This window comes from Fringilla coelebs (genome assembly GCF_963513975.1).
Source record: "Fringilla coelebs genome assembly, chromosome: 15".
NCBI classification, from domain to species: Eukaryota; Metazoa; Chordata; class Aves; order Passeriformes; family Fringillidae; genus Fringilla; species Fringilla coelebs.
The window spans coordinates 11,167,628-11,292,984 of record NC_140041.1 but is presented as its reverse complement, the minus strand read 5'-3'; the positions used below and the strand labels follow the sequence as shown (position 1 = coordinate 11,292,984).

At 43.0% G+C, this 125,357-nt stretch overlaps 3 protein-coding genes and 1 long non-coding RNA gene across 10 annotated transcripts; 2 read left to right on the top strand and 2 right to left on the bottom strand.

The window, feature by feature from the left end:
• The first annotated feature begins 11,695 nt into the window (after window positions 1–11,695).
• FAM13B (family with sequence similarity 13 member B) lies at window positions 11,696–56,298 on the top strand. Of its 5 annotated transcripts, none has more exons than XM_084215980.1 (25): window positions 11,696–11,866; window positions 22,191–22,357; window positions 23,311–23,501; window positions 23,940–24,152; window positions 26,257–26,434; window positions 27,057–27,201; window positions 29,266–29,423; window positions 35,191–35,232; window positions 36,213–36,368; window positions 38,248–38,383; window positions 38,605–38,628; window positions 40,895–40,962; window positions 41,490–41,544; window positions 41,923–42,070; window positions 44,549–44,614; window positions 45,662–45,872; window positions 47,353–47,482; window positions 47,942–48,023; window positions 48,291–48,520; window positions 48,850–48,933; window positions 49,734–49,829; window positions 52,023–52,106; window positions 52,201–52,373; window positions 52,792–52,893; window positions 53,956–56,298. In XM_084215980.1, the coding sequence occupies exons 3-25, from the start codon at window positions 23,345–23,347 to the stop codon at window positions 54,077–54,079; spliced, it is 2,862 nt and encodes a 953-aa protein (XP_084072106.1). In that variant the 5' UTR covers window positions 11,696–11,866; window positions 22,191–22,357; window positions 23,311–23,344; the 3' UTR covers window positions 54,080–56,298. The 5 variants fall into 5 exon arrangements, with proteins under 5 accessions (XP_084072106.1, XP_084072105.1, XP_084072107.1 ...); XM_084215979.1 differs by having other exon boundaries at window positions 11,696–11,934; XM_084215981.1 differs by lacking the exon at window positions 44,549–44,614 and having other exon boundaries at window positions 11,696–11,934.
• Window positions 56,299–64,472: 8,174 nt separating this feature from the next.
• Window positions 64,473–77,042, bottom strand: MYOT (myotilin). 3 transcript variants are annotated; one of them, XM_084215867.1, is made up of 10 exons: window positions 76,883–77,041; window positions 74,536–75,138; window positions 72,707–72,857; window positions 70,735–70,836; window positions 68,708–68,757; window positions 67,994–68,126; window positions 66,672–66,879; window positions 66,039–66,204; window positions 65,439–65,572; window positions 64,473–65,069 (listed from the first exon to the last, which is right to left on the bottom strand). In XM_084215867.1, the coding sequence occupies exons 2-10, from the start codon at window positions 74,970–74,972 to the stop codon at window positions 64,897–64,899; spliced, it is 1,554 nt and encodes a 517-aa protein (XP_084071993.1). In that variant the 5' UTR covers window positions 74,973–75,138; window positions 76,883–77,041; the 3' UTR covers window positions 64,473–64,896. The 3 variants fall into 3 exon arrangements, with proteins under 3 accessions (XP_084071993.1, XP_084071995.1, XP_084071994.1); XM_084215869.1 differs by lacking the exon at window positions 74,536–75,138 and having other exon boundaries at window positions 76,883–77,042; XM_084215868.1 differs by lacking the exons at window positions 74,536–75,138; window positions 76,883–77,041 and adding an exon at window positions 74,341–74,473.
• Window positions 77,043–78,313: 1,271 nt separating this feature from the next.
• LOC311159675 lies at window positions 78,314–122,973 on the top strand. Its single transcript, XR_014616526.1, has 5 exons — window positions 78,314–78,802; window positions 111,580–112,174; window positions 113,238–113,386; window positions 121,171–121,294; window positions 122,126–122,973. It is a non-coding gene; the product is annotated as an uncharacterized lncRNA (long non-coding RNA).
• On the bottom strand, window positions 114,840–115,958 carry LOC311159554 (neuropeptide Y receptor type 6-like; the record flags this gene model as incomplete). The annotated part of the gene is made up of 1 exon (XM_084215695.1): window positions 114,840–115,958. The coding sequence occupies one exon, from the start codon at window positions 115,956–115,958 to the stop codon at window positions 114,840–114,842; it is 1,119 nt and encodes a 372-aa protein (XP_084071821.1).
• Window positions 122,974–125,357: the final 2,384 nt, after the last annotated feature.

The following is a 125,357-nucleotide window of genomic DNA, read 5'->3' as shown; positions in this document are numbered from 1 at the left end:
GGATGCTGCCTGGCCTGCCAGGGATGGGCAAAGGGTCCCCTGTGCCTGCAGGGGGGCTGGTAACAAGGTAATTACAAACAGACTGATCCTGTTACCGGCACCAGTGGGAACACTGGTCTTGCTTTTAGCAGAAGGAAGAGCAATCCCATCAGAAAGGGTTTTTCAGACAAAATGCACTGCTGGTTATAATTACTGATATCCTTGGAAGCCCAGTATAGAGTCTTAGTATTATCCCCACTTAAAGTCAGGGATGAGTTTGAGCCTGTAATCCTGTGATTAGTATTCATTTTGCATATGAACTGCAATATGGATTATGTCCTTGCTACTCATACTTCAAATAGCCTCATAAGCACTTACTTTCTTTAGTGGGCAGTGGATTTTTCTCTCTGGTTTCTGTCTTCTTCAGCTTGGTCTTGTCAAATGTTTCAATTTCTGCAAAATCTGGTTTGTCGGACATGATGGGTCCTGACAAAGAAAAGGGAAAACACACCCATGGCTTCATTAGCTAGTGCTGTGATACCAGCCATCTGCAAAGCATTTTCTCCTCAAGGAAAAAAATACTAAAATACCATAAAAATGTTTATTCAAAAACCTCCACAAACTTAACACTCAATCTGGGACCTTTCTCTGAGGCTTGGCTCTTTCAGAGCAAAAGAAGAAACACATAAATAGAATTTTCTGTAGATTTCGCAGATGCAATTTCTAAAAATCATATTCTGCACATGGCAGCAAGAATAATTGTTAATAAAAGAGACAATTATTAATTGCCAGTAATCCACAGTGCCCCTTGACATAAACCTGTATTTTAAGAAATGCCACTAACTGGAAAAATCTACAATAAACTCCAAATCCAACAGGAACAAAGAGTTTCAGTTATGATTTTCTTTTAATTAATAGGATTTGTCTTTCATTCTGAGCCCCCTGTACTGAGTACATCCATCCCCTGAGCTGCTGTGGACACTTGAACATAACAATAGAGGACCGGTTCCCCCAGCCCTTTGTTTGTTCTAGCTCCATATCCCAGTCACAGCTCAATGGCTTTGATTATATTCTATTATAATAAAGAGAATTCCACAAAGCACACCAGCATTTCACCTGTCAAAACTTCCCTAATCCAATTCCTCTTTTTATTAAGAAATTCAAGTTAAAATCCAGCCTGGGCATTATTCCCCTTATTTTAGTGGAGTTTCCCATCAAGGCAAGGCTTGGCCCGGAGATGGCTGATATAATTATATTTTTTCCTTCCTGCAGAAAATCAGATTTCATTGCTATCTGCACTGAGACAACAGAGTAAATATTCACAAGGAAAAAAATTAAAAAAAAAAAGAAAAGCTACTAAAACCACATGGCATTACCGTCTGGCTGCTCTCTCTTCAGCTGCTTGGTGGCCGTCTGAGGCAGTGTGAGTTGAAAAAGGTCAGGGTAATCCCTCCTCTCCTCTCCTCTCCCCTCCTCCCCCCTCCCAAACCCATCGCTATTAATATTGATTAGTTTAGTGCTGGGATTGCTCAGCGTTTAGGGAAAGGACAGATTGCTCCTGTAGAAAGTGCATGAGGGAGGGAAATGGGAAAACTGACATGGAAAACTGCCAAATTACATCTTGATTTTTCTTTTTTTCTGTTCTCTTCATTTACCATGACAATCATATTGAAGTTTCCCTTCCCACCATTTCCCAGTGCTGAGGTTTGGAGTGAGGTTGAGGTTTGGAGGTTGCTGCTGCCAGTTGGTTTTTCAGGGGGGGAGGACTGTAGGTGCATTCAGCAACACGCCTGAGGATCATCCCCGCCTGCCCAGGCTGGCAGAAGCACAAGCCTGGGGCTCTGAGGGCTCTCAGCACAGCCTTGGTGTGATTGCCATGACCAAGGGCCAAGTCTGAGATTAGCACAGCCCAGGCACCACACTGATATCCACGAATGTGTCCTAAAGGGAGGTACAGTGAATTTCTGCTTGTGCCTGTTTTGGTAGCTGTTCATTCACTTGCTGGTGCCTCTCTCAGCCCACAGCTCTGGAAGCAGGGAGAGAAGGGCGGTGTGCATCCTCCTGGATACTGGTGCAGGTTTCCTCTTGTGTACCTTCCAATGTCTCCCCTGAAATTCCTGTCTAGACTCCATGACAGTCACAAGGGAGGCAATGAAGTTGGGATAATAAAGCTGATTGTGCCCTAGGAGTACCTGGGTTCCTCTACTGACTGTAAGGCAGCTTGAGCAGTGAGCTCAGAGGGACAGAGCTCTCTCTCAGCTGACTGAAAGCCCCTGGAAGGTCTGTGGATCTTTCTGTTGCCACCACAGGCTTAGGCAGAGTGGGTTTGAGTCTGACACATGTGCGTGGAGAAAATGGTTTTAATGTGCTTAAATGTGTCTTAAGGAGCTCTTCCTACAATGCTTGTTTAAACTAAAACAATGAACAGGTTTGTGGTTGGACTTGATCTTGAAGGTCTTTCCCAGCCTAAGGGATTTGTGCAGGCTGGCTTGGTTATCTCTGCATCTGCACTGACCACACCAAATCACTGTGTGTGCACCATATTTAATGTCAGGACTCGGTTCCTTTGCTTCCATCCCACATGCCCAACCAGTTGTCACAAACAGAAAGCTGTGTTCCAGACTGAAACCCCCTGGGAAAAAGCAGGAAGGCAGCCACAGGGTGAATATTTGGTGTAAGGCGTAGCTGAGATTTGGCACTGAAGAGTCTTTGTGTGGCTGTTTAAAGAAAGAGCATTAACCTCTTGCTTAGCTGGGCACAAGATTTAGATCAGAAAAGACTTTAAAACATAATCTGAGTGATTCATGAATCAAGGCAGCTAATGAGTTTCAGTTTTTAATTAATATTTAATATTTGTCCACTTTCAAAAATAACAATTATAATTCTGATTATGAAAAGAGACTAAAAGGACAAAACCTCTTAAACTTCAAGAGTAGCACAAGTTCTCTCAGTTGTAGAAAGCAAAGAAAGTGTTCAGAACAGCAAAGCAGAAGAACCTCACTTTTGGTTTGCTGTGTCCAGTCACAGGCTCTGCCCCCAGGATCCACAGCAGAGCTTAGGCTCTTCTAAACATGCTAAGACAGGGTGAGCAGGCTTTTTTGCGCCACCACTTCCACTTTAATTACCCAATTTATTGTCCAACCTAATACTTAAACAGTTTGGGATACATTGTTTGGGTTTTTAGGCTAAAGATGACCAAGTTTTTAATTGATATTGGGTTAGGTTTGTGAGGAAGGTGCAACAGTGTTGAGAGAAATAACATAATGATGAGAACATACACGTTCTCACTCTGCTGAAATCAGGAGATACTCATCTCCATAACAAACATCTTGACCAGTGCATAAAGTGCCTGTCAAGTTTCTGTAGCTTGTAAATTCAGTGCTGTGGTCAAACACAGCTCGTGTGGGATTCAAACCTCATGTTTATGTATTCAGTGCAGCACACACAGCTGGATGCAGTTTACATATGGAAAATTTGGAATTTGGCCTGAGGGCATTGCATACTTTGAGGTAAAGATGGGTAGGTAATATCATACTGAGATGCCTTTTCCTTTCACTAGTAATGGAAATATTTTTGGTATATGAGCAGCAAAGCTGTTCTTTGTCAGGTTTTTAATTGCAGGATTTCAGAGTCACTGTCTTCAGTAAGGGGAACATGGCATTTACTTGGCCTTGGGAAGACTGTGGTTGCAATGAAAACCTCAACTTTCTTCATGTGCACAGAGGCAGAAGAATGAATTGTATAGAAATGTGAAAAACCAGGAAGCCAGTGGAGCACGGAGACTGTAGAATCTTTGCAGATGCTCTACACATAAAGCATATAAAGCTACACTGGTATGGCTGTGCCTGAAAAGCTGCCTCATACAATAGAAACTCTATTTTATTTCAATTTGTTGCCAAAAGATGAAGGGCTGAGTCAAACCTGCCAGGACTGACACTTCTGATACCAGTGAGTCACCTGCCATTGACAGCATTAAACCATGCCTGGCAGCACAAGGCACCAAGTCTGTCAGACACCCACAGAGCAGCAGGAAAAACAAACACTTGCTCCTAGGATTCGGTAACAGGTGAGAGGAAACGTTTAGAGGGAGCTCAAGTGAAAAGTCTGAAAAGTGAAGCTGGGAGGTTTGGAGCCTGCTGCCACTTGCCCTTTACCCTTGGCTGCTGTCACTTGGAAGCAGTGTGCCCAGCCCATGCATATACACCCATACATACATATATGTATATTTACACACAGACACATATATGGGCTGTAGCCTTTAACGGGCCGGGGGATGCTGTGCTCATGTTTGGCACAAGAGGTGCTCTGGAAATGCCAAGTTTCATAGAGATGAGGTGGGCAATTGCCAGAAGAAGGGGTTTCTTTCTCTTCAGTGCAGCAGTGGGAACCAAATGGTCTCCATTTCCACAGGGAGCTGAGGGGGGACAAAGCACCCTAAGGCGAGCAGCCGGGTAGAGGAACAGACGCCCGAGCAGATCAGTGTCTGTAGCTGAGCCAATAAGCTGACACAACTGATTTTATAATCACATTAGTGCTGTCTCGAAATAACACACCCACTCAAATATAACAGTGATTTCATTTTCAAAATGCTGCGGTATTTTTGGTGCTAAAGGTAGGGGATCAACTTGTCAAGGCTGAAAGCTGGGCTGGAATCTGCACAGACCCTAATTTCTGTAGGTTCCAGTGAGCACTGAGCACCTTCCAGGCAGATAGCAGGATTGGGTGTATTATAAGCTGTCCTTAGAAGGTTTCCCGTCCTCAGGGGAACAGAAAAAAAAAGACTACAGCTTCACTGAAAGGGTTTTCTTAGTTCTCTTTGTGCCTTTTGTTCCGTCTTGCTGCCAAAAAAAATATCCCTGTTTGGGAACGGAGACAGGTTCCCAGGCTAAGAGACAATGAATCCTGGGGGTGTAAGGAAGGCACTGATCCCTCTTTGGCAGGCTCTCTGCTGTAATGCTGCACTGCCAGTCAGTAAATACTCCACACTTGTCTTACACTGGACGTTTTAGCATTACCTAAGGTGTTTCATTTTCCTTATCAAGACCATTGAACCTTGAGAAGATGAGGGGTGAGGAGAGGCAGTTGTAGATAGTCCTTCTCCTTGGGCTATTTTTTCCAACCCCATGTTTTCCAAATAGCTCAAGAGTTCAGACAAGTCTATACCAGAAGCTCTGTTGCAGCACAGAGCAAAAAGAGAAAACATAAGCTAGTGGGAGTAGAAATTTCCTCTCTCTCTCTCTTTTTTTTTTTTTTAAATATATTATAAAACTTGATATGGGGGTGAATTTTTGAAAGTTTAACCAGATGGAGATTCTTGCAACAGAGCTTTCTCAAGAACTGACCCAAAAGCGTGTCTTCCAGCACAAAGTACTTGGCTCTGGCCTGGCCCCTTCTAGCAAAATATGTTGACCCTTGCGTGAATTATTAAAGGAAAAAGTAGAATTAATACAGAATGTCCATGCACAGCCTTCTCTCCCCAAAGCCAGGGTGGGGAACAAAGCATGTGATATGTTAGTCACATTAGTTAGAGCTACAGAGCACATGACAGTTTGTGATGAATACTGGTCTAGAGACACAAGTTTAGCGTGACTTTGGGTCTTTAATGGTCTTTTTTTTCTTTTTTCTACCTCTCCTTTCTGTCTCTGGACGAAGCATCTCCTGCAAGAAGCAGTTTAGGGAAGAAGTAAGACAGGGAAATCTTGGATGAGCATTGGGAGGGTGCTCAAACATGGCTTTTCTCCGTGTAGCTGGCTGCTCTGAAATTAAACAATCCACTCTTGAGATTCTCCCTCTCTTTTCTTCAGAGAGGAAAAATGTTACCATTCAAATTGTGGCACACACTGTACAGCAAATAGATAATCAACATAATCCAGGAGAAGATAGATCAAAGATCATAAAATCCAGAGATCTACTAACTTTATGTTAACTTTAGATTTTCCTTTTGTCCAGAGGAAAAAGGACAATAGGTGGGTCTGTTGTTAAAATCCATGCTGTGCTGGGGTAGCTACAGAGGTGAGGAATTCTTCAGTCCACTGGGCTGTGGATGTAGTTTTGAGGGGCACCTCACCAGAACTTCTCTTTGTGTTGCCAAATCATTCCACTCTCAATAGCCTGGGACCCCTGGTAGTTTGAGTGGTTTTATGTTTGGGGAGAAGATAAACCCTGAAATTTTTCAGCAGCTTAAGGAAACAAGGCTGTTGAAGCAGAGGAACAGAAAAGGCAGCCAAGTTATCTTTTTTAGCTGATTACTCTGAGCAATTTACAGAATAAAGACTTGTATTTCTCCATCATCTTTTCCAAAAATAATTTTCCAATTTTATAAGCTTGTTATATACAGTGTAAGGCAAACACATAAGTATTACATGTTGTGTACAAGGTCAACAATTATGTAAGAAAATGGTAATAAGTGAGTTCCACATCTGTTAACTTCTGCCTTTTCCATGAAAGCTGCAAGTATTTTACATTAAACACTGTTTTTCTTTTTTAAAATGTGAAAAAGAGAATAAAGAAAGATGATACTGTTTACCTCTCCTGGCATCTGAAGTGAACATCGCTTTCTTCAGAATCTGAGTGAACTAGAACATTTTAAATGAGTACTTTTATGAATTTTTTTTCTTGCAAATGTATGTAAAGTGCCAAAATCAGTTGGATTAAAGCTCTGTCTTCATCCCAGGGTTAACCTGAGCTCTGTCAAAGTGACTCCTCTGGAGTTAGTGTACCTTGAGTATGAGTGACCACACCATGAAATAACATGGGAGCAGCAGAGAGTGATTGTGTTGGCAGCTGACAAATTGTGGTAACGGGAACTGCAGCCTTTGCTCAACCCAAGGTAAAAGCAGCACAGCAGCTTGAGCACAGATTCCACGTGAGTGCAAAGAATGGGAATTCAACAGCGATGGGGACACACAAGCTTTAATTTGAGTTAACTTTATCCTTGGGGCATGAGTGTGTATGTCCACAGCCCAAGCTGGTGAATGCAGAGGAAAGCAAATAGGAAGCAAAAAAGGCAAGTGTGCAGTACTGCAATTTTTGCTTGCCTGGTGCATACATTGAGTGATTTTCCCCTTTGGATGAATACTAGCTTGCACAAAATTCAAATAACTCAGCTGTCTACGAATGGGGGGTGGGGAGGAGTGTGGGAAGGGGAACAGACGGAAGGAAATGGAACTGAGAAGACTGAATTAACCTTTCGATGTCTTGAATTTCAAGGAGGGAAGAACTATCTCTTGTTAAGTCTGCAACCATGTAATTAAAATATGAACAAGCCGTAAAAGACACATTTGACCCATATTCCTAGATTTCTACTTTAAAGACAGATCTTCTAAAACTGAGATTCAGATCCAAAGAGTGTTCAGAGGCAGGGAAAAAATCTCATGCTGTAAATGTTTATTTTAATCACAGAACTCTAGTAGAAAAATGAGTAAAAATGTCTGACATTTACGCAGAACATGTGCCTTTGATACTGAATTCAGTTTTTAAAAAATCCTTACATATGTGTCTAGTAATGGCTGACAGTCTTTGATATGATGAATGGTTTTCTCTCGGCTGGAGTTCATGTTTCTATAAAATAGATCCTTTAACCTGTTTGCTTGAGCATTGTGAAGCCTCATTTTTTAATACAGGGCAAAGATTTGAAAATGAACTTTGCTTCTTAGGTGCCCTTTTGGACACTAAGAGTTAGAACAACTGTATACTTGCTGATATGAGAGTTTCCGTGGGGAGTTATGGATGTTCAGCAAGGCCAAGTGTCATGTGCTGGGCATCCTGAAACAAAATGTTTGTTAGAAAATGCTATGATGCTGGAAAAGAACAAAGTAAAGACTCAGCTTGAGGACATGTCTCTGTTTGTGGATGAAATACATGGGAAAGGAAAGCTCTTTGTAGAGCATCCAGCTGGAAAGGGCTTGCTAATTTTCCCTCGGTATTGAAAGGACTCACATTTGTCAATATTTTTTGCAAGACATCAATAGGATCCACTTAAGGCAAAAAATGGAGCACTTCCAAGTTCAGAAGAATGTATCAAATAATTTGTAGGTGAACAATTAAACCCAAAAGCAAACACCTTGCTGACATACAGATAATCTCCAGGAAAAACTCTGTGGCATATAATACACAGGAATTACAACACAGTGTCTTGTTTTGCTATGTGTCAGATTCCCATTTTCTCTTAGTAACAAAATAACCTAATAGGAAGGTAAGGAATTGCATGGCAGACTATCAACCTTCCAAGGATTCTATGGCTTTGCAAAGCTGATTTCAGTTCTGGAGTATTTTAGCTCGGTTTGTACTAAGCCTTGTACAACAGTGAGCACAGTTGGGATAAAGATATTTTTCTTTCAGTTTCTTCAGTTTCCGATGAGCTGTAATGCAGGGCTCTTGCTGGAAGTAGACTTAATTGGAAGCTAAATTCTTCAGAGAATATTTATTCTAAAGCCATACTAGGTCATGATGGGAACTGGGGATACATGATGGAAACATGGCTCCAGTTCTTCTGTGACGCATACAGGCAATAGTGATTTGTGCTTATGAATGACTTTTCCTGAAAACAGGGGAATTATACCAGTAATTATTTCAGATCTACTGAGTTACTTTGTAAGCACTTAGCAGTCAATCTCTGCAAAACTTTTAAGCTGAGCAATTTAGCTGTAAGGACTTGTAGGAAAACACACTGAGCTGTGGAAATGGCTCCTCATTCATGGTGGGGCTCTGGACATGGATTTAGTGATGAGACAGGGATGCCATGGCACTCTGGCTCTTCAATCCTGGGAGCCAGATGCTGACCAGTCACATCTCCCAAGCTCCTGGAGCTGTGCAGCAGCTGGGGAAGGGGTCCTTTGCTCCTCAGCAGCCTCACACTGGGGCCGTGTCACTGTACAGGGCAGTGCAGGGTCACACCTCCTGACATGGAGTGACAGTGCTGTGTCACATGGTGGGACTGCAGCCGTGCCCTGCACACCCCCTGCTCTGAATGTGCCCCTGGGTTTGGAGTGGGAAACGAGGCTGTGGGAGCTCCACAGCCTGTGCAGCACCAGAGAGGGAGGAATATGAAATGCTGCCTTCACACTTTAGGTGTGCCTGAGATAGTGAAAAATGCAGTGGGAACAGCTAATGGACATTGCTCTATTGTGAGGCTCAGGAGTGATCTGAGAGGCAGATGCTTTCAACAGCTGAATTTTGGGCATGTAACCATGCAGCCAATCGTGAAGTTGTTGCCGCTCTTCTCTCTCTATTTACTATCTTAGAAAATGTGGCTAAAGCATCAGACAGAGACTAAGATGGTGAAAAGTCTCAAGGGAAATTCTTACAAAGAGCAGATTAGCTCAGGGCATTTGTTCAGCTCAGAGATGAAGAGACAGAGGGGGGCTCTCATCACACCCTGCAGCTTCCCTTAAAGGCAAGGGGAGATGCTGATCTTCTCTTCGATGGCCAGTCATAGAACCTGAGCAAATGGAATGAAGTTGTTTCAGGAAAAATTCAGGCTGGACATAAGGAAAAGGTTTTAACTGAGAGAGTGGTTGGCCACTGGAAAAGATGCCTCAGGGAACTGGCCACAGTGTCAAGTCTGACAGAGTTCAAGGAGCATCTGGACAATGGTCTTGATCACAGGGCTTAGCTCTAGACAGTCCTGTCTAAAGGAGGAGCAGAGAGTTAGACTCTATCCTTATAGGCCCCTTCCAACTTGAGATATTCTATGACCCTCTGACTCCCAGGTTGTCCTCAACTTTTCAAGTAGACAGCAAGAACACAAAGTGAGCAGAAAAGCCTAAAATGGCAGCCTGGGACTGCATATGTCTGCCCCCTGCAAGGAGCCTTGTAAGACTTTGAAGGGAGGCAGGATAAGCTGGCATGAAATGGTGTATTCAGAGCCAGTTCAGAGGAGAGAAACCACTGCCTTGGACTGAAATCCAGCAAACAGGTGCTGTGCAGCGCCTGCCTACCTGCCTGCCTCTGCTGTCTGTCTCCTCTCACCGCATGTGCTTTCTGTGTCAGGTTCCTTGCAGTTTTATTCCTGTCAGCCGGCCAATGGATCTGCTGAAGAGCCAGCTGGAGTCCGCTCTCCCCCATGTTTCATCAACAAAATTGCCAGCTTGTTCTGATTCAGTATCTTTATTGTTGTTGATGAGGCTAAATGAATCAGAAAGAACATGGCTATGTATACAAAATAAAAATTCAGAAACCTCATCCTGATGCGAGGAAATTTTATTAGTGCTTCAAGTGGAGAAGTCTGCTGTGGAAACAGACAGAGAGCACACACAGACCATTTCCCCCAACCCTACACGTTTTATTGGGTTTGTGTGGTACCTCCTAATGACACCAAATCTTCCAGCAGGAAAACAGAGTTTTAGATCTGATTAAAGCCAGGTTAATTTACTGCGGGGTTGTGACTCTCCCTTCTTTGGATTCTAAATGCAAAACCTTCTAATGAGTCTTATAAATGTATCTCTAGATAAAATTCAGAATCCATGCTGGAAAACCTGAAAAAAAATCCTCCCAGCTATTGAACATACAGAGGTTTCAATTAATCCCATCCTGCCTGTATAATTTTTTCCCCCTTTCATATACTCTTTGTCAGTTTTTCACGGGAGAAAAAAAAAGCTTTTCCTGAGAGGATTTTTACTAACTAAATCCAAGTTTCCTTAAATGCCTTATTAAACCCACCACCTATGGCTGCTGGCACTGCATGACAGAAAAAGCTGTTGTAGTTTCAGCGTGGCATGTGGGAACCACAGACTGCCAGGCACTGGTTTTAACACTTCGGGTGTAAGCTTGCTTCTCCTCTCTAACTTATGCTAACTCACTTTAAGGGTGCTAAATTTTGTGCTTCAAAATGCATTAGCTCTTTGTCAAAGGGCACTTCATTACTTCTGGCACGCTTGCCTTTGGGAAATGTTTGGCAGTGATTGCTCTTGATGCTACAATTCAGAAGATTTACAGGAAATATTTTAATATGGTTATCAGAAAAGCAAAACTGGAATCTCAGACTCAATTATGCCAAAAAAGACTTCTGAGATCGTTGAGTCCAACCTGTGTCAGTCAACCAGGCCATGGCATTGAGTGCCTCATCCAGGTTTCTCTTAAAGAGCTCCAGGGATGGTGACACCACCACCTCCCTGGGCAGCAATGTCTGATCACCCTTTCTGTGAAGAAATTTCTCCTCACGTCCAACCAAAGCCAGCAGGGTCCGGCCACTGCTGGCCATGGTCACTCTCTGGGCACCCCAGGATGAGAGGACAGTCTTAAACCGCACCAGAGGAGGTTTGGGTTGGACAGGAGGAGGAATTTCTTTAGGAAAGGGTGATCAGACATTGGAACGGGCTGTCCAGGGAGGTGTTTGAGGAAACACCGGACGGGGCACTCAGTGCTCGGGTGTGGTGGACCCGGTGATGCTCGGTCCAAGGTGGGGCTCGATGAGCTCAGAGGTCTTCCCCAAGCTGTTTGACTCTGTGACTCGGAGCCCGCACAGGCCGATGCGGGCGGGCGGCTGAGTTACCGTGCGGGGGAGAACATGTGGAAAACGTTAATTTTGGAGCGACCCTCGCTCGCCCCCGGGCCGGGCCGCCCGCGGCCGCCGCCACCGCCTCAGGGCGCGGGTCCCGCCCGCCCTCAGCGCCCGCCCCGCCCCGCCCCGCGGCACGTGACCCCCGGGGGGAGGCGGGCGGGGGGCGCGCGCTCTGCACCTGTCAGTCAGCGCGTCACTTCCGCCCGTCGCCGCCGCTGCCGTCGGGGACCCCCCGCTCGCGGCTCGGAGCTCGGAGCGGCTGTGAGGGCACGGACGGCGTCGGGTCCGGCAGCGCGGCGGCCGCGGCACACGGCGCGGGTAGCGGCCGGCGGAGGAGGGCTGCGAGGAGAGCGGAGCGGCGAGGAGAGGCCCGCGCCGGCCCCCGGGGTAGGAAGAGGCGGAGGAACCTGCTGGTGGTGCTGAGGACGGCGGGGAGGGCGAGTCACCCGGCAACGGTGAGGGGCGCGGGGCGCATGCGCGGGGGGTCCCTGCTCGGGCCGCTCGGTGTCACGTCAGGCTTCAGGAACCTTCTGGCACCGGCCCGAGCGGGGCGCGGGAACTTCCTCCAGCCGAGCTGCTGCAGCCTCTCGCTGCGAGCTGTCAAGAGGCGGGAGCGTCCCCCGGGCTGCTGTCGGTGGGACCGCGCAGGCTGCGCTGACAGCCCGGCTCCTGCAGGAGTTGTGTGCCCAGGCTGCTCCCTCCTCGCCCGGAGCAGCCGGGTGCCCCCTGGCAGGGCGCGCTGACAGCACCGACCTCGCTCCCTGACAGCCCAGCTGGTCCCAAAAGTTGGAAGAAGGGCGGTCACTAAATCGCCTGGGTCACGGAGGCAGCGCTGGCGTTAAGAACGCTGGGTCATGGACTGAACGCGCCAGGCTGCGACCAAACGTATCTTCCGAGGGGTTTGCTGCTGTGGGTTTCCATTGTTCAAGGAAGCTCCTTAGGGATTTGAATATTTCAGTGGAAGTGTTTCTTGCTTTAATATGAGGTGGCCCAGTCTTTGGGTGATCCTTCAAGGTTTGGAAAAAAACAACAAAACCCGACAACAAAAAACCTCCCCTCACATACTGCAACGCCAACTTTTAATGCACAGTTCTCTTATTCTCAAGTTCCTTGGTCTGGCTGCATTTTGAGAAATTTCACAAAATTTCTTACTGCTGCCAGGCTCAAGATGGGGAAAAGAAGTAACAGATGAAGAAAGTAAATACCACATAATAACTCTTGCCTGTTAAAAAAAAAAAAAAAGTGAATATATAAAAAACTACACGGTTGGTTTTTTTTTTTTTTGGCATGTGTTCCTGAATGTCCTCAGGGATGGAATTGTTAGTTTGTGAATTTAGAACAAATTGTTAAACTGGATTAGTGTTTAGGTTTGAAGTTTTCCTGTCTTCCATGCAGTTTAATCTGCAGTGTAAAAAGAATAGAAAGCTGATTTGTTGGCCTGTATTATAAGCAGTTTAGCTATTTCGTTTGTTTGCTTTCTTTTTTTTACTGCTCATAACTGGTAAATTGCTTTATGTGTTCTTTGTTGCATAGGCTTGAAGATGTTTAAGATCTCTTTTAATCTTCTTTGTCTGTATTTTATACATTGTTTGGCTCCATAGGGATTCTTTCCTTGTCTTGACTATGTAACAATAAGGAATTAAATACCTCAGTGTTTTGAAAGCATCAAACTGGAAATTTACAGTATTGTTTTAGAAAAATCAATCAAGTAGAGTGTCCCATGGTTACATTTAAGGAAACTGACTCGGAGAGGCTCCTGGTAGCTTTTAATGCTTGCAGATTTTGACATGAACAACATGTCAAAACGTCTCAGTTTGGCAAACGATCATTTTTATCTGCTCTGTGTTAGTTTGGGCACTTCATTTCTGTGTTACTTGGAACACTTCGAGGATCTTCTTGCACTTATAAAGACTTAATTTAACATTTGTCATGTGTGGCTCATACCCTGAGAGCCTGTGCAAGCAGTGAAGCGTTGCTTTCTAATGTATATAATGGCATGTTTGCAAAAGCAGGTGAGGCTGGAGAAATATTCAGTGTGTTTGGAATAGACATCAGAAAGTTTTGAGTCCCTGCTTGCTGCATGGGAAGGCTTTAAGGGGTAGGGTTTTTTTCCTTTTCTAATATTCAGCCTTTTGATTTCTGGTCAAATGCTACAACTGAGCAGTGATGCCCCTTTCCAGGGCTCATTGGAAAGTGAGAAAAACCCACCAAGTCTGAGGTGTGGTTTTTTATTTTAGTTTGGATTTTTTATATTTTTCTGTGGTGATTCTCTCTTTTTCCCATCCCCCACAAAAGAAGCTGTAGCTACATGGAAGAGGAAGTGATGTTGGTTCAAGTTGTCCTTTAATTCCGTGCATAGCAGCAGGTTAACCTTACTGCCATATTAGCACACAAAAATCTAGTGGCCATTTAGGTGGGAGTGAATTAACTAGTGCAGGGCAATTCATAATTTCTATCTGTAAGGATGAAAGATGGCAAACTTTTTAAACTTTTTTCCTTGCATTGCAGGCCTAGCTGTGTATTTATTGATCATTTCAGATGTGAGGACTGTTATTTAAGAACTGAAAAATAACGTTTTATCCAAAACATACAAGGAGGAGATACAGAAGTGAAGGAATATTAAATCTTCTGTGAAGGGCTACAAAAGAGGAAGATTGTTACTTGTTGTGCAGTTTGTAAAGTGATGGCTCTATCAGTTTTGCAGCAGAGGGGCTCTGTGTCTCTTGTCAAAATTGGATTCAGGCAGAGAATACAAGAATTTTACATTGCTCCCTGGAAAGTTAGTATAATTGAGCAATTCAGTCTTGATGACTATTATTTTCTGTAAGGAGAGAGATTTTGCCTGCAAAAGTTTTGTTTGAGAATGACTAGCTGTCTCAAGGCTTGGTAAATTCAGATTTATCTGAACAGTTTGTGCTGGCTTGATAGCCAGCGGTTGAGATTTGTGGAGGTTCAGTTGGTTTAAGTGAGTTCTGTGGATTATTGCACCCTAAAACATAATATATTTGTTACTGCATCTTCTACCAGGCTTTTTTTTTTCCTCTGGAGCTGATTTGTTTTGAAGTCTTAAAAACATAGTTTAGAAGGTCAAAACCTGTTATGTTTGCAACATATGGGTGGAGTCATTCACTACAAGAAATGGGTAATATTTTGCAGGCCCATATTCTGATTAGTGAAAATAGTTCTATTGTGATATTAGCAGTTCTACTCTTGTGGTCTTCCCCCTGTGAATGTGTGAAATCCTGTATATTTTCTTAAGAAAAGAAGAAAAATGTGCCATTTAAGCTTAAAATACAGATAGGGCTTTATGTTTGTGTTCAAGCAGCTTGTAACAAAGACTCTGGTTGCAGAGGCTTTTTGCTGTAGAGAGGTTTAAATGGTTTTTATTTTCTTCACTGTTTGGACATTTCTAAGGACATTTGGGTGGGGCATCTGCTGGATCTGAGCCCTGTATCTGGTGGGAACCCTGCACTGATTGTCCAGGTTTCAGTGCCGCTGGCAGCTCTCCTCATGTGTCTCTTCTGTTCACTGTTCCCTGCAGTGTGTTAGGATTAAAATTTGTGCTCAGCTGTGTAGGATAATAATACATGGACAGAACTGAAAAGGTGAGAGCTGGAATCTTATCAATGTGGTTCTTTCTTCCTTTATACCCCCTTTTTAAGTGTGTATGTTTGAAAGGTTTTCTCTCCTTTCTGTTGAACTTTACATTTAATGAAATCTTTTGTTGTCTTCTTGGCACTCTAGAAATATAATCAGGTTAGTTAATTTTAGTCTGCAGTGTAACTCTTAACCTTGTGATTTCTTCAAATTTAGTCATAATCAAGTTTTTGACAGGAGACCTCAGTCCTCAGTACCAGACCTTTTTTTTTTTTTTTTTTTTTTTTTTTTTTTTTTTTTTTTTTTCTCCCATCTCTTGAAATTCAGAGAATCATTGCTGCAGCATTGAACTCTTCGTTGAAGTTTCTTTCTCCTGCAGTGGGGGTGCTGAGCCTGTCCTTTATTTTGGTGGCACGTGCTCAAGGTTCTGACAGAGGCAGCATTTGGACAGCAAAGGGGCTGTGAACCATTTTGTGATCTGCTGAGTTCCAGCGTGTGTTTCTGCTGACCTGTTTGGGAGGGGAGGAACAAACTGATGATAAATGTATGTAACAGGATAACTTATGTATAATGAATTAAGTACATTATATATTTATAGTTTGCTTTTTTGGTGTCTCTGAGATAGCTTGGCTTCTGTTCCAAAGTCTGTTTTAACAGCAGTGACAATTGTTAAACTGCTTTGGTTTTATAACGTGAAGTTGCAAGTTGCATAGTTTTGTTGATAATTTCTTCCTGTCTGTTACTTTACTGTACTTTTATAATGCCATTGCACCAAGGTTCTGCATTATCTGGTGCAGGGGCAATGAGATTTGTGTGGTTATGGAGTAGAGCTTTGCATTGGGGGGTGGCGAGTAGGATGAATATAATTAGCTGTTACACAAGATACAAAAGCCTTTTTATTTATTAACTACTGTTGTTAAGAGTGTGATGGGATCTGTGTGAGCAGGAAGTTTCTTTAGAATTCTGCACATGTGCATTGGCAGCAGCAGATGAGAGCAAATCTGGCAGTGTGTGGTGGTGGGTGTGAGGCACTGAGCAAACATCTACTTTTTCTGGTATCGCTGATGGTTTTATTTTCTTGCTACAATGTAGTTGGAGGATTATAAGTTGCTATAATGCTGTTAAAAAGCCTTTGGATTTTATCTAGTAAGTGAATATAAAACATTATTTTTGCTTATCAAAACCAGCTAACGTTTTGATGACTTCTCAGCTTGTCCTTAAAAATGTAGAGTTTTTTTGGAATGTTGCTTAAACCAGTCATTGTATTTCAGGTTTTTCTAATAGATATAGGATCTGTCTCTTGTGAAAGTCTGTGAACGATGGGCTTTTTCAGAATGTGATCAGATCTACAACTGAAATTGTAGACTAAACTTTAATGACTGGAAAATAAATACTAATCAGTATTATGGTTTCTTGGCTTGTAAATAAATTTAAAAAACCCATGAATTCCAAAATTATATTAGTTTTAGTTATATCTCTTCCAGAGGAATTTGCATGAGGTGTTTTGTTTCTTTCTTGCATGGAAACGACATAAAGGCTTAATTTAAATTGTTCTAATTTGTAAATTAGAAGGCTTGCTGCCACATTCCCAGGGAACAAAAATTGCATTAGAATTGCATTCCACTAAATCTTCTGTTGTATTTTTTGTGCTTCTACTTGCTGTGTCAGTATAACCAGTATTTTGTCAGTTGAGTGGTTTTTGAGACTGTCTCAGAAGTGCTGGTGGCAAATGATGGAGAATTTCTGCTTAGCAGCATTGAAGTTAATGTGTGTGTGAATGCACATGTGAAGGCATACACAAGCAAACAGTTCATTAATTAAAGAGCTGGTGTTCATGCTTCTGCTGACTCCTTTTTGATGGTGTGCAAAACTGCAGTGGGCTGGTTTCCTTCTGATTGCTACTTAACCAGAAAGCAAACAGGGCAGTGAAGAACCATAATGGGGAACAAAGGGAGCAGGAAAGTCACATCTGCTTGAGAAGAAATTTATTCTAACATGGATTCCTTCAACACTGAAAGTTAAATCTTGTAGTTATACCTTAATTTGAAACAGTATGCCTTAATGGGGATGGGGACTGTGTTCTTAAGAAGACCAGCTTATTAAATTTAAAATCATAACTGAGCCCAACTTGCCAGTCTAGACTTGTGACTAAAATACCTCTTGATAGCTGATTTCACTGAGGCAGAAAGAGGAAATATTGCTTTAAGAGTCTATTTTAAGCTAATCTTGCTGGTTTTAAAACTTTTTTTAAAAATAATTGTTTTGACTTTTCAAATGTATTAATGAGAACTTAAATGGGATTATTCTTTTTACATAGAAGATGTTCTGTGTCTGTTCAAGCACTGGCACATCTCTGCATTGCCTTTTACTGTACTCTTGAGACAAATCTGTCCTTTTCTGTGTCCTGGGTTTGTGAATTCTGTTTGTGGGATTAATTTCAGTTTGTCTTTTGTATAAATTTACTCCAAGACATGTCCCCTCCCCAGCCTGGCCATCTTTTCAATTTTAAATGGACTATTTCAAACAAGCAAAATACTGTTTTTACTTGTTAGCTGAACAAAAGCTGAAAATCAGATGAGGAAAAGCTCTTTTGCCCAAAAGCAGTTCATCCATTGGGAATGCTCACAGTAATTTGAGTATACAAATGGCCTGAAAATCAGTCGGTGTTAATTTTTACAAAAAATCAGTTTCCTTTTAACTCAACAAAACTTAAGAGTAAGATGAAGGGTGCTGGTTGCGGTTTTTTAGAGGCAGAAATAAGTGTAGCTCAGTAGTTGCCGAGTGGCTCTGTGTGCTCTGCAGTGAGCTGGGACTCAGGAATTTCCCAGAAAAGGGTTCTTGCTCCTGCCCTCACCTGGCAGCTGCCTCTGGGTGATGTCATGAGGAGGCAATTGCATGAGGAGAGTTCCTGTGATGCCAGCTTGGAATCTGGGTCTTAGGTTTTGGCCATCATTTAGAAATTCTTCTTAGAAAACCTGTTTAAAATTTGATAATTTTGAACTTAGCCAAAAAATCAATTATTTATTTGGATTTAACAGTATGTTTGCTGTAGGCATCCAGGGGGACATCGCAGGTTTTGTCTAGCTGTAAGTCATATAAGTAAACATAATACATTATTTTTCTTCATCAAATACAGAGGAAGAAATCAAAAACTTTGAGACTCTAATGTTTTTGTGGAATTTTGTTTGCAAATAATTGTTGCAGACAAGGAGCATTGATCTCTTTGCACTGGAGGATGTGTATGTGATCTGTTAGGACCCAGTTTGCATAGGGTCACAGCACTGCGGGCAGAAAAAGCCAAAAAACTTGAGGTGTGTTTCCTGAGAAGCTGGAACAGGCTGTTTTGTTGCTTTTTTTCCTATCTAGAAATCTTAGTTAGTTTGTACTTTTATGTATTAAAAAAATATTCACTGGCGATGTTTGCTAATGCCACGAAATAAATATTAAAAGCAGAGCAAAACAGCAGTCAGTGTTAGCTTTGGGTTTGTTTCAGAGACAATGTGAATTTCTTGCTACATGAAATGAGCAAATAAAAGAATTGCTTAAATAGTTGAGACTTGTGGCAGACATTGTACACGCAGAATTAATGTTTTCATTCCTATGGCACAGTTTCAGTTTGCAGCCTTTCTTTGTTTATTTTTGCTTGTTGCTTCATTCCTTTGTTTTAAGGAAAGGTGGTGGAACCCTGAGGACTTTAATTTAAAATGATGCCCATATATTATTTGTACTTTAGTCATTAATGTAAAAGCTGAACTAAATATAAGTCTAAATTTTCATGTGTATTCCTCAAGTATTAACAGTTAGCCATGTATTCTGTGGGGTTTTTAGTGGCATTTCATGTGTGGGCGTAAATACTTCTCAAGTTGCCAAGATAAGTGAATGCTATTATGATGGCAAAATGAAGCTCATGGTGCTGTTTTCCCAGCAGACTCTATGAAGAACTTGCCTTCATTAAAAAAAGCAACCCAAAATTTTTTAAATAACGCCAGAGAGCGCTGAAATCCACAGTACAAAACAAAATTGTGTTTTACCATAATTTAAGATGCTTGGGCTCAACATGTTGCAAAGGACATAGTAAGTTTTTTTCAGTCTCTTGTAAAATTGTGGTGTAATAAGGGGTTATAATAAGGTGTATTTTTACTTTCCTGCGTTTATGTTTTGTAGAGCATGATTGTAGCTTAAGGATGTTTTTAGATGTTTGTAGTAACAAGGAGGGGAAGTAGATTGAAAAAAATGCACTAGAATGTTTATAATGAAACTCAAGCTAGGTAGTTTTCTTTTGTGTGGGTTTTTTTTTTTTTAGTTGCTATTTTTTTGTCTTTTTCTTGATAGAACTTGTGAAGCATTTAGGTTATGAAATTGTGAGGGAGAAGCATGTGCTCAAAAGGATCAGGATAATAAGGGCAAAAGAAGAAAGAGTTGACTGAGTGGGTTAGCTCCTGTTTCCTCAGTTGTTTGATTGGGGCAAAAAAAAAAATTAAAAAACTCCACAGCTTTGCTTAAAATTTGTAAAAGACTCTGGAAATAATCCTGAAGGTTACATGTCCTGTCCTAGTTCTCATGTGTGTCTGCAGTGACGTGCTGCACTTCCTGAGTCACGGGAGGGCAAGCGGAAAAGCTTCTGATCCATATAAAAAGTGGAGATAAAATGTTTAATTATTAACAGTTATTTACAGTGTTGGAAATAGCAGGAAGTAAAACTTGCTGAAATAACTTTAATAACTTTCGGAGTTTCTAGCTCTTTCTAGATTTGGTAAATGTCAGATTAATTGTATCACAGCCTGTGAAGATAGCAAAGCCTGAACTAAAAAGGAAAGGACTGAAATGCTCTGAAAATAGATTGTTGCATATAATCATATATTGAAATATCTGTAAAAGGATGTCTGTGTGTGTCTGAGAGAATGAAAATGAGGCTTTCACTAATTTTTCTAGGTGATAATAAGCCATATCAAGCTTTCTTCTAAATATAAACCTGGGTTGTAAATCCAGTTTTGCTCTAACAGCCAGGCTGTTTCAACTTCATTCTTACCTTGCCAAGCCAGTTAAAATAGAAGTTTGTATTCTTTTTCTTTTTTTCATGCCTCTTGAATGAAATTAATATTCAGGCAGCCTGGCAAAAGTGGCTGAGCTTTCATGTCAGTGAGCTGAGTGCAAAGTTGCCTCTGCTTAGAAAGCTGGGCTGCATGATTGTTCATTTGGTGCAGAATTATAAAGAAGTGGTTACTTCTAATTTGGTCTTTTTATTAGGTGATGTTTGTTTTGAAGGTTTGTTTGTTGGTTTTAGTAAGTCAGCCTGAAGCATTGTGGCAGATCCATCAGAGGTTTTCTGCCAGCTGCCCTTAACCCCACAGCTGGCCAGTGTGAGGTTTTCTGGTTCACTGTGGGCAAGCTGACTTTGGTAGAACTTGAGAAAATAGGCTGTGTACAACTTCATATTTTAGAATTTGCTTGATATATTTGGATTGATAGAAATCTGCTTACGTGCCAAGATTATGTTGACTTTCACATAAAATACCAGAACAATAAGAAAAATGGCTGTACAAGGCCTCCATAAATTATAGGGGGGTCATGAATTGCAACTGCTTCATTGTTGGAATCTGGTAGGATCTTTTAGTAATCAAGAATTTGCAATAACAGATTTGAATATGATAGGGTGAAAAAAAAAAAGTAAAACCCATTGACTAAAATATAATCCTTTATTTTATGTTGTCAGTTCACCTGGAGTCCTGATCGCAGACCAGGATTCACTTGTGTGAGGCCTAAGAGATTTACAACCTGTGTGTAATACAAGGCAATAGACAGAGACAATTTAAACACTTCTAAGCCCAAAATATTTTTTCCTCTAGGCCTCAATGCAAGAAAATGCTGGGGAGGTGGAAACAGTCTTACATAGAGCTTATGACCAACTCCCTTAGCTCATGGATGCAGTTTGGGGAGGGTTGGGAGCAGGAAAACTGCTCTGTTCAAACTACTGAGAGTACTCTGGGCTCCTGTTGTGATAGGCTAATGTATGATCTGGCATTTTGGTACTGTAAGCAGAGGGCTTGGTTGTCAGGAATTTGCAAATGAAGATAAAGTTTATTTGTCCTAATGTGGAACAGAAGCAGGAGCTGGTGTGGGAGAACAAAGGGAGGGAAGGTACTTGTCTCCAGGCTGTCATATCAATCTCCACTTATGAAACAAAAGGTTTCAGTGAATTTTTTTAAGCTGGGGGAAAGCATCTTTATTGTCTAGTTTTGGTGATGAGTACTGTGGTTATGTGTATATCACAAGCTTGTTTTGCCCAATCACAGTTGCTTGAGTTTATTTAGAGCAGGTAGTGGGGGAGATCAATGGGCTGATGTGACTCTTTGACTGATTCTGGGCATTACATTGGCTCCACTGTGCCATGAAGCTGCAATTTAAATTTTTAATACCACAGAAAATTGTAAAGGCGATTTACTGTAGTTTGTAGCTATTTTGAGAACTGAGAACATGAAAAATGTCCAGATAATCTGGATTCTAAATAAAATGTGGCAAAAATGTGGGTGGTTCTATGGAATCTGACATGGGGGAAGTTGCTTCCTGTATCCAGACCTGATGATCACTTGGACTTTGAACTGGCAGTTAGGACACGTAATCAACTTCCTAGAAAATATGATCAGTACCATCTAATACTGGTTGACTGTAAAGGTTCCTCAGTTAGGATTTTGGTTTTGCTCTTGCTGTTCAAAGATGTTGTACTAGACCAGTGCCTGAGATCCTTCTAAAAATTTCATAGCCATTAAATATTTTAGTATGGTAGGTACTTTAAAACACTCTGTGTAACCTACTTAACTCTCCTTGATTCCTTGGGAGAGGATTGAATGAGTCTGCAAATTATTTCATAATTGTTAATACTTAGATGTCCTATGCTAACTTTCACTTCAGATTTGGTTAACTCATAATTGAAAAGAGGGATCTGCTGTTTTAGGAGCTCTCTCATAAGCTGTACTAATGTGGTCTTTATCCTTTCTTGTTCCGAACAAGAAACTGATGATTTGGCAAGAATTCCTCTAACGTGATGTTTGGATTCTTGACTGAGTTTAAAACTGTTGAAAACTTTATGATCTAATAATATTTTCCTTATTTTCAGATTAACTGCTGAAGTACTGATCGAGTTCTGCTATTCTTCAATGAGGAACTACAGGCTGATCTTTTGCCATAATCTTAAACAACCATAAATGACAAAAGAATGCTTGGTCAGTGAGGGCAGCTGGCGCAGAAAGCATTTTTCAAACTCGGCTGTTTAAGTACTCTGAGGTGGGTTTCTTACCTTGTTTTGCTGGGGAAAAAAAAAATTAAAGAAAAGCAAGTGTGAATTTCAGAATGTCTAATCTATTAGAATTTACCTCTTGGCAAACAGAATTTTAGTTTGGTTGCAGTGCTTTGGCTAACAGCATATACTTCATGTTCTGTGTGCCAGTCAAAGTGACTGCTTGCATTTAAGCAAGTATGTTTTCTTTTTATTATTTATTTTGAAAAGACAGTTTTTTCTCTGCTAGAAGAAATATTTTGGTTTTGACAGGATTACAGCCTGACTTATACTGCCCTTTATTATCTATCTAGATCCTTTATCAAGCAAAGACTTGCAAGTGAAGCTTGAGCTTCTGCATGATAGAATGGTATCACTGAGCATCTAGAAACTAGCTTTGGGGGTTTTCTGTTCAGTAAAAATTTTAATTTGATGCAAGTGTTGAAAGCTTTATTATGTAGACCAGAAAATGCCAAGTATGTTTTAAAATTATTACAGCCCAGTTGAGTATCACAAAATACTTAATCATTTCATATAATTGAAACTTAGGGTTTTGGTTTGGTGTGATCCGCTGGTTTCGTTTCCTGATAAGAGTCTTTTGTATTGAGTTCTGAGAGCCTGACTACTAAATACTGTCAGAAAAAGTACTGAGGAATCTACCAAAATACCTTAGAACTTAATTAGGAAGGTGGTAAACTAGAATTTTCTGCATTTTCCTTCCTGCTATATATGTTCTTCTCTGTCCTCTTTTGAGGGTTGGACAGAACACCTCTGTGGTAGTCATTTATTGAGTTAGCTGTGTTTGGAGTCATTGCAGAACTGTCCATTAAAGCAATGCATGGATGGAGACAGACTAGAGAGTATTTTCATTAGGTAATTAAAGCACTTTGTGTTACAGATTAATGCTTTCAAAAACATACATTGAACTGGGCCTTTTGGTTTTAATTTCTCCTATTGACAGAAAAGACAGCTTTGATTTTTGGCTGCAAAAAGATATGAGGAAGAGCTCCTCCCCTTCCTTGAGTAACTGCAACTCTGTTCTTGCTAACAAAATATTTGGAATTCCACTTGATGAGCTGCAGCAAGAAGGGCAACCAGACAATGAGGTTCCATTCATAGTCCGCCATGTCGTGGACTATATTGAGGAACATGGTATGTATTACCTTGCTGTATTTCAAATAATATATTTCAATGTTATTCTTACAGAATGGGTTGTGGGGTTTGAAGAGTACTTGTTTTCTGAAGTTAATGATTCAACTGGATGTGATTTAGTTGTTTTCAGTTCCTTCCTTTTTTGCTCCTTCTGTTATGTGTATCACTGTTTACTAGCCAACAGTAATGTAATAGCTCTGCAGAGCACCTCGTAGGAAATGCTGTGGTTTAGGTACTGCTAACATTTCCCATGTTATTTTATTGTTACTGGGCACAGGAAAGTGTGTGTTGGGAAGAGAATTGTGCAAAACTGTGGTCCAGAAAATGTTTCAGTCAGTATGGGAATTGGGCATAGCTGATTATCAATATTTTTTCCAATGTATTTGTCCATACCAGAGCTAAAAGTTTTATTTCTGCAAGTTTTTTTTTCTGACTCAGGGGGTCTGGAACAAGAAGGACTTTTCCAAGTCAATGGGAATGCTGAGACAGTGGAGTGGCTCCGGCAACGATATGATAATGGAGAAGATGTGGACCTGGTTAAAGAAGCAGATGTACCCTCAGCTATTAGCCTTCTTAGATTTTTTCTTCAAGAACTTCCAGAGCCAGTTATTCCAGGCAGTTTGCACATACATTTGATGCAACTTTCTCAAGGTAATAACTCTTTTTGATTCAGTGTTTTTATTTGATGATTTTAAGAGTAAAACTCAGTATTGAATTGAGATTTGTAGTGCCACTAAAGGTGTCTTTGGTTCTCTGTGTAATAGTATTAGTAATACTAGTGCTGTGCACTTTGGTTACAATGTTATCTGTCAGGACTGGAAATAGGACTGAAGTATATTCACTTGGTGTGACAAGCAGAATTCCCTTCTATGACTGTAAAATCTAGTGTGAAAATTTTTTCCTCTCATCTTTGAATAGATCACTGAGCATAGGTTTACATATGGATTGTTTCTAGCATGCAAGTCCCCATTTAGTTCCTTTTTGTCCAATATACAGAGAAATTTCACTTAAACTTGCAGACTTAAAAACTTTCAGTTAAACTTAAAAAAGACATTAAAGACTTATTGTCTTTATGTCTTTTTTAAAGTGTAAAAGTTATTTCAGAAAAATTTAAAATTATCTGTAACAAGGAAATCAATCACATAAACCCTTCAACAGTGTTTTCAGATGCTAAAATGAGACTTTTGATTTTCTCTAATTGGGTTTTGCCTGTCTAATAGACATATCTCAGTTTTCAGAATTACATCATCAGCTGCATTTGAGGCAGAGAAATTGCTTCAAGACCTGCAGAAGGTGGTAGTAGTTGTTGAGCCATGTGTTAGTTCTGCAGTCCTTCCATATCATTAGGTCCGGCTCAGTCCTGAGGATACCTTCATTACACAGCAGGGTGTGGCCGGTGTGCATCGTTAGGAGCTCATTGCAGGCAGGTGGTTCCTCAAAGTCCGGTGATTTGGCTAATGGGGGTGTGAGTGTGGCCATCCCAGAGCACGTGGCTCTGTGTCCCACGAGTGTGTATCCCAGCTTTAGTGCCAGAGGACTTCAGTTAGGGGTAAGAACGTTCTGCCTTTGGGTCTCTGGTTGTTTGGAACTTAAGTTTCAGGAGGGATTGGTTAGACGAAACATGGAGATGTGTATGTTCAGAGTGGTCTGATTACCACCTTGCTGTGGTCCCTTTCTTATAAAAGTCTATGTTGTTAAAGTACTTTTTAAAGTATTTTTTTTTCTGTTCTTCTTCCAAAGGGCAATTTCTAGAGTAGGAACTGTCAATGAAATGTTCATTTTAATGTGTTATATGTTTAGACAACCATTTTCTGTGCTTGGTTGCCTGTGTTCAGCTGCTGTAGGTGTTGACTGTGTCTGAGCAAATGAAATGCTGCAGATCATGTGTGTGCTCAACAGGGAATTTACTCACTCTTTGCTTTGATATCAAAGACTAGGATGTCTCTGCTCTCTCATCTCGAGGGGCAGAGATGGTTCATCATCTTCAAAAGTGCTTTTCCCTCTCTAACTGATCTTAGAAGAGTTTTCAAGTGTCTGAGAAAGAAAGAGAGGCCTCTTTATATCAATTTTTCTCCCATTTTGCTTTCCTGACATTTCTTTTCCTATAGATGAAATTTCTCAGGTGCAAACAGCTGTAAATCTTTGAACCTTGCTGCCTGTAAGGTTGATGAGGTAACAAATAAGATTTATGGGGACATATTTTGATTAAGAGTATAGTTAAATGGGTGAGAATGAGGAAATTCTATGGTGACCCTTTCTCAGATCTGAAATTGAATCAGCAGGCTTCAAGCTAAGCACATGTGGAGATGATTACGTTGAGATAGCTTGGATTTATCAGTTAAGTATTATAAAAGCAGGTAGAGTGGTGAGAATGGGATGCTTGTAAAAGAGTCAAAGCAGCTTGTCTGCCAGAAGAATTTAAGTAGATGGCAGTTAACTCACTATTGGAGCTGTGGCTGTCTCTAGAGCTCTTCTGTGAAGCAGTTGTTATGTAACAACGGTAAATCAAAAGCATAGAGAGTTTGCCCTCTGAAATCAGGAATTTGAGTGGGCATTATTTGGGGAAAACCTGCAGAAGAGAATGTGGTGGATAATAATGAACAAATGCAAGTAAGTTTTCCCATTTAAGGTTGTGGTTTGATCAAGTCATTTGTCTTTTCAGAAGTAAGTAATTGTCAGAGGCACAAAGCTGATCACAATCAAATAGGAAGAGATACCTTCTTTGTGAACTAAAACATTTTTATTACTTTTTCAGATTATAATAATGAAGATGAATTTGGAAGAAAGTTGAGGTTCCTCTTGCAGCAGCTTCCACCTGTTAATTACAGTTTGTTAAAGTTTCTGTGTAAATTTTTAGCTAACGTAGCATCACATCATGAAGAAATTTGGTCAGCAAGTTCTTTAGCTGCAGTCTTTGGCCCGGATGTTTTTCAGTAAGTTAATTATAAAAGTTAATTCCCTGTTTCTGTGGGAATTTGAGTGTCCCTTTGTAATTTGAAGTCATTCTTGGTCCCTGAGCAACAGTAACAAAGTGCACAATATGTTTCAGGCAGAATCCTTTTCTGTTCCCACCCACTCTCTCACCCCAGTTTGGTTTTACAATTTTTGCTAAGATTTAAACAGCAGCTTGTCTCCCCGCTGTGGCATGAGAAACCACTGTTTTGATTGTTGCATTACTGTATTTATTCTGAGGTTCAAATATTTTAGTGATAGTATGGAAGGCTACTATTTGTAGCACAAATACAGTTCTGGGAAAAGGCTGGTAAAGTACCAGCTTATACTGTTGTTTCCTCTCTACAGGAAAATATTTGACTTTTAAATACTTCTCATGAAAATTTAATCGAATAGTTACTAATTAATGATTTTAAAATAAAAAAATAGTATAAAGCTTTGTAAGGCAGTAGTGTGAAGGCATGCCTAAAGTTCTGTGTGTTCAGAATGGGTAGGGGATAATGGCATGAAGTATAGCACTTAGTCATAGGAGACATTCAGAGGTGTTCTTTGGGGAAATGTTGCATTTAGATTTTTAAGCTAAAACAGTGTTGAAATCTTTAGCATTTACACAGATGTGGAGGATCTGAAAGAACAGGAAATAGTTAGCAGAATAATGGCGGGACTTCTGGAGAACTACTATGAGTTTTTTGAAAATGAAGAGGAAGATTTTTCATCTACTAATGATTTAAGCTCAATAACCGAGCAGGTAAGAATATTTTGAATGGCTCTATGTTGCCACTTAACTGTTATACACATTTATATTTATGAAAGATTTATTGAAATACAGTTTCTTTAGTGTGACTTAGAAGTTTCTTGCAAACCGACAAAACCTGGCATTTTCTTAATGCTTGTGAAATTCTTGATTTCGTGGTAAGTGTAGCTGCACTGTATTGAAAAATACATAGGAACTAAACCAACAGTGATATCCTGCCCAAACTGACACTGTTATAAATAGCTAATTACCAATTTAGGAATAAAGAATTGTTTTTTGATCAAATGAAGAACGACTCTGTTGTTGGTCTTGGTCAAGAGTGTTTCTAGATGTGTCTTACTGGAGCATGCAGGATCTCACACTCCACTTGATGATGTTATCAGTGGTGCTTTCCTGTGCCAAAGTTTTTGAATGGTGTTTCTTATTCTAAGAGTTGAAAATGATGTGTTTTCTGTAAAGAGAAAAAAGGGGATAAATAAGCAGTTGCTAAGGTAGGTAACAAAGAACACTGAATTTTACAGCCTATCTCACAAACCCCTCCTCTAGCAAGACAGGTAAGGCAAGTACTGGGGCAGTTGGCTGCTTCCTCTTCCCTGCAATAGGTGTTGGTCTGGTGTGCCAGGCTGGGCAGCAGGTTTTGGAGCGAGCAGTGTGTGCTGTGAGAGCTCCTGGAGCAAGCACTGCCACTCTGCAAAGCTCCATGCAGGAATCTGGCACTGAGAGCTGCCACAGCCCTGCTGCATGCAGGGAGCTGCTGAACAAAGCTGGGCTGTGATTCCTGCGGCTGGAGGCTGTCACTGGGTTGGGATAACTGCTCTGTAAACCAGAGCTGCTCTCTGCTCTCATGCTTTGAAATTACTGGCTTGGCTGAGCCTTGTTACATGTTTCAGCAAAAGGGTTTCCTAAGTACAAAATCTGTTTGGTGTGTGGTTTTGTTTGTTTTTTCCCATAGTTGGAAGGTTGGTGGGGTGTCCCTGTCCCTTTAATTTCGTGGTGTCTCCACCAGATGTCAACAGTGCACTTCTGTCAGGCCAGAGCGGTGGGACAGAAGGGCCGCTGTCCCTGCAGGGCACAGCCCGGCTGGCAGCTGCCCCAGTGTGTGGGTGGGCTTGCCTTTGCTTCACTGGCACATCCTCTTGCAATTACAGAGGAAAATCAGGGATAAATACATTTCTTGCCTGGAATGTGGTGCCATATAACACGTTACACCCCTTTGAAAAACTAACAAATATCTTCTCTCTGTTTTCTGTGTAATTTTAAACTTCTGAAGTTTCAATTTTTCTTAATTTAGTGGTTTTGTTTTACACTGGTGACAGATACTATAAAGCATATTTTCTTGAGACTGCTGCTTTAATTTTTGGGTTTGCAAGATTGGGAGATCAGTAATCAGTCACAGAGGCAGCTTGGGAGTCAAACAATCCCTTTTTTCTCTTTACCTTTTCATGTTTTAGACATACTTGCTTTTTAAAAAATGAAATTTGCTGTCTTGAGTTACCACTTGGCTATATTGTTTTGCTTTTTAAATTGGCTGTGTTTTGCTGCTTCAGTAAAAACATATGTGTTTGGAAACAAAGAAACAAAAATAGGCAAGAGCACAGAAACTTTGTAAGTGTTCATTCCGAGCTTTGAAGTTTAGATTCGTAGACTTCTGTATTGCCCTCCCTAGGAGGGTTTGAAAATGCTTCTGATACATGAATAAGGCTACCTGTGGAATAGAGTAGAATTATCAGTTTTGGACATAGAAGAAGAAAGGTTGTGTAGTTCATTATTTCAGTGTGGTCGGGATTTTATTGTTTCTTCATTCTGCTTGTGTTCATTTATGGTATATATCAGAGGTGCTTTGGGCTTTTCAGTTTTTGTCCAGTGTTCAAGAGCTGCTTTTTAATGGTGTAGGATTTACAGTTTTACATAAAAGCAAGTCTAGTGTGCCTGTTTTTTCCTAAAATTGAGAGGTATTACCTTCTTCCTGTTACTTTCATATCTTTCATGCTCTTTTAATGCCCTGAACCTCCTGAAAGGAACTTTTCAATCCCTTAAATTTGATTAAATGTTTTTTAGATCAATGATCTCTTGGAAGAAGAGGAAGATGTAAAGCTTGAACAGTCAGAAGAACTTCCAGAAGACAGCACAGAGAAATCTGTTGAAAGGCCAGCTGTGGTGCATCTAGATATGACAGGGAGTCTCTCAGATTCCAGGAATGTTACAGCATCAACAAGGTAACTTGGTTCTGCCTTGGAGTTTGGATTTAAGGTTTGGATTGTAATTTATTCTGTCACAGAGAGAAACTGCCAGACTTTTGAGATAAGTGTTGGTATCTACAAAGTGAAGCTTTAGAAGTAGGTGCAGTTCTTATAATAGTAAAATGTGGGTTAAAATAACTGTTCCCAAATTCAGCAGAGGAATGCCTGTAGGATCAGATGAGATTAAGTATGGGGATTTATGCAGGGAAAGTTAAAAAGAGCATATTCTAGTCAAACTGTAAAGTGGTATTTAATCAGTAAATTTTACAGCAGAAATAAGAAGAATCTGCATACTGGTAGGTCCAAGCCTGTTCTGTACCATCCTTCCAATGGGAAATCCTGGGGCTGTTTCTTGTCACATGGTGCTGGAGAGCTGTGGGCAGGTTTGGAGGTTGCAAAATGTGATATAGGCAGGAATGTTGGAGGGTGACCCAGCTTTAAGAGCAATTCTCATAAAAGAGTGTTTAAACATAAAATCATACTTTCATTTAAGAGCTTATTGGTGCTTGTTTAATACACAGATTTATATTTTACTTGTTTGTAGTATGCAAGGTTTTAATTGTTAAGTCTGCTTTATTTGTACTTAGCGTTTACATTCTACAAGTGGTGAATTCTACCTCTTCCCATCTGCAGGTTGTATTTGGTAGGGGCATTGCTTGTAAGAACTTGTAGGGATGAGTGAGGAGGAATTTATAATAAAAGTGTGACTAAAAGCAGAAGAAATGCAGGGAAAATCACAAGTAAGTTGCTGCCTAAGAATGGGTGGTTTCAAGAATGTGGATTTTTGGTTGGAATCTGTTCAGATGCTGGCTGCATGCTTCATTCTGCTTCATGGCAGGAAGCTGTAAAATACCTAATAATGATGGTATCATTATTCTGTTTTGTAATTTTATATTTTAATAGTTAATTATCTTTATCAGTAATAAAGCTTCTTATTTTTAGTTTGAATTAAATTTAAAAAAAGTTGCAGTCTAACTATTCACAGGTATTAGGTTGCTTCTGAAATGTATAAACACAGCAGTAGTGACAAACTCAACATGTTTGAGAGTTTAAATTGGATAGCCTGAAGAGACAAACATTTTTATTAGATGTTTAAGGTTAATTAAAAATGAATAGGCATTAATTATGGTTGGCATTTTAAATAATTTGTGGGAAAGGATAAGGAGGAATCCTTTAGAAGAAGGGGAATTTTGACTGTAAAACCAGAACAACTGCAGGAAACAGTTAAAAAGAAATTAAGTGAATGAGAAAATGCTCTTTATTGAACTTTTAACCACTATAAATACTGCAAATATTTTCCCAAACCTGATGGCTTTTATGTTCACATTTAGTGGCCTTTTTCTGGGCTTAGTTTCTCGATGTAAAAAAAAAAAAACATAGTTAAGAAAGCAAATGTTGATGCAGGCTTATTTGGATTATTTATCTTTGTCCTGGTGTAGAGCCTGTGGCAGCTTATACAGGAAGGAGGAAGAGAAGTAGATCTTAAACATGATTCTTGTAGTGCTTTAAGCTGGGGTTTTGTTTCCTTTTTGCAGTTGTCAGATTTTGGGAACCAAATATCTGTGTATCTTGGTCTCTCTGTGAAGAGTACTAAAAGAGATTGTACAAATTAAGATAAACAATGGGGCATCTGACCTTCCTCCTTGTTATTTGTTCTATAACTTGCTTCTAATTTTGCTCACTGTCTTTTTTTCTCCACTCATTCTGTTTGTTCTTGCTGAAACCTATGACCTTCCTGCACTGCATGGTGTTAATTTGACTTCGAGTTAGAGATCTTGTGAGAATGTGGATAATCATTAATGCACTTGGGTTTAGTGACTGCTTGAAAATGGTATTTCTCATAAACCTGTGGAGTGATCTTTGAGCCCATTACCCAGCAGGGAGCATTTGTTGCTCCCAGGTTGCTGTTGAGCACATAAGGGAAACTTGTTCTTCTTTACCAGAAGTCTTTTCCCCACAGCTCTTTCCCTTCTGCTGTCCTGACTTTTGGAGTAAAGAATTACCGACTCAGCATTGCAGCTGAATTTTAAGACATGCTGTTGAAATAAGTACTTTAGAATCCTTCTCTGTCATTATTCCAAATTTTTCATCCCTGAGCCTTGCCAAACAGTATTTGCTTTAATTGGGCAGTTCATCTCAAATGTTATCAGTCAGAAGCCTAATAAAATCTCTTTGGTTTTGGAGTTTCCAAAATTATATGTGTAAAAATATGAGATGTGACAGGCAGTAAGTTATATAAACAGTTTACTTTGTTTCTACTAAGTGCAGTGACAAGGGCAACAGCCTCACTGCTTCTGGGATATTTTTGTTAACCCTTTGGTTATTTAATTAGCTCTGGTCAGAGAGAAGAGATAATATTAACACCAGCCTAGGGAGACAAAATCCATGGTATAGCTAACTGAATAGAAGAGCTGCCTAAACTGCTAGAGAATACATTATTATTTTAATGTAGTGCTGTTTTTAGCATCCAAATACTTTTTCCTCCTTCCATCCTGGAAAATCTGTAAACAACACGTTAGGAGAGCTTTCAAGTGTTGATTGGGCAGCTTATTGTCAGGAGTGACCTCATGTTGCAGTCGATTTCTATTTAGACTGCAGGGTTTAGTGCAGCACTCCAGAGGTGCCGCTCACAGGCAGCCCCCGGAGCACAGCCAGCAGCATGCACAGCCAGCAGCCCACAGCACGCTTTGCTGGCTTCCAGATGAAGCATTTTTACCTGAAGTGCTCTTTTGGGATAGCAAAAATAATCAGAATGGCCTGCAAAGTTCTGCTGCACAGGTAAATATATAAAAAGAGAATGTAATTTTGGTATGATCGCAAGTAAGGCTTTAACTTTTAAAATTATGTGAGATTAAATGTCGTTTGGGGATACAAAATGAAATAATACCACAACTGGTTATTTGAATGAGAAATAAGAATCTGTGTACAGTCAGGAAATTACCAAGGAAAACTTGGACATGTTTTATTTCCAGTTAATGTATTTTTCTACTTGGGATACATTTTTACTGGGACCTTTTCTGGTTAGGGAGCTAGTGCTGGAGGGATTCTTAGGAGGGAGTTAACATTATGAAACAAAGATGTTTACCTTTCTGTGTCTTGCTGTGTCATGCTGCGTTAAGGCTCTGTCTAGCATTATAAATTACAGCTTTTAAAAAGTATCCTTGAACTGTGGTAGGTGGGCTTAGAAGTTGTAATGGCTCGTCACTTAAGATAGTTACATTTGTTTCAGAAAGTACTTAATTGCTGAAGTGATTTGTTGAAGATGTAAGATAATTTTCATGTAGTAAGAGGATTCTTTAGGATTTGTAATACTGCTGATTTATGCACAGCTTTTGCTGAGTACCTCTAATGCTCCCAAAGGTATTGAGTGAAAGCACTGGAGAACCATCCTGTGCTGGGGGCTGAAGGTTACACACTAGGATGGAAAATTTTGTTCTGAACCATGTCTGGAATCATCTGGATTCTTTAGAGATGAGTTTGATTCTCCCTGTTCTTGACACATTTCCTCATTGTCTCAAGTGGTAGGGGAAAAGGTTTTCAAGTCATCAGTTTCCTATAAATAGTGTTTGTACTTGTGCCCTTGACTGAGTTTTTCTTGCTCTCTTTTGCAATTAGGGTGTTGCAGTATTCTGTGCTCTAATTGCCTCATTGTTTTCCTACCAATATGTCCAAGGAGTGTCTGTTTTAATAGTAATTAAATTTCAATCTATACAATTATGTATTTGTACCTTTAGAATAGAAGTACCTTTAATACAACTTTGTAGAACTTACTGAGATAGATACTTAAAACTACATTTGTAATATTTTGAAATATTACTGGGTTGTTTTTTTTTTCAAGATCATGCTTATTTTCTCTTACTTTGTTCATGAAGCTAAACTTGTAGCTTCATATTTTCATTTTTTGTTTCAAGTATTGCTAATAAAAAATATGTTTATCAGGAAATTGACTTTGTACAGGTCGTAGGGCTGTGCTGAACTTCTGTGCGTGGAAATACAAATGACATGTAAATGTCCTAAGCTGTAAACTGCCTCCTGCCATTTTTTTGTTTGTAAAAAAAATATAAAATGTCAGAGTGTCTCCCCTCAGTTATTTGATCTGCAGCTTTGAATCAGTGGCTACAAGATATGCCTTCTGTGTCAGGTGTTTTAATTTCCTGAAGCTATGTCTGCTTTGAAATAGAAGTTGAGTGTTGCCTGTTCTGTCAATGCATTTGGAAGAGATCAGTTTTGGCTTTTCACCAGGCAAACACACACACAAATCATAAGATGAACTTGATTTGTCAGCCAGTTTTCATTTTAAAAAAAGGGAGGAAAAAAAATGAAAAGCATCTATGAGCACCTGCTTGTTCGTTTTGTGTCTTATGGGCTTCAAATGCTATGCACTCTGCTCTTGGGCCAGTACAAGTTGTCTAAGGGAAACTAGTATAGTTATTTTTAAATAAATACTTCAACTGCTTTCTTTATCACCTTATGTTTAATTGAAAATCCTTTATTGCTTGTGTTTCACCTGCTTGGAGGAAGGAAAAATAGAAAGTCTGCTTGAGGTGATTTCTCTCTGGTGGTGGAACTACTAATAAGCCTTGTAGGTTCTAACCAAGGTATTTGCTGTGTTGAAACTATTCTTGGGTAAACAAAGAGACTGACTGCAGTTTGTAGTGCAAGCAAGGCTCATAGCAGTCAAAACTGATAGGACACCTTACAGAGGTGATAACTTGCTCAGTTCTCCAGGGGAGTGGCAAGCTCCCTTGTATTTCAGGGTTTATTGTATGCATTCATGAAAATAATATTTTTAATCAACTTTAGCAACAGTGTTGTTGCATGGTAAAGAGTAGAATAAAATCTTCTTCAGCTTTTTGAGGTTGTTATCTGTAATAGAAAGAAAAAGCCTTTTTTTATCTCCCTCCCTGCCTCCAACTTAAGCTGAAATTGATATTAAATTTTTTCTGAGTGAGGTGTGTGTGTTGCAATTCAGGGCTGTTTATAGCAGATTTATCATCTTTTATTCTTTACTGTCACTTTGTCTGAAGTTTTAAGTATTCTGTTTATAATAAAATTTTAATCATATTAATGAAAAATTGTGGAGGGACCACACACACATGAATTAACTGGCTTGTGTTCATTATGTTGATTTCCACCCTCCCACCCCTCCTCGAGGAGCTTAACATTCTAGGCTGAAGTGGCTTTGCCTGGAGATTTCCAGATGCTTTACAAAAGTCAGGCTCCTGTCCCAAAATCTGCCTTCTATTTGAAATGTTGTAGCTGTGCTCAGAGAGTGTTGTAGATCTTCTGAGCGTTCCAGAACAAAATTATGCAACAGTGGGAAGAACCTGTGGAGGAAAGCAGAGTAATTTGGAATTTGCTTTAGGCAGCAAGGTTAAAATCTGCATTCTTAAGCAAGGTGTCAGGAAATGTTTGACTACAGAATGATTAGTATTTCCCATGGGAAAGACCATACATCTGAGAGCTTGGAGCTTCATAACACAACAAATATTGGCTCTTGAGAGGCAGAAATCTGCATTGCTACTTCTACAACTTTCTGCCTAGTGATGGTGCTCCTTAAGATTTTGTCATTTAAATAATAAAGGGCTGCAAATCAGGGTGTTCCTTTCATGTTTATTCTACTTCTGTTAGTTGCATCACATGCAATATTTAAGTATTTTTAGGTTGCTTTCTGTTGACTTCAAGACTTCTATTTAGTGTGATGAGTTTTTGTAATATATTAACTTTTCTTTCTTTATTGCAGTGCTCATATCTCTCCCATAAGTATCTTGCCAGCCTCTGCAGAGTAAGTATAATGAAATATAAAATGTTTGAGTTGTGCTCTTACTAGAACATGCATAGAAGTTATGTATCCTTTCAAATGAATGCAGTAGGTTTGATTACAGGTATGAAGGAACATATTTTAGTGTGAAGGACTTCACTGGTGGCATTTAACACTAATGCAAGAAATACTAAATGCCTGTCACTGTTGTTGACTGCAGGAGCATGAGAGTAGAGTGTGCTTTCATCCAGAGTCCAAAACTTTGGGTTTACACTTAGATACATCTGAAATTTTTTACTTAGTTTTATAATAGCATTCATATTGTAATTTCAGCACAAGTGATGCTGAGTGAAGTTCAGTGGAATTCTTTGTACATATGTGGAGGAAAAAATAAAAGCACAGTTTCAGTTAAAATGGGATTAAAAAGCTTAAGATTTTTACAGGTGGAGTTTTTAGAGGCCTCTTTTGTGTTGGGGATGAGCTGCCTGAGAGGTGCTCAGCAGAGCAGTCTGTTTTTTAAGAATCCTTTTCTTTTCTTGATGAAATTTTGGGTGTATCCCGTCCTTCATCAGGTACTTGCTGATTGTCCCTGCTGTTTGTTGGCTTTTGCCTTTTAAGGTGACAGCCCTGTTCAGGAGAGGGTGCAGCCACATGTGATGAAGTGGAGCCTGCTCCAGGGTTGATTCTGTTGTGTTATAGACACAGGATTTTACTGTCACATTAATCTATAAAGCTTTTATAAGTTTTTGTATATAGTTTAGTTATTGTAATTTGTTGATTACTCTTAAAATACTGTTACTAAACTGCAAAATACTTTATGTAAATCTTATGGATTCAAAAATATTGTGTAGTAATTTCCACTGCCTTTTTGGGAAAGCTAGTCTCTTTTGCCTTGAAGTACTGCCATCAAAGATTATTGCCATGTAAGATTTAGCTCTGCCTTTCTGTCTAGATCATCAATGCAAAAGTAGATCTCTTAATAGGATTTTTCCATCTTTTTTTAGCATTTTAGAAAGAACAATCAGAGCAGCTGTGGAACAGCATCTTTTCGACCTGCAGAGCAGCTTAGATAACGATCTGAAACACATACAGCAACAACGACTGGGCTGTAACAATGAAACAAAAAATCCCAGTGGGGATGAGGAAGGATCTAACAACCAGTAAGATTTTGTCTGTAATGAGTTCTATAGGATTGTGTATTTTAACTCTTCCAAAAAACTTACCCTAATCCCCCACTTCCACCCATAAGTTACAACTTTGGCTGTTGACTTCAGTTTTATCTACTTTAAAACAAATCAGCTTCCATCAGGTGCCAGTAATCAATAGCTCTTGAAGCAAATAGTGTAAATTGATCTTGTAGCTAAAAATGCTGTGAAGTGTGCTATCTACTTTACTGCTGAATTCTGTGCAAATAGCACAGGAACTTAAATTTACTCAAGTGCTTTCATTCTTATCTCACCCATGTGACTCACCACAACATTTTAACATATTAAAGCTATTGTAGATTCTCTTTCATAACCCTGTCTTTCCATGTCAACATAGCTGCTTTACTGCTCTGGCTGCCAGTGGCAATGAAACAGCCAAAAATGGATAGAATGACCACTGTGGGTCTATTTGCATACAGTTCCAACCTTATTTGATCAGATTTTATTTTTATTGTAAATCAGGACAGATTCTGAGTGTAGTGATTGCCATGGCAGCATTTGGAAGCTGGTACATTTTGGTGCTTCATTAAAAATAAGTAGTCGTGATTAATACCCCGACTTCAAGGATGTGTTGTTAGGTTTTCAGTACCTAAATTTCTTTGTTGCTCAGAGCTGGAATACATGAACAGAACCTGAAATACATGAAGTGTTCAGTGACTCAGATGCTCTTTTCTAAATTGTTCAATCTTTAGTGGTTTTAGAAGACAGGAATAAAGTTTGCAGTGGATCATAAAAGTAATAATCATTGCTGGTAATGATCAATTAAATCTGAGTTTTAGTGCTAAAGATTCAATGTCTTTGAAGTAATTTGTAAGTGGGTAATTGCCTCACAGCCCTGTAGCAGCTGAATTCCTTCAGTCCCAGTGTAAGTGCTGTAAAGGTTGGCTGATCTCAGAGGGGGAGGCTCCAAGTGCCATCACTGCTGGTTTGAAACCAGTATCCTCCTCTGGCACAGGCACTGCTGCAAATGCTTCTGATCATCATTCCGCTGTGGATTAACTGTGAGAGAGGATACATGATATTGTTCTTTAGGAGGGTGTCTGGGTTCTTTAAAGCAGCAGACTGCGCACAAGGCAAATGCACAGTTCGATTAAGACCTGAAAAAAGCAGTGATCCAGTGCCAATTTCTTAGTGCTGATTTAATGGCTGGAATTAAGAAAAAAGAGTTAAAATGTTATTTTTCAACCCATCTTGTTTATTTTCTCTATATCTGATAGAGAAGGAGCTTTCTTGATGTGGTCTGGAATTCTTTCTGAGTGAGGACAAGGAAGGCAAAGAAGTTAAAGGCTTGTGATGAATGACAGAGTCATGTGGTGGCACATAAAGAATATATGTGAATGCAAATATGGTGTCAATTAGTTTTCATCTGGCTGTAATGTTATATGCCTTAAGTTGAAGTTTCAGCAGATTAAATGTTAGAAATAATGGGATTTCTTTCTGGAGGGGAACCCAGTGACAGTAGCTATAAACTAACTGGCTTCAGTGCTGGGAGGAGTGTAGCCACAGCAGTGTCATGAGTGCCTGTAGTTTCAGGATGTCATTGCTTCTCGCTATTGTGTTTTAATTCCTTACGTTAGTATAGTAAGCCTGGCCCTTCAGAAAAGAAGCAAATAAATACATTTTAATATGTCTATCATGTCTAGATGTATAAAACATCACATTAATAATTAATTTTGCCTACAGGTCAGAATAATTCTGTTCAAAAAGGAACCCAAGCAAAAAACATCCTGACGTTTGATAATGTTTAAGGGGGAAAAAATGTTTGGTTTTTTTTTTTTTTTGCTTTTAAAGGTGTAACAACAGGTTTCTAAAGTCTTTCTGTTTGTATCTTTAGGAATGATGTTATTGAAGATAATGACACAGGTAGCAGTGAAAACACAGGAGACTGCTCTGAAGTATTGGTTTGCACTGATTTAGACAGTGAAGCTATGAAACATGATACTGCAACTGAGGAAGAAGAAAGCGTTCAGGTGAGAGGAAGAGTCTCCTGTATATTAAATCATAAGTTGCTGCAACTTTAGTGCTCTAGAGATCCAAGTTTTCCTAAGAGCTCTGATGCAGCTTTACATGGTGCTCTTGCTCTGTGCAGTCATTTGTCTTCCTGTTGTGCCATGTGCACTGAGAAATTTCTTTGTATTTTGGTGGGACTTGTTTGGTCCCTGACTGATATTTTTCCATTCTTCTTTCACAGATACCAGCCCTTCCTTCTGCTGAGGTAAGTTGGAGTATGAGGCAGCATAGCGCTGGTTTGAACAGCATCTGTGTTAGTAAAGGCTTCCTGAGGAGCAGAGGCTGTAGAGCTGAGATGACAGCATAGCCCAGAGTTACCTTGCATGGATCAGGAAAGGGTAGCAGTCACCTTGGTACTTTGCAGCCTCTTGGCTGTGCTAGGAAGGTTTGGTTTTGTCATTAGCCAATTACAGCCTTTCCTCTTTATTTCCAGTTTCTTCTGTGGTAGGCAGAGATGTCCTGTTCTTTTCAGCACATCTTTATCTCTTCCCTAGTTGATGCAATCAGGGAATTCTGTAAAATATGTGCTAACAAAAATGAAATCAAGGATAACAGTTAAAGTGCAAAAGAAGAGAGTATTCTTCCACTCTGCATCAAGCATATGCAGGTGTCCGACCTTCCAATGAAAAAAAGCAAATCTATAATTCCTTATTTATTTGGTAACACTTTTGTTGTTACAAATCTAAATGATGAATTGTGTGGGTGGAGAGGTTTGTTGCACATGTGTGGAGGCGTTTCTGCAATGGTTTTCAGCGTCTTGCCTGTGAGTCCATAAATCTTCCTGAGGGTTTCCTGAAAGATAACCAGATAAGCAAACCTATTGTTAGTAGACTTAAATTAACTAGAAGAATTTAATGGGTCTTTGAACTTGCAAAGATGGGAATGGATGCACAGTGAAACTGAGTTGTCTGGAATCTGTATTTTTATTAAAACAAAATGTTCCTGTAGTGCTTTTCACTATTGTGATGTGTTCTGCTCTTGGGTTTTTGTTTGCTTTTGGGGATCCCAAATGACTCTCTTGAGTCACCTAGCAAGCCAAATTTTCCAGTTGTTCCCACAAACTAGCATATTGTTTTGGAATCCCATTTTATAAATTAAATTTCACAGAATGTATTCATTGTCCTGGTTCTTTCCTTTAGTACCAAAACTTGGTCTAAAAAATAATTAGATTGTTATTCTATAGCACAAAATGCATAAAACATGGTATTGGATATAAAGAGGAATATGATGCTTGTGAGTGCACAATAGAAATACTTTTGTTGTCATACCTGATGTCATTCTTGGCCTTTTTTTGCTTTTTGATAGACTTCTGTCCATTGCTGGCAGTAGTAAGGTGACATTTGGGTATGGAGTTTTGTTTTTTAAATGTTAGTTTTTACTATTTTTTTAATACACTGTTTCAAATGTTATTGGAGAGTTATTCCATTTGTTCCAGAGAAATGTGGTGATTCTCCTGTGTGGAAGGAGTTTGAGAGGAGTGTGTAGGGTTGTAGGAAAAGAAAGCTCTGCATGTGAGTTCTCCTTTGGGCCCAAAATGGAAATAGAAGCAGCTGTTTCCACAACTCGAGTGTGACTGTGCAAGACTTACACAGCTCATCTCGAGGGTGGAAATTATCTGCTGGGGTATGACAAATGCACTGTAATTAAAAATTGTTTCCCCAGATTGGAATTTGACTTGAGGACTGAAATAATGTCAACAGAAGAATGATGTTTTTTCTGACAGGGGTGTCAGTTGCTGTCAGCAGCATAAAACTGGCAACTGTTGGTGTGTTTGAAGTCTCCTGGTAACTTGATGTTATATTCAGACACTGTAAAGATAATTTTGTGAGAATTCCTGAAGTCTAAAACCAAATCACATATTTTAGATTTCAAATTTCTTGTGTTCCCTCAAATAAGACACTTTTCTGAAGAAATCAAGTACTGGGCTTTGGCATAAATACTTACAGTGAACAAAGTGGTGACATGGATTCATCTGAACTTGTTTTGTGAGGTGGTGTCATGGAACTGACAGCACTTTTTCATCCCCTTCCAATTCTTACTGCTTTATTTAGTAACAGGGATTAGTAGCTCCTTTAAAAAGTTTGTCAAACTTATTTCATTTCATATATGTTGGATACAGTAAAAACTCAGAAGCTTTTGACTTTTAGGATGTACAAACTGCCCTGATTTTAATCACTCCAAACTTCATGTCATGAGTGACAATTTTAGGTACACCTTTATTGAAGAAATAATAAAAAATGATTTTTTCTGAAGATGGAAAGTCAATATCTGACTTCTGCTGATTAAAACACCTGGTCACTGGCCTTACTTGAGATGTAAAAATGTCACATGGTTAAAAAGTGTGATTTCCATCCCCACACACAAGGATGTTTTAGTTCTTGAGGGTGTTTTGTGGTCAGAGATGATTATGGAAATGTTTTCTGTTGATAGAGCCATTCCCAAATCTTTCTAAACATGCTTTGTCCTAACAGACTGCAGACATATTATTGAAACCATGTGATGAAGATGAAGATGTTGATGGAGAAAATAATAGTGAAAGGTTTGTGTTTTTCTGTAGTCATACAAACATATTTGATTAACCTACAGCTTTTTTTTTTGTGATCAGCCCTATGTTCTGGGCAAGAGAAACAGAAGAATAAAAATTTATTTTTGACAAAACATTTTGACACATTTTATTGCTCTTAATGATTGAAGAATTAATGTTAGCAGCGGTGACTAGCCAGAAAGCTTTGTTAATTTGCAGCTTTAGTTGAAATTTCAGTTTTAAAATGTTGACTATTTGAGAATAAAGGTCTGAGCTGGTTTTATTTTCAGCTTTTTTCAAGTCTAGTTGTTGTTTACATGCTATGACTTGAAATTCAATGTGAAGTTCAGAAAGTGGTAAAAAAGTAATATAACTTTTATCCCCCAGAGTTTCAATTATTGCCTTAAGTAAATACTTTGTTTATCTGCTTAAACTGCATGGGGGTTTGTAAAAAAAATATAAGGGGAGTGTATAGTGTTTATTGTCTGTTTAAATGATAATGTCAGTTTAAAATGATAATGAGGTCTGTGCCTTCTTTTTAGGGAAAATAGTATATTGCTTGATGGCAATGATAGAAAACCTTCAGAGGCATTTCTGGTAAGAAAAGTTTCATTTATATACAGATTCACAGCATTTTATAAGAAATACAAATGTGAAGTAACACAATAAATGTCGTTTTTAACATCTTGTGGTGGTCGGTGCTCCAAGGCTTGCAAGACCTCTGTTCAAGAGCTCATCATGTCACTTCACAGAGACTTAGGGCAGAACAGCAAGTTTATGCTTATGCATCTCATGGAAGAAATGTTTTGGAATGTAAATAATTGGCTCCTGTTGGAGTGTGTGTCTCTATTCTTAATTCCTTGACTTGGGAATGATTTCTTTTTTCCTTAAAATTTCTAGACATGCTGGAGCTGATGAAGTACCTGATTTCCTGCTGCTAGGTAATAATAAAATTGTTCTGTTCTTTAAATATAGGATTCAAGTAGCAAGACTTGTGATCTTAATGCAAACCCTGATTCAGAGGTGCTGAGGGATGGCAGCGTTCATGTTCCCGAGGAAGCTCCGGCTGTCCAAGTGCCACATCTGGATCTGAAGAATGTGTCTGATGGTGACAAATGGGAAGGTAATTTTCACTCATTAGCTCACACTGTAGTTACAGAGGAGCGATAAATAAAACTATTTACAAAGTAAAAGCAGGAGGCAACAACATGTTCCTGTACACATGGTAAGATCAACCAAGTCACGACGTAGGTCTCATCTTGTTTCAGAACCATCTGCAACTTAATTAAGGATCTTAAAAAAATATAAGGAAAACTAAAGAAAGAAAGCAAAAAAGTCGAAGTTTCATTCTAGGTGTCATGTTTTGGTTTTTTTTGGTTTTTTAAAAAATTGTTACAAAAATTCCATGACCCTGAGTTTCTCATCCAAGTCTTTAAAAACACTTTGTCAAATTATATAATTTAGTTAGAATTATCATTGTGTCTTGTTTGTCTTTGTTTTATTAAGTGTAAACTGTTGAATTGGCTGAATTTGACTTAAAATCACTAACCTGCCAAACACAGCAGTTCATATTTCAGTTTTTCAGACAAATCTGTCAGTTGTTTTGGTTTCCGTGTCATTGGAGAACTTGAAGCAGCTCTGAATTTTCACATAAAGGCTGAAGTTGCAGATGGATGTTTTTCTGTGCCCCTTCTCCTTCCATGGTTTGCATTTTAGGAGAAGAAAAATACTTGTAACAGTTTTCTCTCAGACACGATTCCCTATGTTTGTGACCTTATTCTTCACTGCCTTCTAGGTTTAGCAATCCCCTGAGCTTGTGACTTGCCTGAATTTTATTGCTCAAATGTCTGGTTAAACTGTTAAAACTTTTTTTTTAACTTAAAACAATCATAAGTTCTTTGTAACCAGAACAGAACACTCTTGTCAATACCTTCTTTTCAAAATACTTCTCTTTTTATGTCTTCCTTATATTGTGTTTCCTCTGCCTGGTGTTGGAGTCATCACACCTTAAAAAATGCAAGTGATCTAAGCTGCTAAACCACTGTGAGCTGCCACTGACAGTGCTGTGGCCACAGGCCACTTGTTTCTGGTTTGGAAAACCTGCAATACAACTTGATAGATGGTAGTGCAGGTTAACTGTGCAGGGACAGGGTTTTAACCTTCAGCAGGCTCTAACAGTGACAGCTGTTCCTCGAGATGCCTTTTAAGTGTCACAGTGAAACCTTAGCAAGACACTGGTAGCAAGGAATCACTGCACTTAGCTTGTGGTTGCAGTGTTAGAAGTATTAAAATGAGGGAAGTAAAGCTGGAATGTGTGTTCTGTAACAGTGCAGCTTCAAGCTGTCAGCACATACAGCTTTGTCCTGAAGCTCAAGTGGTGAGAACTGATTGTTGGTTTGTCACTGCTGTTGACTGTCTTGCAAATTAATTGACTTCATCAGCTCACACTTCCCTTTTAACCCTTTTGCAAATAATGAGGCTTCCAACTTGTGATTGGCTTCGTTTGTTTTGTACAACATTTGTTGGTTGGTGCTCTTGAGCCCTAGCAAACTGCACATTCAGGGTATGTCACAGCACAGAGAAGTAAATTGTAGGTGCCCAAAGACACTGAGTCCAAGTTTCCATTCCAAGTTAAGAACTAAAACTAAAGCATGAAAATCCTGCTTATGTTTTCAGTATTTGATTTAATTGCTTACTTGCACATTACATTTTGTTGCATCCTCTATTTGTCTTAAGATGACCTAATATGTATTCTCAGAAGGTTTGTGGCATCCATTTTCATTATTTCCTTAAATCTGCTCATGAAGTTACTTTTGGTTTTACTTCCCCAAATAGCTTTATGACCGTTGTTTTGAAAATAAAGCAGTGTATCTGTTTATAAATTTATATTATAACTTCTTGGTATTAAATCATGTTCTTTGCAAGAGGTCTTAATTTCATTGTGAAGTATTTGAACGTTGACTGTACTTCAGTCCTGTTTAGGATGGTTATTTGGAACTCAGCCTTCCAAGGCACTGCGAGTCCTTGTGGGATTCCATTGAAGTAGAGTGACTTTGTTAAGAAATCTGTACTAGTCCAAATTCAGTTACAAGTTTTGGGTTATTAAAGCCAATCTAACAGAAAATTCAAAGGCCTGTGTGCAACAGAGTTTTTGAAAATCAACATTTAATGCTTGCTGGCCCGAGGTGAAAATGCAGAATGGTTGATATATATTTCTGAGTATTTTTTCTGCATTTGCCCTGCTTTTTTGGAAATCACCACCATCTCTATTATTTACGAGCTCTGAGCAAAAACATTAGAGCTTGCCTTTTGTTCATTTGAGGATGCATGAGTCTCTTATTAAACTGCAATAAGTCTTTACTATTCCTCTACCAGTTCTTTGTAAACCTTTCCAGTAAAAAGTTCAAATTGGCTGAGGACTGAGCATCCTTACCTGCCATGGGAATTGCTTGGAAGCTGAGAGTGCTCAGGGCCTGGTCCAAAAAGATGGGATGTTTTTCCCTGGTACTGTATCTTCCTGCTTTACATGTTATGTATAGTTTGTTCTGACTGTGCTGTGTGTTCACTTTAGTATTTTTGCCATTCTTTTTCATTTTATTAGCGCCATGCCCTATCACTTTCCCCCTCATTGATTTCAAAACAATGCATCTGCAGAGAGAAGGGGAGGGTAAGTATGGTTCGCCATACATTCAGTTATCTGCCTTTTGATAGTTGATGGTTTGCTTTCTAACTAACCCTTCACCTGCTGTCCCTTATATCTTGGGAATATTCTAATCTGCAGCTTTTTTGTTGATTCAAAAAGGTCCCCTTCTTGTATCTTGTACTGTGCAAACAGGCAAGATCACAGCTGAAAAACAACAAAAAAATTCCCAATCATACTTAGTAAATGTGCCGTGGAAAGCAGGTACAAGGGTTATTTTTTTTTTGAAGATTACTTTGTGGGTTTTATTGTTGTTCTGCACACTTTGAACCCAGTTTTCAAATTTCTGATTTGAACTAGGAAAAAGAACAGGCAACTCTAAAAAGAAAAGGGGGGTGGGATTTTAAATTGAAGTAATTGAAAGGCTGTGTCAGCTTTTTTTTTTAGACAGCAAGAAAACCATGTCAATTATAAGGAATGTTAGCAAGGAGCTTTTCATAGGGATTTGAAAGAATTGATTGTTTTGGAATCTCCCTCCTGAAAAATCATCTTCCACAAATTAAGAAATCTCTTTTTCTCAGTGGTGTCAAGGTAGATTTTATCATAAAACCCAAAAACACTCCTTGAAAAAGACTTAAGCAAATGGGCATTGTCCCTAAACCTTTTTCAAAACCAAGAGGATCAACTTTCAAAGTACGTGGATACAGTATGAAAATTAATTTCCACAGCCAAATAATGGAATGGACAATAAACATATTCTTCTTATTTTATATTTCTGATACATAAATAAGGCTCTATTACACTGTTGAACTGCTCAGAAATGCATACTCCCAAGATACACTTTGAAAAAGGGATCCTAGTGTGCATACTTCATTTCAGTACCTTTTTCTTTCAGTTATATGACAGAATTTGTAGCTTTCTGATGCATTTCACTGTTTTTATTCACTTTGTGTATGACACCACATCCTCTAGAGCATACAAGACTAAGCATTGGGTTCGCATTTTTGTTTCGACTCTTGTTGATAGTTCTGGTAACAGAAAAGTACCATTTTGTGTCTTTTTTTTATCTTCTAGATCCATTTCCTGCTTTCAAGTCTTGGCAGGAGGACAGTGAATCTGGAGAAGCTCAGCTTTCACCACAGGCTGGGAGGATGACTAATCATCCATTGGAAGAGGACTGTCATCCCATGTTGTCACATCGGAGTTTGGATTTTGGGCAAAGCCAGCGTTTCTTACATGATCCAGAAACGTTGGACTCTTCATCCAAAGCACTTTCTTTTGTTAGGTGTGTATTTTAATGCAGTCTGCTGGGCAGGATGTGTTATGCCAGGATGAAAATACAGCTGTTTGAGATTGGCACAGGTTTTCATGATCTGAATGAACTGAAGACCAAGGTCAAACGTAGCATTGTGTGGCTGTTTGGCTGCTCTGCCTGCCCAGGAACTGCTGGAGTGACTTAGAGCAGAGGTTCAGCTGGGGTGGGATCATGTCTCTCCAAGTGGCCTTTGACAGATGCTGAGGGAAAGAGGATAAAAATAGGACAGAGCTTTCCCTGGCATTTGGTCACGGCTTCAGACAAATGGCACTTCCTGGGCTGAAAGTAGTATTTATATCCTTTGTTTACCAGGCTTTGCTAGACTCGGGTCTGATTTTATGTAAGCTCTGGCTTTTTTTTTTCAAGTATTTTTTTAACCTAGTTTATTAAAGTAGAGTTGTCACTAAAAAAGCTGCAATTTATTTGTATGAACAGGGCAGTGTCACTCTCCAAAACTGTAAATAACCCATGGCCTCTACTGTCTGCTGCTGTTACTGGGAAAGGGAAGTTGAGAACAATTTTCATGCTTGTTAGGGAAGAAATAAAAATGAGAGAGCCTGAAACAGGAGATTGGAACAAGTTTAGAGTTTCTAGTTGTCTGTCTGGCAGATTTATTGGTGCAGAAAGCTCCTTGTGCAAGTTTTCTCCAATTAACCACAGAAGATATTTAACAAGTACTGTTAAAATGATGTAGAAGACTGACCTGCAGAAAAGTGCTGATGATAATAGCTGTTCTCCTCATTCTGAAACTAAAAAGGATCTGCTCTAGTAGATTATTAGATTAGTATTGCTAATATCTTGAACAACATAGATTTCACTGGCTGTGTTGAGGGATGTTTTAGGCACTTTGTATAATAAGTGTTCTGGAAAATTCTCATGTCAGTCTTGAAACAAAAAATGCTTTGCAAGAGCGGCAAATGTCAAGGAGCTGCGTGAAAGATGATATAAAACCAAAACCATATACTTTAGAAGTCTGTTAGTAAAATCTAAGAAATGTATTAGTAAGACTAACAATTTATGTGGATACTTTTTGGCTTAATTATGTCTTAACTTGCCTGAAACAATTGAGTGAAGCTGTTTAATTACCAAGGATTGTTCAGTGGTATTTTCTAGCCTGGGCTTTATTCTGTGCCTAGTCCTTGAAGAACAACTGAGTATATAGTAACTTAGGTAAATAGCCCAGGCACCAGAAAGCTGGCAATTAATGGTACATTACACTTGAATTTCAAATACAGTTTTTCTGTTGTGGATATTACTCATGTTTGGAAGACCAAAATAGCATCACATCTTGAAGGCAGCAGCTCAAAGCAGTTTGAGTAAATAGCTCTGAAAACGTGAAATGAATGGATTATGAACTGGAGAAAAAATGAAATTATTAATCTCTAACTTGAATATTTATCTTGCTTGCACTCAATTATCTAAATGACATTTTAAAAATGTTTTTAAACAGAACACGAAGAGCATCCTTTAGCTCAAAAGATGACAAAAGGGAAGATAAGACACCTTATCAGCTTGTCAAGAAATTACAGAAAAAAATAAAGCAATTTGAGGAACAGTTTGAAAAAGAGAAAAACAGTAAGGTAGGTTAGCACTTCTGTATTTACTAAGGATAAAGGACTGCATGGGAGGGCTGAGTGACTCTTGTAGTTATTCACTCAATTGAATAACTGTGTTTACAAATGAGAATTTTGTTACACACTGCTATCTGCAAAAAGGAGCTGAGCAATATTAGAAAATGTGCCAGAATGCCAGAGCCAAAGGAGGACAGAGTGACAGTTCTGCTGAGAGACAGCCCGTTTCAGATGTGTGGAAAAGCAGAAGTGTCTTACCACTCTCTGGTTCAGCTGCTGAAGTTGTTTCAGTTTTATTTTCACAAGTCTTGTCCTTGTGTTGGCACTGAGATCTGAACTGATACTGAGTGGCATTCCTATAACTGTTCACGTTCACCATCACAAATATTACCAAGTCTTGTAAGAAGTATTTATAAACAAGATTTACTGTGTTTGTTTTAATATGTAGTTTATTTCTATCTTCTTCAGCCCTCCTATAGTGATATTGCAGCCAATCCAAAAGTTTTAAAATGGATGACTGAACTTACCAAATTGAGAAAGCAAATAAAAGGTAAGAGATTGCTACAGTTTCTTCTTCTCTTGCAACACAAATTATCTCCTTGACTGAAATGGCTAAGTCATTCACTGAACTTCCACAGCACACAAAAATGTTTCATTTCTACATTCTGCATTATTCAAAAATCAAATTATTCTTATGGCTTTAGTTCTTTAGGAGGAAAACTTTCCATATGCAAATTGCTATGTTCCTGTACTTGCAGTTAAATAAACTGTGTTATTTCTTTTAAACCATTGGATTGAGCAATTTTTCCCATTTCAGATGCAAAGCAGAGAAGCTCAGAGGGAGAATTCATACCTCAAACACGTCCACGAAGTAACACTCTTCCAAAAAGCTTTGGTTCCTCTCTTGACCAAGAGGATGAAGAAAATGAAGATGAGATGCAGGTTGTGCAGAAAGAGAAGAAGCCCACCAAGGAGGCTACACTTGAACTCATTTTGAAAAGATTAAAGGAAAAACGAGTTGAGAGATGTTTACCAGAAGATATAAAGGTAAGCATAAGGGTATGGATAGGCTCTTTCTAAGAGAATAAGGGGGAAATAGAGCACTTGAGATACCACTTCATCAATATGATGATAGCCTCTGGCTAGCAGCCCCTTGTCAGGCCATCATATTTCAGACTCAGTGGGGAGATTATCAACATGAACCACATTCTCCTTGCTCTGTATTAAAATATTTGCAACTATGTGCTGGCAATATTGAACAGCTTTAAATGGAGGAAGGTGGGTTGTATGATGTTAACTAAGCTAAGTTTGGCTTAGGCATCTGGATAGCAAATAAAGTTACTTGTGTTTGATTAAATGCTAATTGTTCTTGATAGAAAATGACAAAGGACCATTTGGTAGAAGAGAAAACATCTCTCCAGAAGAGCCTCCTGTATTATGAAAGCCAACATGGACGGCCGGTAATGCTTGGCTTTATTTCAAACTCTGCCATTGTGTGCATAGACAGCAGTAACTCTTGAGCAGTAGTAAGATCAGAACTTAATGCTGGTGTGGGGGGAGTTCTTCTTTTTCCTTCTCCAAAACACAAAGGTATCTATTGGCCTCCATGTTGCTATCTGAGGAACTTGCTGCATTGACTTCTAAAAAAAGGAAAAAGTATGTATTAATAGGCCCCCTTTTCAGAAGTCAGCAGGTTATTGGAGTGTGCAAAGTGATGGGTGTCATTTGGTGCCTTATATGTCTGCGAGGCAAAGAGATGTCTTAAAAATAAACAAGATTATTGAATTTCCTCAGAAAAGACCGGAAATGTTATTCTGGATTTCACAGAAACAGAAATGAAAGGACAGTTCCCACCCCCCCTTCTCTACAGTTTCATCTTTTTCTTTTTTCCCTTTCATTTCTCTAGAACCATCATCATTGCCAGGCACACATCTTTTCCCTCAGTTCTTGGTCCCTTTTTTGCCTCTTTTCCATGGATATTTAAATACAGGGTTTGCCTGTGCTGAAGCTCCCCTAATTTTTTGGAAGCATTTAAATATTTTCCCTGAAAAATACAGGGTATTAAAGTGAGAGAGAATGAAAAAGCACCCAGTTATTCCCTTTTACCTGCACAAACCCCCTTTCTTACACGCAGTGTAAGGTAGTTTTATATTCCTAGTTGGAATGTTGGTAGCCTGGCAGGAGAAGCACACGGCTTTGTGTTTGCTTGTCTGTGATGGAGTGACCGGTATAATTAATTCTGTGGTTTCTCTGCCTCTAGGTTACTAGAGAAGAAAGACATATTGTGAAGCCACTTTATGACAGATACAGACTTGTAAAACAAATGTTAACTAGAGCAAGCATTACTCCTATTCTTGTGAGTAAAACAAATGCTATTTCTGTTTATTTTCCCACTTCTGAACTGCGAGGCTGCCTTTAGGAAAGCTAGTAACACTGTTCTGTGAAACATCTTTCTTGTGGAAGATGCAAGATATTGTTGTCATTGTACTTGAGGCATTTGATTGATTTACTGCTGAGAACAGAGCAGTTCCAAGCTGTCTGTGACCTTGATGGCTCTTGGGAATTAAATGGTTCTCTGTGGAAGTAAGTGAGCTGTGCTAACTTGCTGTGGCGGAGATGTTCCCAAGTGCCTGTGCTAGGTATGGATCCCCAGGACATACTGTACTTTCAGTCCTCCCCAGAATAGTAACACCAGTTGCAGTGCAGGTTGCTGTCAGCAGAGGCTTGAGTGACAGGATTGCCATCAGAACCATTTCATTCCTTCATGCTTCCCCAGAGAGAGACATGTTACCAGCACCTGCAGCATCTGTACAACATACGTGCTTTTTCATTGTGTTTTCACTTCATTTCCTTCTGAATTTTCTGTCCTCTCTCTGTGGTCTTCTAAGAGATGAGGAAGAAAAGTTTTCATACTGTGCAAGGAAATTGATGTAACCTTGTTTATAGTACCTGTAAAGCAGCTGGGGAATGACAGCCAGCTGGTTTTGTTCTGCATGAGCCATAATCCAAGCCTTGCATACTGACCCAGACTTGCAAAATACCTGTTTGGATGTTGGCTGCTGACCCTTTTGGAAGGAAGGGACTGCGCATAGCTGGCATGAGATAATCTCTTTGCATACAGACAGTTCTTCCCCGACACAGGTAGCTGGGCTTACTCAGCAGGAACTTAATCTGCTGTTTACATTGTCACTGACAGTTCTGAGCTCTCCCCTCTAAGCTGGAGTACACTGAGATAAAGGGACCAGGTCAAGATTCTGCCTTTCTTGCACATACATTGTTTTTGGTGGATCCTTTCAAAGAAAAACATGATTTGCATCACAGTCAGGCTTAAGGGCTTTTCTATCAGAATCCTTTGTGAACTCCATAAGCACTGGTTGCTCTTAGGCACCAATGCTGTGACTGATGAGTCACAGCTTTTTGGTAGGGCCCTTGACTGATTGAGCTCTATCACATCTCTCCCCTCAGAAATCTGACAGTTCAGCTGAGATGGATTTTACATTCTGGGTAGCCTTATGACTGTACCATAACCATTCTGGTTTTTTGGCTGTGAAATAAAGGGATGGGTGATATCTCACCAGAAGAATTTTAAATTTGGGAGAGATATCAGTAACATGATTCCTAATCTGTGCTGTAGGCAGCACCTGTAAAATCTTTTTCACGGGGTCTTTGCTTTTGAAACCTATAAGAGATATGAGGAGCTTTTACTTATTGCCAAGGATTGTTCAGTGGTTACTTCTAAGTAGTCTATATTCAATGCCAGATATTTCAAGAATTGATTTTTAGGTTTGTATGACAATTGATTCCATGACACATCTCTTACTGTATCCTGGTACACCAATGACATGCACTGAAGCCTGTATGGAAGTGTCCAGAGAAGCAGGAGACCATTTACCTTTCATGAACTGAAGTTTTTGACAGGTCATTGTCTGTGTGGCTTTTGTGTTTCACATTTTCCTGTCCAGAGACCATCTGTTGGAGTCGCTTCTGCTGTCTGGGGATAAGGCATGAGCAGGACATTGTGGTGGGTGTGCAGCAGGCACCTGGACAGCACAGGGACACCTGCTTTAGGCTGGAGTTCCAAGGATTTTGGCTCTGAGGTGGCAACACATAGCTCTGATTTCACACTTCCACTTTCAGGGCTTCAGAATGGTCTGGAAAAGGAACCAGGCAGGATTATTCCCAATGGATGCCTGGCAGGACACAACCAGCTCTGGCCTTTGTAACTGTGCTTTGGGAGGAACGAGAATAAATACAAAATTCAGAGCTATCATTGCTCTTTATGAATCTTCTACAAAACATGGACAGAGCAAATGTTTTTTATTTTAAGTCTGAAAATGAATATTTTAAAATACTTGATAAGCTACAACAATTACCTTGGGTACCTGAGCCTTTTGGGTTGTTTGGTTATTTTATTTGTGCTCTGTAAGTATGTTCGCTGTCTTTTATTCATCTCAGAGAGGAAATATTGGATAACTTCAATGTAATTCTGACTTCAAACAGCACTTGATGTCTTGCTGTACATTTTGAAACAAATTTCCATTTTTTTCAGGGATCACCATCAACCAAGAGGCGGGGCCAGATGTTACAGCCCATTATTGAAGGTGAAACTGCCCATTTTTTTGAAGAAATTAAGGTAGGTGCAGTGCCCTTAAAAACATAATCCCAGCACTTGTAATAGGGGACTGAAATACATCATATTTGTTTTGGATTTCTGTTTTCACTTTTAGGAGGAAGAGGAGGAAAGTGATAGTTTATCTGCAGATCTAAATGAAATCTTAAAAACTGCTGCCCAAACACAGCCTGTTCTAAGCCCAGTTGAAAACTCTGAGTCTGATATTGAAGATGGTCAAGAGAAACTCACCCGGGACCTGAGGCTCTCCAGCACCCGAGCTGCTTCTATGTATGGACAATTAAGTGGATAATTTAATTATAGTAGTTCTAATTATTGTAGTTAGAGTCATAATACTGAATCTCTGATGTTGGGTGAAAGGGAGTGACATATTCAACACTTCTCAGGAAATGTTTGGATTGAATGAGTGTTCTTCGCTCTGACATGTCTGACTAAGATCTTTTTGTACTCAGTGAATTATTTAGTATCTTCTAAACCTTCTTCAGCCTTACTTGAGCTGTGTCGACAGCAGAAAATTTATACCCCTTTATTAACTGCTAGTTTGTTCTCAATATTTCACTTTCAAACTGACAGCATGTTCCTTATGAACCAGACAAATAAATTATTAGTAGAGCTAGCTCAGTTGTTTCTGAGGAATTTAAATTCTATTGTACAGCCAACATATTTTTCTTTCACTTGAAATTTTTAGGCCTGAATTATTGGAGCAACTGTGGAAAGCCAGAGCTGAGAAGAAGAAGCTACGTAAGACATTACGAGAATTTGAAGAGGAGTTTTATCAGCAGAATGGAAGGTTTGTTTAGCACAAAACCAGATGCTGGGCTGCAGCCTCATTATGTAGCCAAGTGTATTTTCTAACTTTTAATGTTGTCAGCTGGAATCTGATCTGTTTAGATCTGCTGTGAATTATCTCCTGAGGGAGATAACTTTGTGTATTTTTAACAGTCTCATTAAAAAAAATAGCATTTAAAAATGCCTACTAAAAAGTATGATTTTTTTATTTTAAAAACCCCATATTATCCCTGTTCTTTAACATAGGGCAGGGAAATTTGCCCATTTGCCTCTTGTTCCAGTAGGTCAGTTCTGGCAGTGGATATTTGCTTTACCAGTAAAGGTTTTTATAACTTTTATTCTCCATGTAGTTTAGTTCTTTTAGGTTTCTTATTTGAATCTTTTTTGTCATGAATTGCATTGCATTGCTGCCCATTTTATTTTTGAGATGTCTCATGTCATGAGCAAAACTACCAACACTCCTAAGAGGTCACTTCCTTGACTGGCAAATGCTCTCACTTGACTGTGCCTTCTCCCAGATTTCTCCTGAACTACAAACTCCTGTAACGTGGCTTCATCATGCACTTACTGAATTTGGAACAAAGCTCTTTTTGACTTCAATGGCAAATAATGAAGTTAATCATATTAATAGAGTATTTATTATCATCCAGTAAGAATAATTCTGCTGCCAATTTGTGGGTCAATCTGCTTACAGTAAAAAATGTAGGTTTACTTAAATATGTCTTTTTCCGTAGTATATACACAGGATCTGAAATGAAGCTCTGAAATGATGCTCTTCATATCCTGTTAGTGAAATTCCCAGGAGAGCTTAGGGCAATGGTTATTACCCAATGCTGCAGCAGTTGTGCTGACTAAATTCTGCTGGATTTTCAATTCAGTTTTTTAGGTGATGGCAGTTTTACCTACTATGACATGTCACCTACTATGACATGCCTGTTTTTGGTGAACAAGCTGCCAATAATATTTTCATCTGCCCTAAAATAACTTCCTGTAGCTGCTTCTGTGTTTGGCTTGCTGCAGGATGGAGGATTTAGTTGAAATTTTGATGTTTTTCTTTTTACAGGAATGTACAGAAAGAAGATCGGGTCCCAATGCTGGATGAGTACAGGGAGTACAAGAAAATCAAAGCCAAACTGAGGCTGTTAGAAGTCCTTATCAGCAAACAAGATTCTTCAAAATCAATTTAAATTATATTCCTCCAACCTGTTGAGTAAGATGCTGTTTCCATATACTCCCCCTGTACTTATTGGGTACTTGTGTTCATGTGTCATGCACTGTTGAAAGAATCCAGTTTGTGCACTTTACTGTGGTGCCACTAGGACATGTTTGAAGGGTAAGTAGGTCCTGTCTAGAGAGCAAATAAGGTTTCTGAGTTAGAGACTGCTCTATCCAACTTTAGCAAACACAGTTTCCATCGAAGTTTTGTATTCCAGATGCATCCATCCTGTCCCAATACAACCATAGCCTTTTTTTTATCTTTAGCATTCAAGAACTTTGAGACTTTTGTTATTACTAACCTTTTGCATTGTTGAAGAAATTATTAATATTGTAATGCTACACCGAACTATTCCTCTTGCCTAAAAAATCAGCAAATTAAGGGTACAGCTCTTAATTCTTGGAACACTTAAACAGACTGTAATTCCTTTCAAAGGACTGCTGTGGAACAACTTTGATTTTTTGGTATTCTAAATTGCACCTGTACACAGTAATAATTAACGTCTATGGATTTTGCTCATTAGCGGTCACGTTTCCTCCTTGATAAAGATGACAGTGGACAAACCAGAAAGTGACCTTTTCTTAGTGGCTTTTAAACCTTGGAAAACTGAAAAGTTCAATCACATGCTGCCTACAGGACTCATGTCATTGTTGTTCATTTGATCCCTTTTTGGGTTGTTGTTTATCAGCCAGTGGTGACGTAGTGTTTGGGCTGAATTGGATACGGCATCTCCGCTTTCGGAAGATTTGAGGAGCACAGTGAACACTGTGGTGTTTGGGAAATCTGGTGGTGCTCAGACTTGTGTGGCTCCACAGAAAGGAGCTGGCTTAGGACAGTTAAAATCCCACTGTACCTGAAATGAGTATGGTGTCAAGGGCTAAAATCAGTGTAGTTAACACGCACCACAGGGAGAACCGTCGGTTTGGAGTGGAAAGATTACTGCTGTTTATCACGGTTTTGTTTTACAGTTGGAGAATAAAAATACATTATCTAATCCTTACGATGTAAGCAAAACAGTTTATGGGCCTTGCATGATTTAGCTTCAGAGTTGAATCTAAATAATGTTTTGAGTATCACATCTGCTGTGCTGAATGATGATTTAGGGACTAGCTTTGCTCTGCAGCAGCCATCCGCAGCTGTTTCTGATCTGGCAAAATCAAAATGTTAATTTCAGCTGGTGCTTTCTCAGTTGTTTTTTTTTTTTTATTATTTCAGTGTATCAGTTTGATTGTGGCCATGTTTTGCATGCACCTACTCTCACTGCATGTTTTTATGACTGGCTAATGTCAACATAGCAATGATTCACTCTGCTTTATGAAAGACCAAAAATGAACTTTCTCACGATGTAAGAAATGGCTCGCATGTAACCTCAGAGACTTGCTGTTCTGTCATGAAGCATATGAAATAGGTTGCAAGTAGGATTTTTAGTGCTCAGATTTCATTTGTGTACTGTAGAATACTTCTTGGTTTGTTTTACTCTGCTTGTAGGCATGTAATTTTGGAATTCAGAAAAAAAAAAAGCACTAAAACTATTGAGCACTGGTGGTATGCCTTTTTTTTTTTCTTTTTTTTTTTAACTGCAAAGTGATCTGGGACCTTAGAGAATTATGAGGTTAAAGTAGTCTTTGAGACCATTTACCAATTTTATTCAGTTCCATTGTGCAATGTACACTTCAGTTCCTTTTCTATCAGTCTGCAGACACGGGTGTATCCAAACATTGAAACTAATGTGTACTGTATAGTGTTGTACATGAATGTTTGTGTTTTATATACCACATGCAAAATGTCAATATGCACTATTTAAATGTTTTAAATAATATATTCCTCCTTTATAATGCTTAAATCTATATGATTCCAATATTTTTATAAGTGAGTGGGTGATCAGACTGGTTCCAATTCAGAATTAACAGCTGCTTTGTGTTTGTTATGCAGTGTTTGGCTGTTTATTCAGTATAGTAGATAAGCATGGCAACAGTTATGCTGAGTGTGTTTTGTGCCATCCTTGTTGAGCAATAAATAAATGGTAGAACTAGGCATTTTGTGATATAACAGTTTACTTTGGTAAAAGCAAAACCTATATATCTATATGGATATATAGATATGGAATATATATAACTAAACCAGATATAATTGCATTGCTATGTCTGGTGCTCATTGTATAGACTTTTATAATAAAAGTACCTTAACCTTTATTGTCTTGTGTTTTTGTTTCTCATCATGCTTTCTCCTCCACTGCTGTCTCTTAAGAAGGAGTGCTGAATCCTTTGCTGCTCCTGTTTGTAGCTGTGAGGAGGGTTTGGATTCCACGATGTGCCCTGGTGGTGGCTCGGGTGAAACTGCATCCCCTGGAGCCGTGTTCGGCCCGTGCAGGCTGTGCAGGGGAGGGGCCCCAGCTCCTGGACTGACCCCTGGGATCGTGGTGCCGGCTGGGCTTCAGCTCCTGCTGGGAGTGACCTGGAGCACACTGGGAGATGGCTCCTTCCTGCCCCAGCAGCAGCAGGGTGGGTGCAGGGAGCCGCCACTGGGACAGTTCATTCACTGCCCTCAGCTGAGCACATCGGTTGTGTCTCTGTACCCATGAGGATCTCTCTTCCCTGGAGTCAGTACTGCAGCAGTTACTGCTGTTGGTGGCCAGGAAACACTGCTCTTGCACGTGGTGTTTGTGAGGGTCCCCAGGACAAGGTGAGAGATAAGAATCTGACTCCAAGTTCTTAGAAGGCTGATTTATTATATTACAATATTATATTAAAAGAAATTATATACTAAAACTATACTAAAGAAAGAGAGAGGATACATCAGAAAGCTAGAAAAGAATGAATAATAAAAACCTGTGACTCCTCAGAGAGTCACTCACAGCTGGCTTTGATTGGTCATTAAGTAAAAACAATCCACATGGAACTAATCGAAGATGCACCTGTTGGTGAACAACCTCCAGACCACATTCCAAAGCAGCAAACACAGGAGAAGAGAATTGGATAATTATTTACATTTTTCTCTGAGACTTCTCAGCTTCCCAGGAGAAGAAATCCTGGTGAAGGGATTTTTCATAAAATATCATGGTGATGCTTGCACTCTGCTGTGCACACCAGAGGATGCTTTTCCTCTCAACCAAACAGCCTTTCATAGTATGTTGTGAGTTCATAGAAAGTGGTCAAGGTCTTTCAAGCTGACTCTTGTGTTGTGTTCTGTGAAAATCCACCTCTCTACAGCCTAAGGTGTGGCAGGGGCTGAAGAACTGAAGGTGAAGACTCTGCACTTCAGGTAAGTGGGAACAAGGAACCAGCAAGCTGAGGGAGAGGAGTTGGAAGGCAGCCTTGGGCACGTGCTTTGGGTTGGGACAGAGTAACCTTCCCTCTGATCACATGGCCTTTCTCTGAAAATGGGGGAAAGAAATCCTTAGGATGTTGGCCTGAAGAGTGAACAAGGTTCCTACTGATCTGTTCTGCAATCCCCCATTTTTCCTTAAATGATTAATTATTCAATAAAACTTGCTGTGATCAGGATGGTAATAAAGAAAAAAATTCCCTCAAAGATGGTTTAGTGGGAACTGCTGCAAATCAATGTGTGTTGAACTAGGATATTAATGAGGAAAATAACTGTTTTGAACACTATTAGTTAAAGTGGAGGAGAAGCAGGTTTCTGAGGGTGCAAAAAGCTGTTATATTAGGAAAATCTATTACTGGAGACAATGCAAATCTAGAGTTTTTCAAGCTTTCCCTCTTCAAACAGATTTGCCTGAGCTGTTGTGTCACTGCAGGGTATGGAGCTTGCATGGAAAAGCCAGGCAGGGTGTGGAGAGGGTGTCCTGTGCCCCAGGGGAGTGGGGTGAGGTTGAGGAGAGCTTGGGAAGTTCGGGGAGTGGAAATGTGTCCAAAGGTTTTGAGGTTCTGTAGGAGAGGGCTGCCAGGAGAAGGAAAGGTTGGAGATGTCACAGGTGCCACACACCTGCTTTTCTGCTGTCAGGCTATTGAGTAATCCGGATAAACAAATCACCAGTGACCTATGTGTTCTGGGACAAGTGTCCTGGGCTACTGCCTGGCAACAAGATCTCGTTGGAGGGGAAGGGAATAGGGGTTTAGGTTTTAAAACTGGTCCTCTTAGAAGAGAGTGGAGGGCTTGGCTTGGCTTGGCCAGGAGACAAAAAATCAGTGACCCCCCGCAGGCCTGCTGTGTGCTCTGTGTTCCCTGACTGTTGTGTTGGGCTGGAAATCCCCTGCTGGGAGCCTTGGAATGCCACAGGGAGAGCCGAGCCCGTGTGGCAGCGTGATCGTGCCGGATATCGGCTTTGAAATACTGCTTGTAGGATTTGTCTAAGGTTGGGGTTTTGGGGCTGGGCTGTGTGTCCTGCAGGAACAGAGCTGCGCAGAACGTCCCTGTGCTGGCCGGGTGGCGCCTGGACACGTTTTCCCTCTCCTGCAGCTGAGTCCTAGCGATAAACCAACAGCAGTGACTGCCTGGGGCGCACAGCCTCCGGCCTGCGTGTAACCTGGCCCTAGGGCTGCGGGAATAAAGGGATTGAGCGATAAAAGGGATGTTCCCGGAATCCCGGCTGGTGCGAGGACGGAGCGAGGCGCCCTCTGGTGCCGGCGGCTGTCAGCTCCTGAGCCGGGCAAAGAGATTCGGGGATTTCCCTGGAAGCTTAAATGGATCCTTCTTTCTCTGACGGCAACAGAGAGCTGGGGCAGGAATTGTTAGAGATTAGCATTAACCTCGGCAGCTGATGCGTGAGGGGAGCGGGGGTCGGGGCGGATGCTGGCCCGGGATGCTGCCGGGGCTCGGGATCTGCGCCTTGGGCGCTCGCTGGGTCTCGGGGCTGCCGAAGGAACGCGCAGCAGTTGGTGCCGCTCAGCGCTTGTAGCTCCAGCAGGGCTGGGCAGTTCTTCTCACAACAGCACCTGGGAGGTTCACAGAACAGACCCAGGACGTTGTTTATACATTTATTGACAGTCCTGCTCCTCTTGTCCAGAAATAGGAAAAAAAGAGGGGGGTAGTTGGTTTTAATTAAACTGTGTGACCAGTCTGTTACCGGCTGAGCTCAGACGTTTTGCTGTGCCCTCTTTCCTGAAGCTCTACCAAATCTTTTCCTCCTAGAGGGCAGCTGTTGTCAGCCAGTACAAAAGCACTCAAAGTGTCTTAAAATTACTGACTTGCATGGCTGACTGGGACACCAGTACCACAATCAATCCTGTAGGAAAAGACTCATGGAGCTTTGTAGGGAAAAGTGTTCCACATCTGGCTGAAAGCAGACTTCCCTTCTGGCCCTTCCAAAAAGACAGGATATAGAAATACACTTTTTTTTTTTTTTTCAGATTGGAGAGAGATGGCAGGGATTGTTGTGCAGTAATGTTTACAGCCAGCCTGGGGGCTTTTCTCTTTCTTCTTGCAGAAGTGATTTTAAAATAAAAATAAGTTGTACAGACACAGACCCCAGCAAGGGAACTGGAATAAAGATTGCTGGAAACCTTTTAGCAAAGCAAGGGGAAGTTGCAGTAACATTTCTTCTTGCTGTAGATGCAGCTTGTGACCCAATAGAGTGCTGTGAAACTTGTTTGTTTTCCATACATCTGTTTCTGGTAAACATCTGGAGAAATGTCCAGCTCACAACTTTATACAATCGCTGAAACTCCTTGATCATACCCTGCTGCCAATTCTGCTGCTCCAGTGTATGACCTGGCCTGAACAAGGTTTCATTTGACTTTATGGGCATAATTGGTGATTTTTCTTTATTTATAGGTTTAGTTTTGCTATTCCTATGATGTTAAAAATAGTATCCTGTGGAAAAATAACTTCTGTAAGTCACAGTGGGGGCAACTGTGGCTCCTTTTGTATTCTTCATTTTCTAAAATGCAAGCAGCAGTTTCTAAAATTACAGGAAAGAATAAAGCCTACCTTTTCCTCAGCACTGTCTCCATTGGTTTGGCCCCGGAGCACCTGGTTAGGAACAAAGGCAGTTCTTAATTTTGGAGAATTATGCACTCTCTGTCCAGAGGTCAGCATATGTATTAGCAAATAAAAATGCAATTAAATTAGGCGTGAAGGCAGTCCTGAATCAAGGTCAGAACATTTTGGCTCCTTCTGCAGTTAAGAAGGAGCTGCTTTTTTCATAGCTTTTGGCTACAGAGCTTTGATGCCTTCCTCTCTCCCAGCCAGGCTCTCTGTACAGGTCATACCTGGTAACAGGGGTCTGGGAAAAGGCTGAGTTTAGGGAGGCTCTTTGCCTGTGCTGATTTCCCAGCTGCTCCAATGGAGACAGCTGCCCACGTGCAAAATTTTTTTTAGATGAGCTTGGAATTTGCATGACCCATGTTCATAAGGGGGAGGTAATTTTAAACCCCTCTGGAATCTTATAAACAGAATTCTCCCTTTGAGCTGCACCTTTGCAACTCACCCATGAAAAAAGGTAAAAGTGAACATTTTTGCTGTGCTGAGGAGCACTGTGATTCCTGAGTACAGAGAAAGGGAATCTGAGCCAATACTTTGATCCAGGGAAGGAAGATGTTGACAGCAGGTTTATAATGTGCTGTTGTGAAGAACTTACCAGGATGCAAGGAAACAACAATCTGGGTAGACATGGGCATCAGCCAGCAGCTCTTCCTTTAGCAGAGACCTTCCCCCAGGGCAGGAGGGTTGGAGGCAAGGGCAAGGATGGATCCTGAATGAAAGCAGGAGCCAGGGAGATCCAGCCCAGCTCCCTGCCCTCTCTTCAGGCTGTCTTCCACAGGGAAGAGTGCATTGGCTTCAAAAGGTGGCTAGATTTGGAGAACCTGAGCTTGCTGGATGTTTTGTCATAAGCTGTACGTACGAGGCTTTTCTGGCCAAACCTCTTGTATTTGTGCTGTGCCACACACCCCACACATCCCAGCTGTGCTGTGCCAGCTCTGCTGGGCTCCAGCTCCCCTGCTCTGCCAGGATTCAGGCTCAAACCAGCAGGGTGGATAATGAGTAGGGAGGACACAGAGCCACAGCAAGGCCAGAAAGGGGCCCTGGACCTTGGGCTGTGCAGCCTCTTCAGGGTAGGACAGGTTAGACTGAGCCTAACCAGGCACACACTGGGGCTCTTGTGCCTCCTGAGCCAGGGCTGGCCAAGCTGGCAAACACAGAGGTGAAAGTCAAGGGGTAACTCATCCCCACAGCAGCAAATGCAGCCAGTTCTAGGCACTTCTGAAGTGTTTCTTTCTCAGTTTTACTGTCTTTGTAGCTCCCTAGATGATGTGTGCAATGACAAAGAGGCAACGTGAGACTTGTCAGGGCCACAGGAGTTCATCACTGTGTGTGACTGATCTGGTGGACTGCTCGTGGGAGGGCTGTGGGGAGCTGAGAGCAGCCTCAGTGCCAGGGAGAACCTGGGGGCTGGTGATAAATACAATCCCTTGAGTCATCTCAGCCTTAATTGTCTAATGCTGCTAATAACAAGGACTAATACTACAGTCTTTGGCCTTGAAAAGGCTGAGAGATCTTTGCCAACAGCCAGCAGCAACCAGTGTACAGACCAGACACCAACCATTGCCAAAAAATAGGAAGGGTGGATCTGGGTTTGCTCCCTGATCTAACTGATTTCTGCATTTTTAATGAATGACTCTCTTGCCAGCTGCTAGCTGAGGAGAAGTGGCTGCATACACCTGAGGTGCCCAGCCTTTCCTCGTGTCTTTATGGGAGCATCATGCCTCTGTAAATTGGGTTTCACGCATAGTAAAGGTAAGAGCTCACCTGATTATCCAGAAGAGGTTCCCATTAGCATTGCATCATGAGAAATACACACACATTTATGTTTATGAAATACAAACACAAGTATGATTAATGCAGCTCTGGTTCCTCTGCCTGAGAAACACCAACATCTCCTCACTCTCCTGCTTTGATTTAGGTGAAGTTGTGTTCTCCAATGCTGTACCAGCCCACAGAGCCCAGGTCCATGGGGATAATGAGGGGGCTGAGGTGGATCTCCATCTCTCAGAAATGGGAAAACAAAGCAGCTCAGCTTATGGAACCTGAACTGATGTAAGCCTGAATTTTTATTTTGTAATCCTTGTTAGTCTTTGTGTGCAAAACTGACCACTACAGGCAGACCCTAAAATAACACTTTACATGAAGTACTCAGGAGATACACAGTGCCTTTATTTAGTTGCTCAGTACTTTCACAAAACAACAATTGCTTATTAATCTGGATTTCACTCAAGATGGGCCAGGCAGTTTATTACTTTAAAACCTTATTTCATTACCTTAAATGAAATAACTCTGGTTTACATAGTTCATTGTTACTTAGGCATGTTCACATGGTCTTTCTTATGTTAAATCAGTGCTAAATGAAGTGTGTGAAGCAGAGCATTTCCAGAGTATTTTTGCCTGATTCCAATTTATAAATATGTGATTTAAATTCAGGCCTCCTTTAATTGATTCCTCCAGAGATGATAGAGGAGATAGGAACACTAACATGTGCTTCTGCTCAACTGGCCTTGCTCTTTCCAGTTCTTCCTGTCTCTGCTATGGATTTCCCATGCCAAATACCCATCTTTAATGTTGGCACAAGAACAAATCCATGGTTTATCTCAATGTAAACAAGAGAAAAGCTCAGCTAATTGCACTCATGGCTGTTACTGACTGCAGAATCGTGGCACTTTCAAAACATTTCTGGGCTCAGACAGGATTACTTGCTCAGATTGATTCCTTAGACTGAAGTCAGACCTGTCTTCAGCTCAATAATGACATTTGCTGTAAGTATACTAAAAAAGTGTGGAATTACAGGTAAATGGATCCAGTGTTGTTGCCTCCTTTCAGCTGCTGGCTGGACCAGGGCTACTCCTAACAGCAAATTCTTGTAGTAAATATGGCAGTTGTTTTTTTGGGAGGGCTATTGTGCTGTGATAGCATTTGTCCCAGCAGAGTCCATCCAATGGGGATCTCTTTGCAAACTATGAAAATATTTTTATTGAAGATGTTTTCCTCGTGTTGAGTATGTGATGCAGCAATTATCTGGCTGGTGATTCAGAAGTATCAGCATTGTTTGTACCCAGAATTTCTCCAAACACATTTGAAGGAGTTGTTGGTTGCCTTTCCTGAGCTGAAAGCACAACATTTTGCACAGGGGTCTGGGGAACCATGAGCTGAGGTTGCTCTGAACTAACACTGGGAGTTTCTTGTTTCTCTACATGAAAACATTTACAAGGAAAGCTTTGCCCTCCAGAAATCAGCTCCCAGAGCTGCTCCTGCCATCCTGAGAAGGGGAGGGCTCCAGGCAGAGGTGGGACATGGCTTTGCTCACGTCTGTGCTCAGCACCCTGAACGTCACCAGAGAGCAGGGGCGAGGAGGGGATGCTCACAGGCTGAATTTAGAGGGTGACAGCAGCTTCTAACCTTGCTCTGCCAGTTCCACTTGTCACCAAGTGGTGCTGCTGGGAACTGAGAGCCATTTCCACTGCAGGGACGTTTTTGGGTGGATGATGTGTGGAGTAAGGAGTGAGTACTGAATGAGGTACAGCTGACACTGTGATTGCTGGTAAAGAGTGTGAGACTCCTCAGTTATTCCATGAATTGTGTGTAAAAACACCTGCCAGAGAAATGATGCAGACTTTCCAACCTCCCAGTGGAGCCTGTGGGCAAACTGGGTGCTGGCTTGCATGTGATCAGCTCCATCTCCAAATGTGCAAGAGGAGAGTTATCTCAGTGTATTTCATCACTTGGGCAGCCCAGAGGAGATGTGTGGTGGTAGAGCTGCAGGAGTTTTGGGGAATTAAATAGTCAGTGTTATGTAGTTCAGATTTGGGGGGTTATTTAATGGTACAGCAGTGCAGGGTGAAACTGAGGCCTCATTTTTTCTGTTCTGGAAGGTGCTTGAGAGTTTGCTGACTGTGCACCTTGATGAGGAGGTCAGGCTAGATCAACGCCCACAAATTTTCTTGTAGTAAGTACAGTTGAAAGGTCTCCAGTTTTGGTTTTATTCCATGGTATTTAGTACTGTTTTTGAACAAGGTGTCTGTGAACAGCAGCACACAAACCACTTGGGTGACTCAAATCAACAGCTTGTTGAGAGTCAACAGCAGGATAAGTTGCAACCATTGCTTGATTAAAGGAGGGAAAACATGATAGCCCTAATGATTCATATTATAGAGGGCAGCTTTTGGGTCAAGTGTGCAAGGAGAAGAAATATTGATGTTGCCTCACTGGCATGGTGTAGTGTTAATAGGGTGTCAGCATTTAGTTTATGCTAAATATTTGGCATATGCCAGATGACAAATGACAGTGGGAACAGACAGGGGAGGAGACAAGTGGAAAGCTTAGGAGGGTAAGAATCCACCTTTCCCAGGCTGCAGCTGATGCCAGACATTCAAAAGGTGCTTTTAACAGATCAAGCAAGGAAGAGTCACAGCTGATGTTGGTTATTTAAAATTTTATTTGCCTCTAATTTACTCTCATAAAAACACTCTACTCTACTTGGTTTTAGTATTCAGACAGTACAGACTTCTGATATTATCACGAGTGATATTAGAGAAGCAGTACAAATCAAGCTACCTTAGCATGTAACCAAGCACGGGTGGAACTAAGCCCACCCACACTTGTTAAAACTAATTAATCTGCTTTCTTAGGCTTTCTAGTTAAAATGCAATACTCAGTAATGCTTACAGTCACCAAACCATATAAATAAAATCTAACATGGTAAAACGGGAACAGCTGAATGTGCAAGAGTCAAAGTAAAAATATGTAAGTAGGTTTTTGCTAATTAGAGCAATCTCCAGTTAACTGCACCTATGTTGTAACTGTCTCTTATGGGTGTGAGGTTTTCCTCTTCATGTCCAGTTAAAGTTCATCACTTTCATACAGTCCAGACTGCTCAGCCAAACGCTGAAACTCCCCTTCTGGTGAGAAAGCTTGTTTCACATCCAGTCCTCTTCCATTAAGTGCCAAATACTTGCTAAAAGTTGGTCGAACCCGTAACTGCTTTGGGGCTGGAAGTGGCTTATTTGTATGTGCTGGAAGAGAGAGAAAAAGCCTCTTTCAGTGCCTTCCCAGAGTGTACAAAGACCCATGGCAGAGCATTTGCTTTTTATCTGCAATATAAACCAGCAAGCCCTGGGGAAGAATTTAGCAGACAAACCCATATCTCAGACACCAGAGATTTATATTCACCGTCTTGCTTGGTGTCAGGGAAATAGTAGTCTTTAAAAGAGCAAAAGGACACTCCACAGTGTCCTGCCCTAAACAGAAGAGCTTTTCCCAGGATAGTTACTTTTTGTCTGGGAAATAAATCCTCCCAGCAGTTTGAACTTCATGAGATTGATCTTGAGAGCCAGTTCTGATTATAAGATGTACTTTCTGTGGCACTGGGACCTGGAACTTACTTGCAACCTCTAGCCTGGCGTGGCATGTGGCCACCCCTGCCCCGTTGACAGCAGACACGGTGTACCAGCCAGCATCCTTCTTGGTTGCATTATGGATCAGGAGGCAAATCCTTCCAGTATTGTCATGGAGCAAGCTGAAAAATCAAGGTGTTAATGCCTAAGTGCTTTGGAGGGGAAGGAGAGAAAGCAGAGTCAGTCCACATGCTGAGGAGCTGAGAAAGCCCCAGAGCAATCCTTGCAGGGCACTGCACGCTGTTCAGACGCCAACATTTGTGTTAGAGCCACCCGGGTTTCACATCTTGGCACCGTGCAGGTGGCATCAGTGTGTAGCCCCACACTGCACATTTAATCCTGAATCTGAGCTTCTCCAAGGGCCCTCTACTGCTGCAGACACCCAGAGGAGCACTGGGCACAGCTCTCTCCCTCTGTGCCCTCAAAGCAAGGCTCTCAGCACATGGCCTGTGCCCCCTGTGTCACACACCAGGGGCAGATCCAGCTCTCCAGCCTGCTGCCCATAGAGACCAGCCCATCCACACTCGATTGAGCAAACAGTGGTTGCTGTTTTGTAACACCCCAATGGCCAGCTGAGCAGTGGGATACCTTATTCGGTCTGTATTATATTGTACCATTTCGTTGTTTCTTTTCCAGTAAATCCGAGGGGTTGGGATGGCAGAGATCTGGCATTCCAGCCTGGCTGTGTCTCCTTCAAAAACCTTTTTGCTTTGTGGCTTGAAAATGAAAGTTGGAGGCATGTGGTGTTCTTTAGCTGAATTAAAGGGGAGAGATAAGGAGGAGTTACTGGAACTGTGGAATGCTCATGTCATGCTTGTTTTTTAAGATTTCAGACTGCTAAATTCAGGAGGACACGTGTTCCTCACTGCATCTCCTTAGCCTGCAGGCAGTTCCCATGAGCTAAAGGGTGGTAAACACAGTCCACCTCAGAAGGAGAGTTAATTAACATATGTTATCAATCCTGGAAAATTAATAACATCAATTAAATTAAATTCTGGACATCACACTATATCTAAATATCCTGACAGAAGTGGCTTGAAGAAATACTGCATTCTAGATGTAGTTATTAAAATAGTCTTGGAACAGGTAAGTTGATTTTTAATGTTTGAGCCAGGGTACGTAGAGGGCTACCTTTGCTTCTTATTAGTTTAGGGAGAAAAGCAGTAGATTGCTGAGACTTTCCCAGTGTGCCCAGAGAATTTTCAGTGCTCTCAGTCTTACCAATTACTTCCACTTTTACTGTGAAAGATGCTTCTCCTGCACGGTTGACAGCCACACATTCGTATGTCCCTGCATCAGCTGATTTGACTGCTTCAAAAATAAACGAGTGGAACCCCTTTTCTGACACTATCATTTTATGGAACTGATCCTGATGAACCATCCTTCCATTCTGGTACCACATCACATCTGGAGTTGGGAGCCCACTGACCTGTGAGGGACAGGAGAGCAGGGAAGAGTTAAAGATAATAAAAAGCCTCCAACGCTACAGGGAGTTTGATGCTGATGGGTGATCAAACCATGTTTCTGCTGCAAAGCTGTAGAGCATTGCCTAGTTCTGAATATTAACGAGATGTTGCACAGAAAGGCTCAGGGAGTGCTGTGGAAAGATGAGCTTTAGCTACAAGACAGTGGATGCTGCTCCTGCAGCCCCCTGTTGCTCCCTTCTTGTAGGTGGCTCTGATCAAGCCCAAGATGCTGATTTTGAGTTCAGCCTTTCGTTCCCACAGCTGTCACTGCAGCAGTGCTGACACCATAACTGATAGTGGCTGTAAATGAGCTGCTCTGCAGGCATGCTCCAGCTTCTCCACTGCATTCAGAAGTTTGGGCAACCTGGAGGAAGGTGGCTCAAGGCCATGTCTGAGTCTGGTCAGCGTTTACTGAAACAAAGAGGTTGGCAGTCATTAGGAAAACCCAAGCCTATGAGGGAGAGCAGGGTCCTTTCTCACCCCAGGGCTGGTACAGCTGCCATGAAGTTTTAGGCCATTCTTGAGTTTTGTTTCTATTTAGGGCATTTCCTTGCTTGTCTGCTCCAGCAAGGGTACAGCTATCTCAGGGAAGGCTCACTAAAGGGAGGTGAGCCCTGCACAGACCTCGCTGGATGTGTGTCCACTGAAGCAGTGGATCCCCTGTGCAAAGCACAAGGTTCCCTGCCAAAAAGCCTTTTTTCAGCAGGGCATTAATATTCATTCTTCCCAAGGAGGTCTAGAGACATTCTGTAGTGGTCTATATTTACCACTAGTTAGTTTTAATCATAATCTTATGAAGCTAATTCCACTTACATTTTCCAAGGGAAAATGCTGACATATTTAGCCATCTACTGTTTCTTGGTTTCCATAGCCTGGGGAGACCCTGAACCATCTGCCTTTAGTGCTCTGGCTTATTAAAATGCAAAGGCACTGCAGAGACCTCTCTCCACACCCCACACCCCAAGAGGGAATGGGATGGGAGGGAGAGATTGGCAATGGAACCGGGAGGGAGAGGTTGGCAATGGAACTGGGAGGGAGAGGTTGGCAATGGAACTGGGAGGGAGAGGCTGGCATTACTTTGAAGTCGAGCCTGCAGAACCGTCCCTCCTCAATGACCACATCTTCAGGCACTTGTGTGAAACGTGGCTGAAAAAACTTCTCCTGGATTGAGTCATGTCCACGATCGTCGCCTCTAGAGGATGGTCTGCTCCTGAAAATGGGATAGGAACAGTTAATTTTGTAAAAGCTACTGTAGCACAAGTGGTAGCAAAGCGCTGATTGCAGCTGGAGTCCCTCAACACCTTTAGGAATCTAACAGTTCTGGTTGGTTTTTCAGCTGTAACTCATAACTTTTGATCAGTCACTTCTCTTGCTCAAGTTGTTCAATGCAGCACACAAAAATAACCTTCACTATGGCCTAATATCCAAAAGACTTGACAAGAGAAATTTGGCTGTTTAATTTTCATAATTTATATTCATTTTAATATGCATATTTCTTTGACTAGAAATTAATCTTCTAGAATACAAAGAATATTTTTCCAAGATGAATGGGAATTGCATTTCCCAACTCCCAAGGAGTTTTTAAACCTCTAATGCTATGCTGAGAATTCACTGGATTAAGATCATAGGCATCATCACCCATTCACAAATGGTAGCATTTTAGTCAAAAGGGAGTGAATTTAGTAATTATTACTTCAGCAAAAGTGACAAGTAGTGAGATTAAACCGACATTGTCTAGAAATGTTTGAAGTAAGATCTTGAAGAATAGCACAGCACAAGTGTTTGCTTTACCTGACATGTGTTGTAGGGACCTGCAGCCTGATGTTTTCTGCATTCTGGTGCTTGGGGGGAGAAAGAGGAGAGGTGAGTTCACTTAGAAAGATTTATCTGTAGATTGAATGAGAAGCCATTTTAAGTTCATATCCTGAGTGCTGCTTCAAAACAAAATGAATGTATTTCAGAAGTGCTTGGGACAGGAGATGGAGGAACTTGCACGAGGAGCTGACACACTCTGTGCTCACCATGGGCTTTGCCATGGCAGGACTTCTCATTGCTGCCCAGGTGAAGGGTGCAGCAGCTTTGTCTGGCACACAAAGTTTTCTGCCAGCACATAACCTTTGTGAGAGAGGAGCAGGACTCCTGGCAATATCTAAACTGAGAGCTGAGTACAGAGTGTCCTTCCCCACAGCAGGAATAGAAGTGGAATCGCTGGCAGCAGCCTCGTATTGTGCCCACTTAAATATGGTACCAGCAGCGATGGACACAAGCTGAGCTGGAAAATACTTTTCTTTCTAGATCACAGCACCAGCTAAGCTCGCTGACAACTCTGAAATCACATGGCTAAATCTGCTAAAGTACCCAGGATTGATTCCTGTTAGGAGCCAGGATGTTTGGAAAACGCGACGGGGTTTGGTGCCAGCGACTCGTTTTAGCAATGGAGTCAGAGAGAGCAAGCACTGCATGGAAATTTCTGGAGTGTTTGCCTTGAGCCATCCCAGTGCTTGGTCCTGTGCTCTGCAGCCCAGTCCTGTGGAACATTTAAGCCTAGGTTCAAACTTCAAGCAAGGAGGCAGTTTTAAGTTCAGGGGGAATCTGACATGAATGAGGGTTTGGCTGGGCTGAGTTCCATGTGGAGTCCAAAGGCAATTGCCTCTATCTGCTCACTAACACAAGTTCTGTACAGTTATTACTTGTCCTGTCAAATTATGCTGTAGTGATGAAGTTGCAGATTATTCTAGTGACCTGTTACATTCCTCAGTTAAGTTCCTGAGGAATCAGGAGGCTGAATGAATCAGTGACTACCATATTTAAAAATAAGACTGAACAATGGGAGTAAGATGCACCTAACATAATCCAATCCCTGCTTCCAATGTTCTTTTTTTTAAGCAGCATTTCACACATGCTGAAAGGTTGTCAGTCATCCTGTTTTGACTGAGTATTTCCTTGTTCCCTGTAGAAGATGAGGCTTCCCTTGCTCTCTGACATTCATGATTTGTCCTTCTTTCCTGATCTTGCCAGGTGATTGCTGGGGACAGCTCAAACTCTGTGCTCCTCCTTTGCTGTGATCCCAAGTGTCTGTTCCCTGCAGGAGCTTTGCTGAGGGCTCTTTGGCAGGTGTGTGCCTGCTCCTGGCTCTCTGCTGCTTGCAGCAGGAGGGGTTTTCTGTCCTGCACAGGTACCCAGTGCCACACCACAACATTTCCACTAACTTTGAGCACAGAAGTGCCAAAGAGAACATCTAACTGGCCTGAATAACCAACAAATGATGCAAGTCTCCAACTAAAACACTTTGGAAAAAGCCAGTAGTGATAGATTCTTGTCCATCAGCATGTGGGCTGCTGAAATAACTGCTTTGCATTCTCTTAATGGCTGCAGCCTCCTGCAAAGGCTAAAACCCAACCAATCCCAGCCCAAGGTCACGACCTCTTGAAGCCAATGTCACTTATTCCCAACAGTGGCAGGTGTAAATCTTGTTGTCCTGGCCAAGCCTGCACTCAGGCTGTTGGGAGTGGGTACCTGGCTCCCTCATGGAGCTGCTCCCTGCCTGTCACAGGCACTGGGTGCTCTGCTGTGCAGCAGCTGTTGGAATTCCTCCCTGGAGAGGTCATTCCTACAAATCAGGCACAGCAAGGGCACGGTGCTTGAATTTTCCCCCTCTGCCATCACCCTGTGAAAACACCAAACCCCTGCCACGGAGAGCTCTGCCTTTGAGAGGCACCCCTCACCTGCACTGGCACCAAATAAACCCCATCTCTGCCCTGCCCAGGTACAAGCACAGCCCCAGGAAGCCCTTGCTCCAGAGGCAGGTGCCCAGTTACCTGTGCATTCTGCATGCTGTCTTCACCCTGCGTGTCCAGCACTGAGGCAGCGTTCACTGGTCCGAGCAGCCTGCGAGCCATCCTCTCTTCATAAGTCAGTCTCTGGGGGCAGAGTGGACAGGAATTCCAGTCAGAAGTCCATCCACTATTTCAGACCAGCTCGTTAAGAGCACATTAATATGCCACAAATTCAGGATGTTGTCAGTGGGAGCAGGGGCTGACCAGAAGCCCCACGTCTGGCCCAGAGGGTTTGCAGTCTGTGATGCCAACTGAAGTCAGCCTCAATATATACAGCACTGAAATGCACAAAAGATTAAACTGCCTGTTCATCAAAGCCTCCCTAATGCCATCTGTGGCCTTCCACTCCTCCTCTTTCTCTGCTGGGATTATTTATGGGTAGCTGATGGCATCATCCACAGAAGCCAGAGTAAGTCCCAGGGTACCTTTCTGTTGGGGCTGGGAAAACTTCCCAAGTCATTCAGCTGTGGAGCTGGAGGCATGCTGGATGCTCCCAAAAAAGCCAGAGCCACCCCAGAGGCAGGCACAGCCAGAGGGGAGCACCACTGCCTCTGAAAGCCCTGGGGAGGTTTATGGCAGCACATCTGCAGGGTGAATGCTGGGGAGGAGGCAAGGACACGCTCCAGGCAGGACACAGTCTGTTCCTACATCTGGATGTGGCACACAGGGGTAAAAATGAGCAGAGCTAAATTCAAGCTCTGCCATTTGGGTCCCTTTAGAAAAGTATGTTAGCAGCAGAACACCTGACACTTTGCTGCCCACAAAGTCTCACTGGGGTTTGGGTTTTGTGACACGAGGGTGAGCTCTGACTGAATTCCTGTTCTGTACAGACACACATGAGTCTGCTGCTGGCTGGGGAAAGGTCTGGGAGCCTTGTGGGACTTTTCTTTAGAAGAGAGCACAAGACCTTTAGCAAAACCTGTGAGAGCTGAATATCCCTGAGGTCCTTACGTGTGTATCAAGTGTGGCTGAGATTGGCCAGTTGGCTCAGACTCGTTGGAGGACACGGGGAGGAGGACACAGTGGTGATTGCATAAGACTTATTTTTAGCCTGGCTTCTTCCTATGGGAAGAAAAGCTGACTTGCTCTGACAAGCTTCCCTACAGCACATAGGACATTCCTGTTTTGGGGCATATTCAGTCAGATTTGACCTATTTGTTTGCCCATTCTGTATTTAAAATTACATATATGACACAAAGCTGCTCTCACTGATGATCGTGAAAATACTCCTTTCTATGTCAGGGGAAAGAAGATGGAAACTTTGAGCACTGGCCTTTTACCAGTCTGACTCCAGCATCTCAAAGGCTCCTACATTAGAAACCTGCCTGCTCTAGCTGCTACTGGCAGCAAATTTTTCCCCCCAGATTTTGATTTCTTAGTAAGGGGGATTCTACTGTGACCCTCTGCAGAATAAATAAATAAGTACTGAGACTAAGAGGCCTTCTTATAGGAGATAGGCTTTATGATAAAAGCTCATGTAATTTCTTTCACTTGTTGCTGTTCATATGAAAGAAAAAAATTACCCCACTTGGTAGTGGTCCATAGAATGAAATTTCAAATATTCCAATTTTTCCTCGGGTTCTAATGGTTTTGAGATGTTTATCAACATCTCAAATGTTTATCAACATCTCAAATAGTGTTGAAAACCAGGTTGTGGTCATGTCTAGAGAACTGAGGCATTCTCCTTGGATTTTTAATTTTCTGTGGATGTGATGTTCACCAGGATCCCCAGAAGAGAGCTCAAATTTCTGCCACCGCTCTAAACATGTTCCTTTTTCTTTCACATTGAAAGAATATTTCGGTCATAAATGGCTTTTGCTCTCGTGGGGTCTGTTGAGGTTCTGAGTAAAGGGCAGTGCTGCTCCTGCATTTCCTTCTGCTTTTAGCTCAGTTTGGAGGCTCCAGCAGCATCTCTGCAGCCTGCCCGCCCTCCTGGGAGCTCCCTGGCCCTTACCTGGTTGCCGTTCTGGAGGAGGCTGTCCTTGCATCGCAGTTTCTTTTCCAAGTCCTGGATCAGGGCTTCCTTTGTTCCTCGAATTTCTTGGTCTGATGTCTTCTGCATGGAGTTGATGCTGGCTTGTTTGTTATACATGGGCTGTGAGTAACTACTCATACAGGAAGAGAAAACAAAGTTATTCCAGTAGGCCTGCTGGATTATTTGCTGCAGCTTCACAGAGTGCACACAAAATGTGAGCCTGCCTCCTGAGAACTGGGGTTCAGATGAACCCACAAAGCATCTGGGAGCACAACAGGCCGAGTTGGGTACTTGAGTGTCAAAACCTAAAGGGGGAGAAGCATCATAGTGCAGCCAAATCACTGAGTGTCCTCCCAAACACAGCATCCCTCCATCCTGCAGTGGCCCCTCCCAGCCTGACCCTGCCATCCACAGCCACGGGATACAGTCAGCTCCCGGAGCTGGGTACCACCTCTGATTCTGGAAGATGCCAGGAAAAGGGGAGCAGCCACCACAACGGGTTGCAAAGGTCTGCTGGAGGTCACAGCACCCTGTGCTGACAGGTCTGACCTGGTTTGTGACCTGCACTGGGGACTCCTGTGCTGCACTTGAGTTCAGAAATTATTTCTATTCCAAATCCTCTTCCTCCTGTGGCTTGGGAATTGGTTCTGCTGACTAGACTAGAGTAGAAGGGCTATAATTCCAGAATACTCCCAGCACTGCTTGGTCTTAATAACTTAGTGTGAGTTATAAAACTTGAGTGATTTGCCCCTCAGATGAACACACCTCAAGTCCCTGTCTGCCCATTAGTAGTGTGATGGGAAAATAATTCCTCAACTCACTGCGTGCTGTATTTAAGAGCAGCTTATAGAAAAAGCATAATGAGGCACCCCAGCCCTTTGCTATGGAAACAGACAAGCCCAGACTACAAACACAAACCCCAGCAGTGTCCCAAACCCTCCAGACTCCCGCAGGACTTCAGGAAACTCTCCCCAGATAACCCACCCCATCTTACCTCTCCCCTTCCCTCAGTGCTGTGATTCAGAAAACAGACAGAAATATTCTGATTTCCTGAATGCAAACTGACACTTAAACCTGGGTTTATATCCAAGTCAGCAGGACCCCCTGCCCCTATCAACTTTCCAATATCTCACTTTGTGTGTATTCTACCCTGACTTTCCCCAGGACCTCCAGCTGATATTGGCAGGAATACAAGTTGGTGAGAAGGCAAGGCCCAGCTCCCTTTGAGAGCTCACTGACCTTGGAAGATATTTGGATTGCAGCCCAAAGGCAAAATGATATAATACATATTTAGGAAAGAATTTATTCTTTGGTCTAAAGGGGTGAAGTTTTCAAGGGGCTGTCTTTCTGTTGCATGTGTGATTAATAAAAGGGGTATTGTAGGTGAGTTTAGATCCACATCATGATGTGGAACCTGAAAATATTGCTGAGACTTACTAGGAGTCTCTAAGTTGTGTTGGGTATGCTACTGCCTTCCCCATGTCTCCCTGTTCATGAGACATGTTTTGGAAAGAAATTAATTTGAGATAGGTGCCTGTCTTCTGTTCTAAATAACCTAAAGAAATTTCTGTCAAATCCAACTAAGCAACTCAAACCAGCTCCAGCAGACTCACCCAGCAGCCTGTGCCATGCCCGCAGTGCAGTTTGAGTCCCACACCAGGGCGAGCACTCAGCCTCCTCCCCCGAGCCCAGCAGCAGTCAGTGGGAGCTGTGTGGGCACTGAGCTTTGCCAGGGCGCTGGGTTGGGGTGCTCAGGGCTGGGACAGGCCAGGGGGAAGCAGGGCGGGTTAGAAGCCGCGTGTACTTACTGAGGTTCCACGGGAGAAGGAGCTGGGCTGTTATAGTCGGGCTGCGAGGGGAGCACGGAGCACAGGAAGGCTGCGGGGGATTGGTTAGGCACGGGCAGGAGCCTCTGCCCGGATGATGAGCTAGCAGGAGACTGTGCAGATGCAGGAGTGATGGGATAGGTGGACTCCTTAGGGGCACTACAGGAGGGCGAGGAGAGCGTGATTGAAGAGCTCAGCGATGACGAGGAGGAGAATTTCTGCCCGCTGGGGTTACGAGGCTGGATGAGGATGGAGGACTGTTTGAGTTCTCTGCTTGGCTCTGTGGAGGCTGCAGGTCCTGGAGGCTGCTGTTGCCCTTGGCACAGGTTCTTAGACTGGATAAAGTGTTTTGGCCGTTCGTAGTTAAACATGGTTGGTTGGCACATAGAGGAAACGGACGGGAGATTAGGGACACTCATAGGAGAGGTTTCACGGCTGTCCTGGGTTTTTGTTGGTGATAACTGGCTTTGGATAGGTGGCTGGTAAAAGCTAGGTGACAGGCCACAAAAGTTGTCCTGGCTGGGCTCCTGGATAGAATGGAACCCTTGCCTTGCAGAATAGAGGCTTTCTTGGAGTGGATTTTCCCTTAAGGAAGACAATACAGATAAAATAAATTGTAGGTCACGAGCTGAATCCCCAAAATACTGTGTTCTGAGCAGCCACTAGCAAACCGAAAACTATGAAGTTAAAGGTCAACTAAATTAAAGCTTGAACTTAAAGTTATTTAGGATTTGTTAGAACTGCCCCACAACTGTATGAGCATTTTGGGTTACAGTAACAAGCCACACAGTCTGTCTGGCTCAGGTGCAATGATCACCAGGCTTGCCTTGAATGCCAGAGCCCAGTAAATGCTAAAGGAAATAGCAATTGGTTACCACTGCCTAAATCTACAGATAAACACAGATACTACTGCTAAGCCAGGTAATTTCCCATGTATTATCTTACCTAAAGCACTGTTTTGTGCCCTGTCAAAATGCTCTGTTTTGTACCCTGTCAAAATGCTAAATGTACTATTCCTCAGAACCAGCTATCTGTGCCAAGAAGTTCCTTGTACCATAGGGAAGCATGAAAGTTTCACTTTCAAGTCTAAAACTAAACTTTTGATTTTGAAACCGAATCTCCTGATTTCTTCTCTAATGGGTTTTGAATCTACAGCTTCTAATATCCAGCTGAGATCTGGGATTAGAATGCCAAGGACTGTGTGTCTCTGTTTGAGGTGATTTCCCGATATTTGCTATTAAGGCTGCTAATTGCCAGAATGACATGAGCTGCAAGATAAGGTAGGGCAAGCTGAGCTGCTCAGAGTCCTGATTTATTTTGCAGGTAGGTGTTTGTTACCTAAAAACCTGACCTTTCCATCAACTCAAAACCTAGGAGAGTTACATTTAGCAAGTTTTTTAAAATGGACAAATTACTTCAGCTCCGGGATAAAAAAATAATCCCCCCAAAATAAGCATAAAGCCACTAATTAAAAAAAAAAAAAGAAGAAAAAAGAAAGAAAGAAGAAGAAGAAAAGGAATATAAATCCCCACAGTTACATGTGCTGGAAAAAATTGTAATCTTGCCCCACTGAGATCAGCTGTTTCACTGCTATATATACACCCAGTATATTGTATTCCTCTCGTTGGAGAGCCCAGAGAAGGGCTCCAGGAGGTCATAAATTCCCGTGGGGGGAGGTAAGTGGAGACATTGCTCTGATATTAAGGACTCAAGGCTTTCATTTCCTAAAGGTAATCATCAATATTAGCTGTGAATTAGTTGTAAGTAAACAGAGACCTTATAGTAAAAATTCCCTAACTTTTCCCTGGTCATACTCTTGGAATTTGAAGCTGGCTCAAACTTTTGGAGTGTGTCCACACTATGTCCTCATTCACTAGCGCAGAAAACTCGTTCAGTCTTGTCTTTATCCCGTTTTTATATCACTACCTGTGCACGGATTTGTACATTCACTGTACCACAGGCTTTGGACAGCAACCAGCGTTTACTCTGTTTTTAGAGCACTGCCCTTAACCAAGCTCTGGTGCACAGCGTCACTTCTCACAGCAAGGGATAAGCCATGTTTTCCTCAAATCGTTCCACCTTGATTTGGGAGGGAAAAAAATAAACCCAAAGAGACATTTGACCTTACAAGATGCAAACAGTAAGTAATAACAGGGGCAGTTTGCCTGCTGAAAAACCAGCGCGTGTTTTGGCTCTGTGGCTGCCCACGCTCCCTCTGACACCGCCGCACCCTCCAGGTACGGTTCCACCTCTGCAGTCCCTCTCGCCACCTCCCTGACCAGCCTCCAAGTGGAAAGTGACGTGGAGAAAACCCCAACAAGCGCCTTACCTACAGCCTAGGAGCTGTCACCTGGGCCGTGGCCGGTATTTTGGGAAGGACGGTCATTCACTGTCATAGCCGCCCTCTGCGCGGCGGGACGAGCCCGGAGGCTTTAATGTGCTGCCAGCGGTGACACCGCGGGCCCTGCCTGTCCCCGGCCCCCGCCGCTGTCACAATAAGAGTCTCCTTACCCAGCCGGACGCTGTGCAGGGCCGGGGCCGGCACTTGGGCAGGTGCCCGCGGGCAGCGGATCCGCGGCGGCGGCGCTGGGGCCGCCGGGCGCTCCGAGCCCCGGCTGCTGCTGCGGACCGGCCGGCCCGGCTCTGCCCGGCTCTGTCCCGGGCCCGGCTCTGTCCCGGCTCAGTCCCTGCTCTGTCCCGGCTCTGTCCCGGGCCCAGCTCTGTCCCTGCTCTGTCCCTGCTCTGTCCGTTCTGTCCCGGCCGGCCCGTCTCTGTCCCGGCTCTGGCCCCGATGTCCCCGCGGGGCAGCGGCCGCGGCTCAGCGCTGCCGGGAGCGCCCCTGGCTCAGCAGAAGGGGCAGGACTGCAGAAGTGGCCGGCTTTTGAACACAAAAGCAGGTGTTCTGCCCATAGCACCGCCAGGGAGCAGCGAGCAAGGACGGCTGCAATGCGCTCGAACGTCCCGAAATCCCACTCTGTTATCCCAAGGAAATTCTTGCCCAGAGAAGCTGCGACTGAGCCATCCCCGGTGTCCAAGGCCAGGTTGGATGGCCAGCCTGGTTTAGTGAAATGTGTTCCTGCCTATGGCAGAAAAAATCATCTCTAATGTCCTTTCCAGCCCAAACCTTTCCGTGGGTCTAAATTCCTTGTATAATTCATTTACTAATTTGCAGCTAGTTGCCTCTATAGTGATAAAGCTCCGGTACCGATTTTAAGGCTGTGCACTTAACAGTCACTCGAGAGCCAGGTTTAAAGGTGGTTTGGATCCCCCCAGCCGCAGAGCCGAGCGAGCCCTCCCTCCGTGCCCAGGGTCAGCTCCCCCAGCCCCGGGGAGCCCCACACCCCGCACCAGTGCGGAGCTCGGCCAGGAGCAGCGGCACCGCTCACGGATGTGTCTGAACAGTCACAAACCGAGTAACAAAACTAGCCTCGCGCAAAGAATATGATAAAAATATGGGAAATATTAATATTTTGCTGTTTGCGTTATTACAGCTATTTACATGGATGAAAAAAATGCAGCGGTGTTTTTACCAGAGCCTGCTGCCAGGTTCGGTGATTCGCATCCCTTTCATCACCAGCTTCAATGCCTAATTACATCCGTAATTAACATTATAGTGTTTTAAATATCTTAATTATACCTTGGCAGCCATGGCCTATTGTTTAACCACACCCCAAGCCCCAAAGTCCCGCAGCTGGGCTGCGTGCGGGCTCTCAGCTGCTCCCTTCTCCTTCTCTTGCCCGGGAGTCTGACAGCACAGAGATCTTCACGAGCTTAATCCACCTCTGGTGTTTGTGTTTTATATCGTTTGCGAACGAAAACTACAGAGCAGGTGTTAATTGAGTGCTAATTTATATAAATTCCTCGCATGAAAGTGATTAAGGGAGGGAATTCGTCCTGACTTGTCTGAGAGGTTGTTTGCTTTTTACGTCAAAAAAAAAAAAAAAAAGAAAAAGAAAAAAAGAGAAATTGAAAATAATTAAAAAGAGGTGGTTTGCACAGAGAGAAGTGAGTACTTGAAAAAAGGGACCTGGGTCACGATCACTGCCCTGCAGGAGGCTGTGAGCACTAAAGGGCAGGCTCCGTGCTCAGGCTCCCTGGCTTCCCACCAGCCTCAACTTAGCACCAAAGTCGGCTGCGAGGCGTCAATTTAAGGAGAGTTTTACACACTTAAAAGAGTGGACACAACCGGGACAGCTTGTGTGAAAGAGAAGGAACAGGAAAACATGACATCCAGAAGGTAGGAAAAAAGGTGAGAGAACTGGAAGCTGAACTGATGAAGGCAGAGGAATAAATCTCATCTCCTGTGCCAAGTAACTTAATAGCACTGTGACCAGCACTGCGAGGTGTCAGAAATCAGATTTTCTGTCCTGCTTCAGTTTACTCTCTAAGAACGGTGCCCTGCTGCTTCTGATTGGGTTCGTTCTCCTCACTGCTTGAGTCATACAGCAAAAAATGTCTGGAAAAAACAGTTAAGGATCTGTTGCTTTTTAATTAAGATACTTAAAAACTGAATACTAAAATACCTGGCAGTATATTAGTGCCTGAAGCCTCTTCTTTTGCTTGCATTGAGTTTCTTTAATGAAGTTAGTAATCAGCAATGGCTTTATTCTGCTTCAAGGCTGTTGGGGACACTGCAAGATGCAGGTGTAAAGGGCTCAGAAAGGAGTAGCTGGTAGTGACAGTCTTGAATTGCATTTTCTGGCTTTTGTGGAGTGCCTGTTGCTAGGCAATAATTGATGTATGGGTACAAGGATTTCATTCATTTTATAGCTATTCCCAGTAATGGCTTTGTTCTGTCATCACTGCCTTTGCTGGTATTTGCCTTTGGTAATACAGTTGCAACCACATTCACTACATGAGGGAATTATATGGTAAATCTGACTAACAAGACAGTTATTTTACAGCCAGCCATTAGCCATGATTGCTGAGTTTGAGGTAACAGCAACATTTACAATGCTGAGTCACATTCATAATGATGTTTCAAAGCACCTGGCAGTATGTCTGTGGGATTTAAAGGTACTTATATTCTCATAGATGAGTATATCTAAAAATTTTAATAGTTTCTCTCTGTATTTTGAGACTAGCCCAAAGTCTGGACCAGTTAATGTTTTTTGTTTACATCTATTTATATATATATACACACATATGTAATCTATATTTTAAAAAGCTATTATATAGCTGATTTTGATGGCATGGTAAATCCCTTTATGCTTTAGGGTCTGCTTAGGGTCCCAGCTGATTTTCCTGGAGCAAGCTTGGATTTCATAGAAGGGTTTGAAGCCAAACTGAGAGCTTCCTCCTAATGGTCTGCATGGTAGTTATTGAAGCAAAACCATTTTTACTCAGTGATTTAGCAAAAAAGTAACTCTCTTGCATGGAGACATGAGTACTGAAATATGATCTCTCCTGTGCTAAAATTTGAAGGAGGCTGTTGAGAATTGTTAAAATAACTGGTTTAGTTAAAATGGCTGAGTACATCCAAAAATAATCTCTAAGCCAGCAATGGTCTCTGTCAGGGACAGCCTTTCCACAGTCTGTAACAGGATCCCTGCAGCTGCAGGCTGGCACTCAGCTGGGAGAGCAGGACACCTCTACCCCCACACAGCTCTCCCTGTCCCTAACAGGACTGAGGGAATCCTCTGCTGGGCTTGGGTTGCTGAACTGTCACCATTTGAGGTCATCATTATGCCAACAACCCCCCGAGAAGCCCTCCAGAAATGGGGATGATGTCACCACTCTGTGCATTCCAACCTGATTTGTTTCTCTGGAGCAATCAAACAGGAGAACTGGTAATGCAGTAAGTGTACAGTGACTTGAGAGCTGCATTTGGGATGGAAATTGGATCAAGTCTTGTTGTAAAACAGAATTCTTAATTACTGGGGGAAGATCTCCCTCTCCTGAGTGGGGACTGTCCCTGCCACGGCATGGGGCAGTTTTCCTTCCATGCATTGGGTCACTGGTTCAGGGCTTTTCCTCCACAGAGTGCTTTGCAAGTCCTGCCTGCACCATGCTGACAGGATCTCAAGTTTTATTGCTGTCTTTCAGAACAGGAAACAGAAAGATGAGGTGATGCCACTTGGCCAAGGCCACCAAGGAAGGTGGTGGCAACAGAATTGTACCTTGAGATTTCCCAGGTGCTGTGATCTCTGCCTGTCTGTGACTAACCTAAAGCATCACTCCAAACAGTTGTCCTCTAGGATGCTTTTAGGTTAGTCACAGACAGGCACTCCTGCAAATGACTTCAGGCCCTTCCCTGGTGCTTTAGGTGGTCACGCCCTTGGTCGAACGGAGCCCGTGCTGTGACCTGCCAGGCTGGTGCTGCACGCTGTCATTGTCACCTGGGCAAACAGCTCAGGCTGCTGCCCGTGCCTGGTGCCTGTCAGGGAAAGGGCACAGGAGTGTGCAGCTGGGATCCCTGGGCAGTTCATGCCCTGGGTGCTGCACAAAGCTGGCCCAGGGGTGTGAATTTCTCTCTCTTACCGCAGAGGCGAAGCCGCAGGTGAGTTCTCGTAAGCTCCATGGAACTCCTCAGCTGGGCTCTTGGAGCTCTTCTGGCCAAAGCTGGAGGCTGCAGAGCCCAGCCCGGGGCTCTCTGGGCTGTAGGGTGGCAGAGCAGCTGCCCCACGCTCCTGGGCTCCTGCCTGGCTGCTCCTGGGGAAGCTGGGCTTCTTCATGGTGACCTGCACGGCTGGCCTGGGGGCAGCACCTCCAAAGCTTTCCAGCTCTTTAGCTCCTGGAAGTAGAATTGTCCCCAGCTCAGGCAGGGAGCAGTGGTGGCTCAGCAGGGCAATGGGATGGGAAACTGCAATGTCTGAGCAGGAGGATGGGGCTCATTGTGCTCTGCAGAGACTGAAACCTGCACGAGCCAAACCTGGCTCTGGCAGGGCTGCTGAGTTCTGGGCACATGCCAGGGGCTGTTCTGGTTGCAGGTGGTTTCCAGCACGAGCCAAATGGATCAGCTGGTACCATGAACACGGTACAGACACAGCCAATGTGTTGGACCAAGCTGGAATCCCTGGAGGGATGAAGCTCAGGGATGAGACTCCTCTGAGAGAGGGAACAGCAGCTCCACCTTGTCATCCTTGAGCAGGGAGAAGAGGGACCAAAAGCACAAATGCAGAACTGCCTGCATCCAGCTCTGAGAGGTACCCAAGCAGAATGCATTTTTTGGGCATTTCTCTTCTCTTGAGCGTACAAAATTGTTTGAGTCTGGCTTCTGCTTGGGAAATATTTGTGATTCTGCCTGATGTTGAGCAGCAGCAAATTCTTTTGTCTTTAGTTGCTCAACACAGAAATCCATGAGCTTACCTGGGGAAACAGAGAGATGTGCACTGGATGCTGCAGAGCCAAATTCATTTTCAGCAACACATTTAAATATTCCAGAGTCTTCTGGGAAAGCTTCTGTAATAACCAGGGTGCAGACTTCCTCTGAAATAAGAGATTCAGGCATAATGTTGTAGCACAAGAGGCAAATGTTAACCTGTAGGAGCTGCTCTTTACAGGACTCTGTACTTAGTGGTGGGGATTGGCACAAATAAAGTGCAAAAAAGTGATGTAGAAGGCATGGGAAGTCAAGGGGTTTAGAAGGAGGAAGATTAAAGAAGACCCTGTGATGTTAATTAAAAAAAACACATTTTTTGTGGTGGGTGTTTTGTTTGTTTAGTTGGTTTTGTTTGTTTGTTGGTGGTTTTGTTTTGGTGGTTTTTTTTTTTTTCCAAATTCTATCATTTCTTGCACAAGTTTAAAATATTATAGGTCAGAATGGTAGATATGCTTTCTCCTAGCACAGGGTAATCTTCATTGGCTGAATGTAAAAGGGTTGATACCTTTTTCCAAGCGTTGTGGAAAAAATCAGGGTGCTTGCAGCAAAATTAAGAACTTAAAAGGTCTTGGCCTGACTGACTGTTGTCTTCTGGCTACCACTGGACATTGTTTTGTTTTGGATGAGGTGGGAAACACTGAGTGTAGTGAGGAATCTAACAAAAAATGCACAGAGTACTTACCAGGAACTGCTGATGAACAAGCCTCTGCTCAAGATAAGAAAAAAGAACTTAAATTATTAAAATGTCAGAATGGAAAAAACCCCAAACCCTTCATCCTTCACTCCCCTCCCCACCTCAGCTGTTGCCCTGGTTACAAAGGAACCCTCTCCTTTCTGTCCATCACAAGGAATGGCATGTGGATAGGGAGGGCTCAGGTGTGCCTGGGAACCTGGTGGTACAAACACCTCTCCACTGGGGTGATGCACAAGGAGCTCCACTGACTTTGGAGCTGTGGGTTTGGCCCTCTGGAGCTCTGACCTCACGCCTGGGAATGTCAGAAATTGTCTGAAATGAGGTGATGCTTTTTCCCTGCCGAGTTCATCAGCAGTTGTAGCACATGGCAGCAGTGCCTCCACGGCTCAGCAGGGCTGTCATTAATAACCAACAGCCTGGGATCTGCCCCTCTGTGCCTGACCCACTCAGGCAGTGCCAGAGAAGCGCAGCCGCCTGTGACTTGGGTCTGTCTGATACTGTAAACCCTGCTCCTATAAACCATCTCCTGTTCTTACAGCAGTTCTCATTGCTGCCTTGCCCCTGTCCCAGCACAATGTCTGTGCACCAGGCACTGCAGCAGCACCTACTTTTCCTCAGGGTTCGGAAGTCGGCCGAATCCAGGATCTGGTCGTACTCCCTGTACCAGTGAACCTGCAGGGGGGGGCTGGAGTGAACACGGCACTCAAACACCACCAACTGACCCTTGCTGGCTCTTATGTTCTGTAGACCCTGCAGGAGAAAATATTTGTGTTCAATGCCTGATGGAAGTATTTCCCCACTGAGGCGTTTCTTAGGAAATGATGCACCCTTCAGGGAGGAAGATGGTCTCACCTGTATTTTCATTTTGCTTACAATATTTGTCTGAATTCTAAATGTATTTAGAATTTAATCAGTGGGTTGTGAGTGGAATTTTTTTTTCCAACACTCATTAAAGCCTTGCTTGTGCATTTTAAAAAAGATACAAATGTGGGAAAAACTTCTATTCCACTGGATGCAACATAATAAGGGTGGCTACAATGTGAGGTTTCCACTTCATCCTCCTTTGCAGGAAGTAAATGAGATTAATTCCTGTAAGTGGCTCTGTCTGGATGGTTTACCAATTAAGATGTTAGTTTGATAGCACCACTAACAAAGTATGCTAGCTTTTTTGAATTGTAAATGAACCAATATTCCAGCCTAGAAATACCTTCTGATGGAACAGGAAAATGCAAAATCTAATGCTGGTAGTTGCAGGACAGGCTGTGTTGTTCTTGTGCTCTTTACCTTTGTAAACACAGGTGTGGTTCCATAGGCAGACCCAGACAGGCTCAGTGAGGGACTCTGCATCTAGATGGCAAAGAAAAGAGATTTTTATGGATTGAATTTTTCACATGAAGAAACCTGGCTGTGTTGCTGGCATTTCCTTTGAAGGAGGAGAAGAAAATTCAGTGTTTTATCTGTTGTTCATGTTCTGGGCTAGGAAATACTCCATGGAGGGTCTCCTCCACTCAGGGGCTTCAAGAGGAAAAAACTCCCTGGCCTGCAGACACCAAGTGAGTGGGAAGAGGAGCTGACAACCAGAAAATGTTGCTCAGAGATTTAAGCCAATTAATTTCCCACATCTTGCAGCTTCTGTGTAAAGATCAGTGCTGCTGCCAGAACTGTCTCCTTTTAGAGAGATCCTGACCTGGTTTAGCTCTGGTTTAACTCTGGTCTCAGGTCTGGCACTCCCTGGCTGGTGTTGTGTCCGTGGTTGCTACAGTGAGGCTGAACACAGGGAAATGAGCAGGATTTTTCTACTCTGTCCTGACATCCTCTGTTAAAGCTCAGCTGCCACAGAAGTTCCACTAAGGCCTCTGATTAGCAAGAAAGGCAGTTTTGAGATGATCAAATATTTGCAGTACCAGATATGTCCTTGTTCCATGGTGGAGTATTGATGTGCACTCCTCTGTCTCATTTAGCTTTGGAACCACTTGTCTTGCATATAAATGTGCAACTGAAGTGCTTGGGTTTTTACTGTGACACTGGCCTTTTTTTACAACCTTATCTTTGAAATAACTCATGTTTTCATCTCTTTCCCTCCCAGCCTGGGTTAAGATGTGAATCTGTCTCTAGGTGTTCTGACCTTCCCAGCTCTTGGCCACCTTCGTGCTCTAAGCCAGCTCTCTGCTCTGAAGTGGATCTTTGAATTATAACTGTGGCAGCCCCTGGGGCATTTCCAGCCCTGTCACCTGCTCCATCAGTTCCTGGCAATTCTGACTAGGAAACGTTCCAGGCCAGAGAGCCCTTTCCCAGAGCTTAGGGTCCAGACCTTGATTTTCATACTGACCCTTGCCTCTTAGACTCTTGCTGAAGATCAGCCTGAGCTGATCCTTGCAAAATATTTCTAGGATGCTGTAAACAATAATTTAAAACACGTGTAACCTGCTCTTTGAGTGTCGGTAGATAAGGCTGAGTTAAAGTGGTGTAACTCTGGTCAACTGAATGGTTGTGAGAGGCTGCCCTGGCTGAGGAACCAATGGACAGGAAAACACTGGTGGCTCTCTGCTTTTTTGTGTAGGGAAAAAAAAACAGGGCAGGATGGAGACAGATGCTTTAGGAGGCTGAGTATATTTGATCCAATAATATTTGGATCACTTACTGTGACATTCCTCTGGCCCCGACAGGATGCTGAGACTTGCAAGGAGGCTTAGCCCTGAGAACCTGCAGAGACAAACATAAAGCAGTGTGTGTTTAGAGCTATCTCCTTTTCCTTACAACAGCAATGACTGCTTTGTGAGCTGGACATAGGCTGCTTGGGGCCATACAGAGGAAACAGAAGCATCCTGAGTATTTGAGAGTAGGCTCAGGTCACCTCCAGAGCATGGAGACACTGCAACAAGATTATTGATACAGACCTCTGTAAAAGATCCGAGTTACATGTGAAACCTGGCTTCATGCTGGAAATAGGGTTTTCCTGTATTTGGATGGCAAAGTCTAAAAAAACCCTTGTTACTTTAGGGAGAGTGAAAATGGAACCTCATAAACCAGCTGCTAGGTTGCTTTGCACAAAAGACTGCAGCAGAGTGGGTTGACACAGCAAAAGTAGCTATTGAGACCCTAATAGCTCACCATGGTAATTAAAGGTTTACAGGTTTCATCTTTACTTCCCTTTTGCCATAGCAAGAGGGATTGTTCTTGCTGGTGTGCCACAGGGTGCCAGCCCTGCTTCCCTGGGGCCACCTGCAAGTCAAAGAGCAGGGCTGTTTCTTCAGGGTTTGGATCTTACCCTTGTCAATCTCACATGGTAGAGTTTGGCACTTACAGTGTTTGTTAGACATCATGTAGGATAATGGAAATTTGAGATTTTTAGCTGACTGTCACCCTGTCTGGGAGTCATATTGGTGGAGTTACAGGTGGGTGCCTGTTGTAGAGAGGTACCTCAGCAGAGTGGGATTTAGTTACCATCAAGAGGTCAGTAGACTACAAATAACCCATCCTATCAAATAAAATCAATGTATGTGTCTGAATTCCTCAGAGGCTTTGCATAGCTCTTTGGTGCAAATAATTTACTTGAGATCTGTTCTCTTTCTCTCCTGCTTTCCAGCACTCTCCACAACAGTGACACCCAACTGCCATCGTGGAGATTTTGCAGTCTAGTGGTATTTCCTTGGTTAAAATAAGAGCATATACCTGTGTGCCTCACTCACACCTGCAGTGTGTCACTGAGTCCTGAGGGCCCAGGCACAGTTACCCATGCACTTGGACCACCCATGGCTTTCATATTTCTAGCTGTTGCTCTTGATTTATAAATGTCTCTCAAGCAGTTCAAGGATGGCTCTGGTCCAAGGTTATAGCATGAGGCCATCAACAGGGCTGAGCTGTGATGCAAGGGCTGCTGGATAATCCCAAACCCTTGGATGTGGGAGCAGGGCCTGGGAATGTTTTTGAGCTGCCCTGGGCTCCCACTGCAAACCAAAGCTGACTGGACTCCACCACAGATTCCCGTGGTGCTGGTTGCAGCGCTGCCTTTCAGTCTGTCAGGTAGCAGTTGGTATAGTCAGTTTTCAGGACCTGGAATATTGGATGATTTGGGTTTTTTTATATTTTGCCTCCAAAGAAAAAGGGTGATGAAAAATCAGACATGTTCAGATTGTGAAAGGAGTTCCTGTACTGACATATCTGCTTTAAAGAGTGCCCCATGCACCTGAGACACCACTAACAAAACTGCATTGGATGATCATTGCCCCTCCCGTTTCTGCACAACTAAATACTTTATTATCCTCTGAACTGCCACCACTCTTCATGTTCCACTGTTTCCAAGTCCATGATCAGCCTGGCTCACACAAAATGTGCACAGAAGCCCAGGGCACAGAGGCTCTCCTGTCAGGGGGCACTGTGGCCATCTCTGGTGTGGGACCACAGCACAGGGAGGTGCTGCAGGAGGCACTGCACACACTGTGCCTGGGGTGAGGAGCAGGGCCTTGGAGAGAGGTTGCTCTACTGAACTGGATGAGAGCAGCTCCTGACAAGTTTCCAGTATGATGAAAGAGGCCCTGAACTTTAGCACTAAGCAGGAATAGCAGCAGCTCATGAATTTGTGCTCAAGACAGTGACTCGGTTGCGTGGCATTAGTTCCTCGATGTGATGACTGCTGCTAAGACCTCCTGACGTGGCAGAGACCATGGCCAAGGGATGGTGGCTGTCAGGGCTGCAAGTGTGCCTGGCCTGATGCCCTGTGACACACCAGGCAGCCAGTGTTCCCACAGTAAATACAGGCAGCTCTAAGTGGGCTGCTGCAGCTGCCAGAGCTTGAGAAGGGCTCGGTTAACCTCTCATCAGGGCAGATCCTGTCAGTTCAGCTGAGTGAAGACCCCATCACTGGGAATTCTGCTTGTTCTTGGCTGCTGTAGGTGTGTACTAAAAAGCAGAAGCCATCCTTGAATCCACGTTGCTGGCAGCACCTCTGTTTGTAGACAAACATCCTTCACACACATGGCTCACGTTAGATGCTCTGTTCTCACCTCCTCTTGTGTGGTCCCTCTGTTTCACAGTTTGCTTCCCATGAGTGTGCTGGATGCTCTCACTGTTAATATTAGATTTAGGTAAAGGAGAGTTCATGGCAACCAGTAGAAGGCTTATGAGCTTCAGTGCTGGGACAGTCACTGCTCTAGTCTGAATTCCCTGGTTTTGACTGAGATCTAATGACCTGAGGGCTGAGGATATTTAGTAAACCAGGAGACTCTCGAGCCTGCTGAACATGATGGCTGATGCTGCTTTAAAGGGCAGAGTGTGTTTGGGAGAGTAAATGTCCTGAGAGCATTTGGGCACTGGCTGCAATGCTGACAAGCTCTGCCACTACTAATTGGTTTCACGTGGTTGAAATAGTGGGCTTCTGTAGGAGGCCAAAGCTGTCCTCTGTGTGTGGCTCTCCAACTCAGCAGTAAAAATGAGAGGAGGTCATTCAGCTTCCAAAAAAACACTGGAAGATCGCTCTGAGGTATCTGTTTTCTCTCTGGCACGACTCTTTTTCCTTATGAGTGATGTTCCAGGCTTCTGTAGCTGTCAGTTCTCAGACTTCTGAGACCCTGATCTCACATCCTGAGGAGCTCAGTGTGTGACCTGCCCCTCTGCCCGTGTTTGCCTTGCTAAGCAGAGAGGTTTTCTACAGCAGGTTAGCAGACTTTGTTCCCTGTGAGGGTGCTGAGGTCCTGCCACAGGCTGCCCAGAGAAGCTGTGGCTGCTCCATCCCTGGAAGTGTCCAAGGCCAGGCTGGATAAAGCTTGGAGCAACCTGGGATAGTGGAAGTTATCCCTGCCCATGGCAAGGGAGTTGGAGGTGGTCTTTAAAACCCTTTCCAACCCAAACCATTCTGTGATGTTAGGAGTCTGTGAAAAGTCATCACCCTACAATTTACGCCCTTGAAAGAATATCTAGCCAAGGTTTTACCTTGGTGAGTCATTCTAGCAGTCCTGGTGTCTCATGTAAATGTCAACCTTTACTTAGTGTAACTCTAGATCTTTGTGAAGTGGACAGAATTAGACTCAGCCAAATGAAGAGTCCAAGGACCTTTGCAACCCAACACCAGGATGATTACAAGGTACATCCAGATCATGCTGTTGACACAAACCGTGACGATGACATTCTGGCATTACCTGAATAGCTGACATGGCTGCGGAATTATGCTATAGGCAACACTGGGACAAATTTAACACAGGGCTAGGAAAGTATTAAATCTGCACAGAGCCCTTTTGCCAGGTGTTTAGATCATGGAAAACACATTAAATCTGTTTTAGGAATGAGACGAGCATCTGCTGGATCTGAAATGCACTGCATTGCAAAGAGCGTGTGTAGAGGGGAGGAGTACACTTAAAATTTACACTTAGGAGTGAGGCAGAGCTAGACTGATGTACCAGCTTGTCTTTTATTTAAAAAGCAGCCTTGAATAGATACACAGGATAACAACTTCCAATCACTTTGGAAATGATGCATTTTGCAAACCATCTGCATGTACCTGATGGTGCTACTCATTTTTACAGAGGTGTTCAAGCCTTGGGAGGGTGTGCCAGACACTTGGGGGTCTTGTGGCATTACTCTGTGGGGCTCAACAGAGATATGGACAGGTCTACAGAGAACAAGGCTGTCCCAGTGGCAGTGGGCCTCAGAAAGCTCTGTCTGGAGCTGTATTTCTTCTGTGCCATATGGCTAAACAGGGAAATTGTCACCACTTAGTAGAGAGCTCTCTAGTTGTGAGTCCCTCAGTGGTGTGAATGTGTGATTATAAAGTGGCTTCTCTGGGGTGTGAATGATGAGACTTCAGTAGGAAGTGAGAAAAGAGTGATTTTATTTGCTTCTCTTTCTACACTCTAAGAATCCTGAGAAGATCAGTTGGACTGCAGAGACTGTTGTGATTTGTGGAACAATTTCTTAAAATCACTGCTCTTCAGGTGGAGAGTGGGGCAGGCTTGTGTCAGCTGGGATATTCTGAAAATAATCAAATAGCTGAAAGAGGTTATTGTAGCCATTGATAAGGTATTCACAGAAACTGCAGAATCCTGGTTGGATGTGAAGCTTGCTGAGAGTCTTTCTAAATTGTAGAAATGCAGCTGAGTATGTCTCAAAGACCCCTTTTATTTTTGGCATATTTTCAGAACAGGTGGCACTGAAGAGTGCAATTTCAGAGGCTCGTTTTCTGTAAATTCAGCTTTTAATGCCTCCCATGAAGCAGGCTGGAGATTTACATCTCAAAAGTTGTGTCTGGCACTCCTGTGGACATGTCCATACACGTTTGGGAAGGGCAGAAAGGTGTGCTGCTTTCAAGGACGGGCTCCCCCTGGAATTAGCAAGGCCTGTCAAGCATGGACACCAGCCTGGCAGCAGGAATGAGTGTCCTGTGCTTCCTGCTTCAAAGCCACTGCCAAGTTGAAGTTGGGTTTGTCCATTTTACAGAGCGAGTGATGCAAAGAAAAGAACAGCAGCTCTCAGAATGGAATGGCATTTGAACAACAACTTCAGTATAGGAAAGATTACAGTGGAAAGCTTAATTTTGGAACTAGTTAAGGCACATCCCTGAAGACATGGTGAACAAACTCACCTGTGTGTGGCTCAGGTGGGTGCAGGTGTGTGCATACTCAGGGTGCTTGTGCTCACAGGTGTCCCATTCCAAGAGCAATGTAAGAGATGGAGCCTCATCCAAATCTCCTTTGGGTTGCCTGGAGGTGCCTGGGGCAGAGCAGGGTCCCTGGCAGGGCTCGGGGGCCGCCTAGCGAGAGGGACAGGGCTGGGCTCACACACCAGGGCCACATCCAGCGGCTGGGACAGGCTCACACACCAGGGCTGAGGGGGAATTAATTTTATCCCTCGTGTTGCATGCCTCTTCTGAGCACAGCTGTTTCTCAGGGCTGGAAAATCCTGGCTTTCCCTCCCCTTATTTGGATAACAGCTGAACTGCCGACAGATATTGGACACTTGAGTCAAACTGGAGTTCCTAGAACCAAGTGACTAAATCCCCTTTTAAGCACCGACATTAAAAGACGCCTCGAGCTTATTTTAAGAGATGCTAAGCTTCCACTTGAAGTCATGGGGCTCCATACTTGTTAAAGTATATTCGTGTCAAACAGAAATCCTGCTAATTTCCTTCCTTTCTTCCCTGTAACAAAACCCAGCCCTGCCCCGCTTCATTGCGTGCCAGAGCATTACAGAGATGTAGAAGGATTTTGAGCCCAGACTGCCTGACACAGGGAGCCTGCAGGCCCTGGGATGGAGGCTCTGTGACCTGCAGAGGATGTGCAGGTGTGAATAGAGGCAGCAGCATTTGGCAGCCTCTGGGCATCTGTGCCTGTGCTGTATCTTTGGCATTCCCATGGCACATCCCAGAGGCTGAGTTGGTGGAAGCTGAGGGTCCCTTATGTGAATCCTGTGTGCCATGGAAAGAATGCCGTTTCAAGAACCTGTGACTGCTGTCTCTGCAGTTAGGATGCTGTAACAAAGCTAGACGGAATTCTTTCCTGAAAGCTGTGAGGGAGCACCCACAGCCTCTCAGTCTCCATATTCCTGCTCCCTAAGAACTCAGGGCTGAGCGGGTGCCCTGGGGCAGGGCACAGCTCTGAGCCACCCCGCCCGGTCCCTCCCTGCAGCCCCGAGCATCCATCGCTCCTGCTGCACAGCCCGCCTGTGCTGGGGAGGGCAGGGATCCCATCCCGGCTCTGCCTCCCTGCACACTGCTGCAGGGTGTCATTCCCACTCCCACAGGATGCTGATGCAGCAGAGCCTTGTGGCTGCATTTCTCTCCACAGAGAAAAGCAAGGCACAACTTCCCAGGGATGTTTTCTGGGAATTGCAGTGAGGAACCTCAGAGAAAGAAAAAACAATTCTTATCTCATTCGCTGCGCCTGTGTTGCTCACAAGTGGAATGCAGCGTAGAAGATTGTTTACCTGGAGGGAATTGGGGATTGGATTCTGGTGTGTTTTGATTCACTGACCAGTTGGATCCAGGTGTGTGTGTCGGGACTGTCGGCTGACAGTCACGAGGTTCTGGTCAGCTGAGTTCAGTTGACTGCTTGGCAGATTCATTTTAGATGTAGTGTAATATAGTATAGAATAATATAGTATAATAAAGTAATTAATTAGCCTTCTGATATCAATGGAATCCACCTCGTCTTTCTCCCCTTCTTGGGGTTGCCCTGCATTTGTGCCTCAGCCATAACACAGAAACTCAGTGTTTTATTTTTAAGGTAGAAATTGTGCCGTGCACTGTTCGGGCAGGGAGTGAGCTGACCTCCCCAGCAGGGCCCAGTGCCCCTGTCAGAGGGAGGATCGGGTTAACGGGGCCAGAGAGGAGCGCCAGGAGCCTGTCCTGCCCCGTGCTCCGTGTGCGGCACACCTTCAAGGAGGTGGCTCTCGTTCCAGCAGGCTTAGGAGATGGGAATTGTGTGACCAGTGCAGTAACTGTGACTCATGGCTTTGCTATCCAGAGCCCCAAGGATGACTCTGCTGCCGTGGCTGTACCCTTACGTTTGCATTTTCTGCAGATCATGGGGAGTTCTGATCTCCACTGGCCCCAGACCACACCTGTTACATGTGTCCCTCCTCCAGGAAGAAGGAATTTTTCTGAACAGCGCTGCAGGAATTGCAACTGGTACAGCACCGTGTAGCACAGGATGTCTTTGCTATAATAGTAATTACCAAAATGGAGAAAAAGCCTTTTCTGTCCCCAAACATCATGATTTTACTTAGCTGATTTCATTTGCATGGGAATAAAAGGAAAGTATGTCCTCAGATGGGAACACATTCAAATGGAATGTCTCCAGAGTGACAGCAGCAGCTCTGTTGCACTCAGATGCAAATGGGAATGTGGGGTAGCTTTTGCAGAGCCTGCATAACATTTTTCTCCAAAGTGCTATGCAAAGCAGCACGTGCCTGCTGTAGCTTCTGTCATCTCCTGTCACACAGGTGTCCCTCAAGTGCTTACTGACTGCTGCTCTGATGCTGCTGCCATGCAGACCTGAAATCATCAAAGCTGGCAGGTCCAGAGAGGAAGCAAAGCTCCTGAGCCTGCTGAAATGCTGTAGCCTGGGGAATGCTGTCCCAGGGCACGCCAGGCTCCTGAGCTGCTCGTGCTGCTGCTGCAGGAGGCTGCAGTAAGGGCAGGGGGTGACAGTCCTGCTCCATGGGAGCTGCTCCCAGACAATGCCCCAGGCAGGGGAGCTGTGCCAGAATCCTTCAGCACCCCTCAGCTGTGCCCTCAGGGAATTCTGGCCCAGAGGTCCTGTCCTAGCTCAGCTCCATCAGCAGAGCTCAGCCTGGGACAGGCAGAGCAGAGCAGGCTCAGGGGGTGAGATCTGAACCAGCACAGTTCACCAGAACCCCCTGGAGCCTGTGTGCTGGGAGGAGTGCTATTTCAAGCTCTCTGGTTTCTGGTTTCCCTGACACTCCAGGAGATGTTTTTAGCCCACTGGTCAGAGACTGGTCTGTCTGGGCTGCTGAGAGGTGGTGCCACGTCCTCGTGGTGGTGGGGCAAGGTTCTGGCCAGAGGCGCCTTTCCAGAGGCACACCCCAGTGCTGGGGTTCCCCCAGGAGCTGGGGGGTTTGTGCTGAGCCTGTCAGCCACAGGAGCAGCTCCTGGGCAGGAGGGATGTGTAACCTGGCTCCCTCCATCCACCTGTGCAGTGCTGCAGGCTGGGCAGTGGGAGGAGAGCCCGGGGTTGGGGTCTCTGGCCAGCTCCTCCCAAGCTGGGGCAAAGCTCTTCCCTCTGCTGCCACCTGAGCAGCAGAGCAATCTCCAGCAGGATTCAAATGGTGCTGGAGCAGGCTGTGAGTGCTGTGGAGAGAGGGGGAGCAGGGGGTGCAGCTGGTGCAGGGATGCCAACATAAGGAGGGCATTTTCTATAGTTTTTTCCTCTTGCAGGGGCTGGAGGGCTGCTGTGCAGTGGGGCAGAGCTGGGGTCTCTTAAACACTTGTTTTCAGGTCCTACCCCTGATTCCTCCACCAGAGGAGCTGGGGCAGCTTCAGCATCTAAAAGAGAATTTGAGTCTACACCAAGAGCTCTGATTCAGCAGCAGGGCTTGTGGTGATTATCCAAAACTGCTGGGAACCAGAATATAACCAAGTCAGGAAGAACAGCCTGTTGCATGTGCTACAGCACCACCACAAAACTCAGGGCAGGCACCTACTTCTTGCACTGTAAAATGTGGTAAAGAAAACTATTCCTGTCTGGAAGCTTTTACACAGAGCATAAACTGTGCATTTAAAAAGTGTAAATAACCAGGATATTGCCAAGCACTGTCGTTTGGAAGCCTGTGGGTAGAGCTAAGGTGTAGACTATGAAGCAGTTAAAGGTGCCAATTCCCCAAACCATCATTGTTCAAATTGCCTGAATTAACCTGTCACTGTACAGTCAAAGGCAGCCTTTTATAGGGAAATAACTTCACAAACCCCAAGCCATTTCACAGAAAATTGAGCTGGCAGAAAGAACTGTATAAAATTAAATAACTTGCACAGATGTTTCTTGAATGAAAAATGAGTTCTAATGGTTATTATCTGTGCCCAGCAGGCGTCAAGGCTGTGCCATCCAAGCTCTCCCAAGCACCTCCTGTGACAGTGCCACGTGCCCAAGGAGGAGGAAAGGTTGGTTTCAATGAATTCTGTGGGATCTGGGCTCCCACAGACCCCCAGTGCCCAGCTGGTGCCAGGCAGTGACTGCTCACAGCCAGCAGCCCATGGGCAGTGGCTGCACAGCCAAAACCCCCCCAGAAATAGGATCAGGCTAATTTTAACTCCAGGGACAGCATTTGATATGGAAGCAGCTGGTGTCATACAAAACTCTGGGGCTGTGAGCAACCCGAGTGCTTTGCTACAGCAAATCTGCTCATTTCCACCCAAAGGCCACCAGCAGCCAGGCCTGGTTTCAGCCTGCACTTGACTCATTATAAATCAGAGCTGTAAATGTGTAAGCAGAGACATGCTGGGCCTAAACTCAGATTTTAATGCCATTTCTTTGGAAAAGTGAGGCATGCCTTACCTATTTCTCTCACCCTGTAATTATTGCATTGCTACTATGCTTCACCTGTTTGTGTTTGCAATTCTGAAAAGGTTTCCTGGTCGTGCTCCCTGTGTTCCCTTCTTGTGAAAAGGTGTTCTACGGTGAAAAGTTGATTTGCTAGACATCATGTTAATTGCCAAGAGCACATCTAGGCAGTGATCTCAATGTGTGCCTGGATTACCTTCTTTTTGGCAGCTAACACAAACTTTCTGGGTAGAAAACCCCCAAAAATACAGAAGGGCTTTAATTTCCTGTCTTCTGGAGAGTGGCAGAGGTAGCATATGTGCCAAAATTCAGCTCAAACGTCCCACAATTTATATTGTTTAATTATTGCAAAGTCTCTCCAAACCAAAAAATGCCTAATTTAATGTGTACCCAACTGCATTGGAAATTGTCACAAGTACAGCCATGTCAGGGTGGCTTTGAGCCCCAGCTTGTGCTGCAGGCCTGGCACCCAGCAAGGGGCTGTCCCCCTCCCTGTGTGACCTTTGGAAACTGGGAAATGCCAATAAAAAAGCATGTGTGCACTGTGAGGCACAGGAAAGCTTTGTGTCTGCCTGCCCTCCCTGCTAAAAATGCGAAGTTTGCTTCTGCTTAGAGAGCTGGTCAGTAAATGAGTTTAAAGTGTTATAGGTTAAATTAGCAGCAGAGGCAGAGTTACAGTTTTTTGTTAATAGTATTTAGTGCCTCTCTCAGGCACTGAAGACACACCACTCAGTTTTCTTGCTCCCTGCTCCCATCCCCACCTGGCCATCCTCACAGCCCTGTGGATGAAGCCTGCAGAGGTGGGCACGGTGCTCATTGTGCCTTGGGGCTGGGCTGTGGCTCCTGCCCAGGCACAGCCCACCCTGCCCATGGCCTGGGGTCACCCTCTGCTGCTGCCCTGCTGCAGAGGCACAGCCAGGCTGTCCTTCCTCCTTGGCTGTGGCACAGGACAGCCAGCGATGTGTCCTGGTGGCACGGGGTGGACAGGGAACTTGTGTGGCTGTAAATGATGCAGGGAATCAGAGCAGCCTGAGCTGCTGCCAGGTGGAGCACAGGGTGAAGGACTAAATCCAAACCCCACTGCTGTGGTTCTGGGTACCTGCATTACCTATAGCTCTCAGAGCTCTGAAAAGACACCCAGTGAGAAGTTGTGTTATAATTTCTGGCCACTTTCTTCCCTGTAGCACCTCCACCTCTTTTCTCTTTCCCTGCCCATGAGCCACACTTGGGAGCAGGCTCTGGAGCCCTGTGGGTGCTCTGCTGCACAGCCCAGCCCACATCACAGCTGAGGGTCCTGGGCACCATCTCACCTGCTCTCAGCCCAGGACACCAAAGGGAGCACTGGTGGATTGGCTGCCTGCAGAGCAGCTCAGAAATGCAGTGAGACATTCAGGGGGCAGAGCTCGTTGTGGCTTCACCCCTCGTGCCCCTGCTGAGGAGCTGGGGTGCCCTGGCTGGCAGTGGAGTCCTCTCTGCTCTGAAAGCACAATCCTCCTGGGTGCCAGGGTGCCAGGCAGCAGGACTGAGCCAAGAATGCTGCGGGTCTGGAGCTCCTGGGTTGCCAGGATGCTCAAATGACCACCCTTGATGAGGCTGAAGGTAAGAGCAGAGCTTGGTGTGCCAGCAAAGGGAATGCTGCTCTCTGAAAAGGAAAATCATATCCCTGCCTCTATTCCCCACCTCTGAGAAGCATCAAACATCCTGAGAACAGGGTTAATATGCTAGAAATGAAAGTGTTACTCACCTCTGTGAGCCATCAGTTTGGTTTTGGGGCTCTTGCTGCCAGCAGTTTGTGTCAGTGCTGAGTCTTGAAGTGGAAAGTCTCCTCTCCAGCAGCTCCCTCCGAGGTCTGGAGGCTGTCTGGGGTGGTGGGTTACATTTCTAATGTTCACATCCCTGCTTGTGAGTGATGGCATGGCGGGAATGTCAGCTGTATGGGAATAAACTGCAGCAATTTATTCCTCCAGCCTCTTTGAAAGTCAACAGGGTGGCACCATTAGCTGGAACAAAACAGGTCCAGTGTTGTGAGATACAAAGGTGGCCAGATCCATAATTGATTATAATTTGAAATGCTAATAGCCCTGAGTGCTGGAAAGATGCCAGCTCAGGTCGATTGTGGCTCTCCACATTGAAAGAGAAGTGCAGAAAAAATTCATTAGAAGCAGGACTCTCTTATACAGATCTGGAATGTAAAGAATTTCCTATTCACTTGGGATAGAAAGCAAACCTGAGCTTCTTCCCAGATGCTGAGGAATGCAGGGAGGCACCTTGGTGGAGCCAGCAAGTGTCTGTCTGGCTTGAGCAGCCTGGTGAAAGAGCCAGCAGGGCTGGTGCTGTGAAGCCTGTGGGAGCTGAGGGGATGTGGTGATGATGGCAGAGCTGCACTGTACACCTGCATTTCACACAAGGTGCAGTGAGGAGTGCTGGGGAGGGAGGGCTGTGTCCCCAGTGTCACTGCAGCAGGTGTAGGGGGGTTCCTGTGCCCCCAGCCCTTGGAGGAATTGCTTTGTGTGGTCCCCAGACAAAGCTGCCATTGCTCTGCAAGTGTCTGTGAACAAATTGGTTCCTGCCTGCCCCCACAGCCGTGCCCTTCCATGGCTGGGCTGGGCTTATCCTGCTCAGGCTTGGCTTGGCCAGCCTTCAGCAGCTTTGTGGCCATGGAAATAACCCAGCTGCTTTGCAGAACCCTGCCCAGGAGGTGAGGTACTGAATGATTCTTTACCTTTTGTGAGACTCCCCAGATTCCCAGTTTCAAACATGACTTGTAGTTGGCTTTCCTGCAAGCACAAACTCCCAAACTTTTCCTATTGCTTTCCTGCTTTATTCACACCGAGTCCCAGAAGCTGTGTGAAAGGGCATAAATTACTCTTGTCTAAAGCATCTCTCCTGGCACTGTTACTAATGGCTGCTGCTGCATTTTTTGTGTATCAAAACCATTTGGGCTTGAGGATGGGATGGGTCCTGACATCTCTCCCCTTCTTCTGGAAATTCTGCCACAAGTCAAGGGGATTTACTTGGATCCTCTCACCAGAAAATCCAGCTGGAGGAATTTAAACTGTTATTCACCTCTTGGGGGAGTGATTCCCAGATGAACTTTAGGAGCTTTTTGGATGCAGGGGTGGTGGGAAGAGACTGACTATTCCAGCCATCTTAAACCCTTCCCAAAATGGAAAAGCAGCAGGTGCAAAGGCCACAGATGCTGGGGCCCTCCTTCCTGAATTGCTTTGTCAAGAGCCTCTGAAGTGACATTTCAATTTATACATTGAATTCTGAGGCAGAATAATAGGGACTTCTTTTTAATTTTAATTTTTTTTTTCAGAGAGATTTCTGAATGAGGAGTGCAGATAACAAAAATCTTCTTGTGGAGATGAAGAGATGGGCCCTGTGGAGAGATTGGGTATCTTCAGTGGCAAGCTGGTGTCTGGGGCAGTTTTGACAGTAAAAATTGAATTAATTCTGACTGTTTTATTCAGAGTTCAGGCAGGAACTCCTCCCTTCCTGAAGAAACCCAGCTCATCTTTCCACTCCTGTGTGAAGAAGCTGGGCACAAGCTGGTGTTTGTGTCACAAGGGAGCTGGGGATAGGGAGGGAGCCTGGCAGTGTTGGGAATTTCGGGAGAGAGGAGCTCCAGGTAGGCTGGCAGGTCCCAGCAGGAGTTTCCCAAAGAGTTCCAGGTTATCTGTGGCAGTGACAGGCTGGCTGGGGCTGGGTGTGCCAGGACAGCTCCTGCACCCACCTGCAGGGCTGGGGGAGGGTGGGGACACTGCTGGGGACAGCCAGGGCTCTTCCTCCAGGACAGCTTCTGACAGGACAGAGAATGTGACTGCAAGTGAACATCACCCTTTGTGAGAGAGGAGAGCCTCTGGGAGGTTTCAGCCACCTGGAGGTGTCATTGTCACAGCCTGGCTGATGGCACAAGGCAGCAGAGGGGCTGAGTGCGTCCTGCAGTCTCCCCAAGCCTCCCCTCCTGTCTTCCCACACCGGGGACTCCACGTGGGTGGCAAACTCTGGTAGACTCTGCCAGGTTGGGCTGGTTACACTTCATCCAACCTGTCTGAAACTGGACTCACCAGTAGGCTCAGCCAAGTCTGGTTAAACTGAACCAAGCCTGAGACGAGCACTGGCTGGGCTGCCTTCCCCTCCACCAGCACACGGCTCCAGCCCCAGATTTGGGCTGGTCCAGTTCCTCTGGCTCCAGAGGAGCAGGGCAGGTTTCTGTGAGGGCTCTGTTTGGACAACAGGGACACATTTGACCTTTCTGCTGACATTGTTGTTCCATTTAAGATCTGATATTCTCAGTGAGCCAAACAGATCAGTAGTTTTAGCTAGGTGCTTATCATGGGCATCTTGTAAATTCAGATTATCTCTGACCACATTAGCCAAATATTCTTCTCAATTATGCTGGTGCATATTTGTAGACTTCAAGGGGATTGAGCAAGTGTGGTGGAAAAGGAGGGCAGATGAGCATGAGCGATGTGGAACATTGCTACTGCATAACAGAGGTGGCATTGCTGGCAGATATCCTCAGTCATCTGTCAGTATTAACTTCTGAAAGCAGCTTAGCAGAGGTGCCTGCTTGCCCTCCACATCCTGAATCCCAGGAACAATATTTTAGTGGGGAGACTGGCTAGGCTCAGATTAAAGTTCTCCCAGAGTGCTGCAATAAAGACATTACTGGATGCTGCCTTGAGGCACCGCTTTATTGGGTGCTCTTACAGCTCTCTTAGTGCTGCTTTCAGGCAGCATTCCCTGGGGTTTCATTTCAGGTATTTTGATGTATCTAATGTATTTTCCACTGTAATTTAAGCCTGTGCCAGTCTGGGCTATACAGACTTGTCTATAGGCAGTTTGAGGAGGGGTGAACATTGTTGGGTGCTTGCCAGCCCTGGGTGGGACACTTGCCCTGATATCTATAGTCTGTACTGATGTGTCCCCCAGCTGGGTCCTCTGCAGGCTGCAAAACACGTCAGAGTTTTATTTGAGCTTCCTCTCTGGGTGTGGGACTAGGCTTTGCAGCCGAGATGTTTCCAGAGAGCAATCTTTTATCCTGGCCTTTCCCTGAGCAACCCACTCGCTAAAGCAGACAGGGCTGCGCTCACCACCACCTCCACTTCCATTTCCCATCACGACAGTGGTTCCTACAGCTGGGTTTTCCCCTTGGTGCTTAGGAGATGGAGTTAAATTATTGAGGCAGAGAAAGCAGAGCCTTTTCCCGGGGCTGCCTGAGCAGGGCTGGCCAGGACACGTGCAGAGCGTGGATCGCGGCGCGCCGCCCGCGCTCGCTGCTTTTAGCTCTGGCAGGAGCTCCCCAGCGTGCTCAGGATGCCAGACCAACAGCTGCAGCTCTCTTGATGGACACACCAGCACCTCTGGCCCTCAAGTTTGCAGGTTTTCGTGACCATAAACAAGGACATTTAAAAGTTAAGTTGCCTGTGCTCTGGCAGATATATTCCTCCTGACTCCTGTGCGTGGCACAGCACCTTTGATCAGCATTTGGGGACAGCAGGTGCAGGAAGAGGCAGGGAAGGTGGTGGGAAGCCTGTTTTCTGGCCAGACAGCAGGCTTAAGTGCTTAAGGCAGAGCCCAATTGTCAGTATAAATAGCACTCTGTAAGAACAGTGAAAATGATTCTCATATGAGGCAGCTGAATTGGGACCTGGTGAAACTCACACTGCTGTCTGTGTCAGGTCGGGGTGCAAACTGGGTGTTTTGGAAAGGCAGTTTTCCAGGTGGGGATTGTGAGCCTCTGCAAGTGCCTTCAGTGGAGGAGCTGGATCAGAGGCTGGGATTCTCTCTGGTTTTATATATGGAGATGTTTTTTTGTCCTAAACAGGAGATAATTGTTAGGAGACCAGCTTGGTGCTCTTCTCCTTGGGACTGCTGGATTATTGAGCTGCAGGAGTTAAACTCCAGGCTGAGGAGCTAAAAGTAACTAACTAAGCTAAAGCTAAAAGTAATTTCACCCTAAAAGTAAGTGTCTATCTCTGTTTCTACCCCATTCTTTGCTTCTAGAAGGGCACTGAGCATTGTGTCTAATTTCATGCAGCATCAAGGACTGTGTCAGCAAGGATTTGCTTGTGATATTTCCCATGTAAGTAAATTTTGCCTAAAACCTCGTTTATCCCTAAATTGTCACAGGAGACCCTCAGGCATCTGAAGGATTTTCATTTATGCCAGACACGAATTAGTCAGGTCTTAATCTTCTGTGCTGCTGTTGCTGATGTGCCTGTGGCTGCCGGAACGGCAGATGGCACCAGCAGCCTGTGCTGCTCACACAGCTCGGGCTCCTCAGCACAGCCTCGGCTGTGACCAAGCTGCTGAAATAGGACAGGAATTTTACCTCTAAAATCCAGCTCAGAGCAGAGGTGGGGTGTTTTTTTTTGTTTATCTGCTTGGTTTTTTTTTACTTGCTGCTGTGGTTTTGGGTTTTTTGTTTGGTTGATTGGAGTTTTTCCGGTTTTGTTTGGTTTTGTTTGGTTTTGGTTTTTTTTTTTAATCTAAGCATCTTCATGGACAGCTGGAGACTGTAGTTTCACCTGTAATCCCCTTCCCCTTGTGGGTGCCTCACTGCAGTGGTTTGAGTTGTTTGCAGCCAGACAAAGAAAGAAAAGGTTTGATTTCTGCTGGGTGGGACAGAGCTCCTTGTTGCCCAGGTGGGCACCGAGCAGCCCCCTCAGGGCTGGGATGGAAGGCAGCCTGGTGGAGCTGCAGGCTGGGATGAGCTGCTCTGCCATGTCTGGGTGCATGGTATCCCTGAGCAGGAGCTGCAGCCCCTGATGCAGCTGCCCCAGCAGGCTGACAGCTCCCCAGCTCTGTGCTAAGAAGTTTCAGCACTGGCAGCTCTCCACAGCAGAGCCTGGACATGAAATTCAGCATTCAGCAGGTACAGCAAGGGACAGGAGTGCAAAACAAAGCCAGGAGGAAAGGACAGAAGAGCCTGCATTCATTAATGGTGATGTTGAATCACTCCTCTCCACTTGCCACAGGAGAGTGGCAAAGCTCTGAGCACAGCTCTGGTTTGTTGTTTAACAAACATTTCTGTACATGTGCTTTACCTGGGGCAAGCTTGTGGCACTATTAGTGAAAGCTTTTAAGTTGTCAGGTCAAATCTGCCCGAGCAGAGTTGCTGAGGCCATGTGGTTTTGTAGCTGGTCCTTGCCTCTCCCTGGGTGTTTTTCCAAAGCCATGGACACTGTCTTGAGTTTCTCCTCGGTGTCTTTCTGTGCATCTCTCACCTGTGACCTTCCCCATGGCCTTGCCCCTGAGCTGGGCAGATATCTGAGCTGCAGATGCTGTGGGCTGGTGCCTGGTGAGGATGCAGGGCTTGGTGCCCGTGGGCTGTGGGCACCACCCTGGGTCCAAGAGGAGCAGCTCTGCCCTGAGCACACTGGGGAAGGAGAGGGTTTGCAGCAGCACATGGGAGAGAAGATTGATCTTCTGAGGGATTTGAATACCCAAGTCCATTAGAGCTCCCTGGGAAACATCTCAGATTCATGCTGGCATACCTTGGAAATAGTTTTAAATTAAGTACCAAAACCCAATGCACTGCAAGACTCCCAGCATGTAATTCTGAACCCATTAGGAGATTTGTGCTAATTCTGAAAATAATCTTCCTATTTTAAATATTGCTTTGAATGTATTTTGAACTTGAATATTTGGCAGAAGGGGAGCAATTAAATCAAAGGAAAGATTATATTGTGTTACTTTAATTGTGACGGATTGAGTCATTTGCTGAAGGAAAATATCTACAAAGCATGTCTAAGTGCAGAAGCAAAACTGAAAACTGGTCTTGGCTGTTCTCTTCCCTGTGATGAATATATATTTATGTAATGCATTCCTTCTCATACCTTGATTACACCAGGGGCCCACAGTGCAGGAATTAACTCCCCTGAGAACTGCAGGGAGATTGTCTCTGAGCCCGTGTGAGCACGAGGCATCCACATCTAGGTCCTGGATGCATTCATTTGTGATTTATGGCCTTAAAGCTGCACTGGGGAGAGGAGGAACATCCCTGACTGGATGCATTGCACCAGTGTCTGTGTCATTTGGGACTGTCCCATGGCTGCTGCCAGTGCTTGCTTCTGCTGCCCGTGCTGGGTAGGGCAGGTTGGGGCTTGTGGGGTTTTGTGAGAGCCCTACATTAGACAATGGGCTCCTCTCCAAGAGCAACTGGTGAGCCCTGCCTGATTTCCACCTTCAGAAAATTAGGCAACAAGTGGTAAACAAGTGATGATTTTTATTAAAACCATCCTTTTTGGAGGTTTGAATTAAATCTAGTTATTAATCTATACAGCAGACTGTAGTTTTTGTGGCTTGTAATTGGTGAGTGCTGGGCACTCAGTGCTCCCAGCCCCAGCAAGAGTCAGCTGTGAGTGCTGGACACCTGGAGGGACCAGCACAGATGGGAAGGAGCACGGGGAGGAGCAGGGCCAGCTCAGAAGCTGTGTGACCTGTCTGATGCCACCATGCTCATTGTGAGCTCCCCTCAGGGTGTATCATCTGTCTGAGCCTTTCCCATTCCTATTTCAGCCCACAGGCTGCTGGCAGCTGCTGTCATTAGAGCTCCTAACTCGAGCAGAAATGGTGCTAAATGCTGCTGGAGACAGGGAATGGCTTGGGCCAAGCTGGGGGGAGTTTTGTCCAGCAAGTGATGCCTTGTCATGAAAGGACTGTGTGTGCAAAGGTACAGGAACTGCTTTTGCTTCTAATTAAGCTGCACCTGTGGAGCTCCTGGGGCTATGGGAACAGAGCTGCACTAGAGGTTTTTAGATCTGTGTGCTGTGGTAATAAAGCCATCAGTATTTGAGGATGGTGTTGGCTGTTAACTGTCCCTCTCTGACCCTTCCTTGGTTAATGAAAATAGCAGTTGGATAAAAATGCAAAGATTTTGAGTTGTGAAAATGTGTTTGCACCACTAATCACTTGAAAAATCAATCTCCAGACCTTCATTTGTTAAGAGCAGCTGATTAGCTGCTCTCTATGCTTTTTCCCTTTTAATAAAACCCCTGAGTGGAACAACAGAAGGACTATAATTAAGGAGCAGTTTTCCCCTTTCTGTGTGACATTCTGTCAAATGTTAGCCAGTGGGTAGCTGGCACACACAGGACAGAAATGCCTTTGCCCTGTTGGGGCAAGGCCAGGCTTCACCTGTGAGAGGGAGATGGGGCTGTGCTCCTCTCTGCACAGGCAGTGACAAACCTGGGGCTGGAAGGTGGCTGTGCTGGATTTGCAGCACTCTCTGTCAGCTGCCCTTCTGGGGATGCTCTTCCTTTGCCACCAAACTGTGCCTTGGAGGTGACAAAAGGAGCCACAGCAGACCCAGGCTCTTGGTTTCCATGTGCTTCTTTCTCAAGGGCCCAGGTTAGATGATGATGATGATGATGATGGTGACACAAAGATCTTTTGACATTGTTAAAGATAATTCCAAGGTTAATACTCTGTCCTCATTGTATTTTACCCTGGAGAGTGATGGCTTTGAATGAGAAAGAATAATTCTGAATTGTAAAGATTTGTGTGTCTCTTAAATGACTTCTGTGTTCAAAGGTACACAGTACAATTTGTCTGGCCAGGCTGTAGGTTAAAAAGGGGCTCAGTGAACAAAGCTGAGGGCTTTGTCTGTTTCTGACTGGCACCTTCTGGTTTCTAGATGGCCACACATCAGCCATCTGGCAACAAGAAGGGTTTAGTATGAAAAATTAATTAGATACAATCTAAGCATAATTCTGTCTTGGTTTTCTGCAACACAATAATAGTTTGTACCCATAAAAGACTGGCAGGAAATATGGTGATAAAATAACCACACCTCTTAAATTTTTTGTTGTTTTGCTTCTTTTTCAAAAAAAGCGAAGAATTGTCCCAGCTGAAGATTTGCCTTGTGCAGGTTCTTGCCGTGCTGCCCAGCCCAGCTGTACTGCAGGTGTGCCCACCACAGCTGCTGCCTTGGCCAAACAAGGATGGCAGATAATGACAATAATGACAATATATGGCAATAATGACAGGTTCTGTCATAATGGGTTTATGGTGTGGGTGATAATTATTATGGACTGGAGCAATTCCACCAGCCTTGTGACTGAGGCTCCAGAGATAACAAGACAAAATGTCAATACTATAAAAGAGTGAGATGGGGAGAGACTTTTGGTTGTTTTTCTTCCTTCTTTTCAAGACTGAGCCAAGGAAAAAAAATCTGATTGTTTCACAAATTCAGGCTCTTCATATTTACATTGAGGCCACTAGGAGAAAAATACAATTTCACCTTTCCCCACAGAATAATGAGCACGATGTGGAACTCAGAGCTCGGGCAGCTCATGCACAAAGCTGGTCTGGATTCTCTCTGGGCTTTGTCTAATGCAGCTGTGTCAATTCATTGATGATGCAGTGTCTGCACACTGGCTGTAGCAGGGCTGGTGCAAGGTGTGGCACTTGGGCAAACAGAGCTCTGGGTTTCTGGGGAAGCAGAGCTGACACGGGGCTGGTGCAGGAAGAGCTGAGGTACTCCAGGAAAATGCAAAAAGGCACTGCTGGGAGTCCAAGCAGAATGAGGAAACCTGGGCAAGGATCTAGAGCTGAGTTTGTCCTGACCTTTGGTCACACTTGAAATGAGGGAGCTGATCTGCAAATGTGTATGCTTTGTGATATCCAAAACCCTCACATTTTGGAAGTACTTAGAGAGCAAAATTTGTGCATGGGAAGAGTTGTCTGCCCACGCTGGCAGGACACTGGTTTCCCTAGGAAGGCTCAGCTGATGTTGAGCTAGAGATCACAAGGATGTTGATCCAAACTGCCAGCTGAGGCAGCTGTGCTGCCCCAGTGCCAGGGGTACAGCCAGGCTGGGGCCGTGGGTGTGGAGTTGGTGGGGTGGTGGTGGGAAGGCAGCTCCCTTTGATGTCTGCCTCCCCTCTGCAGAGGTGGAAAAGGTGGAAAATGTCTTTTGAGGAGCTCCTGTGCAGCTGCTGTACTGCTGGCCCGGTGTCTCAGATGTGCTGTGGAATGCACAGTGCTGCCAAAATCTCTGGGAAGGAAGAGGATGAGTCTGGTACTCTGTTGTTTAGTGTGCAGGAATTCTGTTGCTAAAAATCCCATTACTTGCTTAATGGTGACAAAATTTGACCTCTGATTTCTGATGCTTTGTAGTAGTTTTATTTTAATTTAAAAATTACCTGAGTGAATGGCAACAACTTTTTCACATATACATCATGGCTGGTAAAAGTTCCAGAGTGTGTTGGTGCTTTGCTGTGGTTTTTGTCTGTGGGATTTATTATTGTGTTTTGTGGTTTTTTGTTTTGCTGCTGTGGTTTTGGTGTTTTTGGTGGGTTTGGTTGTTTGTTTTTTTTTTTTTTGTCATTGGGGTTTCTTTAGTATTTTTGTTTGTTTGCTTTGGTGTCTTTTTTTTTTTTTAATTTGGGGTTTTTTGGGCATTTTTTTTTTTTTGGGGGGGGGGGGGGGGGGGGGTTGATTGCTGTTTTCCCCCTGCAAATCAAACCTTCGATTTTCACTGTCCTGATTGGTAAACCTGAAGAATTACAGGTTGTAAAATCCTGGTGCTGGCTCCTTGCATCATGTAAATGTTCTTGCTAAATCCTGTGAGAAATGTTATCTCTAATCTTTCCCCGTAAGTAAGGGAGTGGCAGAGAGAAGGAGGGAAAGGGAAGCTGAAAATCCAGGTAGAACAAACAGCACTGGAGGATTCTAGAAATGGGTGATGAGCTTTGAGGAGGAGGAATCCATTTCCCATATGCATTTCAGAATATATATATGTATGAATACATATGTATATATGAACACATGGGTGTACATATATATGAATACATATATATATGTATTTTGGAAACTCAGCCTGGGAGAAACCTTCCTCTCTGTGTAACCATCCCAGATAATAACACATTTCCTACCTCTGGCACCAAAGTGGTTTCTTTTTGATGGACTCAGTGCTGTGTGAGCCAGATTTCTGTCTTGGCTGCAGCTGGGGACATTTAAGAGGGTTCCTCGCTGTGTGAAGGAGAATTCCATTGTACCTCTGTCACCCCCTGGGAATTCTGGAGCCTTTCAAGGCTTTTTGATTAGGACTGCAAAGTGTTCATTTTTGCAGGAGGACGACTGCTGAGATGTTAAAACTGGATGGGAGATTAACCTAAATGCTGAACAGTAGGGTAAAAAGAATGGGCTTTATACAGCCCAAATCATTTGATTTGAAAGGAATGTTTGGTCTACCAAAAATCCTTTAGAACAATTTATCTAGAAATGAATGCTTGTAGGGGAACTGTTATTTTATAGGTAGAGTTGCCTGAAGCTGACACTGGGATGTGGGCAACTTTTGAAAAGAAGGAGTTGTCAGTACCTGGTTTTCCACCTGACTTTGTGTGGAAGCTGTGCCCAGAGGGCTGGGCATGGGGTGGGGGGCACAGGGCTGGCCAGGTGCTGGCAGAATGAGGGGTTCAAGGACTGAAGGACTCATTTAATTGCCTGGACACACAGGTTTGCAAGAAGAGCAGGAGAGAAAGCAAAGTGGGTAAAAGTAGGTCTGAGGAATTGGGTAAAGGAAGAGCAGGGAGTGTGAACCTGTACTATGATGGCAGCACAGCACAATGCCGATTCAATCACCTGCAAGGAACGTTTATGGTGTGCTGAGCAGACATCTTGGCACCAAAACCTTATTTATAAATCTTTCCATCACAATTCCAATAGATTGGAAGCTAGAAATAGCAGAGGCGTCGCAGGAGCACCATATGGTGAGCATGGCCCTCTCCAGGACAGGGCTGGAGCTGGGGCCAGGCTGTGAGCTGTGTTCAGACCTCATTTCAATGCTGAGCACTGAGGTTTCAGCTCTCAGAGCAAACACGGTGCTAATCTGATTGTTAAAGGTGGCATGTGAGGAATGCCTGCCTCGGGAGCAGCTCGGTTGCTCCCGAGGTAAAGCAAATGAAGTCAGTATAAAAGGTTGACAGATATTCATGAAGATCAAATTTGACAAGCATCCTCTAGATATATGTAATATAAAATGCAGATGGCAGTAATTTGCAGGATCTCTGGATTCTGGTTGTCTAAGGTGGTTCAGCTGGTGTCTGTCTCTCTATCTGTACCATGTACTGAAATATCAACTTCAAACCCATCAGGATCACAGAGATGAAGTGGGCAGGAAACGAATTTCTATTGATTTCAGCCCTGCTTTGGTTTGTTGCATGAAAAAGAAAGGAAAACAAAATTATTTTTTTGCTTGCACATCTGCCCAGACACACCAGGCTCATGCCTCCTCCACCAGCAGCTCCACATCACATCCGCTCACCTCTGCCTTCCTGCTGGCAGCTGAAGTGGTCTCCACTGGGAGATTTTGGTTTTTCTGAGAGACTTCAGCTCCCAGTTTGTCAGCAACATGAACTGGGACAGAGAAAAAAAAGTAATCCTTTAGAGGGGGGAGATCCTGAACCAGAGCAGCGCCAGACATCCAGTGGGGTCAGCGGTGGTTCAGTGGCACCCGCCCAGGAGCAGCTTTCTGGTGAAGTTTTAATGATGTGAATTTATGATTATATTCCAGAAAAAAGCATTTTATCTTATTGAGCATGGGGGTTTAGATTGGATGATATCAAGAGGCCCCTTCACATCCTCGGCAGTTCAGTCATTCTGCATATTTTTAAATTCTACTTAATTGTTAAACTAGCAGCTGACTTTTTTTAGCTTTTCCAAGAAAACAAGCAGCAGCTATTATTTCTTAGCAGCAGATGTACAGCAACCCTTGATTAAATTAATTTGACTGTTCATAGTTTTTCTTTGTTCATAATTTGTTTTTGCTCATAACTTGCTGCTGCTATTCTCAGATGCTTTTTGTGCAGCTGCTGCAGATCCCCTCCATGCAGAAACACACTGAAAGTATTTTACCACTCACCTCAGCCTTTTAACATGGCTTGAGTACTCTTTAAAATCTTAATACACTGTGTATTTTTCTTTAGGAAAAGGCAAGAGCTCGAAGCAAAAGCTAATCAACTCTGTAAATTGATAACTCAGCAAAGTAAATAAGACTATCAAAAAAACCCCAAAAAACAACTTTTCTCTTGAAAGAGTTGATTTTTGTGTATCTCAATGAATAAAGATGTGAGGTTTAACAGGATACTTGGACTTCCATGATTGTTGGGTTTTTCTTGCATAATGCCCTCAGTATGTCTGTGTTTGGTCTGTTTGCATGATGGGGATGGGAAGAAAGAAAGTTTTTGTTATCATTCATCAAAGGCTTTCTTTTTAAATTTAGTGTCAGAGCTTGGGTTTCCTGGAACATCAAGCAGCAATTATCCCCTGTGTTTGTTGACCTTCCAGTCAACTCAGATTTTGCTTTCGGATTCAATGCTAATTCTGTGGCAAATTTTTAAAGGAGTCTCAAGTTGATCTTTAATGAGAAGCCAGGAATCTTGTTCCCAGTCAGTCACAGGACTTCCCTTCCTTCAGCCAACGACTCAGTGCAGTATGCCAGTGGTTTTCTTTGAATGCCTAAATGCAAGTGAAGTTTTAGCAGGTTTTAGTTAATAAAGAGCATTTCAAAAAGGTGGTTGTGCCCTCAATATGGGTTAGGTTTTGGGGGTTCTGTGTGCCAAGCACTGGGGGTCTGGAGGAACTGTTCTGGGATCTCCTTTCTTTTTTCTATTCACACAAAGATTCTTGACTTTTACTCTTGCCTAGGTTTACTTCTCATGTGTAAGAATTTATGCAACATGTGGTTGAATTTATTTGAAAAGCAAACACAACCCCAATACCCCTTCCACCCCCAAACCCAATAATCTGATGGGGATTGAACAGCTTCCACTGGCCAACTACATCAGAAAATGTGGGAATTTGATCATGGGTTGGCTTTTAGTTGTTGCAATTATGGCAGTTCCTGAGATGGTGTCAAGGTAGAAATTAACACATGGACTCACCTGGCACAACTCTACCACCCAAAAAAGTGCAGTCCCGAAAGGAGTCATTTTGTAACTTGTTAGTAGACAAATCAGTTGGCCCTTCCTGAGGGCAGGAAAGATTTGGGAGTGCTGGGCAGGGTCAGGGTGCCCTGGGAGCCTGAGGAGGGGGAGGCAGTGCAGCTCACTGCAGGTGTGCCTGGAGGTCTGTGCCTCTGCCAGCCCCTCCTCACTGCAGGTCTGGGTCCGTGCAATTGAGCACTGCAGGAGTCTCCAACCAAAAACGGAGCTGCCAAGGGAGGGGGGTGAGAGTCTCTTCAGAGAGAGCCAAACTTTCAGAGCTTCTTGTGACTCTAGCAGCCATTCCTGGCTGGAAGAACTAATTCATGGAGTGTTACAACCCTGACACCTACATGAATTAACAGGTTCTCCTCACCAGGTATGAGGGTGAAGTGAATTCTGCAGAGAACAGCTCCACACGTGCCAATTCCATCACATTATGTAAATAGCCTGTGACTAATGGAGAAATCTATGAAAAGAAATGAAAGAAATGAAATGAAGTGAAATGAAATGAAATGGAAATTAAATAAAAGGCATCAGTCAGTGCATTTGCACGGAAACCAAAGGAACCTTGTTTAAAAATGAGTGATAGCAGACAAGATAATTCTACAGTTGCCATTGTGGAATATTTCTAAGTGTCTTATTAGCATAGAATTGAAGGGACAATGTTGTTTATGGAGTCTGTGAGGTTCCACTCAATTCTGCAGCCTGTCTGACCCTTCATTGTGAGATTTCTCAAAGCTTTGCTACAGATTCGCTCTCCTCTCATTTTTTAAATTGCTTTTCTGTGTCTACTTTTATCTATTTTTCTGTCCCAGTTTTCATTTTTTTCTTCTTCTGCCTTGTACCCCTTAGCTTTTAAAATTTGTCTTTGTGTTTCCTTTTATTGAGCTGGCTATTCCTATTTTTTAGGGGTTTTTCCTCATTTGTCACAAAACCTGTTGCTTTTTAATTTTTCTATGTGCCTTTGTTTTTCCTGTTCTCTCATCCTGATGTTTTAAAGGGTCACCTTAGCACACTGCTGTCTCTGGAGTGTACTTTGTACAAACCTCTGGGTTTGTCAGGACATCTCTGGAGGTCACCCCTCCTCCTCAGAGCAGTTTTTGCGTCCTCTCCTCCTCCTCATTTGTCTCCTCTGGGTCAGCAGCTCCCTCACACATCTGAAGTCTGCTCTGGTCCCTTCCTGAGTGCCTTTGTGCCCTTCATGGACATCCCTTTGACCTGCAGCAGGCTCTGCATCTCTCTTGGAACTCTGGATCTTTCTTTGGACCTTTTGGTGATTGTTGGTGCTCTGGTGCCCTGTTTGAATGAGAAATGTCCTATCCCAGTTACAGACAGTACAATTCACCAGCTGGGCAGGGGGATGCTTTCACACAGGGCAATATTTATTTGTCAGTCAATGGGAGAAATCCAAGTCTTTAAATCACACACAGCACTGACACTGCCTTTGTCCACAGACAGGATTACAGTCAATAATCAATTGAGCTCTTTGCTCAGTGGAATAATCTCCACAGTGAATGGAAGTTCCCAAGTATCTAACCCTAGTTATAAGGTTCTAGGTGCTTAAAGTGAAACCAATCAACCAATAAAACACACAGACATATAAGGACACAGTTCATTTACAAGGAAGTTTATAAATATATTGGTGTGGTCTACATGACCAAACCACTCAAACAAAGCTCTGATTAAGTCTTTATTTTTTAAAAACTAAGACTTTCTATGCTGGAATAGCATCTGGGAGTTCAGGCTCCCCCTCTAGCTTTCTGTAGTTAGTTCCATGGTGCTGCTTCCCCAAGGAAGCTCACAATTCTCCAGTTGGTTGCATCAGGGAACAACTTTCTGCTGAGAAATGCTGTTAGTATTTTTTCTACTTGGCTACAGCAATAAAACCAGGGAAAATAAAGTCCTCAGCATTACCCAAGACAGGGCAACATTTGCCAGTTTAACTTGAGCAATCCTTAAGTATCAGGTATTGCAGTTACATTTACTGCTGTCACACACCACGTTGGAGTCCATAATACTTATGTTTTAAAAACAGGTAATTACTCTTTGTTCCTATTCCTGTCACAGTCAATTGGCTCCTCCTGACTTGCTTGGAAGTTCAGGACCAGGATGCACAGGGAGGCAGTGGATGAGGGAGAGAATGTGCGGCGCTGAGGGCGACGTCGGAGACAGCGAGGATCCTCTGCTCTGTTAACAATGATTGCCACAAGTGCAGCTCTGAGGAGAGATGCTTGATGACTGAATGCTCAGGACAGAAATGGAGCATCCATCAACACTTGAGTCAATTGAAAGTGTGAGAAAGAAATGAAGAGAAATCAAGGCACAAGTACTATTGTTCACTTTTGATTCTGAAGCAGTGTCATTGCTCAGAGAGCTCCCACCTGCTAATGAAGAACCCTCTTATGCCAAGCATTTCAGACTGGAAGGAAAAAATGAGTGCTTAACTCTGATCAGGATGTCAGGAGTAGACAATTGCTATTACAAAAAGTGATGGCAATCTTCTTTTTTTTTTTTGCCTGTCTAATACAAACGGCCCAAGCTCTTCTATGGAGAGACAGCAGAGAGACCCTCCATCAGCATCACACCATCTGAACCAGAATTCATTTCATGGCTGTTTTAAAACCACTTGGGACATGATACTAAAACCACCTCTGCTGGAAAAGTAGGCACACCTGGGCTTGTGGATGGGATGGGATGGGATGGGATGGGATGGGATGGGATGGGATGGGATGGGATGGGATGGGATGGGATGGGATGGGAGCCACTTTGGCCAAGCTCACACATGGGAATCTCAGCTGGGCCTGATTCAAACTTTAAATACTGCCTGAGACATTTGCCAATGAGAGTAATCTGAACTGCTGTGCTAGTATTAATAAATTAGAATAAATTGTGAATGTCATGTGCTTGTAAAATGCTTTAAGCATGGGTCTTGAAGCTGTAAACAGTGTACTTAAATTTGAGGAAGATGGTGATAGAGATTTGTGTTCCAAACCCAGGGAAATACAGTTGATAGCCCAGCCTTTGGCAGGTGTGACACCAGCATTTGTTAAAACACTGCTCAGGAAATGACCTTCTGACAGGAGTAGATGGTTTTCAATACAGATACTGGGATCCCCAAGAAAAGTGAAGTTCCTGGGTCAGATTTGCTCTCAGTTTAGCCAGGTGCAATGAAGACAGTGAATCACTTTGCTACCCAGGAGTCTCAGTGGGCAGAGCAGCAGCTCCATGCCCAGCCCCTCTGACCATGCACAGCCCCAGTGCCTTTGACTGCAGTTACTGCTCTTAGCTCCATGAAATGCCTGTTGTGCTGAGCACACAGATGGTGTGCATCAGCAATAAAGGCAGCCCAGTGAGCTGGGTGGAAGTTCACAGAAGTGAACTTCAATCTGAGATACTCTCAGCAGTCTGATCCTTGGCCTTTTCTAGGTATTTAGCTGTCTCCTGGTTTCTTTTCTATGATGCACAAGGCAGGTGTTAAGGTTTGTGTAATCGATTCCAAATGCATGATATTTGATTTAATAAAAAAAAAAAAACCTAAATTCTGCCACAGCTAATCCATACCTATCAGTCAGATACTTGATTACCATGTCACTAATTCTGCCAGTCTTGCTCTTGTGATGGGGCTGCCCTTTTGACTTCTAAGGGCTCAGACACGAAGAGATTTCACTGAGTTCTTTTATCTCAGCGTGGATCAGGGGGCACTTAACAAATCTGAGTATCTGCAGGAGCTGCTGAGGCTCTTGTGGCAGAGCTCCTCTGATGAGCAGGTTGCTGCAGACAGTCTGAACTAATGCTGGAACAAGAGAGCTGTGCCCAAGCCCTTCAGGAACTGGAAAGCAGTGTTCCCTCTGCAAGAGAACTTCACAGCCTTAAGGTGAGTTTCCTCACAGCTGAGTCATCAAGGAGCTCACTGAAATTTGAATGTGAATTCTTTTTGCTTAAGTGGGGCATTAATAAATTGCTAAAGTTGGAGAGTACTTTACAAGGAACCTTATGTGCAAATGTTAGAACAAGGGGTTTTGAAACTCAGAAGAAAAAATAGAAGAGGCTTTATCAGTATAAGTAATTAATTGTATTTAATTTGAACAAGAGGAAGCATCGTGAGTTTTTGGACTAAAGTGTTCTAAGTGTTTAAACAGCTCAATATTAACTGATTATTTATGTTGCCCCTATATCACAGATGAAGAAGTAGTTTGGCTACTTTTTTTATGGCCACATTGGAAAGTGGTTTTAAAAATGTTTTAGTTTAAAAAAAAAAAGGGTGTGTTCAGTATTATCCCTCTAGGCTTCTTTGCACTGTGTTACAAAAGAGACTACTTTCAAACACAGAAATGGTGTTTATGTGAACAGAAATGACCACATCTGCTCAAGTGTGCCCTCTTGCTAGTGCAGAAGTGTGGGGGAAAATATTGCTGAAATTAAAATGCAAACCTAATTTTCTACTGAAAGAGAAATCTGAGTAAGTAGCTAAAACAAAATTTACTCTGAATTCATAGTGGGTTATTTTGATAATGGAGATTCTAAAAGGTCTGTTGTAAGAAGCAGTGAGGATGGTAAGAGAGAAAACAAAGATCTGTAGTGGTGCTTTGGAGAATGCAGTGCTTTTAGAAGAAATGCTAAATATATATTTCATCTTGAACAACATCATTCTGAGTGAAACTTGCAGTACATCAAATGGGTCCTGCTTTAATGTTCATTAAAAAAACAAAGTCCAGCTCTAGCCTTTTGCCTTGTTAAAATACACTTTCTGGGCTGAACTGGTACTAAGCCAAAGCAAACTGCATGAGGGGGCTGAAAGGAAGGTGGTGGAGTCTTAGGATAACTTCCAGGACCTTCCTAACAGTGTGAACTGCCTCTAAACTGCAGATTCTTCAGGGAGGGCAGTGGTGTAGGGCTGGAAAATACAAATGCCAGAAAACAGTGTGTGAAAGGCTGCTGAAGTTGGGACCAGCAGAGTGTTCAGGGTTTATCTGGGGGAAGCCAGGTGTTTCGGAAGGACATCCCCATCAGTGGCTGAAATGGAAACATTTTTATTGGAGTTAAGGTAGCATGCCAGTGACTTGGAAACTGTGGATTAGAAAAAACTAAGATGTTAATACTGTTTGTAATTTACTATGATTGATCTTTAGGGCTGTTGGAAGTGGTTTTACTAGCATTAATACTATCATAAAGTATCTGTTAAGACTATGCCTATGGGAGCATAATCCTGGTTTTGCTGAACTAAATGGCAAAGACTTCCTCTAAACCTGGTGGTAAAATGACTAAGACCTGCAGAAAAAGGCCATCTTCAGCAAAATACAGAATTTTGGAAACTGCGTTAGATTATTTTATATATCAACATGGGGATTATTTAACTTCAGAGACCCCTTAGATGCATCTGTTTGCAGGTTTGAAAGGGCAATATTTTCATATTCCTCTTGTGATGCTGAGCACCTGCAGTGGTGAGCTAACACCACCAAATCCTTCTGAAAGTTCCTGTTCAGAAATCCATAAAAGATGGGATTGATACATGTTGAGATCATGGCCACAAGGTGGCAGATTGTAAATGCCAGGTTGTGATTACAGCTCATTAGTGCCTCGTAGTTCCAGTCAAAAACCACATTGAATATATTGAGAGGCAGCCAGCAAGCTGCAAAGGTCACCACGATTGATACCAGCATCATATTGATCCTTTTGTTTTCACTCAGCCTGTTCTCATTCTCTCTCATCCTGTCTATTTTACCTCGTCTCCTTCGAAGACACACAAATATCCTGAGATAGCAGATAAAAATAAAGCCCAGTGGGAAGCAGTACTGGAAAACCAGCAGGCTAGTGGTGAAAATCAGCCTCTCTGTAAGAGACGGCCACGCCTCGATGCAAGCCACCTTGTTCTTGTAGAAATCACTGTGGAAAGACAAGTGTTTGAAGGGCTCATCTGTTATTTGGTGGAATACTAAAAAAGGAGTGGATATGATGAGGGAAAGCCCCCAGATAAAAAGAATTCCCCAATAAGCATGTGAAATATTGGGCTTCCAGCCACGTGGGTTCACAATTAACTGATATCTCTCGACAGCAATGAGTACAAGTGAGAAAATGGAGACTGAGACAGACAGGCTTTGTATGAAAGAGCCTATTTTACACATTGCTTCCCCAAATATCCAGTGGTCCATTAAGGTATATGCCACTGTGACAGGAATGCACATGATACAGATCAAGACATCTGATAAAGAGAGGTTGGCAATCAAAATGTTGGTGACATTTTGAGCTTCTTTCCGTCTCTTTATTATAACAATTAAGCAAAGATTTCCAACAAGCCCCACTAGTGTAACCAGCGTGTAAGCTGTAATCAGCAAGAATTCTGCAAGGGAGGAAAGGTGGCATGTATCAAAGTTCAAGAACTGAGAGAGGCTAATGTTAGAGATAGTTTGATTCAGGATCTCGCTGGGGTGCTGAACAGCTTTATCCATCCTGAAGCATCTTCCAACCTATGGACAAAACTTTGCATTATTTAGAACATACTTTGCATGGAGATTTTCAAAGCAGTGAGTACTGTGGGTTGTAGTCAGTGTCCTTAAAGTTTTGAGCAGATCTACCATGATTAATTAGAGTACTGGAAAGGCAGATGGCTTTTAGTGGGTTTATGTATCCCTGTGGAAGGAGGTTGATGTCACCTCTCTGGGGTCCTCCACTGACAGTGCTACAGATCTATAACTGATGCACAAGAAACAGCTGTGATAGCAGCTCTGACTGAACTTGTACAGACACTTTCACACAAATCCTCTTTTACCAGTTGTGGATGAAGTTTGCTTTTCAGAATAGAGTATTCTAAGATCTGTCTCTGCTGAAGATTTAAGAAGGTTTAATGGATTCCAATGAGGATAATCTGTTGCTTTTATATTACCAGAAAAGAAGAATTGGGTCCTGCCATCACTCTGCTAGCTTAGACATCACACTTAGATTTTCTTTAGAACTACAAAGCAATGTGAGTTAATACACTCAATCCTCCTGAATTAATCAAAGTTATGTGTGCTTGAGCTCAAATGGCATTCACAACATCTATGAATGATATCTAAAAGGGAGTTTCCTGTTCTACTGATGCATTGAAGGTAGTAGGTCCTTTTTCCAAAATCTAACCTGAGAAAAATGTAAACAAAATAAAGCTATTGTAGTTATACAGAAAATTACTCCCCTTTCAGCTCTAACTTAAATAGGAGTCAAGCAAAAAAATCTGATATTAGCACAGTTCTGTGGTTTTAAATCTTATATTAATAGGAAAAGTTAGGTTCAACATAACATCTTGATGGGTTTGAATTTCTCACTGAGTGCAAAACTTAGTTTAAAGGCTCACCAGCTTTCTGGCCAGAAAGAGGTTAGCTCCATCCTGGGAAAGGAAAAGCTAAGTATGAAAAGAGTTATTTTTAAATTTAAAAATGGGTAATGGATATATGTTCTACACATATATCTTTCAAAACTCAAGTTTAACTCACCTTAATTCCCCTGTGAAATTACTGGAAAACTAGCTGGAAGGAGATCATTCTTCACCCCTAGTGAAGAATGGTGTTGAGAGCCTGTGGAGAAAGGAGAATGAAGAAGCAGTGGGAAGTTAGAGGATACACAAAAGAAGAAGGAATAGGTGGATGTTTTATTATTACTAGAAAAAATCTGCTCATGTGTAGAAGATTTGTCAGCCTTTCACAGAAATGATTGCCATTATTTAATTAGTAAGGATTCTTAAAAGTTTGGTTGCCAGTGCAAAATTAAACACTAAATCCAGGGTTAAACTGGAATTATGATTCTGTAGTTGTTTTCCCACAGACATTCAAAGAATATTCCAGCCAGAGTTATATCCTGGACGGCTTTATCCTGATACTTCTGTTTGACATAAGTTTGGGTGCTTCAAATTAGGATCCTAAAAAAACTCCAAAAAACACCATGCTCACCTCTGGAGCATCCACTACCACTCTCTTTCTGATTAAAATACCCTTTTCAATCAGCTTGATCATGTGGAAGTGGCTGTAGATATATTGACTCTGTGTGGCCCTGATGTCCCAAAAATGACTTGAACTGTGGTCAGGGATAGCATCAAACCCTGTAGTCTCCCTAAAGAATGTACCTGACTTGGTTAAAGCTATATTGGAGTATAGGAATGTGCTCTCTGTTGACAGAGTGACAAAATTTTGTCTCCTTAAAAAGGAAAAAAAACTCAGAAGTTTCTCTCCTCAATTAGGTAAAAAGACACCTCATAGGACTTTGGGGACTTCACTTTAAAGTTAAGGATAGCCAATTGGACAGGAGCTAAAAAGTCTCACCTAAGCAATTTACTAGAAAAAGAAGAAAACAAAGAAAATAATCACAAACACAAAGGTGTTTGACCAGGAGCAAGAACCTCTCGCCCCTGGCTCAGTTTTTTCCTGTAGTTTTGTTATTTTGCCTTTTACTAAAGCTTTTCTGTTTCCAACACTACCACAGAAGCCATCCTGCTGATTTTATGCCTTCTAAGGTAGCTGAGCCATCTTGGGTGTGATACAAATCTCCAACAGTTTATAACACCTGGCTTGAGGAGACCTTATATCAATGGGAAATGACATGGAAAACTCTACAATCCTGCTGCAAAACCTGTGGCAGTCTGGAGGCTCTGATAGATTTTGCAGTCCCTTGCGGGTGTCCCTAGTTGCGCAGGGCAAGAGCAAGAGCTGGCTGCTCCACTGTGTGCCCCACAAACTCCTCTGCTCCTGAGGCCAGGACTGTGGCACATGCAGAACCTGCTGGTGTGGCTGGGCAGCAGCCCCTCCAGGAGTGCCCTGTCACCCCCCTGTCCCTGGGGCAGCCCTGGCTGCCTGGCTGGGCTTCTCACGCCCAGGGATGCTCCTGCTGGAAGGACAGAGGCACTAATGGCAGATTGGCAGCTGTTGCCCCAGTGAGATTCAGTGCCACTTCACAAGTGTGAGGATCTGAAGCCTGCTTTGCCCAGGGGTGATCTGATCTTTCTCTGCAGTGCCAGTGGTGTCCACCGGGCTGGCACAGACCTGATGCCTTCAAAGACAAACTCTGCTCCTCCCTGCTTTTTATGTGAGCAGGAGAAGCTGTGGGGGACTCAAAGGCCATGAGGCTGAGCCAAGTTTGTAATATTTTATGCACTATTTGCTAAGCTTGTTTATTTCTCCATGGATGCACAACACAGTTTGATAGCAAATTCTGAATGTGCTCTCCCAAGGATTCAGGATGCTAGGGCTTCTCTGGCATTTTCAGTTTGGGAAATGTCCCTGCACTGATCTAAACAGTTCACCTGCTATATCAGTTTTAGGCACACTCTCCAGCTACACTGTCCTGTTCTTTTCTGCAATTTCTTTTCACTCTTTGGTTTGTGCTGGGACTTAGAGTGCAGTCTTTAGTACACACCGTTCTGTGAGGCAATTTAAACATTTCCTTGGCAATAAAACAAATTCACCTGTCTTGGTAAACATCTGGAGTATTCATAGCATTAAAAAATAAGTTACTCTAGTATTTACTACAGCATGTTGAACTATATTGCAATACATACTGGCATTTTTAAATCTAATAAATGTTACTGGAATCAGCATCCTTGGATCACAGCTACAGCTGATACCAGAATTGAAGTGTTTAACAAAAAGAACTAATTACTTCAAGCTCTAATCCATGCATTTTGGAAAAGATTCTCTACTATGGTAAGACTTTAACACTGTAAGATATTATAAACCCCCAGTCTTGTTTCGTTCCTCTATCTGCAGAAACATTACTGAAATACTCATAAGCAAAAGAAAGGTTTAAAATAAAATGAGTTTTAGAAAAGCTTTCTTTCTTAAGTGTTTTCTTACCTATGCTAAAGATGAACAGTCCCATCCTTTCAAGGTGACCAACAACTCTTTCAATTACAAACATTGTTTGTTAAGTTCCTAAGTATTACACAGATAAAATGTGGAGGAAAATTTACATTCAATTTTAAATATAAATTGTAAAGAATAAAATAAGGCTTTAAAAGACATTTCAGTAACTTTTGTCATAGTTCTATTGATTTTCTGACTTCTTACCTGATGAAAAATTCAAGTCATATCCACACTGCTTTAACAATTTTTCTTTTCCCTCAGAGCCAGCAAGCACATCTTCTTTCTGTATAAAAGAATCCAGAGCAAAGCCATGTCTCCTAAAGCCACACTTAAACTCTCATTTCTTCTGTCTGAAACAAAGCACAGATCCCCACTTTGCAGCAGTACTGAGGCTGCCAGGCTGTAGGAAGGCTGCTGAGGAATAAACCAGCTCTGGAATCCAAGAGGAGACGAACAGCAGCGAGCAGGGAGGAGGAAGGACCAGTAGTCATGGGGATGGATTTTCCTCCACTGTGCTGCTTCCCTCCACCCTGTCAAACACCTTATCAGGCAATTTCATTTTCAATTATTTAATCTGTTCTGTAGTTCAAATGTTTTCCCTCTGCAGGATTTCATACATAAACATCTGCAGATGGAATATTGCTTTCTTAACTGATACAGCAATACAATAACCTACTTGGAAAGGGCATGCACATCCTATTAAGTGTATCATATGCTTTATAGCAATTAAGATAATCAGATTTTCATTATAAATCGATATTTTAGCTTATACTCCTCAGATAAAACCAGTATTCCCGAAAAGCAAGGATTGGCACACTGCACTAGCACATAGTGAAAAGGGGCTTTATTTTCCTTAGTTTTTTTTCAGTAAGAGTCCATATGTTTTGTTGACACATATTTATAAAAATAAGCATTCAGCTAAATATTCACTAAATGTTTAGGATGAACATTTATGGAGTGGGAAAGGAACTGCTTTTCTTAGGACCTGCCATATGGTAAGTTGCTGTATAAACTCTTGCATTTTTACCTGGGTCCACTTAACTTCCAGTATCTCAGTCAGTTTTTTTTAAGAGAGTGGTTTTTCAAAAAGCAGTAGGATTTTTGGGATGAGCAATACTGATGCTGTACTGAAGTACAATTCAGAACTAATTATCTAAAAATATAGTTGGTTGTCATTCTATAGTATCTGAATAAAATAGGTGCAGGGTGGAAAGAGCCTTTGTGACCCTGTGACCAGATGAACATCCAGCTTTTCATGTATTTGAGTCTATTTGTGATGTGTTTGTCCAGATGGGTTTTTAACCATCTGTGGAGATCTTGGATTCAAGTGCCTAATTGACTGCTAGGAAGACTGCCTTAACACCTCCCCATAAAACTTCCTTTTCTTTAGTTTAACCCAGTGCTTTTTCTTCTAGGTGTGGTTTGGAAATTCTGATATTTTAACCAAAAATGCTGCAATCAAGCAATGGGAATATATTTTTCTAAAGCATTTCTAGAGCTTACTGGGTTTGATTATGTCAGAATTACTATAAAAACAAAGCTTTGCCAAAGTACTTTAGAAATTCTGCTTCTGGTTGTAGTGTAACCCCAGGAAGTTAATCAGGACCTGAACATGCAATGTGATAGATAAGCATCAGAACAGGCCATAAAAATGCATATCTACTTATGAAGCAAATAAGTCAATAAAATTAAAAGATGTTCTGATTCTATTTCTAAATTTCAAAGGTCATTTTGCTTATTTACACATGCTTCTGTTTCCAATATAATTCTGCATGCAGTCCTTCATTTGTGGAATAAGTGGGGTCTTTAACATATGATCCATTGGTTTTTACAGTTGTAGCAACCTGCTGCCTCATGTGGATTTAATTGTGCTGTAACCTGTTGGGAATTGGATCCCATCCAGCATCAGAGGCTTGTGGGTGGAGCTGCTCCTGGCGTGTTTAATCCTGATGTCAAAGGTATGTATGATGAGTGGGACCCATGGCTCTGGAGGAGAGATCACAAGGCATTTTTCAGCCAAATGCTGGAGCAGCTGTTTGCAAAAAAGGTTAATGGATAGCAGAATTGTATTTACTTTTTATCAATGGTCTTGTCATTTCTAAATTGCTCAGTATTAAGTGATAGGTGAAGTGCCATAATAGGTTTTTAAACTTAAAGTTTGTAATAACTTGTGTAGCATTGGCGACAGCCTTGGTGGAAAATAACTTTCAATTTCTCTAAGTTCGCCTTTTGCTCTGGCATTTACATGATTCCTTGGCCAGCAGGAATCTTTGCTGATGGTTGATCACTCTAAATTTTTGCTTTTGCTTAGTTGTTTCTCCTACGTACCTGTGCAGCAGTCCTTGTTTCTGCCTGTTGCAGCCTCCTTCTTCAGAAAGCAAGATTTAGTAGAGATGTTCATGTACAATTTCTCAGCTTCCCACATGAAGGAATTCTTTAACAGCAGATTGGCCAAGATCTGGTTCAGACACCTGTAACATCTCTGAAGGGTTATGGAATCACAGACTGGTTTGGGTTGGAAGGGACCTCAAAATCACCCAGTTCCAGTGGGCAGGGACACCTCCCACTAGATAAGGCTGTTCCAAGATACATTCATCCTGGTCTTGGACACTTCCAGGGATGGAAGTCACTTCCAGGACACTTCCAGGGATGAGGCAGCTACAGCTTTTCTGGGTGATTTCTTCCATTGACTCACCACCCCCACAGTCACGAATTTCTTCCCAAATTTCTTCCCACCTGACTCTGCCCACTGTCACGACAAAGCCACTCCTTCTTGTCCTGTCTTCCAGGTCCTTGTCCAAAGTCCCTCTCCAGCTCTCTTGGAGCCCCTTTAGGCCCTGGAAGGACTCTGAGCTCTCCCTGGAGCCTTCTCTTGTCAGGCTGAGCACTCCCAGCTCCCCCAGCCCTCGCAGCGCCCTGATGGCTCCCCTGGACTCGCTCCAGCACATCCACATCCTTCTCACATGGGAGCCCAGAGCTGCAGGCAGCACTGCAGGTGGGGTCTCACAAGAGTGAAGTAGGGAGGGAGAACCACCTCCATCATCCTGCTGGTCACACTGCTCCTGATGCAGCCCAGGACAAGGTCAGATTTTTCAAATGCACTTTGCTGGTTCATGTTGAACTTCTTATCAAACAACACCTGTAAATCTCTCTCCTGGATTATTGCTTCCTAATAAATACTGTTCTTCATTGCACTTCAAAGAGGCATAGAAAAGTAAATAAGAATAATTGGAAATCTCATATGTTAGTGATGAATGTGCTGGTTAATGCCATGAAAGTAAGATAATATGCTGTGATAGAGGAAAAACACACTCCCCTCACATCTTCCTGTTCTGTGGAGAGATCAACACCCCAGTAAGGGATTCTCAGTAAATAGCTCATAATGTGACCAAACTAGCAACAGCTAAGTATGCACTGGGACTTTTTCTCCATGGATGTACATGTGTAAGTTGAAGCCCTGATGCATGACCCAGAGGTTTTTTCCTAATTGGAAATAATTGTCAAAAAACCAGTTAATGTTCACTACCTGGAGTTTAGGTTTTACTCCATTATATTGCATAGCTCTAAAGGACACCTTGCAATATCCTTGATGCCTGGTCTCAATTTTTATTCTCAATTAGCTCATGACTAGAATGAAAAGCCAACTGTTTAAAAATCTGATATAACTATAAATGAGTTACTTATAATAACATATTAATTTTAAAAATTGTGTCATGCCATGAACTGTTGGCTAATTTCTGGACCTTATTCAGTTGGCATAGAGCTGAGATGGAGATGAATAAACTCCCTGGCTGGAAGGTTAGCATCTTAATTTTTTGGGTCAGCCAAGTTACTTTTCTCACTGAAAAAAGAGATAAGATATATGAGTAATTGTAATAGGAGTGTGACTGCATAAATTCATATTTTATAATAGATTCCACTTTCCAAACCCTGATTCAATTATTTGTAGTTTTCTAGAACTTCTCCAACTCACTTTTACCAAAGTCGTCTCTGCCAAAAAATTAATTATTTCCATAGCTCACGGACTGGGGGGAATATGGCAATTTGTATTTCTGGTTTGATCTTTCCCATTCTAGAGCATTTTCATAACACCACTGTGAGCACCAAACCCTGCTGCTCTCAAGGCATGACATCTTTCAGGGTCTTAATTGTTAATTAAGAAATACTTAAGTAATCAAAAGGTTTTTCCCATTAATCTCAGTCTGTTTCAATTTTCCAGCATGTTTCAAACTGGAACAGCGTTTTGATTTTCTGGATTAAAACCAGGAATTCTAGATGGCTATTTCCTGTCTGGAAAGTCTTACTTCACACCACCTCATTTAAAATTTCTTTAATAGCATGGATGTCTTTCAGCTAATTTCAGGCAGGTACTTACTGAGCTTCAGAGCTCAGCTCTTCCTGCTGTGTTCCAACAAAGTTTAACATCAGTCATGCAAAAGCACCACAAACCCACCCCACAGGGGTTCTGTGGTATGAGAAAGAGTTGGAGTCTAGGAATAGCTAAGGGGAAAAAAATAAAAGCAAGTAGATTTTAATTTAATTGGAAAATACATAATGAAAATTTTACGGGTGAAAAAGATCAGAGTGTGGCTGAGGTTGTTGCTGGCTCCGGGTCTTCCTTTGGCACAACTTAGGATCCTGGTCTGTCTCAGACTAAGATACAGCGAAAATTCTCCCCTCTCACATCTGTGACAGCATCACTACATTCTTTGATCCTCCACAAGAATCCTGACTTTTGAGACTGTATTTTGCTGCCTTACTTTCATTCCATCAATTCAAATTATGGCCAGCTTTTATATACAATTTTAGGAAAGAGAAGAAAGGAAACAATGAATTATTAAAGAAGAGGGAAAAGATGAAAGAGGAAAAGAGAAATTGAACTTCAGAGGGAACGGGAGGGAGGGCAGGGTTTAAGGAAAAGAGGTAACTTAAATCCAAAGAAAAGGATGTGAATTCAATTCTCTGATGACTTTCCACTTCACCCTTCACAAAGGTGTGTTTCTTTCTTCAGCAAACTCCCCTTAAAAAGGACTCCAGGAAGATTTTGTTTAACAGATAAACTTTGATACTACTTACTGAAGAAATAGTAGCTGTGGGTTATTCTGTTACCTTTTTATCTGTAGGTTATCTTCTGCATTAAGCAAATACAAGAAAGGGGTAGTGTTTTATTCCCCATCTGAATTTACACAAGGCAGAGATTTTTAGATTTTTATCCTGAGGAGTGTCATGTTCAGACTTTAGGGGGGGTAAAAGTCTATCTAGTTGCCTCTCAATATTTTTAAATTTTTTTCAATGAAAACCCCTTTCCTGATCAGTACTAATTCATGAAAGTCTCCAAAGTAAGATGACAGGTTTGATGTTAATGCAGATGAAAGTGCAAACAGCAGAACAGAGTGAAAGAGAAACTTTTGCCAAAAAGGCAAGAGCTCTCAAAGGACAGCTGCAGACCTTTCAGAAGTTTTTGTACCTGTAAGTAAAGCAAAGTGCCAGGCTGGGAATGCTCATGGTGCTGTTGCATTTTTGCAATGCTCCCTGTGAACCACACAATTACACTCTGCCTGAGGTGTTGATTTGGGTAGGAGTGTTCCAAAAGTCTAATAATATCTCATTGAAATGATGAAAATAAAAATCTTTGCTTCTGTGTGTATATCAGAGTTATGTGGGAAATTATGGTTGAATCCCTTGTATTCCCAACTGTTCCCACCTATGCACAGTTAGAAAAATCTGGGTGAAATTTGTGTGTAGCTAAGGTGATGTTATTACAGTCTTCAACGTGAATGCAGAACTAATTCAGCAAGCAGTCTGCATGAAACTTTCTGTCTGCTAAAAGGTCAAACGAAATCTAAGTCTAGAGCATTGTACTATACTAAAAAAAAACCCTTAAACTCATTAAAAATTCAAGTGATATGCATAAATTGCTTAAAAAAATAATCAGTGCCTGCCAACAGTGGAAGCCACATAGATGTAACTACGTTGAAACTAGTTAAAGAGATATGACTTTGTGTTTATATGACGATTTAG

Coding starts and splice junctions, on each gene's coding strand:
- FAM13B (XM_084215980.1), top strand. CDS start 23,345: ATGAGGAAGAGCTCCTCCCCTTCCTTGAGTAACTGCAACTCTGTTCTT. Junction 26,435..27,056: donor TTTGGCCCGGATGTTTTTCA/GTAAGTTAATTA, acceptor TGAAATCTTTAG/CATTTACACAGATGTGGAGG. Junction 48,934..49,733: donor AAAGCCAACATGGACGGCCG/GTAATGCTTGGC, acceptor CTCTGCCTCTAG/GTTACTAGAGAAGAAAGACA.
- MYOT (XM_084215867.1), bottom strand. CDS start 74,972: ATGAGTGTCCCTAATCTCCCGTCCGTTTCCTCTATGTGCCAACCAACC. Junction 70,837..72,706: donor TCCTCCAGAACGGCAACCAG/GTAAGGGCCAGG, acceptor CTCTGCCCCCAG/AGACTGACTTATGAAGAGAG. Junction 65,573..66,038: donor TATAATACAGACCGAATAAG/GTATCCCACTGC, acceptor TTGATTTTTCAG/CTTGCTCCATGACAATACTG.